Source organism: Leopardus geoffroyi, chromosome B4 (genome assembly GCF_018350155.1).
Source record: "Leopardus geoffroyi isolate Oge1 chromosome B4, O.geoffroyi_Oge1_pat1.0, whole genome shotgun sequence".
NCBI classification, from domain to species: domain Eukaryota; kingdom Metazoa; phylum Chordata; class Mammalia; order Carnivora; family Felidae; genus Leopardus; species Leopardus geoffroyi.
In genome coordinates, this window is record NC_059341.1 from 51822090 (window position 1) to 51966268 (window position 144179).

The 144179-nt window shown below is 36.9% G+C and overlaps 2 protein-coding genes across 8 annotated transcripts; one reads left to right on the top strand and one right to left on the bottom strand.

The window, feature by feature from the left end:
• Positions 1-1480: 1480 nt before the first annotated feature.
• PLCZ1 (phospholipase C zeta 1) lies at positions 1481-47237 on the bottom strand. 7 transcript variants are annotated; one of them, XM_045464039.1, is made up of 14 exons: positions 47132-47237; positions 46490-46647; positions 45338-45459; positions 33666-33897; positions 32436-32637; positions 27916-28060; positions 23174-23323; positions 20404-20625; positions 19005-19152; positions 15032-15148; positions 13535-13707; positions 7201-7333; positions 2408-2557; positions 1481-1625 (listed from the first exon to the last, which is right to left on the bottom strand). In XM_045464039.1, exons 2-14 carry the CDS (start codon positions 46500-46502, stop codon positions 1540-1542), a joined length of 1893 nt encoding a protein of 630 aa, XP_045319995.1. In that variant the 5' UTR covers positions 46503-46647; positions 47132-47237; the 3' UTR covers positions 1481-1539. The 7 variants fall into 7 exon arrangements, with proteins under 7 accessions (XP_045319995.1, XP_045320001.1, XP_045319996.1 ...); XM_045464045.1 differs by lacking the exons at positions 46490-46647; positions 47132-47237 and adding an exon at positions 34421-34487 and having other exon boundaries at positions 33666-33900; positions 45338-45449; XM_045464040.1 differs by lacking the exons at positions 46490-46647; positions 47132-47237 and having other exon boundaries at positions 33666-33900; positions 45338-45447.
• A 22-nt stretch (positions 47238-47259) lies between these two features.
• CAPZA3 (capping actin protein of muscle Z-line subunit alpha 3) lies at positions 47260-87145 on the top strand. Its single transcript, XM_045464046.1, has 2 exons — positions 47260-48324; positions 86842-87145. The coding sequence occupies exon 1, from the start codon at positions 47412-47414 to the stop codon at positions 48309-48311; it is 900 nt and encodes a 299-aa protein (XP_045320002.1). The 5' UTR covers positions 47260-47411; the 3' UTR covers positions 48312-48324; positions 86842-87145.
• Positions 87146-144179: the final 57034 nt, after the last annotated feature.

Sequence of the window (144179 nt, forward strand, 5' to 3'; positions counted from 1 at the left end):
TGGGCCAATGGGCTGAATATCTCACCTGCTAATGTTCTGAACAATAGGTGTTTTAAACAAGATCTTTTTCTTATCTAGCAAAATAAAAAGCATCCCTCTGGGAAGTGGCTGTGCCTCCCTATGGGGAAGAGTGTACCCCACTCTTAAATCTAGAAACTGTATAAGAGAGCATCTTGATGATGATGTACTGGGACAGTTCTTACTACTTATGGCTTCAGTATTTGAATTCCCAGTGGCATTATTATTTTAAATATTTGGTTTTGAGGGTAAGTCATAGTAGTAAAATATGGTAAATGGGTTATTCTTTATTTTTTTTTTTAATTTTTTTTTTCAACTTTTATTTATTTTTTTGGGACAGAGAGAGACAGAGCATGAACGGGGGGAGGGGCAGAGAGAGAGGGAGACACAGAATCGGAAACAGGCTCCAGGCTCTGAGCCATCAGCCCAGAGCCCGACGCGGGGCTCGAACTCACGGACCGCGAGATCGTGACCTGGCTGAAGTCGGACGCTTAACCGACTGCGCCACCCAGGCGCCCCTTATTCTTTATTTTTCTAGCCAGCAAGAGATAATGCATTAGTAAACACCTCAAACCATCATTTGTGATTTTAGTTATAAGTTCAGATTTAATTTCAACAAATACCTATCAGGGTCGCCTAATCAGTCGAAAATTGTGCTAGGTACTTTCGCCTCACTCCATGCAACAATGCAGTAGGATAAGTATTAATATGCCTGTTTTTTGAAGAAGAGTTCATAAGAAACTGTATTATTCTCCATATATCATTTAGTAAATCAAAATCCTGCTGATGGTGAGAAGCCCAGCCTATGAAATAGCACAGGAACCCCATCTCTGACCAAGAGACAACCTTCAAAGTACATTTAGCACAGATTCAGAAACATTGTGGGTTAATTCAGAGATGCAAGCCTAGAAGCCCACGTAGTAGATCTCTTTTACAGGTATGGAGATTGAATTCCATTTGACTGCAAATCAATTTCATATACACTCATAAAAATGTCTGTGTAATTACAGGGTACCAAATCCAATGCACAGCATCTAAGAACTAGCTCGAGAAGGCAGGGGCTAATTACTGTCTAGGATATAAAAGGGCACAAAGCACCTGGGAATCTAATTCCTTTTCACTACCACTTGCAGTAGTGGGTGTCAAGAAGTTAAAACACTCTTAGATTTCACATTTCTTTTTACTGATAAATATTTGCCAACATGTCTTATATAATCAGACATATTTTAAGAGCTTGTAAGTTCTACCAATTTAAAATGATACAAGCAGGTGGCAAGAGAAGCTTCAGCAATAGAGGAACAGGAAAATCTGGCTGACAAGAATGCCACACTGTTTCAAAGCTCTGAAGGTTTGGTTCTCCTTTTTCCACCATTCTATTTTGCGCGTTACAGGTGAACTTGCTCAGTATTTCTGTTTTTGCAAATAATTATTTTGCTTCATGTTAAAAAAAAAGATATAGACATTCATTTTGGCTGTTTTATTACGATGTATAGCTAATGATATGTCAGGTGCTATTAATTGCTATCTGACGTACCAAACGTAAATAAACAGTGAGGCAGGCTCAAGACTCTCGCCCATTTTGGAAAACAGAGGAACACGACGGTAACCTGCAAAAGGAATCAGAGCTAATTAGAACAATAAAGATAAATTAGCAGTGTTCCTGATAGAGCTGCTGAGAAAGAACATTTACTAAGCATAGGTAAAAACTATGACAGCATAGTTATATTCATCTTGCGTGTTAATTCCCCACAAACTATAAAATATTTGAAGCTTCTATTTTGACTTCTTACTGCCTGACGCTGAACACACAGCTCACACTTCTTCTCTCTCAAAGTGCAGTGTGCTAAATTAGCCACCACCCTTCTGCTTCAGACTCTGTTTCCAAGGTACAGCTCAGATGGTGTTAGAGAAGTAAACACAAACACGTTGGGACGAGGTAATTGGGGGCAGAGTATAAATCACCCCAGCAAGCTGACTACAACATAAAGGCAGCCCTGAAAAGAGTCAAGAAGGGATTGTCTTGGGTTCCCAGTCTCTCCTTGGGTAGAATGAGTCACTGCTTGTCCCTTCTCTTTGATTCCCATCCTTTATTTCTTTGTGGTAGTCATGACTACTCTTAATTGAAACAAAAGAGCGATGATCCATGTAAAGAAATGCTCATACATACCAAGTTGGTCTAATTTGTCTTCCCAGCAATCCCAAACCACAACCCCACCTTCCGTGTGAAAACACATTTCTATAATTCCACTGAGAGAAAATGTGTGTCAATTCATAAAATTTCCTTTACATCTGACTCTCATGAATAGAGCTATTTGGTATATCAATGTGTGTCTTTGGTAAATTTAAATTATAACTGGTATCACAATCCTGTTACTTTTAGGAATATTACCTTTGTTCATGCTTAAAACTGGTAAAGTATATTGGCCAAGAAATTCATTTCCAGTTATTAAACCTTGACTTTCAACAACAAAACGCATCAATGCCAATTCTGGCACTTGAATAATAAATGTGAACGTTTCATTCCATCTTGGACTAAAAGCTGAAAGATAAAGGAAGATATAATCAAAGAATCATAGACGTGTTCTTTAGGGAATAATACATAATAGCTGTTCTCTGAAATTTTTCTTTTCAACACTTAGTAATGTTAATAGCTTATGTTTTAGAGCACTTGAATTTTTCACTCATCCAATGAGAAAGGAATAATAATGACAGTAGCAATAATTATTGGGTCTTTAGTATTGCTGGGCAATATAAGAACTTTAAGTAGATAATGTCATTTAATTCTTACCACAAACCCATCAGGGTTATTACAACCCATATTTACGGATGAGAAAACTGAGCCAGAAATATGTTACACAACTTCCTCAGGGTTTCACATACATAGTCATTAAGGGGCAGGACAGGAATTCAAACAAATGGAGTCTGATTTCAGAGCAGAAATGTTTCATTAGGCAACATGAATGCTATGTTTGGGCATTTTGGTAACAAATACATTAAATAACATAATTTTTCTATAGCAGTTCCTATTATGGGAAGAACCCCATAGACAGTTGTTGGCCTAAGAGCTAAGTGCTCCAAAGCCAGCCTTTGATCCTTCTTTTGACTAAGTGCTCACTTTAAAGTCCCAAGTTGATGAGTAAGTTAGATCTCTAGCAAAATAAATCATCCCAAACAACAGTTTCTTGCCAAATAAGAAATCCATCACAATATGACCCAAATCATCCAATTCTTAAGTGTAATTTAATGGAATCAAATTCACATCCGGGGGCCCTGGGTGGCTCAGTCAGTTAAGCGTCCGACTTCAGCCCAGGTCATGATCCCATGCTTTGTGGGCTCAAGCCCTGCATCAGGCTCTGTGCTGACAGCTTGGAGCTCAGAGCCTGGAGCCTGCTTCAGATTCTGTGTCTCCCTCTGTCTCTGCCCCTCCCCTGTTTGCACTCTGTCTCTCTGTCTCCCAAAAATAAATAAAAATTTAAAAAGAAATTAACATCCAGATAAAATATAAAATCTACTTAATAAAGACTCAAAGGTTCAGGGTGAAATAATATGTATTGTTTTCATGTACAAAGGTAATGTTATGCCTGCTATGTCAATAGGTTTTGCTCTTTAGGTCACCCTTCCAGAAGCATTAAAGAATTTGTGACTAATTTGTCACAAATTGTAAAGAATTTGTTTTCTGTGGTACATCTGTGGTCAACAAGCACACATTTACCTGAGAGTGATCCAGAATACTGTCTATGCCCATGAAAATATTAAACCAATTGACTCACGCGGGTATAATGAATGTATTACCTTGCCTTAAGAAAGGAAATAATTCTGGGACACCTGGGTGGCTCGGTCAGTTAAGTGTTCAACTCTTGATTTCGGCTCAGGTCATGATCTCATGGTTCATGAGTTCGAGTCCCACATCAGGTTCTCCACTATCAGCACAGAGTCTGCTTCAGATCCTCTGTCCCCCATTCTCTCTGCCCCTCCCCCACTCATGCTCTCTAACTCAAAATAAATAAGTTAATTTAAAAAAAAGAAAAGAGAAAACTCCATAGAGTACAGGAGCAGGTCTAAGAGTCAGTTCTTTATAGACACTGAAAAATGTCTGCACAAAATTTTTATACGGACTTATCTTCCTTCTCCAACCCTAATTCACTATAAACAGTCTCACTTTCTCTGTCTCACATATGTCATATGTATTCTATGAGGTCTTTTTATTTGTGAAAGAGAAAGAAAGAAAGAAAGAAAGAAAGAAAGAAAGAAAGAAAGAAAGAAAGAAAGAAAGAAAGAAAGAAAGAAAGAAAGAAAGAAAGAAAGAAAGAAAGAAAAGGAAGGAGGAAAGAAGGGAAGTAAATCAGGATACCAAATTTGATAGTCACAGTTTTCTCTGGCATGACCAAAACTGAAGAATTGCTTCCACACCTTACCCAAATATGATCTTTTTCCTTCCACTCTCATGTCTCTTATTACACCACAATTACTCTAGCAGCTAAGCCATCTTAGTATCCCCCTTTGTCCAGCTTTCTAGACTTTTACTCCCGCTAGTCTTCCTCACATAAGTCCTCCATTGCTTTTCTGATGCCTGTGCCTTCTTTGGCCTGAATTCCCCATCCTCTAGCCATGAAGTCATATCCTGACTCTATTTTGTATTCCTCATTTCCCCCACATACACGTCTTCCTACCTAATCTGTAGAAATAATCTCCTTAAACTCAACTATATTAGTGTTATATCCCATTTAATTCTATTCATTTTCTACATACAACACAGAAAAGAAAGTACCTAACACCTCATCATGGCTCTCATGATTTTCCATGACCATTCCCAAGCTAACTTTTACATTTTATCTCACACTAATCCCTCTTCAGTACCCTGTACTTCACCCATTTTACTTTCACCTAGCGTGTTTGAAGTTAGTCTTCTCCAGGTTTTAGCGTGCATATTATTCCTTTTGCCTGCAATGCTTTCATCCACAATCTCTGGGGAAAAAATCCTATTCATTCTCCAAAACCATCTCCAAATGTGCCCCTTCCACTACAATTCTCTGTACTTTCCTTAATACACTAATGACCTGGGGCACCTGGGGGCTCAGTCGGTCAAGCGTTTGACTCAGGTCGTAATGTCACAGTTCGTGAGTTCGAACTCTGTGTCTGGCTGACAGTGTAGATCCTGCTTGGAATTCATTCTCTCTCTCTCTCTCTCTCTCTCTCTCTCTGCTCTCTCTCTCGCTCCCTCTTCCCCTCCCCTGCACGCTCTCGTTCTATCTCAAATAAAGAAATAAACTTAAAAAAAAAAACACTAATGACTCTATCGTGATAGTTTTATTGTATCTCATGTCCCATACTGAACCGAAAACTATCTAAAATAGAGTTAGTTGGGACATACATAAATAATAATACCTTTAATAAGTGGAGATCTTAAGTTTTTTGATACTTAGCATCAGACTTCTAATAAAACAGGCTCAGTAATGTTAGATACACCAAATTTAATTTCACAGGAATATTTCCATAAAACCCAGGACGTAATCTAAATTCTAATGGGAGCTAGAAACACATTATAAGGGGTGTGCTGTATAAATAAATGTTCTGTGTATCTTGCCATGAAGATTCAAGTATGGGGATGAAGAGAACAAGAGATAGGTTACTATAAGCTTCCTGACATAAGCAGCTACCATTTCTTGACAAATCCATTGTAATGTGCCTTCAGCTCTGAGGAACGACAAATAAGGCAGCAGGTCATCACCAATATCCCTTCCCATCGACGACCTATGATGAAGTAACCAAAACTCCCCACATCTTTTTTCCATGCCCTTTGCATAAGGGGCCACACTGGAAGAGTATTTGGGGTGTCAGTGTAGGGGGCAGATGGTGGATATTACTGGAGATTATCCACCCAAGAAAAAAAGAAGTGTTAAAACTGCACCTGTTTTTCTGTCAGTGCCATTTAATCTGGTACGTACTTTCAGACTCTGAAATGAAGCCCACTATACTTTGGGAATACCCACTCAAAGAAAATTACAGACTCAAGAATCAGTTCCAAGGTCTCCTCCAAGGTGATCCTGACTAAAGGTCAATCCCAGGAATCTACACTGTAATGTCCTTAATGGTTTCAAACTCAACCAAGAAGTGACAACATCAGTACTGTATTACATAAAATATCACAGGATTGCAGAACTGAAAATCTTACCCAAGTCACTTCCATTTCTACATTTCCCTTCTGGCAAAAATGACTGAATTATGAATCCAAATATTGTATGAGTGGGTTTCTATGGCATCTTTAGCCAGAGCCAGAAGTCACAGACCTTTTATCTAAAATAATTCAAACAGCGAAGTAAAAATGAGTAACGTGCTGTATCAACAATCGTACATTCTTTATTTTACACAAAGGCTAGAAGCTAAGCAGCTTTGCAGCCATCAAAATGCCTCTTGAGGGGCGCCTGGGTGGCGCAGTCGGTTAAGCGTCCGACTTCAGCCAGGTCACCATCTCGCGGTCCGTGAGTTCGAGCCCCGCGTCGAGCTCTGGGCTGATGGCTCAGAGCCTGGAGCCTGTTTCCGATTCTGTGTCTCCCTCTCTCTCTGCCCCTCCCCCGTTCGTGCTCTGTCTCTCTCTGTCCCAAAAATAAATAAACGTTGAAAAAAAAAATTAAAAAAAAATAAAAAAATAAATAAAAATAAAAAAATAAAAAAAACAAAATGCCTCTTGAATTCAGCAATATGGTACATAAAAAGGAGGTCAAAGTGTAAAAAAGCAGTAATTTCGGGTGCCTGGGTGGCTCAGTCGGTTAAGCATCCGACTCTTGATTTCAGCTGAGGTCATGATCTCATTTCTTTGTGGGTTCAAGCCCCACATCGGGCTCTGCACTGATAGCATGGAGTTTGCCTGGGATTCTCCCTCTCTCTCTTTGTTCCTACCCTGCTCACACTCTCTCTCAAAATAAATAAACTTAAAAAAAAAAAAGCAGCAATTTTCAGACCAGATAAATTTTTGTATCTGTAATCTGAAAACATATCTGAACAATACATTGAATCATTATCAGATTGTTTTTGCTGTATATAACACTTTGGTCACCTTAAACCTAATGCAAAGCCCTTGCCTTATGAATAATAAATATGTATCAAAACTCTATCAATAGACATATTATAAGCTTTCCAGCAAGAAATCTAGTAGAAGTTCAATAAAATATGTTAGGAGCTCACCATTTCTTTTAATGACACGAGTCTGCTGTTTCGTTTGATCATTTGGAACACCAAAAAGTTCTAGAATCACTAATGCATCAGCTTTGTTAGATGATGAATGGTTACTGGGAGGTAACTGGATACCACTGATGAGCTGCACAAAAGTATTTGAACACAGAAATTTAGCAGGATATCAAACTGTACAGTCATGTAATTTGAAAATAAAACAAGTATTTCAGAAAAGATTATAGACTTTCAGTTCCCACAAAAAAATTAAGAGTGGAATATAGTGTATATTTTAAACTTTAGCCCTTTTATCCTCAAGAGTCAATAGGTAAATACTAGGAATATGTCTACATTATTCTAATTTCACTATATAATTATAGAATTCACACTGAGTTTTATAGTTCAACGTATATTTTTATTTTTAAAGTATCTGTTTTGGGGGTGCCTGGGTGGCTCAGTCGGTTAAGCGTCTGACTCTTGATTTTGGCTCAGGTCATAATCTCATGGTCATGAGTTTGAGCCCTATATCGGGCTCCCTGCTGTCAGCACAGAGTCTGCTTCAGATCCTCTGTCCCCTTTCTCTCTCCCCCTCTCCTGCTTGAGCTCTTTCTCTCTCTCAAAAAATCAAAGATGTTAAAAAATAAAATAAAATAAAATAAATCAAATAAAGTATTTGTTATGGCTGTTAAAAGCCATTGCTTAAAAGTATTGTTATAATCACAGTCTACTGTAAATCAGGCTGAATTACTCTGATAACATGAACTATTTTGAAATTCATATTGTCTGTCTACAGCCAAAAATTAGAAACAATATTAATACTACTTCTGAAATGTAAGAAAAAACACTGCATAATTTCCTATGATAGCATTCTTGATAGTATAATTTATATGTTTGAATAATTTATCACAAAATCTTATATTATCTCTTGTTGTCAATATTATCATAACTAACCTGAGTCTGACAAAATCAATGATTTCATATGTATATTAAGAACTGGGTATCAGAACACTTAAACTAATCATAGTTTTATTTAACCTTTTATTAGTCAAACTAACTGTTGAAGCTAAGTTTTGTCTTACTTTAAGGAGCAAAGTCCAAACAAAAGACAATTATTCAAGTGTATTCATTTGTAAAATGTACTAACCTAAAAATTGAGGCATAATTTTAATTTCTGAAGATTATAATAAACAGGAACAAATAAATAAGTTTCAATAAGAATGAAAGAAGGAAGGAAAGAAGGAAGAGAAAAAAAAGAAACAGAAAAAGTGCCAATGTGTAATTTTTCCTTTCCTACATCCACACATTTAAACATTAGCCGGAAACCAGGGTGACTGTGCAAATGTTTAACAACTAGTATGGAACGGGCATTGATCGACCAGCATAAATTAGACACCAGGTTAGCTAGACAGAACATTGGCCATAAACAACTAGTACACTGACACGAGAGCCTACCAGCTGAATATCCCCTCTGCAGGTAATAGACCCTTGCCGATATGGAAAAGTTCGGCTTTTAAGTGCACATCACACCAAAAAAAAAAATCATCTCACTAAAAATAATAATAATAATTGAATATGAGAAATGACAGAGAATTTAGAAACTATTATTCAAATAATTTTTACACTCTGATTCACAGAAGCCCTTTCAGGGGCCACCACAGAAGACAAATGTCAAACAGAAGACCTTTAGTAGTCAACAAGAGCACCTCTGCTTTCATCTATTGGCCTTATGCATCAGACTTTGAACTTGGAAAATGGTTGCACTGTTTTTATAAATTCGAAAAGGGTTGACCTAATCTGAAACTCTTAATTTGAGAGATGACAAAGATTAAACCAGAAATGTTGAAATGTCTTTATTGGGGACATAAAGCAAATGGCAAAACTATGCCTTTTGAACCCTGAGTCATGCCTTCCCCAATTTGCACAAGTTGTAATCACAAAGCTCCCTACGATGATCAAAGCAAGCAAGAAAGACCCACGTGACTATGGCAGCAGTTTCCTGGGAAAATCATTAATCGTGCCTGTTTTACATCATGCCACTTATGTCGCTACATGAGACCCTTCAGAAGCAAACAGGTGGCATTTGTAAACATCCATGCATACTAGCCATCTTCCATCTTCTCTTTCTCAATCAAAGAGCACATATGCTCTCTTTACTATTCTTAACTTGAAAAAGAAGTCATTCATTCAATTAACTTGCATATATTGAACATATACTTTGTGTCAGGCACTAGGGATAAGACTTGCACGAAACAGTCCTTATCCTTACAGGGCCTTGAGACAAGTGGGGGAGAAAGACAAGTACAAGTAAATAAACAATTACAGGAGTACCTTGTTTTATTGAGCTTCATTTTATTCCATTTTGCAGATATTGCATTTTTTACAAATTGAAGGCTTGTGGCAATTCTGCATCGAGCAAGTCTATTGGCACCAGTTTTCCAACAGCATTTGCTCACTTCATGCTTCTGTGTCACATTTAGGTAATTCTCACTTTTAAACCTTTTTATTATTATTATATTATTATAGTGATCTGTGTTCGGTGATCTTTGATATTACTATGGTAATTATTTGGGGGTGCCACAAACCATGCCCATGTAAATCAGCAAACTAATAAATGTGTGTGTGTTCCAACTGCAGATGTGGTGGAGACAGCAAGAGAATTACAATCAGCAGTGGAGCCTGAAGATGTGATTGAATTACTCCAATCTCATGATAAAACTTGAACAGATAAGTCTCATCCTGGGGAAGATGCTGTGATGATTGTTGAAATGACAACAAAGGATTTAGAATATTACATCAACTTAGCTGATGGAACAGTACCACACTACCCAAATCTCCAGCAACTGCCACCCTGATCAGTCAACAGCCATCAACATTGAGGCAAGACCCTCCACCAGCAAAAAGATTATGACTTGCTGAAAGCTCAGATGATGGTTAACATTTGTTAGCAACAAAGTATTTTTAATTAAGGTACGTACATTTTATTAGACAGAATACTACTGCACACTTAATAGACTATAGTATAGCAGAAACATAACTTTCATATGTTCTGGGAGACCAAAAGATTCATTTGACTTGCTTTATTGTGATATTCACTTTATTGTGGTTGTCTAGAATGAAACCTGCAATATCTCTGACATATGCCTGTATAATACAATGGCTAGTATACGCATGTATAGAGTGTTATGGAAAAACAAAACTACAAAAAGAAGCGTAACTAATTTAATGGAGAAAAAAACTTCCAAAAATAAGTGACCCTGTAAATCTTGAAAAATAAGTGTGAAGGCAACAGGCAGGTGAAAGCTGGAAGAATAATCCAGCCAAAGGAAAAAGCATAAGCAATGCATGCAGGTAGCATGTGGACAGAAAAGGCTTCCATATGGTTACCGAAAAAGCTACAAGACTAGAAGTGGTGAGAAGTGGGGCTGGAGAATTAGGCTAAGCCCCAACTAAGAAAGCAAGCAGGAAGCATAAAGAAATATTAAGTAGGCATGATGAGATTAGTATGGAGCACAATCTCTCTGGGCCACTTGTGGAAGATGGGTCAGGAGGACTGAGACAGGCTAAGTGAAAACCCCTTAGAAGGTCAAAGGAATAAATGTGATGACAGGTAACAAATTCTTTAAAAAAAAAAAAAAAAGTAGCATATGGCATCAGATCAAGAGATTGGATAAGGAAGATATTTCGAAGTAGGATCAGTGAAATTTAGAGATGGATTGAACACAGTAATTGATAAAGATGTGGAAAGAGAGGAATGGTTCCCAATTTTGTAGGCTGAGTTAATTGACACAATGAATTTGACTAAGTTCATTGACCTTTAAAGAAAATAAGATTGGACCAGGCAGGGGTGTTCAGCCTTTAATATTTTTAAGTTTGACAGAACAGGGATTAAACAGGTAAGGATGCTAAGTAGGGTATTTAAAATATTCCTTTACATTCCAGAAATGAAGTCAGATTAAAGATTTGGGCATTGTTGGCAGTTGAAACCACGAATGTATATAAAAGGACACAAGGAGAATAGTTTGAGATGAGGATTAAGAAAAAGCCTTAGCAATATAAATATTTCAGAGCTGGGTAGAGGAAGAGGAGCCCACAAATGTGAACAAGAATCATTTGAGACGGAGACAGGTAGGAAGAGATAGGAAAGCCCCAGCACGGTAAGCAGATTTGTGAGGAATAGATCACAAAGCAGCTGATTCATCCCTTTCTCTCACTGGAACAGCAATGACAATTACTAGACTAGGTGTTTAGAACAATGCAGACTTTCGCATTTTTTCATTCATGCAAAAAGGCAACAGGGAGACCTTGGTTCAGATGTAGAAAGAGATTGAAATACCACCCACCTATTGAGGCTGAAGAGATCAACAGAAATTTAAAAGGCATTAAAGGAAATCAACGGAAGTTAAAATATTAATGTATACTTTCCAGCTAACACCATAACGAAAAAGTAAAAGAAAAATTTACTAATCTTTTAAATTGTTGTATTAAAAAATACAAAAAGAATGCCAAAGTTATATTTGCAAAGGCAGTTTAATGGACAATATTTTGCTGGATCCTAGAAAGAGTGCCAACTAATTGATTTGGGGGTGCATCGGTGCTGAAGGCAGTTTCTACCTAGCTACCGTATGCCCTTACTTTAGAGTCTCAGAATCCCTAACAACCAAGAAAAAAGTCAACTACATACTTTGGCACTATACTACTATATAGTCTCTATATAGCTACTGTATATATATATATTTCCTGCCACTATCTGCTGCAGTGGCCAGGATCATTTCTGTCTCATTCAATTTTGCTATACTCTCTTTCCACCTCCATGTCTGGAAAACGGCAACATCTCTTAAGTTTCCATTCTCAGCTGGGACAAAAAGGCTAGGGCCTGAAGTGGATGAAAATAGTCCCCCAAGCCCCGTGACATCAGGACCGTAGAGGAAGGAGCCAAGGGAGGAAGACTTATGGGGGCATGCCTTCTGGGTGATAGCATTTCCTGCACTCTGACAGCCAGGGAACCAGAGAAGGCAAGCTCTCATCAGCCAGCACAGCCAACACACTCCCGAGTGAGAACAGGAGACACAAAAAACCTGATGGGGTGGGGGGCGGCGCTAGGTGGCTCAGTTGATTAAGGGTCCTACTCTTGATTTCAGCTCAGGTCATGATCTCATGGTTCATGAGATGGATCCCTGCATTGGGCTCTGTGCTGATGGCACCAAGCTTGGTTGGGATTCTCTCTCTGCTCCTCCCCCACTGAGCACACATGTGTGCGCACTCTCTCTCAAAGTAAATAAAATAAACTTAAAAAAAAAAGAACCTGAGATGATTCATATGGTTCTAGGAGCAACTAGTTAATTAAAGACAGGAACTAAAGAGCCCTACCCACCCAATTTGTTGCAAACCACAGGTGCAGATACAATCTAAAATAGAATTGCTTATAACTAAATGGACAGAAAAAGCTAGGGGCTTTTCAGATGATTCAGTGACATTTAAAAAAGGAAATAAATATAGCACTTTGGTTATAGAAGAATAAGAAAGTTTTCAAAAAAGTCTATACTAATGGAAACAATAAATTTTAGACAACTACTTTTACTCCCAATAAAACGACACAGACCATATAATAAAACAAAAGATGAAATAACAAGACAGGAGTCAGGGGGAAAGGGTGCTGGCTAGGATACAGACAGAAATAAAAAGGAAGCAGTGTGAGGTAAATAAAAAGTAGAGGGGAAGAAACCGATGATGCAGAAGAAAAATTCACATCTACATTAGAATCAGTAAAGAATAAAATCAGATATGGAGGAAAATCAAAGGCAGAAAAAAAAAGTGATTGAGTTGACAGGAATTAGTACACATGCAGGCAGATACTCATGAACAGTGTATGGATACTTTTGGTTTCTAAGTACTAACCAAACACTATTCAGAGACAAGGGGCAAAACTTCTGAGCTGTGGAAGTCTAAATCTGGAGATTAATGAAAAGCAAGGTGCTCCTAAAATCTTTTAGTAAAATTCTGTGAAGTTAAGGAGGAAGAGAGTAGCGTATCCACAGGGTAACTAGTGGGCTGAACTCAGACTTCTCTATCACATTATTAAATGCCTAAAGACGATGGAATAAAAAAACTTTGGCGAGGAGAAGATTTCAGCATCAATATTTCTATTCACAAGCAGGGTAATCATTCATGCCAGAAGTCAACAGAAAGATTTTCAGATACAGAATGGTGCTGAAATACCACTCCTTTTTAATATCTAAAAAGATCAACTGAAATTTAAAGGACATTAAAGGAAATTAGTAGAACTCAAAATATTAATGCATACTCTCCAGCTTATACAATAACCATAACAAGTAAAAGCTATTAATCTTACCCTTATTGTAAGTGTAACTGGATCACTCTGGTTTGGTGGTTTATTCGGATTAAACTGTGTTTTAATATCTCTTAGGAACTGTGGTTTCAAAATATATCCAGAACCACCATTATCCAAAAATTTCCCATTTTGAAGATCCATAGGCAGACCAGGTGTCTGGAAATTTAAGGCCACTGTGAGCAAAAAGTATTTTGATATTGTCAGGAATTAGAGGGTACAATTAAATAAACACAGTTAAAAGATATACTGAAACCTAATCATGGATTTTATATCTCTAAACATTTTAAGAGCAAGCATCATTAGCCAGAATAATTCCTGATTTTTAAGCATTTCTTCCTGCCATGTGTATATTAATTTACGAAGGTGAGTTTCAAAGTTTAATTTTTAAATTATAACTTTGATTTAAAAATCAAGCTGGCATACAATATAAATTATAGAATAGCAATGTACAGATCAGATGACATTCAGGAAATACAAGAATAGAGAAAATCGGCACACTAGGTGCCAGAAGAAAAGACACCAAATATATTATAAACTTTCAGGTCCAAAGGGATACTGTTATCACTTAAAGAGAAAGGGAAAAACAGGCAGAGCAATAATTGCTGTTAAAATATAAAAATACATCCGGGCACCTAGGTGGCTCAGACGGTTATGCGTCTGACTTCGGATCAGGTCATGATCTCACAGTTTGTGGGTTTGAGCCCCACATTGGGCTCTGTGCTGATAGCTCAGAGCCTGGAGCCCGCTTCGGATTCTGTCTCCCTCTCTCTCTGCCCTTCCCCAGCTCTCACTGTCTCTCTCTCTCTTTCAGAAATAAATAAACAATAAAAAATTTTTAATAAAAAAATAAAAATAAAAATAAAAATAAAAATACATCCATATAGGCTGGTAATACCATCCTCTCTCTCCCCAACATCCCCTCACCCACCAATCCTAACCCCACTCTTCCCCTCTCTCCACAAACCTATGAGCCTTGCTGCAATCCAGGAGCAGAGGGCTTTACACCTGGTACCTTCTGACTGGTTAGTGCCTGTGTGATAACAGCTAATCAATTTGGAATAAGGAAAGTCTGGTAAAGACAAATAACACAGCTATGCAATCTCATTCACTTTTCAGTACTGTGAATGTAGAACTGGTGTAAAGCATAAAAGGTAGAAGTCACTTGATTTAAAGAAGCCCTTAGCAAATCTTTCAAGCAAAGAACTTGATATTCACTGTCCTCTGACATCCATTTTTATTTCTTTTTTCTGTTCCTACCTCTCCCATGCTAACTCTTCATGAATTTAACTTCCATGTGCCTAATTCTCACTTAGATTTACCCTCTCTGACCCATTTAGGAATAACTTCAGTTCTTGAAACCAATGATTCATCATTATTACCTGACCCCAAAACACCCAGGGTCAAAAAATCTACTCGGGAAGTTCTTTTCATAAGTCGTTCATTAATTCATAAAATGAATTTATTATCTTCTTTTTGCCAAAACTCAGTGTAACATACCCATTTGACAACCTATATTCCAAAATTCTTGAGGATTAAAATTAGAGGAGTCTGTTCTTGTTGCTTTGGGATAAATTCTGGTAATGAACCTCCTGGTGTGAAGAACAAACTCGTGGGCTAAAAAAATATAAGAACATCATGAGAGATTTCAGATAAACTAAATAAACTGCTATGCCTCTCTATGTTATAGAATCCTAGAATTGTTTCAGTACTTCTGATATGTATTGTTTAGGCAAAAATATTTGCAATTCATGGAAATCAAAATAAATCCAGGTCTTTGACATTGCAATTCACTCTTATTGAGAAACTAATAATTTTTATTCGACAATTTTATGTAGACTAAGCATTCACTTGAGAAAAAAATTATTAAATAATGTATTTAATATTTTCACATCCAAATTAATTTCTTTGATGTAAGAATATATAAAAATCCCAAATAAAATGCATCCATTTCTTAAAACAAACTTGTATCTTTCTTCATTTTGTCTTTTTTTTACATTGGTTTTCACATTAGGGCAAAATCACATGTAAGTCACATAAAGAGATATAATGCCATCCAAATTAACCCAGCTGAATAGTCAACAGATTCTCAGCATTGAAAGGGACCTTAAAGTTATTCAATTCAGCTGCCAACCCTAACCACCACAGCATCTTCCCTCAAATTCCTTCAATGTCTGTTTGCATGTCTCCACTGAAAGAGAACCTGCTACCTCCCAATACAGCAGTCCTCCCTTATTTGTGGTTTTGCTTTCCATAGTCTCAGTTACCCACAGTCAACCAAGGTCCGAGGCAGATCATCCTACTTCTGACAAATCACTAGTCACTAGTACCCTAACACTGCATCACAACACCTGCATCATCCACCTCATCTCATCTCATCTCATCTCATCACGTGGGCATATTACTATCTCACATCATCACAAGAAGGGTGAGTACAGTACAATAAGGTATTTTGAGAGAGACCCCATTCACATAACTTTTATTATAGTATGTTATAGTTATTCTATTTCATTGTTAGTTATTGTTGTTAATCTCTGTGCCTCCTTAAAAACTCAACTTTACCATAGAAATATATGTACAGGACAAAACATAGCATATATAGGGTTGAGTACTCCACAGCATCAGGTATCCAGTGTGCATCTTGGAATGTATCTCCCATGGATGAGGGAGACTACCGTAGTTCTGATTATTTCAAATGTTTTCCTTACTGAGATAAGGTCTATACTTAGAGTTCACGCACACGTATGCACAAACACCCACACACACCACACACACAGTCCATTTGTTTCTCTCTATTTATGTTTCTACTTACATATTTTTATAAGCTTATATATATGTACATATTCTATTTAAATCACTTGAGATTCAAAACTAATTTATGCCCTTTACAATTGGACATCTTTGAATTTTTTAACACAGTTTCGTGTTTCTTCAAGGCTTTTATTCTTTCATTAAGCAGATCCTGTTCCCACAACCAGTCCTGCTAATATGGTGACCAGGATTAGGAGAAATGCTTATTGCCTATGGCCCACTACCTTTAATAGTCAAACTAGAATAGAATCGTTGTCAAGTTAAAAATTATAATTACTGAAGTTAATAATAATTAACTTCATCAGCTCTCAATTTTAGAAGTTACACACTCCTTGAGAGAAAGTTTATTTTGAAGCTACTCATGTATAAATACATCATGTATGTCCAACTATCATGATCCCTTATCCAGCCCTAAACAAGATGTTTATCTTTTGGTAAAATCTATACTCTTCTGGATCTTAATTTTGCCTATCTACAAAGTGATAAAGATGAATGATCACTAAAGACCCTTAACATAATATCATCTTGTTACGTCTGAAATTGAGTTTTAAAAATTAAACATACTATGTTATTATACATGCAATTTATGTTCATTTTAAATAAATGAGAAAATCAAATAAGAAAAAATAAAAAATAAAACTATATATAATCTCATCACTCAATTAAAAACCAGGTAACTTCTTAGTATATATCTTTTCAGTCTATTGTCATATGTATATTCTTATTTTTTATTTAATTATATTATTTGTTCCCTTTTATAAACTTCCATTTTTTACTTAAAAATAGTATGAAAAATAAATAATTCCATTTCAGTAATATTCACCTACTACATTATTTTTGAATGATTAAAATGTCTCCACTCATATGAAAAGTTGTTTCTGATTTTTCTGCATTATAAATTTAGTGACATTTAAGTTTTTAATAATGATGGACATTCTTGGATAATACCTTCGCCCCAGAATTAATTATTTATTACTGGATTTTGGTGGAAGAAAACGCTCTATACTCTTTCCGAAGAGACGGTGATGCTAAACTTTATGACTCGACTCAGAACTTCCCAGTCCTTATCAAAGTTTGAGCAGGTGGCTAACACAATGAGAGTGAGAGAATTAGAACTACTTTTGCTGTGCGCTGAGGTCTTGTCCCCTTGAACAACAAAAACCATCCAATAGTTTGAAAGAATAGAGGCTAGCAAAGTAGGTCATTCAAATTTAAACCCTGTTAACAATACTCACAGAAAGAAATATATTTTATATGACACCCAACACACAATATACACACATAATTGTTTCATTATGTTTCCCACTTACTTATATTGCATCTCTTCTATTCTATTCAAGTCTATTCTATTCTATTAACTGTGGTTCAGCCCTACTGAATTTATTTCAGACACAATCTACAGTTAAAAAACAAGCAAACAAAAGGACCTAAAATACCTAGAGACAGTTTGAAGAGATGAGCTGAAGTATACCTCAAAACACTTTGGGCACTGGTGGCCAGCCCAAAGAGGTTAACCAAGAAATATACCAGAATCTGTATTTCCAAATAGCCAACAGCTTTTTTGAGTCAGTTGCAGGTGCTGATATTCCTGTCATGGTGTTTCTACACAAGATGGTAGATTGTATTTTTTAAGAAGGATTTGGAGAGTCGCCTGACTGCTGAGTTAATTGCTTATCCCTTTTTACTTTTTTTTTTTAACTTTTACTTTTGAGAAAGTGTGAGGGGGAGAGGGACAAAGAGAGAGGGACAGAGGATCCGAAGCAGGCTCCAAACCAACAGCAGAGAGCCTGATGCTGTGCGTGAACCATGGTTTCACGACCTGAGCTGAAGTCAGATGCTTCACCTACTGAGCCACCCAGGTGCCCTGTCCATCCCTTTTTTAGCTGAGGTTATTCCCCAACCATACAAGTCTAACAAAAGGGTAAGGTCTGCTTCCCAGCCTCTTTCCAAGACCTTGCATCTTGGCTCTAGCAAACAGAATCCTCCAACTCAGGTTACGAGTCAGAAGACAGTAAAAAGAAGCCATGCAGACCAGCGGCACCACTGCAGACGTGCCAGGACAGTACGCACTCTGGATAGCCGTCTGGTAGCCTGCCCTGGATGCACGTCCTCGCTCTCCTTCACCTGGGACATACGGGTTCTAGGTTTATGTCATTGTCTATCTTAGGTGCCTGCTGAGTCTACACAGTTCACTCTTGCTCCGTGCTGTCTACCATGAGCCTTCCTCATGTCCCTACAGGAAGTCTCACCTTTGCACTGCTATCAAAGACATCCTTCAAAAACACATAGGGGATGGCATGACTCCTGCTTGCCTTTGATTCTAAGACAAAGTTCACTTCCTTGTAATTTGGTTCTGCCTACCTCTTCAACCTTGTCACTCACGGCTTTCCTCCACTAACTGCTCACCAGAGCTCTCCCTACAAAAATGTCCATGCTGGACATTGCCAAACAAAATTTCATGACTTAAAAAAATTAATTAAACAAATTCTGTGAAATAAAACTTCATGTGACCTGAGGCAGATAGCCTCTTTTTAAATTGCATTAAATATGTTGAAAGCTTATGAGAATACCATTTTTATAAATGTCGTTGACCAATCTTGACATTTTAGCAGTGAATAAAAGTTGTTTAAACACTTCATCTGTTTGAATCATAAGAATTTACCTCTCAGCTTTAAAAGTTTTCGGGCTTCTGTCTCCCCAATAGAATTACTTTCATTAAATTGCTGATACAGTCTTGAATGCTGAAAGCTTCTGAACTTCTCAGCTTTGGTATAAATGACAAGATCAGATAGGGCCAGAGCCACCTTTACCTTTGTGGTATAAAAATAAAATGCAGCAATTTCATATTTTTGTATGAATCATTTGAAAAATGCCTTTTCCAATAAAGAAAATATGCTTTCAGATCAATTATATCAGTCTTTTCATAATAATATCTCCCCAAAAACCATTTGGATTGCATCAATGTGATTATTTTTCATGATGATAGTATTTAATGTTAACATGAGACAGCCTATAATCTAAAATCTCAACTAATGTAGTAAATATTGAAGATAACAATGATCACTATTTCTTTTTTCCCAAAGATCTGTTTATGAATTTGACAACTTTAAGGTATTTATTCATGAGTAAGTGTATTTCCAATGTGATCTAACACTTGGGAATAACTTCTGTTGTATAATATACAGCTGCTCTTTGACAGCCCAGCATCTATCTCCTCTACACATCTGTTAGCCCCTTCCCAAGTTTTGTTTTGGGAAAACATTCCTTGCTCAAGCTCAATCCACGTGCTTAAGTATTGACAATATGGCTCGGACCTGGCTAATCACAGCTTTGCATTCCCCCGCAATAGCACCTGACTCAGGGATGTGCACATCGTTGGATCATAGCCAATGCACAAAAAAAATGTGCTTGGTCATCTGAGAGATGAATAGGTCTTCCATTGGATTTGAGCCTGAAAGCATATAAAGCTAGAGCTTTGTAAAGTCTTGCACCAATGTGGAGAAAGTAGGTCCAAAGTTGGAAAAAAGTCCATTCTGTGGACTTAAGTTGAGACACTATACCATGTCATTCCTAAAATTCAAAGACTTTTCCCTGCACTTTTCTTGATGTGGGCCAGTTAATTAATTCACGTTTTACTTAAACCAGCTGAGTTAGTTTTAGGTCACTTGCAACTCAAAATAACTTCTTTTGTCATGTTAATTTGCATACTTATAAGACTGTATATTATTACAGTGGTCTTCTTGACTCTGACAGTATAGTCTCCTTAAGGGCAGAAATATTGAGTTGTTTGCATTTTGTACAGTGCACAATGCCTACCACCTAAAAATGCATAATATTTGGCCATAGAACAAATTAATAACAGCTAATTCAGGAAAAGAGATAACTTTAAAATTTTCTTTTCCTATAATTTTTTTTCCAAACAAGTTTTAAATGATAGACTAGAACTTTTATAAGGAAGAAAAAGATTTTTCCCCTCTAAAAAATTTTTTTAATTCTCCACCAATAAGAAAATAAGACAACTTTTCCATCACTTGTAAGATTTTCACAAAGTGTCATCTTACCTTCCTTTTCTTGAAAAGTGGTAATCCAGCTGCGCTTATTATCTCATCTTCCTTTCCTGGATTGTCTTCTGATCCAATCAATGTTTCTGATCCTTTGATTTCATCTTGATATATCTCTTCAAATTCCTCTACCTGACCATGCTTATTAGAACCTTTCCTTTCATGGGTTTCCCTTAAGGTTCCTATTTTCTTGTTCCTAACTAATACTTTGAATTTTAATACCTACAGAAATGATTTGAAAGAGAGATACAATTACACATTTACAGGGAAGTTTGTATTTTAACAGTCATTGAAAAGTCACCATGTTTTCAATTAGCCCACAGTAATAACATACATAAGAACTCCATCTTTATCCATACCCCTATAGAAATACCCTGATAAAAACCAGTGATATTATAGTATTGACCCAAATTCACCCCAAAATAAGCCTGCTATGATTTGGGACTTACTGTAGCTCCCTTTCTTTTATATATTCCACAAATTGCTACTCTTTTTAAAAACTGACACACATGAAAATTGTATGTTTCTACACATATCACATATATTTATATGTAATTTATATATATTATATTTATGTCTAATATTTTATATGTTATGTTTATATATATGTTAAAATACTTGCAATGCTACAAAATTAGAATGTTACAACTTCTGGTAGTAAATGCTTCCGATCATTACTGTTATCCAATATTAAAAAGTATTAAATGAGATCAGGTATTCAGAAATGTCTATTGTGATGTTTGACACCTAAAATAGACTAAATTTAAGGTAAATATTTGTAAATCTTCTTCATATTTCAACTGTATTTCCCCACATGCATCATCAACTTAATATTTCCATCAAAACTAGGAGCATAGCAAAATTCCCCATCAGGGTCCCTCATTCTAAATCCTAAGACTTCCAATTCTTTTCTTTCCCTTAGTTATTCCTACCCTTTTCAGCCATTAATTAACTCATCAACACACTTATCAAATGTCTGCTATGTTTTATATATAATGCTGCGGGAATCCGGGGTATGAAGTAAAGTTCTTTTCTTCAAGGAGCTTTAATTTGTCTCTTCCCTTTGTTATCCTCAGGTACCCACTCAAATTATTTCCATCATCTTGGGCCTTCTCTCTATTACAATGGTCCTTACATTACTCTCTAATGTGGAGTTTACCAAAGTGCACTATGCAATCGCATGCATCAAAAGCACCACCCTGGAGTGCTTGTTAAGGGAACAGATTCCTGGGATCTACTGCAAAATTAGAGAATGAGAATATTGCGTTGTGGGAATAGAATTATGCCTTTTTAACAAGTCTCCAGGCAATTCTTTTGTACACCAATGACTGAGTGAGGTATGAGAAAATTACCATTATCTCTAATTCCTCATTTACCCTTTGAAAAGCATCTCTTTACTTTAGCATAGGAGCAAAAATATTAACAAAAACTACATAAGTGGATGCTAAGAAGTTGATTTATAAATAATAGGATAAGGGATTCCATTTCTAAAAATCTAAAAATTGTTACAGTTTCCTGAATTAGACCATTAGATTAAACCTTAGATTACATCTTTATTAGATTAAATCTTTGATAATATATTTCCACACTTGGCACAAGGTCTTTAATATCTCTTTCTTGTCACAATTGAACACATGTAGTCTGTGAACATTCTATGGAGTGAAAGAGTCAGTGTTTCCATCTGTTCAATTGTTTCTGTCCGTCTCATTCCTATCATGAGTCCTATACTTCTAATCACCAGTGTTACAACACTTTCATCTTTAAATTTTCTACTCATATAAATAAAATAAGGAAAAATATTTTTAAAAATTCAAATATGACACAAATACTGTTCTACATCTAAAATGATGACACGTCAAAACTAAATTATTGTTAGGCAATACTATCATGTAAAAGAAAAAATGTTTATCACCCGATGACATTTGAGGTGAGGAGAGTAGGCTGGCAGAGAAAACTAAAAAGAACTGGTCAGAGAAAAATGAGGAAAACCTAAAATACATGGCATTATGGAAGAAAGTGTTTCAAGGAAAGGAAGAAGGCTTCCCATGATTGAATGTCACAAAGGAAACAAGGCAGATGGTGACTGCAAGAGCTCTGTTAGAATTTACCAGTAGGAAAGTCTCTGAGGACAATGAGATACTTACTGAGGTGCAGGTGGAAGAGGAAGCTGGGTTGTGAGGAGATGAGAAAGTGGAAATTTGGGTTGAGACAAATAATAATGAGATAGCTGAAGAGAGATCAAAACCATGAGGCTAGAATGGGGTTGTTTTTTTAAACCAAGGACTTGAGTATGCTTAACTGAAAATGGAAAGGGGACCATAAGAGACAGGGAAACTGAAAAAAGCAGATTAAAAAACAAAACAAAATGAAACAAAACAAATGGACCTCCCATCCAGATGCTAAGGAATTAGACACAAGCTCTATTTACAATCCAAATTTTTGCCCCATTCTGAGCCTTTGCCTATAAAACCTACCAAATCCCTGTGGCCCAATATTAACTGACTTGAAACTTTGGACTCATGGGGCTAGGTAGGACACACAATAAAAATGTGAGTTTTTATGTTTATCTCCATATATTCTTTTTCTCAAAATATATCTACCTAAATGCTCACGGGAACATTTCCCAGGCAAAACATTGCAAAGACACACCCCTATAATGGCTCAAGGCTAAGAATTTTCAGTGATCTCTAACCCAGTTTTATGGATCAACAATCATAGTGACATGCTTTTTCTTTTTTGATTAACCTGAGCTTCTCAGACAAAATGTTACCTCTGGTGAAGGTAGTTTGTCTGGAAAATCATCAAGCATATCAGAAAGCAAGGCATCTCCAAAAACAGACTGCAAAGTGTCTGCCATCACTTCTTGTTGGGAAGGGGAGCAGTGATTTTCTAAAGAGAGCACCACTGGGTAGTCAGATGTCTAAAAAATTAACCATTACTACGGTTACTGATCAGAACTCCTCAATGATTGTAATGCAATTAACAGAAGCAATTAATCTATCTTAAAACTTACATTCAACGTTCTGTACCTTTGCAAAATAAGTATTCTTTAAACTGAAAGTACTTTTGAGTTTGACATAACAGGGAACATTAAATCTGTATAAAAAGGAAGATTGTTACTGCTTATAGTAGAAATATAGGCAACAACGGAAGCATCCAACAGTTGGTACTTGTTTAAATAAATTATGCCACATCTCCTTAAAGGAATGATACAAACCTGGTAAGAAGGAGGTAGTGCTATATATACTGCTATAGGAAGTTATCTATAATATAGTCTTACGAGGAAAAATACAAGTTGCTGAAGAGTAAAATTCTACACGTTAATATTTGAAGCATATATATGTTTGCTTATCATATATATATTTATTTCGATATTTTTTAATTCTAATTTTTTAATGTTTTTATTTCTTTTTGAAGGAGAGAGAGAGACAGAGCATGAGCAGGGGAGGAGCAGAGAAAGAGGGAGACACAGAATTCGAAGCAGGCTCCAGGCTCTAAGCTGTCAGCACAGAGCCTGATGCGGGGCTCGTACCCACAAACTGGGAGATCATGACCTGAGCCAAAGCCAGACGCACAACTGACTGAGTCAGCCAGGCACCCCTCGATATTTTTAAATGTGAAGGGAAAAGTTTAACACCAGTAAGTAGAGGAAAGTTAATTTTCTACTTTTTTAGTTTTAAATTCTACAATCAAAACTCATTGCTTTATAATTAGAAACAAAAATAAGGATATAATAATAAAGAGAATCTATTAAGTAAAGATTACTTTACAAAGAGATTTTCAGCCTATATAATTACTAGGGCACAAATTTACCAATTTGTAAACAAGCCAAGGACTTGCAAGGTCCTTGCATTATCACAGAGTTTTGAATAGGACATTATGCTTGTTTAATGTCTGAGTATATTAGTAGCTTGTGGCTACTATAGCAGTTTACCAAAAAGTTGGTTGCCTGAAACAATGGAAATTTAGTCTTTCACAATTCTTGGGGCCACAATTTTAAAATCTGTTTCACCAGCTAAAATCAAGGCAGGAGAAGGCTCTAAGGGAGATCTATTCCTTGCCTTTTACAGCTTCTGGCGGTTGGTGGTTCTATTCCTTGACTGTGGCCATATCACTCCCATCTCTGCCCCTCGTCTTCATATCATCTCCTCCTCTGTATGGCATTAGAGCCTACCCAGCTCAACCAGGATAATCTCCTCATCTCTAGGTCCTTGATTTCATCAAATTTGCAAAGACTCTTTTTCCAAATAAAATAACATTTACAGGATCCAGGAATTAGAACTTTTGTGGGCACTTATTCAGCCTACTATCATAACCTCATACCTATTCCCATATACACTGACTCTATCTAACATCAAGAGAACAGTGTAAAAATTTTTCCCAAATATAAAAAGTGAGTTTAAAACTAGGCAAAGTGATATCCTAGCAGAGAGGTTTTTCAATTAGCCCTGACTGCACTAACTGGGGAGAGTTGATCTTTTTTTTTGGGGGGGGGGGTCTTCTGTGGTCCTTGGCTCCACCTTCAGGGGAAGCCCTCTTGTTTTTTATCCTTGGCCACATTTTTTCTTCTTCTTCTTTTTTTATTTTTTTTGAGTTTATTTATTTATTTTGAGAAAGCAGAGGAGGGGAGAGAGAGAGAGAGAGAGAGAGAGAGAGTATCTCAAGCAGGCTCCACGGTGTCAGCATAGAGCCTGATGCAGAGCTTGAACTCACAAACCATGAGTCATGACCTGAGCTGAAACCAAGAGTCAGACGTTAACCAATTGAGCCACCCAGGTGCCCCATATCCTTGGCCACATCTAAAGTAGGTGTTGAGGAATTTGCTTTCCTTAATGTCAGGCAACTTTTGCAGCTCACTTCTTGACCAAGAGTTGTTTTAAGGCTCACCTAAGAGTCAGAGTAGTGTTTTATTTTGTTCTGTTGTATTGTGTTGTGTTTTTGGCAATGTAATTCCCTTAAAAATTTAGACTTCTTATATGCTTGCTTCTAGTAAGTTACAGGTGCCAGCAACTGTACCCAAAGTTCTTACCTCATCATAATTATCAAATCTATTTTATCTTACTGCTCTCTCTTCCCCAAATTAATGGTGACTATCTCAAGTAGAAAATTGAAGCTTCATTCTAACCTTTGCTGCAAAAATGAGTCACCCTGTTCAACTGAGAAGTCTCACTGAGTGTGACTCAAAGCTTTTTTTTTTCATTCCATCTTTTTCTCTTCGAGTCTTAAAAACCGTAGGGGTTTCCATCCTTGTGATGCCTTTGAATTTTAAGATTGCCTCTATTTCCTCAGTTACCCACCCTGAATGAAGTGAGAGGGTCTGCTATGCAAATATTTGGGAAGAGTATTTCAGATAAAGGGAATAGGAGTTGCAAGGGCCATGAGATGTGTCTGGAGAAGAGTAAGGAAGCTAGCATGTCCATGCGCATAAGGGAGAGACGAGTAGAAGTTGGGAGGTAAGAGAAAACAGGTTAAACATGGCTTTTAGTTTGTATTTTGAGTGGGACTGAAGGTTTTGAGAAGCGGAATGACATTATTTGACTTACCAAAAAGTCACTCTGACTGAAACATTAAGATGCAACTGCAGGGGGACAGGGAAAAAAGCAGGAACATTGGATCAGAAGCCCCCGCAATAATCCAAGTGAGAGGCAATGTCAGTTATTCAGCACAGTGACAGTGAGAATGGGGAGGAGGGGTTAAACTCGGTGTATATTTTGAAAATAGACCCAAGAGGATTTGCTAAAGAACTTATTTAAGTATTGGAGAGAAATGAGGGGAGGAGGATTAAAGTTGACAACAACAATTTAGGCTTAAACTCAGGAGTTAGCAGTAACTGAGATGGGGAAGACCATGGGAGGAAGAGGAAGATCTGGGGTCAGTTCTAAAAATGCTCTGTTAAATATGCAAGTGGAGATGTCAAACATGTACATGTCTATATTGTATGGAGTTCAAGGGAGAAATTGGGGTAGAGGTATAAATTTAGAAGTCATCAGAGAATTTAGAAATCATAAGAGAATCAATGCCATATATCAATGTTTTATACTAAAAATAGAAATGTTCCATATTTTACACGAACTTTGCACATTTTTAGTATCTTGCACTCTCAAATAATAAGGCAGTTGATTTAAATTTGTGATTTTTTAAGTTATGTTTATATTTATAGATAATGTATTGACCTACTGAGGAGAACTTTAGGTTTATCAAATTCTAAGTTTTAATTTCTTAGATATGTACTGTTTAAGTACTCAGTAAGATTTTGTTAAATCTCTTCAATGGCACAGCAATTGAAGTACTTAAGAAAGAAACAAATATTCTAACTTTATAAAAATAATTTAAAATACCTAAGGGTGCTTAATTAGCCATGTTTGTAAATAAAACCAAGTCTTATTTAAAATTGAGTGATTGTGGGCACCTGGGTGGCTCAGTTGGCTGAGCGTCCAACTTTGGCTCAGGTCATAATCTCATGGTTCATGAGTTCGAGCCTCGCGTCGGGCTCTGTGCTGAGCGCTTGGAGCCTGGAGCCTGCTTCGGATTCTGTGTCTCCCTCTCTCTCTACCCCATCCCCACTCATGCTCTGTCTCTCTCTGTCTTAAAAATAAATAAAACATTAAAAAAATTAAAAAAATATAAATAAATAAAATAATAAAATTGAGTGATTGTTAAAACCCATTCAATCCTACTCAATTTATAGACTAATTTATTTGTAGGCTGAATTTAGAAGTGCTCAGAAGAACTAGATCTTTGAATCCATAACTTTAATAAATCCAACAATAATTTTAAAACCCCAAATAAACTTCTCAGCATACTTTGCTTGGGGTCCCTGGGTGGCTCAGTCGGTTAAGTGTCCAACTTCAGCTCAGGTCATGACCTCATGGTTTAGGGGATCAAGCCCCATATTGGGCTCTCTGCTGTCAGCACATAGCCCCCTTCAGATCCTCTGTCTCTCTCTCTCTCTGCCTCTCCCTTGCTTGTGTGCATGCTCTCTCTCTGTCTCAAAAAAATAAGCTTTAAAAAAACATTCTTTGCTGTATGAATAGCTGCCATCATAGTCATAAAAAATGTCAACAATCTGTATAACACATTTTTGACACATTTTATCTCATGTATTGAAAGTAAGGTAATTGAATATTGGTAAAATATTTACTATTATATAGACCAGTATTTCTCAAACATTTTTTGCCTGTACCTCAACTCATGGTAAGAAATATATTTTACATTGTGACACAATACACACACACACACACACACACACACACACACACACACACTATATATATATATATATATATATATATATATATATAATATGTAATTAAACAAAAAATTTCCTGAAACATGCATCTTACTACCTGAGATTAACTTCAGTAAATCTACCTTTAACTATATACTACAAAAATCATAACACACAACTTGAAATATCACTGATCTAAACTAAGGCCAAGCATTATAGGATTTTGAAGCAAGTAAATTATATTGTGTTTAGATAACTATAATTTAACAAAGATACGCACGTACTAAGAATGCATATTTGTGTATTGCTTGGATAACTGTTTTAAACAAAAGCTTGCTGGTGAGTGTATAACCATGGTATACAATGGGTTCATTTTGTGATCCATCCCAGCAGTCAATTTCCAGACAACGGCATCCTTTCACAAGGGCACTAACAAAATTTAAACAAAATAAATGGTCAATTCTGGATCATTAAAAATATATACCACAGTATGAAAAATCACAAAGACTATTTGTGATTTTGCAATAAATGCAGAACTAAATCCATAATAAAGACAAGTTGTCATGTTAAACTGAACACACTTTTCTTCTTATTTTCTGTGAGCACAGCCTGAGGTGGAAGCGATATGTACCAACCCCAGTTCCAACACCATCAGGATGGCGCAACGTGTAGTGCTGTTGACTCTGAATCCTGCAATTTCTCCCTATTCCTTACACTCTAATTTCTACAAGGGCAGGAACTAAAATTTCAGTCTCAAAAAAATGTTTGTTATGTATAGTTCACTATCGATAAACATTTATTGTGTTTTTAGTAAGAAAAAAATGGGAATTATAGGGATGTAAGAAGAAACGTGGAAGGCAGACAGAGTGATCTCCTAAAATACAATCTTGGAAGAGAGATTGAATGAAAAGAAGGCTGACCTGAGACCTAGGATCTTAGAATAGATAGCCATGGGTCAGGGAGTAGATCAAAGAAGTCCCCTGCCATACATGGAGATATTTTTCTCATAGAAAACCAAGTTAACACTTGTTTTCCAAGAAGAATATTGGGTTATTCCCCTGTCTCTTGTCCAGTGGTCTTCAGTAAGGACAATTTTGCCTCCTAGGAGACATTTGGCAATGTCTGGAGACACTTTTGGGCCACAACTTGGAATGGAAAGGAGATTTGCAACTGACATCTAGTGGGTAGAAGCCAGGGTTACTGCTAAACATTTTACCATGCACAGAAACAGCCCCCACAGCAAAGAATGATCTGACCTCAACTATGAAGACCTGAAAAACCCTGACCTCAGCCATAACAGAAGGGAGTGTGGTCCCAGCACCAAGTACTTGATACAGAATCAACAGTTCTTACAAACAGAAATATAGAGTATCAGAGACCATATGAGAAAATAGACCTTTTCAATTTAATACTTCTTTGGGGGGTCAAATTTAGTCTATTTCAAAGTAGATGACGTGAGAAATATTTACGTAGGAGTGTTAACTGAGAAAAACTAAAGCAATTATGACCCCAAAGTCCAGGTGTTGAATTAAAAACATAGAGACCTTATGCTCCTCGGGAATAATATAGACAAAAGATGGAGGTAATCTGAGAAAGTAGAGGATTAGAGGGGAAGAAAATTTGCAAATCTCATCTATATTTTCTGAAACAATGGAAAATATAAAATTAAATAATTAATAAATTATTTCTTGAGGTTTGTTTTTTAAGACCACTTTGGTTTTACTTTTTAAGTGCACATGGCTTTATTCACGTCTATAGTGATGCACTGTAATGTAAAATTTCAGAGTTTTGTTAGTCTGCTTGTCCTTGTGTTGGAGAAATGACCTAGAATGTTCTTCTAAGAAAATCGTGTTTACCTATAGATATTTCCATGGGTGAATAAGGTGACTAATTTTACATACAAGTCCTCAATTGGGCTTTATTTGTAGAATTCAAAATGAATGTGTTTCTCATCTTGTGGATTTACTTATGTATTTAGATTTTAAATTGGAGAAGAAGAAATATCTATTTGTAAACTCTATTAGTTGCCATTTAAAAATGTTTGCATTATTTGGTTGATTGTCAAAGTAAATTGTCTTGCCCTTTTTATCACTACAGCATATCAGTACTCTGGGCTGCTACCAGAGAATAAACGCTCTGCTGGGAAAACAAAAAATTACCAAAAACAAAATTGTGAAAGAAAACTTTTCATGAAGGACAACCTGACTAATACTGGTTCTTGCTACTTCTCTACATAACTTTAATTTTTTATTCTTAGATCAAGTCAAACTTTACCAAACTGCTTATTTCAAGTACATGGTTTGGTCCCCAGCAAAAATGATTTGAGTGGATTGCACTGTGTCAGGCCAACTCCTTTTATTCAGAGGCACAAAAAAGGAAGTTGTGTCTTCCCCAGTGGTGTTGTGGAAACCACATTCTACTATTTCATGCTAAGTGCCCTTTTTAGAAATGAATAATAGAAATTTTTCTGTCACTCAGTAAAAAAAATGTTCCATTTCAATAAGTTTAAGGGACTTTTCATGGATTATGCTATAAGGCAGTTAATGCTAGTTTTCGTTTTTTAGAGATGAAGTTGAGACTCAAAGAGGTTGTATCTGTCATAATTAACAGAGGAGTGAAAGAGAGGAAAGATCAGCACCAGAAGCTTAACATTAATCAATAAACATTACATTATACCACCTCTGATGAATAGAGAAATTTTGAAAAACTTGCATTCTAAGACTGTATCTTTCACAAGTGGTAAACAAACAGAGGAAAAAATACAATTAAATTTAAATTTAAATGTTTAGTTGGGTGGAACATTTTCTTCATTCAAAAGTAAATTTTCTGCATTTCTAAATCAACGTGATTAAAATGCATATTTTCTGTTTTAAAAAATAAAGTAATTAAGTGTGAGTAGAAATTTCTGTAATGAAAGTATAGCTATGAATTCTTATAGATTTTTAAATGGATAATTTCTGAGCTTGTGGATTTATGTGTTTTCTTTTTTCAACTGGAGAAGCTATGTTTATTTGTAAGTTTGATATTATCATGGAATTATAAGATATCTTTTCTATCCATGTTTTCCTTAATTATGTCAACCAGTCACATAGCTTTGAATATCTCTATATGATGATGACTTCCAATTTTATTTTTCTAGTCTGGATATTTCTTCCAAGTCCCAGACACATATACTTAACTGACTGTCTGACCTAGCCACTTTTTCAAATGTTTCTTTCTTTCTATTTGAGAGAGAGGGAGAGATCATGAATGGGGGAGGCACAGAGAGAAAGGGAGAGAGAGAATTCCAAGCAGGCTCTACACTGCCAGCCCCAATGTGGGGCTTGAAATGGGGTTTGAACTCAGGAACCAGGAGATCATGACCTGAGCCAAAATCAAGAGTCGGAAGCTTAACCGACTGAGCCACCCAGGCACCCCCAACCTAGCCAATTGATAGTGAACTGGTATCTCAGCTGAATGTGGAAACTACTGCATTCTTGCTTTTGCCTCACACCCTACAACAGCTTCCTCATGCTTCACTATCTCTGTCAATAGTATCGCCATGTGCTAAGTCATCAGGCCAAAATCTTGACTGTACTCTCTTTCCCTCACACCTTCCTTCAAATCACCTGATAAGTCTTCGTGGCTCTGCCTTCTTAAAATATTTCAAATTCAACCACTGATCTCAACACCTGCCTCATGAATTCATCTTCTAAATAACCATCACCACCTGCATCACTACAATATCTTCCCCAATCATCTTTTACCTCCACTTTTGCACCATCAGTCTTTCCTGCACAGTAAAAAGTAAATAAATTATGACATTGTTTTAAGGAAAACCTCTCCAATTGCTTCCCAATACCACTGGAATAAAATCCAGTCTCCCTTCCGTGGCCTCAAAGGCTCTCATAAACTAGTCCTGTCTACTTCCTCAAACTCATCTCTCTTCATTCTCCACTTGTTTCCAGACACACTTGCTTTCTCTCATTTGAACATGCTAAGCACTTACTATTTCTTCGATTTAGCATGCCTTTCCTACAAAGAATTTCTGAGGTTTCCTCTTTATCATCACTCAGACCAAACTATATCACCTCTTGAGAAGCCTTTCCTAACCCTTTAACTAAAGTAACACCCCCCACCCTGTTATGTTACCCTAGTTCACTTTCTCTATATGACTATATCTGCTTACCTGCTTATTATGTCTATTCTCATGAACACATGAGCATAGCAGCTCTGAAAATCTTGTTCACCAATGTATTCTCAGCTGGCTGACTAAATTGAAGACTGGTATTGACAGTGTGATACATTGTAGAATGCAAAATTAGAGGTGTATAATGAATTGCTTTTAAGCTATGTAAATCTATCTATCTATCTATCTATCTATCTATCTATCTATCATCTATAAATGCCAAAGTATATAATTTATCTATTTATGTGTTGATTTCACTTATAGCATTGTGTGTTGATGTCTGGGAATTAATTTTAACCACATTTTTGAAAATCTGAGCTGTCTTGGCTAAATAAGATAAGAAAATTCTTCTTCATATGATTTTCTATAAGAAATATCCAAATCATTCAGGAAACCTCTGGCCAATAACCAGGCAGAGGAGGTCAACAGACAGAATTAGAAGGAAAATGAATGATACTAAAACACAGAATAATTATATAGCCACCCAAAGGATGGCTCTCCAAGAGATGCACAAATCAAAATTTCTTTTTCCTATGTTTTTGTACAACATGCAAGCCTACTTTCACTGTGAATTACCACTTATTGGAAATTCCAAGTGTTTTAAGATGTAGTGGTTATAAAAATCAAAATAAATACCTTACATATCCCCAAAGGTCACTTGGTCCCAGTAACTGGTCAGATATCAAGTAGGTATTATGTGAACTTGAAATAAAATAATCATTTAGTGGTTGAGTCATATCTTGATAAACTCTTCCACAATCAGGTTTAAATATTAGACATTCAGATGAACCCATGTATCTTATAAAACCTTCAAATGACATCCGATGTGCTCTCTTAACTATAAAAAATAAAAGGATGCAGAAATAACGTTAACTGTATAAAAATTACATCTCACTTATTCAATAGTAAAGCATATTTCTAAAATATTTAAAATTAATAATGATACTATTTCTAATTTTACTGTAGAAACAAATTTTTTTTCTAATGAGTACCCTTAGTTGTTCTATATCAACATTCAAGTAGAGAGTATATTATTTAATCTCTGGTTTTTTAATATTTTAAAAATACATACAAGAAAATACATATATCATAGGCCAATGAAATTCCATAAGCTAAACATCTAGAAAACCAGCACCCAGCTCAAAGAACAAAACATTATAGAACCCCAGAAGTCTGCCTCCTGCTAATTTTTTACTCTCTCCCCACTAACTCAAGTGTATTCAGTGGTCTGGCCACTGATCACCTAGATTAGTTTTCGCTGATACATTATTAGCTTAGATGGCCATTTAGTTTAGACCAGATGATTATATTCAAAAGTGAAGGAAGAGCAAACAAAATTTAATGTTTATGAAATGTTGTAGACAATTACGTGTATACACAATGGAGAAAGTAGTAATTTTGTAATATCTTATTCATTTCCTAGAATAGTTTTCACTTAGCTAATTTAATATTTCTATATATTTTCAATAATGTAATGTATGAAAGTAGAAAACTGCCTATTACTTGGTTTTCCTCTTATTAATGAAAGTGAACATGCTTTCTTTCATTACAGTACACATAACAGAATTTCATCCTGCTTTCCATGCTTAAGCTCATTTCTGAACACTTACGAGATATACTGAAGCAGTTAAAAAAAAAAAAAGAAGAAGAAGCTGGACAGTGAGGTAGGAAAGAATGTAATTGTTTACACAATGTAGTTTCCTAAAAGCTTTATATACAGTCTATAAAATATAGAAATAAAACTGCCAATATTTTATTTTATCCAGAACAAATTTGACCCATTCAAAAATTTGAATTTGAGAACTGTAATTCATAAAAAGTACATTGCATTTAAATATTTGATAAAACTTTGAAATGCAAGCATACCTTCTTCAATAGGCTCATATTTCTGAATGATCTCAAAAGCAATATTTTGACTCATGTCAAGTATATACTGTTCTTGTATCAAAAATTGGAGCAGGTTTTTTTCAACAAGAAATTTCTGGTTACCAGAATACGTGTTGAAAATCTCAACAATTTCTTCTCTGTGCGCAATAATTCGATAAATTGATCTAAATTCTTCTATGGTGATTCTTCCTTGCTTCAGCCTGTCATTATCCTACTAAAAAAAATGACTGGTGGGCTCACATGGTGAATATAAAAAACACAAAATAAATAAGTTAGAGTATTTTTATAATATATAAAACAACTAATATATGACGGAAGATGAATCTTACATTGGATTCACATCTCAAATAAAATCTATAAAACTGCACGAAATGACGCCAAAGTGAAAAATCACCACCTAAAACCCAGTGGCCACATTGGGAATGGAAAAAGGTGTGGGAAATCACCAGGATTCTAGGTTGTCTTTCAATTATACATTTCATTTTTCTCTTCCACTCTCCTTCAGTACCTTCTTAAAACCAGACAGTATGTAATCTCATGCCACAGGTATGTGTAAACGTCAGAGTAAATCAGACATTCAAGGTCACTGTAAGCTACAGAAACTCCAATAGTGGCGGTAATACTACAGTAAATGAGGTAGTTATGTATCTTAAGGAAGTGGAATGTACATAATCACTGAAGAATTAGGGGCAGGGACAAACAAGTTAGGTTCCAATAAGAAAGAGTGGATTCACCTGGCTCTTCTGGAAAATTCATGTTTGAACTTTATGAGACAGAAACAAAGTGGGCTGGGTCCAGTTACTAAAAGTAACAGAAACACTGTGAGGTTTCTGAGTAGCAAAATGACTAGCAGAAGTAAAAGCTTAGAATGATTAGTTTGCATAACCAATTGGAAGAGATAGAACTGTAAGATGGATCAGAGAAGATGCAATCCAGGCGGGAGGTGGTGAGTAGAAACAAAAGAACTGGTATCAGCAAAATTATGAACAGAGAAGTCAGAAGGACTCAACTTATTAAATTTTACATGCATGAGAGAGAGAAGTCAGGAATGTCTAGAATCAGGGAGAGTTAGAATAAAAACTAGTAGAATCATTTACCAAAAAAAAATGGGGGTTATAGGAAGTATACCTTAGAAGGAAATTTAATTTCAAAAGAGGCTATTTATTGACATTCTTTCTCATTACATTGTAAAGAGCTTGAGTACAAGGAACACGTGTTGAAGGGCCATTGTAATGTGGTGAAATCTGACAATTTGTAAGTAGAAGGAGCTAACATTACATTCCTAGCTCCAAAATAGATGGGAACTTGGGACATATAAATTAAACTCTCTGAGCTTCATAATTTTCATCTGCATAGTGGGGATAGCACTACCTATGTCATCAAATTGCTGTGAGGACTGGAGATGCATTAAATGGTAGCTGCAAATATCAATGTATGGTTATATCTTATCAAGTTCTGCTTCCCTCACATCATCCAGCCTAGTGTTTCCTCTTTTGCACTTGTGCCTATAAAATGAATCCCCAGGGTACAACAGGGGGTAAACATGCTGGAAATGATCTATTCATTTCATCAGCAAAATTTCAGTAGTAGACCAGTTTGATATGAATGATCCAAGAGGCAGTCGGAGCTGGGAATCAAACAGGAAGAGCACCAGTTCAGTTCACAAAGGAACATTAATCCATGTGTACGAAGCAACTTGCAGAAGCAGGAACTGAAATAAAGCCCCAGGTGGGAATGAGACGGAGATAAGTTTGAGAGAAAGGCTGGGATCTATGGTTGTCAAATCAGGCCCAGAGCTCCTTAAAATTATGTAATCTTAGAGTAATTTATATTATCAATTTATCTTAGTTGACTAACAAGATTCGACTTACTATTTTTAAATTCTGGATTTTGAAGTCTACATAAGTCAATGTTATAGAATTAAATTTACTTTATTTTAGCCCCATCCCACTCATAATTTGTTATAAGATCTTTAACAAGCCCATAAAAACCAAAGTGCGCCCATAATTCCTGAAAATTTTGTTATATAAAATTGTATAAATTAAAAATTACAGTCCTACTAAATAGCAGTGTAAAATAAAATACATTATCCACCAAGTAGTAACAGTTTTATTACTTTCGGGCAAGGTTTAAACTTGGCAATCTGACTTGTTCTGTTTTGTTTTTCCCAAAAGATCAAAGTTGTCATCTGATACTAGAAAGCATTAAAGGTGTAAAGTTCAAAGTTTCACAAATCCAAATAATTGCTGTAATTGATCCTACCCAGAGGAGTCAACCATCAAAAATTAATTAAATTGACAAAAATTAAAAACCCCACACAACACGTGAAAATTGTATTACTGAAGATGGGAAGTTTTAATTTTAGTAGAAAGAGAAGGAAATGGAAAGCAACAGAAGTCACTAATCATGGAGTCTGGGTAACAGCATTGGCAGCAGGGGAAGAGGGAAGAAGGAAAGTGATGAGCAAGAAAGATTCAAATCTGAGGACTGAGACACATCATAGTGGCTGAAGCAGATAGAATAACAATGTATTAATTTAATATCTCCCCTGTAGGAGGAAACTGGAGTTCAGAAATCATATGTCAATTGTCCCCAATCCCACAGAAAAGCAGCAGGAAGAAAGACATACATGTCAATACACCACTGTGCATATTGACAGTATATAAGCAAAATTAAATTGTGTAAAATACAAATCCAATCCCTTCAACTACCTCTTAAATTGCTCAGTATTTCTTTTTTGTCTTCCAGACAAAATCCAAACTGCATTGTCTGGCATCCAGGGTCCTTTAAGATGTCACTAATGGCAACTGCTCTCATTCCTTTCTTCCTTGTACCTCATACTTTTGATGCTCTGAATTAGTTATAGCATAAATAACAAGCTCTCTTGCTACTGAATAGGCTGTTTCTTCTGTCTGGAATACCCTTCTTTAACTTCCTAACCTACTAATTTTTACTCATTCTTTTTTTTATTTTATTTATTTATTTATTTATTTATTTATTTATTTTTATTTTTACTGACTATTGAAAAAAGTGTCTTACTCTAGAAGTCTTCCCAAAGTCCCTGTCTTCTCCCCAGGCCACATTAGATATCCCCCTGCCTCTCAGTTTTTATAAGACTCTGCATCTTCTTCTATATAGAGTTTATTACACTGGAGTGAAAGCCTTTTTTTTTTCTAAATCTCTTCTAGAATTGCCTTGGATAGGAAGTTTGCCATTTTTTTTCTTATACTCTTGGTACCTAAAAGAGTGCCTGGCTGGAGGTATTCAGAATATGATCTATCACCTAAACAATGTTGTAATTCTGGTGAAATATGTGCATTTAATTGGATAAAGGAGTTAATATATCCCTAAACCTAGGAAGAATAAGAAAAGATATTTTTAAATACACATCATAGAAAATATGCAAAATGCCAGGCTCCACTTCAGGGAATATTGTAGCTTTTAGAAATGTTACATATTAATCATTTATAAGTACAGCATAAAATAAGAGTAATGAAGCCAGTTTTGTTTAAAAAAATATTCATTAAGTGGTTTTTTTTTACAAGGCATTATAAAAAGAACTTTATCAAAAAACTCATTCAATGTTTATGTATAATTTAAAAACATATCTCGTACCTTAAGATCATAAATGCCATGAAGATAGATATTTTATTCTTTTTATTCCCAATGCCTAGTACTGGACCTACCCTAGCATAGGACATCAGTGACTGTATGTTTAAACGTATGGTTGAAAACATGAAGCTAAAAGAACATATTAAAATAATTCTATTGATATTCTGATAGTATACTTTCAGAGAACAGAATCAAAGCTTTTCATGTTGTTCCCGGTTTCCACTGCTTAGTTTGCTAGTAAAAAGTTGAGATGTCTCTTAAAATAAACAACCATATAAGAAAGTTGATCTATCAAAACATAGAATTTACTTTTAAATTAAGATGAGGTGTTTTAAACTTGTCTGTAAAATTACACTAAAAACAAAGTATTCTAAATATATCACAGGATCTGACATTAACTTTTTTTTTTAATTTTGTTAAAGTTTATTTATTTATTTATTTAGAGAGAGAGAGAGAGAGAGAGAGAGAGCAAGCACATGTGAGCCGGGGAGGGGCAGAAAGAGAGGGAGAGAGCGAATCCCAAGCAGGCTCTGCACTGTCAGAGCAGAGCTCAATGTGAGGCTCTATCTCACAAGCTGTGAGATCATGACCTGAGCCAAAATCAAGTCAGATGCATAACCCACCAAGCCACTTAGGCGCCCCTGACATACTACTCGAAACTGCTTAACAACTTTGTCTTCTGTCTTCCCTTTCTTCCTAACTAAATATTTGAAGCAGAAATGAAATTGGGTAATAAGGATGTAAAGGCAACACCTTATCAGAGCCCTCTGGGCGTTCATATTCTAGAAAAGGAAAGCCAGTATGAAAGTGTTATAATAGAAACTTTATACACAACAGACAAAGAAAGTTCAGTGATTCTTCTTGGAGACAAAAAGAGAGTCTTTATAGAAAAGGTGATCCTGGAGATGAGCTTTCAATGACAAGGAAGATAGTTGCCTGAAAATGGGGACAAGGTTATTCTAATTGTTGGGATCAGAGTAAATAAACACGTAACAGTACAAAACAGGTTATTAGAGAGGATGTTAGTAAAGCTTCAGTGAGAGAGATAAAGGTGAAGTCAAAACTGTATCCAAGGGGCCCTTGGCCCTGAAGCCCTCAGACTTCATTCTCAACCAGTGAGTTGCTGATGAGCTTTAATGAGGGAAATCATATAGATTTTGTTTTAGAAAGACTACTATGGCAGCTATAAAGAGGGGAGATGCTAGGATTCAAAGCAAGGAACCAGTTCGTAGGGCTATTCAAATTTTAATGGACATATAAGTCACCAAGGGACTTGTTAAAATGCACAGTCAGCTTCAGTACGTCTGATGCTACATTTCTAACAAGTTCCCAAGGTATGCCAGAAATGCTAGTCTGAGGAGCACGCCTTGAGTAGCAAATAGTTGGAGACCAATTGACTTTGTGTAGAAATAAAATACACCTTAAAAGATTTGAAAATTGGATGTGGAGTTAAGGTAAAAGGAAGAGTCCCGGAATCTCCCAGGTTTCTGGCTTGGATAACTGAAAGAATGGTGCTTCCATCACCAAGAAAAGAGAAGACGACAGTTTTGAAGGGAAAGATGGTTACTTAAACATATTAAATTTGAAGTATCTTCATCTAAGCCAAGACAACTAGTAGACGATTGGGATGGGAAGTGGGGACTAATGTATTACTGGAGAAAAAACAAGGATTTTGCAGGCAGACAGATCCAGATATGAATCTCCACAGTAATATGATATAAACCATATCAACATTCCTCACCTCAATATCTTAATGTGTAAAAAGAGGCTAGTAACGACTTCCGTGGATGTTTGTTAAAATAGTGCATGCAAAAACCTAACACAGGGCCTAGAATATGGCAGGCGATGAACAAATAGTAGCGTGTATATGGTTTTGTCGTTCAGGATAGAAAATTTGTGCTTTGTTCCCGTTACAGTAGTAATGGAAGCCATTGAAAGTCAACAAGGTGGTGACATAGGAAAGTCCAGAACTCACCTCCTTCCAAAGACATACCAAATATACAGCTACATATGGGACAATTCCCTCTGAAAGATACCTGGAAACTAGCTGAGTGAACTAACTTGCCTATATATTGAGCAAATGAGAAAAAATTCTATATCAAAATGGGTAGGAGAGGCTGAGACACAATCTCTCCACAGACATCACCCCTAACAGGATGACATATAATTGAGAGTGAACACACAACCCTCAGCTCTCCCTGAGGAGTGAAGGGTTTGGATCTAACTTGTAATGCCCCAAATTTTAAGACTTCCACCTGAGAGATAAGTCCTACCAATACCTAGTTCTGAAGGCCAACTGGGGCTTGTGTCCACAAGATCCACGAAACTATAGTAAAGAGTTCTTAACAGCTCACAAGGACTCTTGGTGGCTAGTCCCCACCAGAGCTTAGCACGGAGGTATAGACTAACATGTAGTTTTTCCTTGAAAGAGGCCTACTTGGTCACCTTAAAAGCCATAGCCTGAGAGTCATGCTTCTAATCTAACACAGGTATTGGGGCCCTACAGTCTTCCCCAGAGATCAGGGAAGCCAGTAGGTACCATCTTTCTGCTTTCCCTCTATCTCCCTCCAGATCACTAACATCTCCCTGAAACACGTGTGTGTACATATCTGGCACTCCAGCTTTTACAGCTGCCACTCAGAGGTTTGTGCTCACAGGTTCAGCAGAATTGTGGTAAACAAAGAGAAAATCCTTGTCTAGTTGTCCCTCAGGAGCTTGGTGCAGAGGGAGATGACAGAGACATTTGCTTCCAGTCTTTGCCTGAAAGAGGTATACTTTATAAGCTACTGCCTGAGGGATCTAATCAGCCCACATCTAGGTGCTGACTGGGATCCTCCCTTTAGGAACACTAATGGGTCTTGGCACTCCCTCAGTGACTGAGAGCCACTAAGAATAAAGCAGGCTGCTTGGACAATTGCAAAGGTTGAGAGACAAACAAAAGCTAAGTCTGGGATGAACAATAAGGTTCTTCTTCTAAACAAGGCCACTCCATCAAAGCTGGTGGAGGTGGCTGTTCTATCTAATGCACAGAAACTAACACAGACAGTAAAAGAAAATGAAGAAATAGAGGAATATGTTCCAAATAAAAGAACAAGATAAAACCCCAGGAACAGATCTTAATGAAACAGAGATAAGCAATTTACCTAACAAAGAATTCAAATAAGGGTTATAAACAATGTGAAGATTACTCAAAAAATTAAAAATAGAACTACCATATCATACAATTCCATTTCCTGATATTTAGTGAAAGGAAACAAAATCACTATTTTGAAAAGGTATCTGTACTTCCATGTTTATTTGAGCCATATTTACAATAGCCAAGACATGGAAGCAGCTTAAGTGTCTATAAACAGATGGATAAAGAAAATGTGAATAAGATATTATTCTTCCATAGAAAAGAAAGAAATTCTATAAATTTTGACATCATGGATAAAGCTTGAGGCCCTTATGTAGTGAAGTAAGTCAGACAAAGAAAGACAAATACTATATGATCTCACGTATATGTGGAATCTAAACAAACTGATCTAATAGAGACAGAGAACAGACTGATGGTTGCCTGAGGCAGGGGTGGTGGGGTGGAAGAACTGGGTGAAGGTGGTCAAAAGGTACAATTTTGCAATTATAAGATAAACAAGTACTAGGGATGAAATATACATGATGACCATAGCTAACACTGATGTAGGATATATAATAACATGTTCTGCTGATGTAATACACAGTCTGGTAACTAAATTAGTAAGACCATATTGCATATTTGAAAGTTGCTACAAGAGTTATCTTCAAAGTTCTAATAACAAGAAAAAGAAATTTGTACCTATGTGAGGTGATGGATGTTTACTAAACTTGTTAATCACTTTTCAATATATACATACAACTCAATGTATGTCAAATCATGTTGTACACCTAAAACTAAGACAATGTTATATGTCAATTACATCTCAATAAAACTGGAAAAAAAAAGAAAAGTTAATAAGATCGTTCAGGAATTATATGTAAAGTAAAAAGAAAGAAAATTAAGGACAGATGGAAAGTTCAGAAATTTTCAAAAAAAAAAGTGATGTCATAGAAATGAGAATAGGAGTAGTTTAAGAAAAGAGGGATAAATAAAATGCACAGAGAGGCTAACCATTGTATTTACCATTTTAAAAATAGAGGTTTTCAAGGTAGGTATGAAGGCAAAATTTATTGCAATGAATCATTGAGGAAATGGAAAAAAATGTAAAGGTGTCTTTCAGTTTATTTGCTACAGGAGAGAATATAACTTTTAGAAAAGGATATGGAGTGGGGCGCCTGGGTGGCTCAGTTGGTTAAGCGTCCAACTTTGGCTTGGGTCATGATCTCAGTCTTTGTGAGTTCAGAGCCCTGCATCAGGCTTTATGCTGAGAGCCTGGAGCCTGCTTCAGATACTGTGTCTCCCTCTCTCTTCCCATTCCCCACTCATGCTCTGTCTCTCTGTCTCTTTCTCTCTCAAAAATAATTAAAAATTTTTTAAAAAAAGAGAAAAGGATATATAGCTATTTATTTTTGAGAGAAGATTAAAAATAAGCTTAGACTGTGGCAGACCAACTAAAATAGGAAATCATAAACTTGTGGTGGAACCAAACAATATGTAGCTGAATTGACCCAAGTTGCAGATTTGTAGGGCAGACACAGCAGAGAAATACTTTACCTCCTCTCTCTACCTTCTAACTTTCAAACCACCCTACACTACTGCCAGATATATCCTAAACTTTGCACTATTTCCCTCCTCAGAAAAGTTCAATGGCTACCCATCGTCTATAAAAAAAAAATCCAAACTCTGTAACCTACCTCAGGACTTCTGTGATCTGGCCATACCTAGCATTCCTCATCACTTCCTTGCATTCATCCTATATGCAAGTCATACATTGTTACCTTTTATTTGCCAAGCACTTCTCACACTGTTATCTACATATACTGCTTCTTATTCTTCGAGGGACAATAAGAATGCTCTCTGTACCACAGCCTCTGTTATAGATGCCCAAGTTTGAGTCTCTGTCTTCTCAGATTCCCTGTAATTATTAACTATGATATTTATTATTATCTACTTATAAAATATTTCTGTATTTCTTTTCCTCCTGATGAGAGAGAGAGAGAGAGAGAGAGAGAGCACTTTATTAATTTTTTACAATCCACAGTTTCTAACAGAGTCCCATGGACATCCTATAGATTTAATAATGGCTGTTAACTGCTTAGAGAATTTGAAAACTTAAGGTAAGTCCTATAATAATACGAATTCTTAAAATTAAGAAGGATGCTATTTCATACTCAACTAACAATCAAGAATGTAATCTCAGACTAGCAATATATATTGGAATGACACAGAATATTTCTTATAAAATATATTGTGTGCTACAAATTAATGACAATGGTAAAAGCAATAAAGTTTTTTTTTTAATAAAGGGATAAAACAAAATCTTACAGAATTGCTCCCCAAGTCATGGCTCAAGAATTGATTTTGTAAAATGAAAATGTGAATATTTTGCCAGGGTCATAAAGGTACACGTTCTTTACTTAAATTTCATAGTAAATATTCACCCAATAAGAAAATAAATTCACATCAGAATTTATGCCAGCTTCTTAAGAAATCAATAAATGTAATGCAACTTCCTATATTTTTTGAACAGTTATGATTGATATACTTCAAAGAATATTTATTGAGTGCCTACTTTTTTCCAAGCCTTATACTAGATACATTCACAAATAATATTTACTATTCAGCACAATCCGGCAAGATAACTATATTAGTTTCCCCATTCTGCAGGTTAAGACATTTGCTTAGGGAAATTTCTGATTTGCCAAGTACTGAACAGGGAAGATCTGATGGAGTGAAGAATCTCCACGCCCACTGAGCTTGCCAATAACAATAGCCCTGAGAAGCTGGAAGATTTTGGTCACCAAAATAAGATTCTTTAAGATTCATTGCATTTACTCTGGCTACAAGGTGTACCGTGAATTTTGGAAAGATAAACAATAAAAGTTGAAGCAAAACAGTCCAATGTTTAAGAAGCTTAATTTTTAGCTATCCAGAAAATTTCATTAGCCAATACACCTTCCCTAGCATTCTATTTAATTAATTTCTTAATGCATATATGGCAATGTAGCCAAAGGCAACAAAGTATCATCTATTCAAGGGCCTAGGGGAATTATTTTGATAAGAATTTCTTGTCATGATCATCAGCCTTGTTTATATGCAATTTATGCTTAAATTATTGGAGGCCATTTTAAAGAGGTTTTTAAAGAATTCTAAGCAATCTCTGTCCCGCAATTATAAAAATTATTTTCATAGCCATTCCGGAAAGGTTTTGCTAAACAAACTAGACCTTCACCCTCTCACGTCTAAATAATTGTTAATATCAATTAATGACCTATTTCTTTACCTGTTAGAACTGTTGCACATTTTACATGACACTTTTTAATAGGGCATGCACTTTACTCAAGTACATCTCAGACACATATCTTCATTTTGCAGGTAATGCAAAGCAACCTGATAATCACTGAATAAGATTGATCACATTTCACATTTGATACAGATTTAATATATTACCTCTCTGTTGTGTTGAACATGAATTTTATTAAACCAAAAAAGTACTTATTTGGTTCTCCCATTGAGTGATACCACTGGGGGAAGTTCTACTTGTGAAGATCTTTCACAAACCTTGTGTTCTTCAGGTATAATATTAGACATGAGTTGCTTAAAATTCTGATAGCTTATGGCAGCACGGACTACTTGCATTCATAAAAAACAATCTGAAACTTTTGTCTTTTACTGCAGTCTCTTGAGAAGTGCAGCTTTTTTTTTTTTTTTTTTTTTGAACCTCCTCTTTGTGATTTGTAAACATGGGGGCTAAATCTTGTTGAGAGAAGTACTTGATAGGGCTGCTCCATGGTCTCCTGTGTCTCTGCAAGTTTTCCAGCAGAGGCACCAACACTTACTTCAGAACTAGCTTTTCAAGGATGTTTGCATGATGAAAAGATAATATCTCCCTCGAGGGGAAAAAGCAGGTTTCTTTACTGTGCATGATAATAATGATAAGGGCACCCTCCAGGGCAAAGATCAGACAGGCTTACTTCCTGTAATAAAAGATTTGGGTTCCTTAAACTTGAGGCCCCTCTCTGATAAGACAACCCAGGGCATGTGCCTCTGTCAGTTGGCCCTCTTCACATCATGCTTTGGGAATTGAGACTTGGAGAATAGCACCAAAATGCTGATACCCTTGCAATGGCTATTTTTGTAACAAGGCTATTTTCTCTGAACCAAAAGCCTGCCTCGGCCGTCATCCATGAAATTATATCAGGCTAACTGGTTAGCTTACAGGCAGGTAACACAGGTTTCCCAGTTTGTATTAATGGTAAGAACTTCACAGACTGTTATCTGGGTAGTCACTTTCAGAAAACAGTATCATATTCAGGATTTCCATCTTCTTAACTTAAGCAGCCAATCCAGTATTTTTACTTGATTTGCCAAGAAATTTGCCATTTCCTAGCACAAAACTCAGCTGAGTGCTTGGATTTTTCTTACTTATTGATGATCTTTCCCTCTGTCCTTTAGTGAAAAAATTGATCCAGTTTCCATCCCCACTAGTTCTTCAAACAAAGAAAACTTCTGGCATGATTTTCTACTTTGAAGTGAGTAAAATACCATTTTTCTCAAGATTTCGTTTTCCTTCTATAAATCACTAACATCTAATCCATTTACCATTTCTTCATTTATGTGATTTTGATCTAATCATATGACCAATCCTAATCTTACATGAACATTCTTGTATCTTCAGCTAATTATGCTAAATTAATAATCTGGTATTATTTCAAATTTTACCATTAACTTATCTTATCTCCTACCTAAATTCTCTCCTTCTTGATTGTAAATATATTTAGCATAATTAATTGCTTTAATTCTCAAGAGACTAATTTTTCATATGTATTTTCTGTAGAAAGCATTCAAGTAGCTATTGACATTTCCCCTATATTGGATTAAGTCCTTCATAGGGTGGGGCAGAGAGGGGTGGATATTATCTCACCTTAAAAATAGATTTCACATGAACATAATTGCACTGAATATCTAATTTTTCAAGTAATTTGTGAGTTTTTTCTAGGTTAATTTTTCCACCTCTAAATTCATCCCGAATCATCGACAAAAACCACGTATGAAGCACAAAAAAAGAAGTTAAGGAAATTCTCACAGAAAATCATTAAGGACTTAAAATGCCTAAGGAAATATTTGATTTCTTTTCAATTTAACGTTTTTATTTTTATTTTTAAGGGATAGTCTATCTTTTGCTTAAGTGACAAAATAATTCTATGATAAATTATGGTTAAAACAAAATTAAGTAGGTACTATTCTGTAGTGAAGGTATGAGAGGGCATACATAACAGAATAAAAATTACAGGAAAAGAATAAAAATAAACATTTGAGGAATCAAGTTATTATTTGGGAAATACAGTCTATTTCCTGAGACATGGACTTGGGGGACAGCTGGGCTTCAAGATCTCCCTGTCACTTGATGTCTCTCAAGTTCACTTTCCTCATCTGAAAGGTGAGCAAATTAATATTTAGGGAAAGTGGGGGCATAAGTTCTCAATATATTACTGAACACAGTTTCTGCTACTGAGTGTTCAATAAATAGTTACCATGTTTGATATAATTATTATTACCATGACATTAGCCAGATGTCCAGCTACACGTGCCAAAAAAAGGCAATATTTTAAGTACCACCAAAAAGGGTTAAAAATGCCATGCTGAGTGTATATTTGGTATGAATAGAAAATTAAAATAATCAAGCTTACTTACTGTATACAGACAAACTACAAAAAAATTAGGACACTTCAATTGGAAAAACTGAAGTTGGGAATTAATATGACAACTTATAATATCATGAAAGGTACTTGTGAAAATTGTTCAAAATTCCACTCAGTTTCAGACTGCTAAAACTAATGAAAAGCCCTCACATATAAAGGCTATGACTTAATATGGCAAAGCTCATGTTCTCATAAGAAAAAGACAGGAAGTAAGGGAAATGCAGAAAAGCTTAGGACGGATGGAAGGAAGAGGTTTATACTTAAATGAGAGAGGCTTAACTTCCAGACTCTTCAAAAAGAAAGAGGAATCAAGTAAAGGGGATTAATTAAGAGGAAGAAGAGAAAAGAAGAACAGAAAGGACTTCTGAATGGATATTTGTTCTCCATATTTTCATGACCTGTTGTTATGCTTCTCCTTGCTTAGTAGTCTCTCCCCATTACATGTTGTCACAGGTTTCAAATATAGTCAACTCTGCCCTTTTGTAGTAAAGGAATTTCTTGATATTCATCAGCTGTTGCCTCTGACCCTTTTCTAGAGAGAAAGCAGAAAATACAGAGTGGTTTGCGCCTTTGTTCTTTGGAGATAGCTCACAATTAAATCCCATAGAATCCACATGCCAGATGTGGTCCCTGCATTTCACTGCCCTTGAAAGTTTCTGGCTTCTTGCTTACATTTTAACAATCTTCAAACCCTCAATGGTTATAATGCAGTATAATGTTTGGCATTTTTCTGTCAACTGCCATCATATCTTGTTTTATTTTTACTCTTTTGTTGAACCCCCCTGAAACTTATGGGCATAATGTGCTTCCAGTGGGTTTGGGGAGAATATTCTGAGGGCCCGAGGATAAATAAATGCCACTGTGGTCCCCAAAGGTGCAAAGGGCTGCCAAACCCTCTCTAGAAACTCTAGGCTGCTTCTGTAGATTCCTGACAACATAGAATGCCCACAGCGACACACCGCTCTTGAAGAAGGCTGTTTGGGAGGCTAAGTTTTTAAAATCTTCAAAATACATACAGCTGAATGGCTGGGTACCACGCTGTCAGGTGACCGTCATGTTTTTCTTTTGGCCTGAACACCCATGGTGACATCATCAAAGGTTCCACACTTCATAGAGAAAGGTTCTTTATGACTTCATCAGGAGACTCAGCTTGCAAGACAACCTGTTTTCATGATTAGCCATAGTAATCTTAAGCTTGAATGTTTAACACCTTGATGGGAAAGGTGTCTCATGGAATGTTTTCTCATCCTTTGAACACTCTTTATTTCAGAAGCTTTGCTTCTGCTGCAACCAAGCATGTCACTTAGCGTTCTGAGTAGGAAAGAAAAAGAAAGAGTAATTCGCAGACTGTTGATACAGGCTCCTCCAGGGGAATTTGTAAATGTCTTTGATGATCTCTGTCTGCTTATCCGTGATGAAAAACTTATGCACCATCAAGGTGAGTGTGCAGGCCACCAACACTGCCAGAAATATTGTGTACCACTCTCTATCGATGGAAATCCAGTACTCTTGTCTCACCACAACGTAATGGGTGACTACCGATTTTTTGACTATCAAAGCAAACTTTCTTTCAAATTCGACCTGCTTCAAAACCAGTTAAAAGACATCCAAAGTCACGGTATCATTCGGAATGAGACAGAATACCTGAGAAATGTTGTTCTGTGTGCCTTAAAACTGTACGTGAGTGATCACTACCCAAAAGGAAATTGCAACGTGCTGAGAAAAACCGTGAAAAATAAGGAGTTCTTGATAGCGTGCATTGAGGACCACAGCTATGAAACAAGAGACTGCTGGAATGGCCTTTGGAAATCTAAATGGATTTTCCAAATCAATCCGTTTCTAACCCAAGTAACAGGAAGAATTTTTGTGCAAGCTCACTTCTTCAAGGCTGTCAACCTTCATATTGAAATCTCCAAGGACCTGAAAGAAAGCTTGGAAATAGTTAACCAAGCTCAACTGGCTTTAAGTTTTGCGAGGCTTGTGGAAGAGCAAGAGAATATATTTCAAGTTGCAGTCTTAGAAGAATTACAGGAGTTATCAAACGAAGCCCTGAGAAAAATTCTACGAAGAGATCTTCCAGTGACCCGCACTCTTATTGACTGGCAAAGGATACTCTCTGACTTGAATTTGGTGATGTATCCTAAATTAGGTTATGTCATTTATTCAAGAAGTGTGTTATGCAACTGGATAATCTAAAGGATTGCTCCTGGTAATTGTCTCAGCCTGATTTAGTGGTATTTCCAGGAGGGGTGTTGGTATTTTCCTAAAGTTAAGAAGCCACTAGAGATGCCTATCACTTGACAAATGTAAGTTTAAATTAAGGAAAAGTGTAACAAATACTTTTACTCAGGGAATATTAACCAATAAGGCAAGAAAAGGGTGATGTAAGTGTGCTTCATGGTAGCAACCATCATAAAGCCAGAGATGCCTATTAGAACCTAAAACAGCTTGAAACAATGTGGCACCCAGAAGTATTACAAAGGTGGCCAGGGTTAAGGCTGTGTGTATTGTGTGTGTGTGTGTGTGTGTGTGTGTGTGTGTGTTTGGAAATGACCTTTGATTTTCTTAGTAACTAGAGAATGTATACAAAGAAAAGTCACTCTGCAAGTGATAATTCACATAATTCCGTTCAGTCATACCCAACCCAGACAGCAGATTTCAGTAAGTGACATAAGTATTGGATATTCCATGAAAACAACAGATATCAAAAATCTACCTCAGATGAAGAACTAGAGGTAACCTTAGAGCCCCTGCCCTCCAAGAATTGGGATTATTCAAACCCCCAGGCTTTTCTTTTCTTTTTTAATGTTTATTTTTTAAAGACAGAGACAGAGACAGAGACAGAGACAGAACATGAATGAGGGAGGGGCAGAGAGAGGGAAACACATAATCCGAGGCAGACTCCAGGATCTGTGCTGTCAGCACAGAGCCCGACGTGGGACTCAGACTCATGGACTGAGAGATCATGACCTGAGCTGAAGTCGGATGCTTAATGGACTGAGCTACCCAGGTGCCCCAAATCCCCGGGCTTTTCTGATAACTAAGATGGTCTTTGAAAAATCAACTGGAAAAGCTAGAAAACTTGGGAAAAAATCAACTGGAAAAGCCTGACCTCTCAAGCTTACATGGTTGAATTCTTGTGAAGTCATCACTGTAGGCATTTATAAGTGCTTACTTCATGCCAGGCCCTGTGCTCAACGACTGGCACACAACTTTTCATGATTCAGCTGGCACTATTAGTAATTCCATTTTATGAGAGAAGAATCTAAGATTTTGAGTTATTTAATTCATCCTGGCACATAGTAGGTGACAGGTGTGTCTGGCTCTGCTCTTATCCTCTAGGGTATGACCACTCTGCCTGGAGGCCTGTTTCATTAAGAGCTGTAAACTCTATAATGATTTAGGCAAGCATTTCATCCAAAGGACACTTTCATAGGATCCGGACCACAAATTACTTATTCAGTCACCCTATTACTATTCCCAGCAAGGTGACTGACCACTTGCTTATGGTCTCAAACAATTCCAAATCTAAAGCTCTCTAATAAGATTGCAACAGAACAGTAGAGAGACCCCATCCCCTAATTCTGACTTACTGCTAGGCCAAATTCTCTGTATTTTGGATCCAAGCTGTTGAGAAAAGATCTCATTCTACATAAGAAGCATTGAGCAGCAAGGTTAGAATTTCTAAATCTCAAACATTTCTACCCCAACTGGTGGTTCTTAGAGAATCTCAGGAGAATTACTTAGGGCATATCTTTAAAAATACAACTTCCCAGGGATGCCTGGGTGGCTCAGTCAGTTGAGCCTCCGACTTCGGCTCAGGTCATGATCTCACAGCTCCTGGGTTTGAGCACTGCACTGGGCTCTGGGCTGACAGCTCAGTGCCTAGAGCCCGCTTCAGATTCTGTGTCTCCCTCTCTCTCTGCCCCTCCCCTGCTTACACTATGTCTCTTTCTCTCTCTCAAAAATAAATATTTTTTTTAAAATTAAAAAAAAATACATCTTCCCAGTATCCATCCTCAGATTTGATTTAGTAGGCTAAGAAATCTACATTTTAAACAATTTTCAGTGGTAACTCTGTTGCAAGGGATCCCAGCACTACATTTTAAGAAATATTGGTCCAATCATAAATCCAAGCTTACGCTTTCTATTTACTCAATTAAAATCACTTCTTGTAAAACTATTGCCAAATGAAAGCCATGTCTACTACTTCACCAGATTTGCTATGCACAGACCAAGGACAGGCCTTAATCGGTTATGTTAAAAAGTTAAGAAAAGCTTTTCTAAAGAAGAGCAGCCAAGACAATTGCTTCATTGCACTAAAACATACCCATCTGACAGATTATTTAACAAAAATTTGAATGGATATTATGGTTTTATATATGTAAGTGCTGATTTGCCAGAACATTCCATAATAGGACTTACTGGTTTATAGAACAATCAGAGGAGCATTTAATTCCCACTGAAATGTGGGGTTTTTAAAATAATATTTATTGGTATTTCTGCATATAAAAAAAGTCATATGTACAAATCATAGAAAATGCTTCAGGTATAAAGCATTTTGGCCTATTTCCTCCCATCCAATTTTATGGACTTGTTTTACATATTAAGAATTACAACATATAAAAATTGTTATCCTGTTCTTTTTACATAGCCTCCTATATCATAAATATGGTCCCATGTCATTAAAATTCCTTGAGCACATAATTTTAATTATTTACATGATATTCATACAGTTCATGCACCTACTATAAGAAAACTACTTCTCTATTCATACATAATTTAAATATTTGGCATTTTATTTCTGTTATTAATTGGGTTATAGTGAGTATCTCTATGCATAAAGCTTTGCCCACATGGTGGATTATTTCCCATAAGATAAAGTCCCTATATATTTAATATATATTGCCAATTGCCAGAAACACTTAACAATTTATAATCCCATCAATAACATAAGAGAATGTCTAGCTCACCACAGTAATCTTGGAAATATTAAATATCAAATGTTTTCTCTGATAGGCAACAAACTTTAAAAGAATATAAACAAAGAAAAAGGTGTTCACTAACTTATGCCATATTATACCAAAATCATTCCCACACTGATTTTATTTGGTAGTTATTTTCTTTGTTTGGATCTAGAATAGCCAGAAAAATCTACAACTAATCCTTTCTATATCTTTATCATAGACATAAACACACACATACACACACACACAACTACACTTAAACCTACTCTAGCAATATACATATATACACACATACCCAAGCATATACACACATATACAAAAAATGCTTCAGATCCTGAGGACTCATTGTACTGTTTTCTTTCAGTGTATTATTTTTTATATTCCAGTGTTCTCTCCTCCCCATCCCATTCCCAACTGGAATGTAAGCTCCATTAGACTGGAACCTTGTCTATTTAAGGATCTAGTCCATTACTGTCTGTCATTTGATAGGTAATGAGTGAATGAGTGAACAAATGAATAAGGGTAACAAAGGTATGAAACATGCTAGGTTTAGTTGACCTTAAGATTTTGTAAACCATCAATACCTGCTGTCCTTTTAGGAACTATTTATTCCTTTGCAGATTCCCCCAGCTGATGTTGTGACCCTTCATTTGATTGCATTCTGAAGCTGCAATTGGCTACCTACTGCTCTGATGAAAAACCTTTGCTCTTTTCCCACTCCAAATGGACAGAGATTTCTTCTCCAACAAGTTTAAGAAAATCAAGTTCTTGAAAAGTCATATTTTTCTTTCAATTTTACATAATCCTCTGTCAAAGATTTCTGTGCCCTTCCTCTTGGCGGGGCTGGTCCAGAGGGCTAGCCCAATGGCTATATCATATTCTACTCAAGCAGAGATTCAGGAGGAGCATAGATCCTTTAACCCACCCACTAGACTGAGTCCCTGATGTTCTGAGGACATGCCCTAGCCTCAGGATTGCCTTGAGGCTAAAGCAGGCTTCAGCTTTCCTTTTCTGTTGAAATTTTTATCACAGTATACAAACCCCAACTACTCCTTTCTACTTATCAATAAGGTCTCCAATAATCAAATAGAGTTCCTACTAGACTCTGCATATTTATGAAGTTCACATAACTGATTACATTTTAGTAAATCAATATGAAAAGTACTTTCGGGTCACAGTCACTCAACCAGTTTTTTATTTATCTCACCTTCTCCTCAGTCTCCTCATCAGGACACATCTCTTAGATTCTCACCCTTTTGCTTGGATAATTTCAGGAGCTTCTTAGTATATGGTACTATTGTTAAAGAATGGGTTCTCTGTCTACTGCTTCCTATATTCTAGTGAAATCGATCTCAATTCCACATCAGTCACTAGTCTCTCCTGATAAGCAGTCAATTTAGTCTTTTCTATTGATTGACCCCAATAGCCTTCTTCATGATGTGTTTCGAATTTTTCTACTCTACTTAAGCTCTGCTTCCTCATCAGTCCCTCATTCAGTAAACGACGCAGTCTCTTTACCAAGAAGACATATGCTTTCAAAAAGAGCTTCCACAGCTGCTTCTCTCTACACTTAAAAATATATTTATTTTCTCTCCTGCCAAATAGTCTCCAAAGAAGCGTATGTTCCTTTTTAAGACTAACTCTTCCTCCTGTTCACTTGATCCTAAGTCCTTGATATTTTGTCATCCACGCTCTTGATTGTTCAGTTATCCTTTTTGGTTCTTAGTTCCTCACTAGCCCCATCCATCTTGGCTCCTCTCCTCCACCAGCAAGTGTATACAGTTCCAACTAGCCTAAAAAATTTTCCCTATAAATGTCTCAGGTCCTTTCACCATGAAACTTTTCAAAGGATTATCCTATTCTTGCTTTTTCTTCTGTATCCTTACCACTTATTATTTTCTTAAAGGAATGGATTTAATTAAGAGACTGCTATGTTCTAGGCATTCTACCAGCAATTTCATCTGCCTCATTGATTCCTTATAAGAATTTGACAACCGGGAATTATTTTTTACAGCTTAGGAAACTAAGAATATTCGTAAGTAGCCTTGCCAAATTGACACAGCTGGTAAGGGACAGAACTGGGATTCCAAATCAGGTCTGTCACACTTGAAAACTCCTGTTCTGTATACCACATCATGCTGCCTTAACTCTGCAACCTCTGGCTGCCAGTGTAATAATATAATAAAAATCCATTCTCAAAAGTTTTCAATATCATAATTGTTGATTCCAATAGCCTTTTGTCAGTTATTGTCATGAGAAGATGACTACTTCTTCATCCTGAAAAACCTTTAATTCCTCGGTTATAATTGCATTTTAGTCTCCCCTTCCTCTAATTCGTTTCATTTCTCCTCCTCCACCGAACCTTACACTCAAACACAAATATTCTCCAAACCTTAGTTTCCCATCCTCTTCTTTTTACTTTATCACCTTCAGTCACCAAAGTCTTCAGCAACCACCCCATTCTTCAAAATATTCACCACAATATTCATCAGGTACAACAGGACTGGAGAAAATAATCCATGGCTTATTACTAAATAGCTCTTCAAAACTATTTTCAATATCATTTGCATATTTTTCTCTTCCCTCTTGGCTTCCAAACTTGTTGCTTTTTTTTTTTTTTCGCTTAGCACCGTACTTATTGTAAGATACAACATTGATTGACCACACTCTACCAGAAGAGCTTCGCATAAACATATCTCCCAGTTTGACTTAGACCTCCAAGAATATTATATCTTGGCACTGGTCCCTTTGTCCATACTCACTGCCTCTTCCCATCCAACTGCCACATCCATCCAATCCCAGTCCACCTACACTCTATAAATGAAAACAAGACATCTACTAAACAATCACACAGATGACTCTAATCAACTTGACTTTAGGCTTCTTTTCCGATATTATCTACTACAAATCCTACCTTTCAATGTTAAAGTAAACATTTCCAGAACGAAGCTGTTATTTTTACCTGCTCCTCTTTCCCTCAAACAAATTACTTTCTTTTTTCTGCTCTTAGAAGCACTATCTTGCCATTAACTCAAGGCCAAAACTCAGACATCCGTAACTTCTTTCCTATTTTCTAAAATGTAACTAGTCATTGAATTTTTTTACTTATGTTCCTGCAAGTATTTTTCTTACTTATTCTCTCTCTCACCTTATCAATAATCTTTGTTACTTCTCACTTATCAAGATTTCTAATAAGTCTGCCTTCTTTTCTTTTTTTAATCTCCAATCTATTCTATGAAGTTCTGCCAAATTAATTTTCATAATCCTCAACTGATTACTCATTGATGTTATTCACAGTCTTGATCAAACACTTTTAAAAGATACTGATTGACTAGGGAGTAGATTTCACATTTTCTGGCTCAGTGTTCAAAGTTTCTCCGTGATCTGAGTGCCCCTTGCGCTTCCATGGACCTTATATGACTAAACTGGACTTAATCACTTCTTCCAAGAAGCCTAAGAGACGCTTCACCAGAAGTGCTGTCTACATTTCTTAAATGTGAATGCATTTTATGTTTAATTCCGCACTGGTAATTGTCTACATTAATTTGAATATTAGATGTGAGTGTTTGCCCTGTTTCTCTTAATAGGCCAAAGGAGAGATTTTGTTTCTTTCATGCACAATGTAATGAAAATCTATAAAACTTTGAATCAGAATATCTAAGTTCAAGTCTTGATTCTACCAATAACTACTCTTCTGACATTAAGAAAGGTTAAAATATATGACATCTTTGGTATGATTTTTTTTCCATTTGTTAAGTGAGGGTTGAATGCACATCTAGAATAATTTTTTACATATACTGTGTGAACAATACATGATTGGTGAATAAATAAATGTCCAAGAGAAGAAAGCTTCCAATAGTCTCTCAGGTTGGTCAGAACTTCACAACAAGCATTTCCCAAAGATAAGAGAAAGTTCTTGAGAGCATCAATCCAAACAAATTCTCCACCTTTTAGGAATTGTAATTTACAAATGTCTCTGAGTTGGAAGTACAGCTTTGCATTTTAAAGATCATAGTGTCTGGCACATGATAAGAATACAATTCCCACACTATATTGCCCTAACAATTCATTCTTGATGTTATATCACATGCCACGTAGATATAGATAGCTTAAGGAGGCTCCGGGGACAAGAATTTAATCAGTCTGTGCCCAAACAGAAATCATATGAAAAATACAAATTGGGTAGTTCAAAAAGATATAATGAAGGGATTATCCACAAAGATGAGGGAACACTGAGGAGAGTAAAATAACATTAAATCTGTTCACATATTTAGGTCAAGGTTAGGGAGTGGCCACCAGAACCTAGAGGGAGGAGTCAATATAATGGGACACCAGAAGAAGGCCCTCTATGAAGGAGCACTGACAGCCTGAGGAGGCCCCTCAGAAAGAGAGAAAGGGCATAAGTGCTCTCTTTTTTTTTTTTTTTTTTCTCCAGCTTCTGTCAGAGCTCCCCATTGGCAAAACTAGTCAAAGCCAGAGGGCAAGGGAGTCCATGTACATCAGCCTCCCATGGCCAGTAGTAGGATGGGGAAAGGGAGAAGGTAGATTTGGAGGGGCAAATGGAGGATACTATACACATTCATTCTGAATGTGATTTCTGACACCTTACAGGGCTTTTACTTTGGTAAGATGAACATCCAACATTTACTATTTCGTCCTTTTGTTCATTTGTTCATTTAGAAATGCCATTAGTTTAAATAAATAAATATATTTTATAGAGCTACATAAAAGATGTGTTTGGAAGGATTTCAAGTAAGTTTTCTGAATATTTTAGTCCATTTTAATGCCTTGAAAAGGACAACCTCTTCTAGGTTATAAATGCAACAGATTTTCTGAATTAACTTTATTGCATAAATATAATGCTTATCATACTGTTCTTATCTCCCTAGTCACTTTTTATTCTTCTTTTAGAATATGTAAAGTGCCCCTCACTTTACAAGCACCATGTTCATGTTCCAAACTCATACAAATAAAAAAGAATTTATTGTGTGAATAGGATTTACTAATTGGACAGATTTATTTTTTTTATTCCTTAGGAATGTGATCTGTGACCCTAATAGCATGCAAATGCAGCCCTCAGTTCAGAGACAGTCATAGCATGAGACTGAAGAAAGAGAAAATTCCATAAATATTATATGTGTTTTTACCAAAGATACCTGAACAGTATCATAATGTTTCTTAATGAGTATTTTTCATGTTCATTTCAATGCTTTTTTTTTTTTTTTATACCTCATTCTTGGATAAACAATCTTCAATCCAACAGCTCAAATTCTTATGGGTTGATAAGAAAATATAGGATTTATAAAATGTATAAAAATGTGTTTATAAAAAATAAAGGAAAATCAGGGCCCTTTTGCAAAACTATTATCATAGCATAACAAATCCCTAAAATTTAGAAAGATCTATAGTGTCTCTTTGGAATTATATTAGCTATGTCTACACTGGTAATCATATGTCAGACTGATTTATTCACGTTTCTAGAAGTCCTTGCAGAGTACCATGATCTCTAATGCCAAGACCTCAAGAAATAGGAGAGGAAAATCTGGTGATAGTGGCTTTTTATAGTTACATGGTACCATTCAGTACATTTTGTTGGAACTAAATTGACTCCCAGCACACAACTATTTGCAGGGAATATGACTATGGAAAATTTGAGTTAACCTGCATTACCTGACTTAGCTTGGTCCAACATAAACTTGTAACCCACTCGCCAATATTCATAGTCCCACTGTATTGCTTTTACCCAAAATACCACACATCAAACTCTTCAAGACCTGATAAAAGAAACCAACCTTGCTGCTAACCACCCGTGCATGTATTTCAGTGTCCTCCTAAGGGACTGCATCCCAAAGAGACTCCTTTATGCTACTACAAATTTATTTTACTCCCTCCCAAAATTCTTTTACAAAATATTTGCAGTATGACTAACTCTGCTTTCCTTTTATCTTATTGCTCAATTCCTCCTTTTAAATTGATTTTCAAAAAACAGTTCTTTATAAATGTACTGCATTAGGAAAAGGATTCTTATTTGCTTTGGTGATCCCATTACTGGGTCTGGAACATAAGCAGTGTTTAGTAGGCATTTGTTGAATAAATGAATGGTTAAATAAAGACGTTAAAGAAACAAACTACACTCTACTACTGTTTCCTTTTCTTTCTTCTTTTGTTTCATTTTTTTTCTTTTGTTATTTACTTATTTTACTACTTTTTTTTATTCAAGTATAATTAACGTACAGTGTTATATTAGCTTAGGTGTACAACATAATGATTCAACAATTCTATTACTGTTTCCTTTAAATAAATACTTTTTCCACTATAGATTTTAATTTCCAAAGCATTAAGAGGTGAATGTCAATTTGAGAATGCAAGCACAAAGGATGTCCTAAGGTTTAAAGAGAACTGTCTGGGTTTCCATGGAGAAACAAGTTTGAAAATGCTATATGTACCCCTGTTTGGGGTATCAATGTACATTAACATGTTAAAGGCTCTGAGATAATATGTCACTTAAAAAATATATTTAGTTGAGTGTTATCTGGAAATCACTGTGGTTCTTCCCTTTCCCCCTCACCAACCACATATAATCTGTCCACAAGGTCTTTGCGTTTGACCTCCAAAAAATATCTGCCCACCTCCCTCCATCATTGCATCCATCACTTCAGTCCAGGGCACATCCCTTCTCAAAAGAACACTGCAATGTCCTTCTAACTGGTATCTCTGTTTCCACTCTTAGTTTCTTAAAACCATTCCAACAAAAGAGCCAAAATGAACTTTAAAAAAAAAATGTTACCCTCTGCTTATTCCTAAAGTATATCAATAGGTTTAATATTCTTAAAGTCTAATCTTCGTGTATTAGCCTATATAGAGTCTCATGACCTCTGGCTCAAGCCTCACTTCCAGATCTTATCAACTACCACTCACCTTCTCCATGACCACTCTTTTGTCCACTTAGGCTTCCTTCTATGCCTTTTCTATACCAAGCCCTCTCCTACATGAGGGGCCTTTATACTTAGGTTCCCCTGCCTGAAAACATAGCTTTCAGCTCTTCTTAACACCAGCTTCTCTTCATCCTTCAAGCCTCAACCCAAATGCCATCTTCCTTCCTTCCCTCTGTCTTTTCTGTCTTTCTTTCTTTTTCTTCTTTCTTTCTTTCTTTCTTTCTTTCTTTCTTTCTTTCTTTCTAGAGAGCACACAAGCAGGAAAGGGGCAGAGAGAAAGAAGGAGACAGAGAATCCCAAGCAGGCTCTTTGCTGTCAACATAGAGCCAGACACAGGGCTCCATTTTGTGAACGGTGAGATTATGACCTGAGTCGATATCAAGAGTTAGATGCTTAACCGACTGAGCCACCCAAGTGCCCCTCTTTCTTCCTTTTTTTTTTTTTTTTTTTACTTGAAGTACAGTCGACACACAATGTTACATTAGGTTCAGGTATACAACATAGTGATTGGACAAAAGTCTACACACCATGCCATGCTCACAAGTGTAGCTGCCATCTGTCAGCCTACAGTGCTATCACAATATCCACCACATCACCAACTTTATTTCCTTTGTAGCACTCACCACCACTTTAGTTTTTGAAAATTCTGATTTTTCTATCCTGGATTACAAACCCTTGTTTCTCTTGCTTACTAGAATATCCTCAACATTCTAAATAATGCCTGGCACATGATAGGGATTAAATATTGCTGAACCAAAATGTTTGTTCATGGGACCCTCTTTCAAGTAAAACTTATTAACGATGCACGAACACATTTTGGGAAAGTCAAGTTGCCATTTTACATAAGATATCCATGTATATCTTCAGGGAGTTAATATCTTCCATTCCCATATAAGAGCTTTATAATTCTGATGTAAAAATGTAACACATATGCTCAAAACTCCATTACACCATACTAATATATTTTCATTAGCCATTATATGTTCTAATTTCTGCAAAGAATTTTCCTTTTCTTTGGGTATTTCCTTACAACTTATTCTATCATTGTCTTGAAAAATTCATGATTAAGGCTTCTTCAAGCCCTTAGAAGCTTGGAAATAGTTTGAAGAGCTTCAGAGTTTTTTTTTGGTTTCTTGGTTTTTGTTTTTGGCCTGAGAGACATAACCATCATACAGCTTTATTTCTTCATTCATAGATTAGGAAACTGAAATGAGGCCCTAAGAATTTGTGTATTTTTTTCAAAATTATGCAACCTTAATTAATGCTATAGTCCTGGTCTGGTTTATAGTCACATTTTATTTTATTTCCCCCATAATTCCTAAATCCACAAGGTAAAGATTAGGGAGTATATACAAAAGACAGGATCCAAAAGGTCAGATTGAGCAGCACCTGACTTCAGACAGAGACAATGATTGGAAAGACCCACTCCCAACTCCATTGCAATGGAGCAGTCTGAGTGGTTGTACATGGTGACAAAGGTGGGTTTAGAGGACAATCTGATTTCCCCTTTACCTTCTGATAACTGGAGGGACTTGTTCTAACAAAGAAAATCTTGGGGCACCTGGGTGACTCAGTCGGTTACACGTCCGACTCTCGATTTCAGCCCAGGTCATGATCTCACAGTTTGTGATTCAAACTCCACTTTGGGCTCTGTGCTGACAGTGCAAAGCCTGCTTGGGATTCTCTCTCTCCCTCTGTCTCTGCCCCTCCCCAGCCTGTGCTCACGCTCTCTCAAAATAAATAAATAAACTTAAAAGAAAAAAAAGAAAGAAAGAAAGAAAGGAAGAAAGTCTTAACAGCTCCCTTGTCATTTATTTTGCTGATCTGCCTATAAGTGGATGGTATCCAAAAAGGAAATAATAAACAACTTCTTACTAAATCAAGTTAACACTAATGCTTATAACATTTAACGGATCTTTTAAAATCATCTTCATGTGGCTGATGGATGGTAAAATTACACAGGTCTTGAGCAGGAAGCTATAAAGGAGAGAAGTAAATCTTACCCCTCTTCTGATAATACACACACAGTTTGACACAAGATGCTTCTTAAGTGAACTGGAAGAAGACAGCCATCCTAATAGAAAAATGGGCAAAGTACATAAACAGGTAATTTATAGAGTAGGAAATCCAAAATGCCCATGAAAAAAGCATATAGATAATCAAAAAATGCAAATTAGACAATCATTAGTTTCACATTACACATATTTAAAAAGGCAAAAGTCAGAAGCTGGTTTAAGTGAATTATGGTAAAGATGTACATTTGTGTATGTGTGTATGTGTGCGTGCACAGGTGTGTCTGTACGTGAGTGTATGTGTGCGTGTGTGTAGCAATTTCCATACAATACTGGTGGGAAGTCAAACAAAAGCTGCTGTTGTCAAGAGCAATCTGACACAATTTAACCAAATTAAACACATGCATATCCTATGACGTAGCAACTCCTGGGTGCACTTCCTTCCAAAATTCTCACATTGGTCTGGAAGGAAACACGGACAAGGATGTCCACTGCAGTGCTGTTTGTAGTGGCGGGAAGTTCACAGCAGTTTAGAAGTTCACCACCGATGAATTAAAAAGGAAAGGTGGTGGCCCCACACCATGGAGGGCCGTGGCCAACTGGAAGTAATGGAAGACAGGTGCACATGACAGTATGAGTGGATGTTAAAAACACTCTTCTGGATAACAAAGAGTAAGACACAGTGTGATTCACATCACAATAACAAATGAAGAAATTAAAAATAGATGCTCACAAATAATACACATTTTTCAAGAAAACACTTAAAAAACATAACCCACATGGACTGTATTAGAATGATTTCCTATGCAGGACCGGTAAAAAGAAATGGGGAATAAAATAAGTAGATAACATGAGTACATAAAAAGCCAAGAGAAGAGAAGCAAGAAAACAAATGAAAAAATAATAAGCAAACACAAACCACTGAAAGCACAAAACAGAGGGATGTAAGGAGAAAATAAACAGAAGTATAAACAGTTTCACTTATTCAGAAGCAACATGAACCTAAAGCCTCCAAAAATGAAGTGAAATTTCCCTCCTGCAATTTCCACTCCCCTCCCCCAACTCCTAGGGGGTTAGAAGGCACCACACTTCATTTCCAGCCCATGTAATTGTGAAAGACGAGGAGTGGTAAGAGGCTGAGAAATGAGCAAGGCTGTATGCTGAACCAGGACAGCAATGCCAGCCATGTGTCTGGCGTTCAATTCCTCATGGTAAGCACAGACTGAAATTGGGAAAGAAGTCCATCTCTGGTTTTGCCTAGGGGGTGATTAAAAGGTGAGTTTGGCTTGTAGCTGCCACTGGTACTGAGACATTGTTCAGAAGAGAGCAAAAGAGGCCAGGACTTGTACAGGGCGTAGGGTTCCAGCTGGGAAATCGGAAAGTCAGAGTATTTCTTACCAGGTCAGAGGATTATGAAAGTCTGACCATAAAGATACAGCATGGCTTTCCCGTGACTTGCACAAAATTGTAGCAATTTTCTGTTTAATAAAACTGCTTTACAGAGTACATAAATTACCTGCTTTTCCAGTTTCGCGCATTCTGATCCTCGATGTGATTCATCCCTATCTTGTTGCCTCACCTAGTTTCCCCGATGGTGAAGACAATTTGCAGAAAGAAGTTGCTGAACTATTCATTTTTAAATTTTTTACTTATTATAGTTCAATGAGTATGTCAGAAAAAGCAAAACCATAAAGATAAAATCCATTTATCTTTAAGCAGAGTGTTGCATTCAGAGGAATTTAGCTGTAAAATTATTAGTGATATTTTTCTGGGAAATGACAGTATAACAGAAAATGAGTTGACACTTTTCAAATAGGTATTGGAGACGCTTTGGTGCCCTTGCCAGATAATCACACGTATTCTCGGGATGCCCTGGAGTTTCTGGCAAAAGAACAGACAGTGCAAGACTTGACATTAGACAGCCCATTTACATCTACCCCAAGATATGTGATTCGGGGGAATGCAGTGCATTTCTACCATTAATATTGTAGCACTAGAAAATATTATAGGCATCCCTATAGCCAAACACAAAAATATGTACAATAATATTTTAAGCATATTACTAAAATATGGCTCTTACATGCTGAAGCCAAAAGGTGTTTGAAACGACTATAGTTGAGAAAATATCTTACGGAGTCAGGAGAACACAAGAGATTCCCTTCCAACCCATCTGCCATGGCCATCCATCTAAATCCAGAGTTAAAAATGTATGTATGGGGGCGCCTGGGTGGCGCAGTCGGTTAAGCGTCCGACTTCAGCCAGGTCACGATCTCGCCGTCCGTGAGTTCGAGCCCCGCGTCAGGCTCTGGGCTGATGGCTCAGAGCCTGGAGCCTGTTTCCGATTCTGTGTCTCCCTCTCTCTCTGCCCCTCCCCCGTTCATGCTCTGTCTCTCTCTGTACCAAAAATAAATAAACGTTGAAAAAAAAATGTATGTATGCTATCCATCAAATAAAACTAGTCCCCTCTTCTGCATTCCTACGCCTTCCCCTGGGAAAGTGACCATGGAGAAGTTTCACATGATGCCAACAGTAAACTCTTTTCAAAGGTCTACAGAACATGAGAATATCTAAATCAAGATAAATTTATCTACCATTGGTGACACAAAACATAAACCATTGTTTGTAATGTTTTATAACATCGGATTTATGACATACAGAATTTACTTTTCATCAATGTATTCTACAGGTCATTGTTCTGAAAACACTGCTGTACCAGGAACTGTAGAATTTGAAAGGTAACATGAGTGATGATTCCTGTTCTCCAAAAGCTTGATGATGCAATGCTAAGGAAACAGGAAGAATTATATGTCATATAATTAGTGTCCTTATAAAGAGTGATAGTTATTACTGTTTAATGATGATACTTCAGACTTTCTACCATTCAGAGATGATCATTCTAACAGAGCATGTTATTGAGAAATTAGTATCTTTGCTCCTTGCTCCTACAGACCCAAACAATAAAAAGAATGAAAAAGGAGTATTTTTAATGAGACCAGAGTTTTGAATTCTGGAATCCCTTGGCCTAAAATTAATAGTTTTTTTTCTGATTCAGATGCAGAGAAAGTGAATTAAGTTGGCTTATTCCCGAGTGGCAGGAGATGACAGGTTTTGTGTTTTGAAGGTAGAGACAAGTGAGGCTAACTGAAAGTCTGGCAGAAATACACTATTTCTAACACATGGCAAGAAGTGTCAGGAACACGGATAGGACTGCTCATGCAACCAGAGGAATTAGTCCCAGCCCCAACTATGTGATTGAAATTGGACATTCTACCTTTCTTGCATTTAGGTGTCCTGAATCCATGCCTATCCAGTTCATGAAAATAAACTAAGGTCCAGTTTACAAGAAATGTGAATTTTAAAAGACCCTTCCACTGACTTATTCTGTGATCTCCTAGACAGCTTATTTTCTATTTTTCAGTCTATTTTTTCTTAATAAAAACAAGAATATTCCTTCATTCGGTTATATTTATATTCCTTCATGCCAAACCCCATGTTAGGCACTAGGAGCACAAGAAAAAAGTAAGCCACTTTTCCTGTTTCTGAGTAGGTCTCAGCCAAGTCAAAGTTACTGGCATATAAAGAACTAAGTACATAACAAGCAGAATCATAAATGATGCACTGGGAGAGAACAGAGAGTAGCAAACTTTCCCTGGGAAAGTTAGAGAAGACTTGTATAGTGGATGCTGTCACTACTCCAACCAGGGCACACTCCTCCCCCCTACCATCAGGACTAGACCCAGACCGATGCCAGGAGACCCTAGCCCCTTGCGCTAATTCAGGACAACTCTGCATCATTGTACACAAACAGCCTGTGAGCGAGATTTGCTTTGAGGAACCCTGGTTCCAACCAAAACTGCTTTCCTCGTCTGCTCCCCACAGGAGCTGATTCCAAAAGGACTTTCCAGTAAACATTCTGCAAGCAAATCTCTGTCTCAATTTGCTTTCTAGAGACCTCATGAAGGTTTGGCAAAGGAATTGAGACTCAAAGGTTTACCGAGGGTTTGCTAAACAAAGGTGGTGACAAAATTGGTTTTACCTAAGCCCTGTGGTCCTAGAAAATAAAGATGGTTAATCCTCCCAACCTTTTGTTTTCCAAAAACCTCCACCCTGTTGTGCTCCAGGAAAGGGCTTACTGCAAAGAACCACCTTTTCAACCTGACTTGGAAGACGCTCTTTCTCTGGACTCCCAGAAGACTCTTGCATGACTCCCTTGTTCACACATGACAATGCCAGACACCAACCCTCAGAATTCTTTTTTTTTACCTCATAAATGATCAGCTAAACCACTTGTCCCCCCAGAACTGGATTGACAAAGAGATAAACTTTCCTTGTTCACTTGACTGATTCCTTCTTATTACAAAAACCCAACCTGTAAAATTATTCCACCTATAACTTCCCTATTCTGCTCTATAAAATATAAGACAAAGCCACTCTACCAACACAGTGATCCTCAGATCTGGGGTGCTCTTCCTTTGTAATATTCTAAACAAAATCAATCTTCCTACACATTCTGAGATTTTTGCCTTTGGCAGTGAAATGAATGCAGGCACAAGAAACATGATGAACAAAGGCACTAAGTACGAAAGGACGTGGTATTGTCCAAGAGACACTGGAAATTTGATGTGGCAGGAATGTAGACTTGTGGTCGGGACCAGAGTGGATGACAATCAGCTAGGGTAGACTGAAGCGCCTGGCATGTTAAACCAGGCATTTGATCCTTACCATGGGGAAACTCCAAAGGCCTTTTTACAGTCCTTTTTGGAAGTAAAGAGTTTTGGCCACCAGCCAGGGGAGAATAGGTCCTTCAATGGACAAAAAGGCTTTAAAAGTTGTCATCAAGAGAACAAGGTCTTCAGCTCACAAATCTTTAAAATCCTCAAAAGCGTTTTGGAAAACTATATATCTACCTGTAGATTTATGTATAAGATGCACTTGAGATTTTTCATTAAAAGTTTAAACAGTTGCTTGTAATTTCAAGTATGTTGTAAATAGTGACATTTTGGAATGAAATATTCATATCAAGTTTTAAAAAGTATCCAGAAGAATCTAAATAGTCTAGATTTATCTAAAACCTAAGTGAACAAGCATTTTGCTAATTTTATATAGTTCCTTTATCTTCTTGAACTTGTGCATTTTATTTCACCAACACATTTCAAAGTAATGTGATGTATTTTTATGCTAGAAAGGCTTTTACTGGAAGTCTTTTACATTAGAAGTTATAATACATCTTTGTTACAAAAATATGTATATATTTTTTCCTGTAGCCATAGAGTCTAAAAGTTTTATTTAATTTTTCTTCTATAAGAAATTATTCAAAAACATAAATATATTATAAATGAATGATTTATTATTAAAGATAAAAACAGAATTTATTGGAAAGTCACCTCATAATGATATGGATCAAGCTCATTTATTTCTAATTAGTTTACATATGTACGAATGACAATTATTGCTAGGAGAGAGAGGGTTCAGCATAAAATCTATTTTTATTTCATGGATATAAGCTACGAACAAACAATCAGATAAATAAGTGGATAGGAATCAAAAGATTTTTTTATAACAATGAACAATATCACTCTGTTCTTTAAATTCTTATGAGTTTCTGGAACACCTAGTTGGCTCAGTCGGTTAAACGTCTGACTTTGGCTCAGGTCATGATCTCATGGTTCATGCGTTCAAGTCCCGCATTGGGCTCTGTGCTGACAGCTCAGAGCCAAGAGCTTGCTTCAGATTCTGTGTCTGTCTCCCTCTCCCTCTGCCCCTCTCCCATTCACGCTCTCTCTCAAAAATAAATAAAAACACTAAAAAATTTTTTCTTTAATTCTTCCAAATTTTATAGCAAAATCACGTGGTAATCTATTATTAAAAAATATTTGAACACTGTATCAATTCATAACTTGTTAGGTAGCCCTGCTGTTGTATTAAAAGCAAAGAATTAGAAACCAACTTATTTACAAAGGCTTTATTATAGGCACTGACACTCTCAGTTTCTTGGAGGAGCACAAAGGCTTTACCCAGATTCATTCAAAGACTAGCCTTATGCGTACCTCTTTCACTTAAAGGTATTTTATTAATCCAATGTACTCAGACAGGGAGGAGGAAATAAAATATTAAATTCAATACATCTTTGTTAATGCAACAATCTTTTTTGACAGTATGGTTTTATCTTATCAAAGCCTGGGAGCTGCAGAGTTAACTCATTTACTTTGTGGAAAACGTCCAGCATACAACCTAATTAGCAAAACAAACCCACATTATCCAACCAATCAACCAGATCAGCAAAAAATCAAACTTCAGGTTTTCACTTCCAATAAAAGTGTTATCACATATTTTTAGAAATATAAAAATTCTGTGAAGTTAATTAGAAATCAGATCTTATAGATTACTAAAAGTAGTCATTAAGACTAAATGTTTTCATATCTAATGTAATTTATCATATTCTAATAAGTTGAAAACATGATAATATGACATAAATTTCTTAATTTGCAAGCCCATTATGTGTAAACTTATGAGTTATTTATGAAGTGAAGAGTATGATATAAGGCATAGTATTCCTTTGGTAAATGTGTATATTTGGTGTCTAATTAAATAAAAACTCTATATAAAATACAATCAATCCAGAATAAAAATTCCCTATGTATTTCATAAAAGAAATGTTATGTACTGCTAAAAATTACTTAGTCCAAAAATATTTTATAGACAAAAAAGATTAGCCTGACAAATCAGAATAAATATTTTATGAAAAGAATTGAGAAAATAAGTTTAACTATATTAGTAAATGATTAGCTCCAGTCTAAAAGAAATCGTATGTGGGGGTGCCTGGGTGGCTCAGTTGGTTGAGTATCCAACTTCAGCTCAGGTCATGATCTCAAGGTTTGTGGGTTCAAGCCCCGTGTCGGGCTCTGTGCTGACAGCTCAGAGCCTAGAGCCTGCTTTGTATTCTGTGTCTCCCTCTCCGTGCCCTTTGCCTGCTCACATACCATCTGTCTGTCTGTCTCTCTCTCTGTCTCTCTCTCTCAAAAGTAAATAAACATCAAAAAAAATTAATAAAAAAATAAAAACATATAAAATGCACATTTACAGTTTTAATCCAGTATCTTAAAATTTTTGATAACGTCTAAATAATTTCCAGTTACATGTAAAAGAATCAACAATCCAATTTTTAATCCTTTAGTTCTTCATTATTGAGCTAATGGCCTGGCTTGAGGATGACTATTGAAAATAGGGAGTGCCTGGGTGGCTCAGTCAATTGAGCATCCAACTCTTAATTTCAGCTCAGGTTATGATCTCACTATTCACGGGTTTGAGCCCCACATCCGGCTCCATATTGATATTGTGGAGCCTGCTTGGGATTCTCTTTCTCTCCTCTCTCTCTCTGTCCCTCATGCTCTCTCCTTGTCTCTCTCTCTCAAAATAAATAAACTTTAAAAAATCTAGTTGGAAAGAATCGGTTAACTTTAAATGACAAACCTTGTTCTCAAGACACTCTTTTTCAAGAACAATGCAGTTTCCCACACCACTCAAGGCAATAGAAAAAGCAAAGTCACTTCCTTTATCCCACCCTGCAATGTACCTGAATTTAGAACATGACAACACAACCAACCTTCAAATGTCCTTTTGCTTAGAGCCCTGGAATCTTTTACACCTTGGGAAAATGTACCATAGTAAGATTTGGGTGAAGGCTATGTCTTTGTTTCATAGAATGGGGGTATAACTGTTAGGAAAAGAAAGGTGGTGAGAGAAAAATCTACCTGGATATGCAGGAAGGTTCTCCTCAGATAGGTTTTAAGAAAAATATATATGGAATTTGAGGATCTAGAAAATAATTCCCTTAACTGTCTTTGCAAACTCCCAAAGTACTCATAGTGCCATTGGAAGACTGTCATCAGAAGGCTCTAGAAATAGAAAGCAAATCATGAGAAAATGAACAAAAGCATGAGATATCTGGCAGAGTGTTTATGTCTTACTCTATGTCACAAAAAGATTTTGCATACTTGCTTCTCTGTAATATTTCCATGAAAGAATAGAAGAAGTCCATTTCTTTCTGCCCCAGACAAAAAAAGAAAAAATTTGTAATTAAGGGTCATTACTTGCAATCATTTCAGATATGAAATAAGAGGGTCATCTTGCTCCTAGCTGAACAGTGACCAATCTGTACCACTGAGTTTGCCTCTCTCTTTTTTTTTAGGTTTTTATTTATTTATTTTCCAGAGAGAGAGAGAGAGAGCCCAAGGGTGGGGGAGGGACAGAGAAAGAGGGAGAGAGAGAATCCCAAGAAGGCTCTGCACTGTCAGCACAGAACCTGATGCAAGGCTTGAACTCATGAACCGTGAGATCATGATCCTAGCCAAAGTCAGACACTTAACCGACTGGGCCATCCAGGTTGCCTGAATCTGCCTCTTAAGACAAGGATAGGATGGGGTAGGCAATAGAAGTGGGGTGGCAGGAGACCTCTGGGGGGGAAACAGGGGGAACATCTTCACTATTCAATCATTTGAAATAGCTCCAAGAAAGTAAACTTTCCCATTGTACAGCTAAAAACCACTACAAGCAATATCAGCTTATTATACAACACTTTTGATAGGAAAATTAAAGGAACTTTATTAAAAAAACTCTTTAGGCTGATATCTGCTTCCTAGACCTCTGGATATTTCACGTACTGCCATATGAAGGAAAGAATTCATTTAGGACCTACTAAGTAGGAGTCCCTCTTTGACTAACAATTTATCTCAATGAGGTGATACATAATGTTATATTTTTTAATTTTTTTTTACATTTATTTATTTTTGAGAGACAGAGTGAGACAAAGTGAGAGTGGGGGAGGGGCAGAAAGAGAGGGAGCCACAGAACCAGAAGCAGGCTCCAGGCTCTGAGCTGTCAGCACAGAGCCCAATGCGGGACTCGAACCCACAGACTGTGAGACCTGAGCCAAAGTCAGATGCTCAACCTACTGAGCCACTCAGGTGCCCCAATAATGTTATATTTTTTAAATTGTTATATATACAAAACATATAAATAAAAAAGAAAAGGGTATTAATTTTTAGACCTACTTTGAATTTTTTAAACCTAAAAATTGAAGAAAAAGAAAGAAGGTAAGTCTTTCTAAAGAAAATCTGGTAGGAAACTGCTTGAGTGCTTTAATTTCCATTTTAAAAATTAATCTTGCAACATTTTATACAAAATCTTATAATTGGTTCCACAGTTAATTAAAATTTCATTAGTGAGCAGATATGAAAAGCACAGCTTATTTGAAGTATTTATTATTCCTTCTTGGATTGTTAATGAGTTAAACCCTCAAGTGCATCTGTATTAAAGTCACCTTCCTGCTCATCTATCTACATTCTCAGAAAGTAATATGTGAAAACCAAGAGGGCTTCATATATTTGGTGCTATTATTTTTCCTGCCTAACTTGAGGATGTAAATTTATTCCATGGTACTTTCTGAAAAATTAACTACTGTTTCAGCTATCATAGTCTTTTCCAGTCCAGTTATTTTAATAATTAAGATTCTATTTGAAGTTCATTTTCATTTCAGCATATTATAATTTTTGTCAACATTTTTTTTCTTCATCAAAAGGTTGGTTTGGAGTCACGTCAACAATATTAACTGTCCTAATCTGTATACTCTTCACGAAATAAGATGCTATTTCATTCTCTGGAGTTTGGTTTGTATTTCATAATCTATTTAAAACAGATTTAAAATCACTGCTACAAATGTCATGTGATTTTGAAGACACTTGGGATATTTCTTAATTGCAAATGTCCTACTATGAAATTGATTAAATTATCTGTGAAGTAAAATGGAGACATACAGATAGTAGTAATAGTGAATATTATTAATATCTACTTCTATATTCGGAAAAGCATGAAAGCCTTCCTTAAGGGTTTAAAATATTTCCTATTATGAAAATTTCTCATTTAATTTATTACAAGCCAATTAAATAAAACTATTATAACTATGAAAATTAGAGCAGACTAATTACTGTAAATATACATTTTTCTCTTGCTGTAGCAAGGCGAATTTTTCCCACCTGAAGTGGGAATAAGATGTTTTCATGAGGGGTGTGAAATTTTGGGAATTCTCCTATCTTTCTACAACAAATAGCTATGTAGGCATCAAATCCTAAATTCATTTAGGGACAAATACAAAGATCAGAAAAGGGAAGGCTCTATATTAGAATGAACCACCTGAAGTTACTGATATTTGACCACCGTGGAGGCACAGAATTGGCAATTTCATAAACTTCAGCCTATAAAGTCAATGTTTATTTATTTATTTTGAGAGACACAGAGAGTGAGCAGGGGAGGGGCAGAGAGACAGGAAGAGAGAGAAAAGCCCAAGCAGGCTCCACACTGTCAGCACAGAGCCCCATGTGGGGCTGGAACTCACGAACTGTGAGATCATGACCTGAGCCTCTTGATGTTCATTTTTAATCCGATTTTCTGTGGTTTTAGACTATGTTCTCCATAAAGAAGTTCTGTGGCAGTGTCTACATTGTTATGCAAGAAGAGTGACAGGTGCTAATGCCATGTGGACAGGAAACTTTGTAGTTCTTTGTCATTGATTCAACCAGACAAGCTCTGTTTTTTATCTTTTTTTATATAATGGAGTTCCCAGTAAACATTGTTTATAAAGAAAGAGACCCACATTTCTAAAAAAATTAAAAAACATTAAAAAATCACAGATAAACTCCAGTATTACAAAACAAGAGAGTGAAATGAGAGTATCATAAAAATACACAGGTGATATCATCCAACACCCTCAATTTTAAAGGACACTGAGGTCCTGAGAGATTAAGGGTTTTCCCAAGGACCACAGTGATAGTCAATGGTAAACACACTACAGACCCAACTTATTTCAATTCAAGTCCAGTGTTCTCTTCAATATAGCATTTGACAATATTACTGCCTTATAATTATAACCCAACCCTTTCATTTTCTAGGCTGTATCCCTCTAGTTCCCTCATCTATGCTTTGTGACCTATGCTCTCCAGATACTCCCTCACCCTCATTTCTTCTGACATTCCAACTTGTCAAGTTTCCTACTAATGAAAGTTAGCCAGGTACCAGAGCATAACCTGATTTTGACCAATGCCAAGTACAGTGGGACCACGCCCCATTTGTTCCAGGCACCGCAGTTATATTTTTAATCTAGCATTTCATTAGTCACTTTATGCTGGAAAGGAAAGTGTCAGATGTTACTTTCCAGACCATCCCAAGTTTCTGCCACTTTAAGAATTAAAGAGGCAAAGACTATGAAATGTCACCTCAGAGCCCAGAAAAGAAAACCATAATGAGGGTGAAATGGAGCATCCTGGGTGAGAAATGGACTGTATCATCATAACAAAGCTCTGTAGGAAGTCCTAGTTATCCTGCAGTATAAAGCACAGTCAATTCGTGCAGCTTGAAAGATAGAAATAGCAGACCACTTTTTTAAAGGAAGGAAAAAAACAAAAAGCCCTGTTGTTTAGTACTGGTGATCCAGCGTCTTTATGGGGAAAAAAAAGTACAATCTTCAACTAAGTGAACTAGTCTCAAAATGGGGGGGAAACAGTTATAAAGTCCATTTTAAAGTCTGTGGGATATAGAGACGGGAAAAACGCTCTGACTACCCAAACTCACCTTTTGTGTGAATACATATTTTGTAAGGCCTAATGTCAAGATTTCAAATGTAAATCAAGGCTGGATCTGCCTTGTGTATTCTAAAGCACAAAATACTACTGACTTTGCATGGGACCATGCAGCTACTACAGAAAATTGAAGTAGAATGTATCCAAATTTCTCTCTTTTCAGCTCAGGGTCATGATCCCAGAGTCAGGGATCAAGCCCTACACCACATCAGGCTCTGCACGGAGCATGGAGCCTGCTTAAAATTCTCTCTCCTGGGGCGCCTGGGTGGCGCAGTCGGTTGGGCGTCCGACTTCAGCCAGGTCACGATCTCGCGGTCTGTGAGTTCGAGCCCCGCATCAGGCTCTGGGCTGATGGCTCAGAGCCTGGAGCCTGTTTCCGATTCTGTGTCTCCCTCTCTCTCTGCCCCTCCCCCATTCATGCTCTGTCTCTCTCTGTCCCAAAAATGAATAAACGTTGAAAAAAAAAAATTTAAAAAAAAAAAAAAAAAAATTCTCTCTCTTCCCCTCTGTCCCTCTGTCCCCCTCTCACTCTCTCTCTCTCAAAAAAAATGAATAAACTTAAAAAAAAAAAAGAAGAATGTATCCAAATTTAAAATGAAACATAGAGCAACCACAAAAAGTGTCCAAGCAAGTAAATTTGCTCTCACAAAGGTACAAGGTTATTTTAAGACCTGAAGAACCTTGGGGCACCTGGTTGGCTCAGTCAGTTGAGCCTCCGGCTTCGGCTCAGGTCATGATCTCACGGTTTGTGAGTTCGAGCCCCGCATCGGGCTCTGTGCTGGCAGCTCAGAGCCTGGAGCCTGCTTCAGATTCTGTGTCTCCCTCTCTCTCCGCTCCTTCCCCCACTCATACTCTCTCTCTCTCTCTTTCTCAAAAATAAATAAACAGTAAAAAGTTAAAAAAAAAAAAAAAAAGACCTGAAGAACCTAAACAATTTATCAATAAAGCTGAGGCACACTTACCAATGTACAGCACAGTATACTTCAACAAGGAATTTAAATCACATTTCCCCCTGTGATTTGATAGTGTGATGATATGTCTTTTAAATTTTAACTATGTCAATTTTTATCGCCAATTTGTGTGAAACTGTTACAATAACAAACCTTTTTTTTCTTCACCACCAAAAACGCCAGTGCCATTTGGATGAATATGCTTGCCTATCCCATTAATTGATATATTAAAACCTCACAGACACTTGAGTCAGTTTCCACTTTTCTGTTTTCCTTTTCTTAAATCCTTACCATATATTTTTAAATCTGTCACTTTAGGACATTGTCATAACTCTTCTTTGTCAAAAAGTTTCTTTGATGAAGAAAATAACCTAGTTATTTTCCCGTAGGTTAACATCAGAATTTTTGCCAAGTTCCCCCCTAAAAATATATTTAATTTTTTTTTTAATGTTTACTTATTTATTTTCAGAGAGAGAGCACTTGTGCACAAGCAGGGGAGGGGCAGAGAGAAAGGGAGAAAGAGAATCCCAAGCAGGCTCTGCTCTGACATGGGGCTTGATCTCATGAACTGTGAGATCATGACCTGAATGGAAATCAAGAGTTGGACTCTTAATCGACTGAGCCACACAGACACCCCTAAAAAATTATTTTTTAATTTGATCAAGAGTCTGTTAAACCTATCATTGAGTGTGAGGAAAATTAGTTGTTCTGACATTTGTGAGCTCTTATAATTTTCTAGACACTATGCTATGAGCTTTACAAAAATTTGTGACTTGATATACTCACAAGAACCCCTAGCAAGTATCATTATTATCCCTAATTTATAGATAGTGAAACTGAACTCAACAACTTTAGGCAGCTAGTAAGTGAAGGAGCCAGAATCCAAGCCTGGACCAATTTCATTTCAAGTCAATGTTATTAGTTATCATGATATACTGCCTTCTCATCAAGTACTACAATATGTATATCTTTCCATCTATTCAAGAATCCTTATATATGCAGCAGTTAAATGTTATAGGCTTTTTTATATTTCTTTATATTTCTTAAGTTAATTCCTAATTTCATTCTTTGTTCTATTGCAATTATGAATGAAATTCCCCTGTTATTTCAGCTAAGTGGTCATTACATTGTTAATAATTATTAATTTTACAAAATTTTCTTAAATCCAATAACGTTAGTGTGATTACTTAGTTCTAGGATATCTACACAAAAAATTATATCATCTACAAATAGTGATAATTTGTCTCATGCTTTCAACACTCTAGCTTTTACTGTTACATGTCCAATTGCATTGACCTTCTGTAATACTATTAAATAAAAAGTGCAAAAAATAATTTAATGGAAAGAGAAGGTCTTTTGATTCACCATTAAGAATGATGTAGCTTTGGGGAGCCTGGGTGGCTCAATGGGTTAAATGTCCGACTACGGCCCAGGTCGTGATCTCGCAATTCACGAGTGCGAGGATTCACGAGTTCGAGCCCCGTGTGGAGCTCTGTGGTGACAGCTCAGTTCCTGCAGCCTGCTTCAAATGCTGTGTCTCCCTCTCACTCTGCCCTTCCCCTGCTTGCTCTGTGTCTGTCTGTCTCTCTCTCTCAAAAATAAATAAACCTTAAAAACATTTTTAAAAAAGAATGATGTAGCTTTTAGTTTGAGACAATCTTTTATTAATTTTTTAAAGTATTAATTTCTTAATGATAGATACATTAGATTTTATTAACTTCTTTTTCAGTGTCTGTTAATTTATTTTTCCTTGTTTAATCTATTAATATGAAATAAATGCATTCATATCAAACTATCCTTGTGGTTTGATACAAACTACTTACTCACGGTGAGTGTTTTTCACCATGGTGGAGTATATGAATTTATTAACATTTAATTTAGAATTTTCTTTCTAATGAAAAGTGAGATTAGTTGGTAATTCTTTTGTGCACTATCTTTTTCAAGTTTTGGTATTGTATGTGATACTTCATTACATGATTTGCTTATTGAATCAATCAGAATACCAGCCAGAAACAAACATCATATAGTTAAATTAAGATAATTCAAAAAAAGATTAATAAAATGACAAAGTACAGACAGGTGAGCAGTTAGTAGGGGGAAACAAGCGACTAACACACCTGGGTCTTAGAAAGGAACGGTCACCAGAACCTGGAATGAGAGAGTAACCTGAAAATGGTCACTTTGAGAAAACCTGTGATCTTCATTTGGGATCTCAAGCAGCGAGCTCCTCAGAAACAGATCCAAGGGAATAAATAGTGCACCCTAGCTTTCTTCCTTCCTCCTGTCTCTTGCTGGGTTTCCAGTTTGGTTGGACCCAGTCCAAAAGCAAAGGGCAGGGTGACCTTTGATGTAGTATGGTTGGACAGAGGGCAGGGTGGAGAAGGAAAGTGGATCCGAGCAGCACACAAAGGACAAACAGCTCACACGGGTTTTAAGGGCTCTGTGGTGAAGCATAGGCTAGCTAAATGAGTTATTCCTTGAAAATTTAAATGGATGATTTTCAAAGACTTTGTGACTCTGGAGCCTATATTTTCAAATAATTGGCCAGTTTTTAAATTTCTTTCCTGATGATTACATTAGAAAGGTTTTCTACATCTTGAGTAAATTTTAATACTTTTTCTTCAGAAAGTTATTCATCATTGAAATGTATAAGTTGTGTGCTTTAATAAGTATGAAATCCCTTATGATTTCTACCTACTCTTCATTTATTGTCAAATCCTTTCTCATTTCAAACTGAGTTTGTAGATTCCTTTGTAGATTTTCCATTGATTTGGCTTATTTTTTTTTTTTTTAATTTTTTTTTTCAATGTTTATTTATTTTTGGGACAGAGAGAGACAGAGCATGAATGGGGTAGGGGCAGAGAGAGAGGGAGACACAGAATCGGAAACAGGCTCCAGGCTCTGAGCCATCAGCCCAGAGCCTGACGCGGGGCTCGAACTCCCGGACCGCGAGATCGTGACCTGGCTGAAGTCGGACGCTTAACCGACTGCGCCACCCAGGCGCCCCATGATTTGGCTTATTTTTAAAAACTAGTTCTTGTATATATTTATCAATTTAACTGTAACTCTTCTAATTCTATCTTATTTTTAATGTTTTTACATATGTGTGTGTGTTTATATATATAAAACCTACTTCCGCTTGGATTCCTTAAATTTCATTATTTTTCTTTTATTTCTATCTTTTCAAATTGAATACTTGATTCATTTCTTTTCCTCTTTTTTTTTTTAATTTTCAAAACACATCAAAGTGTTTACTTCTGAGTATACCTCTGGCCAAATCACACAAGCTTTGATATGACATATTTCTTTTTCTTTGTTAAGCTGTTGAATTGTTGAATTTTTATTTGCTCTTTGTTCTATGGTAGTTTGTGGGGATGTTTTATATGTTTATTTATTTTTATTTTAGAGAGAGAGAGCGTACCAGCTAGGGAGAGGGGCAGAGGGGGAGAGAGAGACAGAGACAGAGACAGAGAGACAGAGAGAGACTGAATTCAAAGCAGGGTCCACACTCAACACAGAGTCCAACACAGGGCTTGATCCCATGACCCCGGCCGGGATCATGACCCGAACTGAAATCAAGAATCGGATGCTTAACCGACTGAGCCACCCAGATGCCCCTGGGGATGTTTTAAATAATAAAGAATTTTTATTAAAATTGTTATTAAGTCTTATTTTAGGTTACCAAGGAATATGGCCTATATGGTCCCTACTTCCATGAGGTAACCATTCTACTGCACTTAATATTTATCATTTTCATTTTAAAAAATTTCATGGTGTATATTCTGTGTCTGCTAACAAAATATATTACTTCCTTTTAAATTTATATAAATGATATGATACCGTATCCTTTTTATCCTTGCTTCTTTTTAGCGAAATTTTATATTTTTCAGATCCATTCATGGTTGCAAATAACCATAGGTTATTCATTTAGAGTGCTATAGAACTTTATACTGCATGTATGATCCACAGTTCATGCATCTATTCTTCTGGAGATGGACAGTTATGTTCTCTTCAATTTTTCCAAGTATAAACAGTGTTGTGTAGCTCTCCTTATGCACATGAAGAAGAATTTTCATAGGGTACTTAGGTTATGCACATCTTCAATTTGGAAAGATATTACAAATTATGTTCCAAATTGATTGTAACAATCTCTGAATACTTTCTTTTAACTTATTTTTTTTAATCTACATCCAAATTAGTGAAACAATGATTTCAGGAGTAGATTCCTTAATGTCCCTTACCCATTTAGCCCAAGCCCCTCCCTCAACCCCTCCAGGAACCCTCTGTTTGTTCTCCATATTTAAGAGTTGAGTACTTTTTACCTTAGAAATGTACTGAGTTTTTTTTTCCTTCCCCCACACCCAAAAAAAAGAGGTTAGAGTGGGAGAGAGCCAAAGCATAAGAGACTCTTAAAAACTGAGAACAAACTGAGGGCTGATGGGGGGTGGGAGGGAGGGGAGGGTGGGTAATGGGTATTGAGGAGGGCATCTGTTGGATGAGCACTGGGTGTTGTATGGAAACCAATTTGACGATAAATTTCATATATTTAAAAAAAAAAGAAATGTACTGAGTTTTTGAGGTAAGATTTCATGTTAATAAATACTCCTTTAACACTTGAAAAATATGTAACCTATACAATAAACCAGAATGATATGTTATTAAATTTCAGAGAAGCGTTTTAGTGTAGTACTTACATGAGTAGGCTCTGACTCCAGAATTTCAGGGTTCAAAGTCCAGCTTCTCCACATTCAAATTTTATGCCATGGGCAATTGAAGCTCTCAGCAGCTTAATTTTTCTGTCTGTAACTGGGGATAAGAGTAATACTTATGTATATGGTTATGGTGAGGGTGAAATGAGCTAATGAAGAAAGTGCTTAAAACAGTGACTGGCACATGGTTAGTACTCGACAAATATCAGCTTTATCATTATTATTATCATATCAAATTTACAAGGATCAGAAAGAGTGATGTAGATCAAGAGTAGGAACTCCTACTTTTTTAAAAAAGGGAGTGAAATTTTATTGCTTTGTTGTTGAATGTGGTAGTTAATTTAATACACGTCATGCAGGGGCACCTGGGTGGGTCAATAGGTTAAGTGTCCAACTTTGGCTCAGGTCATGATCTCATGGCTCATGAGTTGGGGGCCCCATGTCAGGCTCTGTGCTGACAGCTCAGAGCCTGGACCCCACTTAGGATTCTGTGTCCCCCTCTCTTTCCCTGCCCCTCCCCTGCCCATGCTCTGTCTCTCCATCTCTCAAAAATAAACATTAAAAAAAAACTTAAACTAATGCAGATCATGCAAAACTTTATGGGATTCACTAGCAAGAACAAACTCAATTGTTTCTCTTTAGGATTTCTTGAGACAATAATAGCAGAATAATGAAGGAAATAATGAATAGAATGCATGAAATAGGTGTGCTGAAACCAAAGCAAACTAAACAATTATGATATTTAATGTAAATAGAAATTTTCGAGATAGGGATTGTATATTCTAATATTGATATCTTACCTTGAAATCTCCCATATCAACGTGAAACAAAATACAGTGTTTGAAAAGTTTAATGTCCACTGAGATATCATGTAAATGAAAATAGAAAGCAAAGAGTGGCATCATTAAATTTTAATTTGTGAATAGATAATGAATAATGCAATCAAAAGAAGCAAAAAATAAGTAAGGAAGCTAAATTTTCTTGTAAAACAAAACTAGCCATAATTAATATTAAAAATAACCTTAACAGGCTGTGGCTTATAAGAGGGACACACACATCCAATACTAGTAACTTAGAAGATAGGGCATAGACCCTGTCCTACTCCTTCATGAATACAGAGCAGTTTATTACCATTTTATCTGTGTAGGCATTACAATGAAACAGTAATAGACACAAAGGCAACAAAAGACATAGTGAATCTTATTTCAGGTGCCTATCTTGCAAAGATACTGAAACTTAACTGCACAGAGATGGCTACCAAAGTAGGATATGAGGCAGCACTCTCTCATTTGGGAGTACAGTTTCTTGAATGTATTAGTGTCTTATTGCTGCTATAACAAATCACCATAAACCTAAGTCTTAAAAAGACATACATGTATTATCTTGCAGTTCTAGAGGTCAGAAGTCTAAAATGGGTTGGCAGAGATGTGTTCCTTCTAAAGGATCTATGGCAGAATCTATCTCTTTGCTTTCCCCAGTTTCTAGAGTCTGCCTGCATTCCTTGGGCCATGGCTCCATATCATTGACTCTATAATCACATCCCCTTCTATGGCTTTGATCCTCCTGTTTCCCTCTTATAAGGACCCTCATGATTACACTGTGCCTACGAGGATAATTCAGGATAATTTCCTCATTTGAAAACTTAATCACATCTGCAAAGTCCTTTTTGCCATGTAATAAAATAGATACACAGTTTTTAGGGATTAGGACACACACTGAGTCCCCAAAGTCCTTCTGTTCCACTCAAGGTGAGAGATACTAGAGTATGTTAATGAGAATAATCTAGTAAAAAAGAAAAAATGATGATGCCAGAGAAAGAAGACAAGACAGTAAAATCCTTAAGAAATTAAAGGAAAGGGGCACCTGGATAGTTCAGTTGGTTGAGCATCTGACTCTTGATTTTGGCTCAGGTCATGATCCCAGGGTCGGGGGGTTGAGCCCTGTGTCAAGCTCCATGCTGAGCATGGAGCCTGCTTAAGATTCTCTCTCTCTCTCTCTCTCTCTCTCTCTCTCTCTCTCTCTGTCTCTGTCTGCCCCTCTCCCCTGCTTGTGCTCCCTCTCTCTCTCAAATAAAAAATTTTTTTAAAAGAAAGAAAGAAAGAAATGAAAGGAAAGGAAGGGAGAGGAGAGGAGAGGAGAGGAGAGGAGAGGAAAGGAAAGGAAAGGGCACACAAGTATGCTTATTCCATTTTAGTAGTACTTAGCACAGTTTAAGGGCTTGGGAAATGTTTGCAAATACATGCTATTTTGAAGACCAACTATTTATTTAGAAAATGCCAAAAGGCAGAGATTTGTGTTACATTTGCACTACTCATAGCAAAATTAAACAAAAGCAAAGTTATCTAGTAATAAGTTAAAAATACTACTTCAGAATCCTACTTAAAAGAGAGATATGAAAATATTTGAACAATAAAAATATAAACAAAACACATCAAAATTTGTAAGATATTACCAAAGAAATATAAAAGAAAATATACTTTTCTGAATATATATAACTGATACCATCCTAAGATGGGAAAGAAACAAATTAAACCAAATAAAGTTGGAAACAGAAATGATACAACTAAGAGTGGAAACAAGCATGCTTGGGGGAGAGGAGACAAAAATCAGTAAAAAATGAGCACCAGAAACAATAATTAGCTGGGAATAAGGTGTTAAAGCAACTGGCCTTCAATCATTTATTTCCTTCAAGAGGTGGAAAGACCCCCAGAGAAAAAGGCCAATGATCACCTTGTCACCCAGACCTCCAGGTAAAGAGACTAGAAATATTTGTTAGGAAGAACAGTACTTATTTCTGGAATGCCTTTATCAGGAAGTCTCAAGCTAAAGATTATTTAAAGCAAATAGAATCCAAGATGTAAGGGGTGTGATTCCTCAGAGAATGCCACTTGAGCTCTTCACCCAGGATATAAAATACAGGTGTTTCATAACTAAAACACTTTCACTGTGGCATTGCTCCAGTCAACCTCACATAGAGACCTCTCTATTCCAGATCAGAGGAGCATATTTGAAACAGGAAGGACCTCTCTCTGTTGCATCTGAACCTTTTGACTGCCTGTATCCTTGATCTTATTTGGTGAAATTTGTTACTAGGTAAGATTTCTGATTCATGTGAGTCTGATTTTTCAAGCCAATCTTGGACACTGGTAACTCATTAGTCAACTGAAAAGCTTAACATCAATGATCAACTATTGGCTCAATTCAAAAAAATATTTAATAAATTTTATTTTAAAAAATCTTTTAAATTGTGACAAATAATCTCAACTATAACATTCATCCTGCTAGAAACCAAAGTAGCATAGATAACTTTTTATAAAAAAGAATATAGTTATCAAATGGCCATTCCTTAAAGATCCACATTAATAAAATCAATGAGAAAAAATATAAAAAGTCATTATATAATGTGTATTTCATTGTCACAGATTCATTGTAAAACTTTGTAAAAATATCAAAGAATATTATATAGATAACAAAAACTGTCCAAAATATTTAAAATTAAAACATAGTGCAAACAAGTCTATGAAGCAAAAACTGTTTGGATTCCAAAACCTAAAAAAGAAATACCACAGAAGGCCTATTAGACTAATTTCAATTACAGAATGATATACAAGCATCCAAATATTATAAAAACTGCCAGTGATTTATCCCAATATTTTAAACTGATGCAGCATGAAGGAAATAATTAACGTGACTCATCACATTAATAAGGGAGAAAAAACTTAAATCTTCTAAGCTTCTCAGTAAACGCCAAGAATGTATTTGACAAAATCCAATATTTGTTCTGAATTTTAAGTCTAAGACTAATGTCATTGGGAATTTCTTAACAGACCATCAAATATGTCTATTTCAAGTCATGTGTTTATATATTTAATACAAATTCATTGGAGTCATTCTTTTTTAAAAAAAATAACAATGAATACCCCCCTTTTTAGCACTTCTGCTTAATATATGAATAATACTTGCAACTCACATATTAATATTATTGGAAATTACTATTCAAGCAGAAAAAGAAATAGGGATACAAACATAAGAATGAAGATATGATTGAACTGTATTTGCAGATGGCATGAATACGTATCTGGAAAGAAAAAAAGAATAAAATTATTACTAGAGACAATAATCCAGCAAGACTCCAGACTGTACGATAAACCAACTAAACTTAATTGCCTCTCTTTATAAAAATGATACCTGATTAGAATAATTTAGAAACAGAATTAATTTTACTGATAATAGAGGTCAAGATATTTAAGTGCCAGAATATTCATTTAATTTAGGTCATAAGGGTTTGGGGGTTCTTAATAGCATAATAGAATAAGCAATATATTAGAATTCTAGGTGGGGGAAGTTAAATATAGGAAAGATATCAGTATGTCTGGAGTTGTCATAGATAATAAATTAATGGTAATAATAAATAGCATTTATTGCTTACTATGTGGCAGTTATTATGGAAAGGACTTTAGTTGCATTTTCTGCTTAATCACTAATCCTATGAGCTAAATTCTATTCCAACCTCTTTACAGTCAAGGAAATGGAAGGTAAGAGAAGTCAAGTATTTGTCTATGTAGTAAGTGACAAAGGCTGGACTCAAATGACTATGCAGGATACTTCGGACAAATTGAAAAATTGTTAATGAAGTTAATTGAGAAGAATAGGCAAAAAGTAGCAGTGCATTTTTTCTCTTAAAGACATTAAAAACACTGAACTCCTGGGTGGCGCAGTCGGTTAAGCGTCCAACTTCAGCCAGGTCATGATCTCGCGGTCCGTGAGTTCGAGCCCCGCGTCAGGCTCTGGGCTGATGGCTCAGAGCCTGGAGCCTGTTTCCGATTCTGTGTCTCCCTCTCTCTCTGCCCCTCCCCCATTCATGCTCTGTCTCTCTCTGTCCCCAAAAAAATAAAAAAATAAACGTTGAAAAACACTGAACTCCTTGTATCAGATTTTTTAAAACTTCCCAGTGATAATTACATATTTGTATTTTTTGAGGCTAGCTACAAGTGGTGTGTTTGATTAAAAATTAAAATAAAGAAGTAATTTGTTAACATATAATTAGAATATGAGTTTCTGCCAAGTATCTAAATTGCTCTGGGCACTGAGCCCATTTCAGACCCATGTTGTCCACGACCTCTAACTGGCAGGTACTCTGGGCCTCACAGGTGTGCTCACGGTGCAGGGCAAGGCACCGGATGAGGCCACGGCCATGCCCAGCTCAGTGCTGCTCTCTGCCAGGCTCTAGAGCTCACCACATCCTGGGGGTGGCCAGGGGAGGAAGCCTCGAGAACACATTTCCAACTTGGAGTTCTCTGCCAAAACTTCACACTTGCCTGAATCAATGTGTCTCAAAATGATTAGTAATTCCTAGGGCACCCTGGTGGCTCAGTCAGTTAAGCGTCTGACTTCAGCTCAGGTCATGATCTCAAGGTTCATAAGTTTGAGCCCCGCATCAGGCTCCCTGCTGTCATCATGGAGCCCGCTTTGGATCCTTTGCTCCCCTCTCTCTGACCCTCCCCCGGCTCATATGCTTGGCGCTCTCTCTCTTTCTCTCTCTTCCAAATAATATTTTTTTTAAAAGAAGTCTTTAATTTTTTTTAATGTTTATTTATTTTTGACAAAGAGAAAGCGAGAGAGCGAGAGAGAGCATGAGTGGGGGAGGGTCAGAGAGAGAGGGAGACACAGAATCTTAAACAGGCTCCAGGCTCTGAGCTGTCAGCACAGAGCCCGACGTGGCGCTGGAACTCACAGACTGTGAGCTCATGACCTAAGCTGAAGTCAGACACTCAACCGACTGAGCCACCCAGGCGCCCCATAAATAAACATTTTTTAAAATGATTAATATTTCCTGTGCTTTTTCTTTCAATTCTTTGGGCTGTATTTCATTTTATGAGTCTACAAAGCAGAATTATTCCCATATATCCTGGTTTATGCTGATTTGACCCTGTTTTATGATCTAATTTCTTATGCTTAAGGTACTCATTTCTACTTCCTCTAAACCTCTTGATTTTTTCAAAATTTTATTTGTTCAATCATTTTTTAATAAATACTTTTATATGTTGATTTTGCCTTTCTTTAACCTAATCTGTGTTTGCGAACAAACAAAGATTTGTTTATCCCATTTTTTTAATGTTCTTAACATTCTCACTCTCCAGTATTAGCCTGCTCCTTACTTCTAACTTTGTGAAATCTCAAATTATTCATAATTCATCTATTCCATTTTGTAAATGGCTCTTTAACTTTTGGTCATGATATGTATTCATAAATGCTTTTTCAGTATTATGTGTTTCTAACAATTCTTGATTTTTCTTCCTTTTATTATTTTAAGTATAAATACTTTTCCACTTACAAGTGAATTATTTTTCCCTCATGATGTGTCATCATGATGGTTGACAAAAGTCATAGTTGAGAGAGTAGTAAGAGAGAAGATAGTACATCATAACAGGAAAAACCACAGGCTATTTCCTCATTTCCTATGTAGCTTTCTTTAAAAAAAAAAAATGTTTATTTTTGAGAGAGAGAAAGAATGCAAGTGGTGGAAGGCAGAGAGAGGGAGGAGAGAGAATCCCAAGCAGGCTCTGAACTGTCAGCACAGAGCCCAGCGTGGGGCTCTAATCCATGAACTGTGAGATCATGGCTTGTGCTGATATCAAGAGTTTGACGCTTAACCGAATGAGCCACCCAGGAGCCCCTCCTGTGTAGCTTTCTGTGGCCATCCCCACACTCACCCCAAGCCTTAACCTTGGGCAGGTTAATAATCCTAGCCAGGTGATAAAAATCCTCCCCATCTATACATCACACTCTCCTGTGATCAGTGTGATTTTCTTAAATATATTTATCATCCATTATTTTCATGAGAAACTATGTATTCTTTTTTTTTTTTTAATTTTTTTTCAACGTTTATTTATTTTTGGGACAGAGAGAGACAGAGCATGAACGGGGGAGGGGCAGAGAGAGAGGGAGACACAGAATTGGAAACAGGCTCCAGGCTCTGAGCCATCAGCCCAGAGCCCGACGCGGGGCTCGAACTCACGGACCGCAAGATCGTGACCTGGCTGAAGTTGGACGCTTAACCGACTGCGCCACCCAGGCGCCCCAGAAACTATGTATTCTAAAACCCATGGTTGCTAACATCTATTGATTTAGGACAAGCCACAGCACATTTATAGCGCAGGATAGGCAGGGCATTTGTCAGAGGTTAAATCATTACAGGTGCAATCTGACTTTGGCAGTGGGACTAGCTAATGTTGAACTTCCAGCCAGCATTCACAGATGAATGTTAACATTTCTGAGTCTGAGACCCTGCTTCTAACACTTCTCACCTGTCATTTATTATTATTATTATTATTATTGATATATACTTGACATATAATATTATGTTAGTTTTAGGTGTACAACATAACAATTCTATATTTGTAACTGTATTGCAAGATGATCACCACAATAAATCTAGTTAGCAGCCATTGTCAGTTACAATTTTTTTTTATCCCATGATGAGAACTTTTAAGATTGACCCTCTTACCATATTTCTATCTTTGGTTTCTCTACCTTTTTCTCCCCTGGCTCTAGGATTCTCCCAGTACGTGGGGCCTGCTCACATCCTTCCCTTGTAATGGGGGACAAGTTGATGCTGGCTGGACCTGAGGCTTCCTCTAAATTGAGATACAGTTAGTCTCTGCTAGTCCCTCCTATTATCACTAAAACCTCTGCCCCAACTTCTAACTTACCGGAATCCTAAGAGAAAGGGAAGTCTACTTAAACTCTGTGATATGGATCCTGTAAACAGCATCATGACTTCTCCGATTCTTTGTTTTCTCAAGTTGAAGAGGATGATATTCTGGATTGATTAGAATTCCAAAGGGTAACAAAATCAATCTTTGGCACTCAGGTCTCAGAGTTGATTCTCCCAATGTCATGCTGTTTTACCTTTCTGTTTGTTCCTTTAGGAGGGCCTAATCAAATGGAAACTTTCACCTTTGATGGAATTATCCTATGTAAGAGACTTAATGTTCTGGTTATTTATTGCTCTGTAACAAATTACCCCCAAAACTTAGCAGCTTAAAGCAATAACCAATTTATTATGTTTTATAATACTGTGAGTCAGTGCTTTGGGCAGGATTCCACTGGTGATTCTCCTGCTCCATATGGCACTACTGAGGTCATCTGTTAGTATTCAGCTGTGCCAAAGAGTCCAAAACAGCTTCTCTTACACTTCAAGAATGTCAGCAGACATGGCTGGAAAGCTGAACTCAGTGAGGACTGTCAACCAGGTCACCTACATGTAGCCTTTCCATATGTGGGGTAGTCCTAAGTTTTCCATGGTGGCTGAGAGCTCTTAAAGAGAGTGTTCTCAAAGAAAGGAAGTGAAAGCTGGCATTTTTTTGGCCTTGGGTAGACACTGGTGAGGGTCACTTCTGCCATATTCTATTGCTCAAAGCAGCCAAAGATCCACTCAGATTCAAGTGGAGGGGAAGTAGGCTTGTGGTCCTCCTACTATAGGCAGTATAATTGACCAAGGGGCCCAAGTACTGCACTTTGGAGTCCACATAATGATTGAGTATGGTGGACATAAGGCAGACCCGTTCCTGAAAGACGTAAGACTCCTTTGTCAGTAAACTATGGACCAAGGACTCCCCAACAACTCTGCCAAAAGTTCCTTGGATACACAACAATCTGGAATGCATTCACCTTTCTCTCCCTCCCTTCTTCACTCAGAGACAGACTTGCACTGGTGTCTGTATGTCTCTCCCAGCCTCTCCTGTCTCTGTCCCTGTTTCCTTTCACAAAGCCATTGTCTCTGATAACATTCTTGCACATTTAATGTTACCTTGGTTGTTAGTTCTCAAGGACTCATGCTAACATAAAATTTTACCTCTCAGTAGGAGGAGGGTTAAGGAATTTGTGGCTATCTTCAATCACATCATTTCTTATTCCATGCTCTATCCCTGGAACCTTCTCAAAGTACCAAATTTCACCTACAGCTCATAGATACTGGCCTATAGATCAGAACTTGCCCCACTCCCACCCCCAGCCACAGCTGCTTGAACCCCAGATAAACTCCCATTTCAGGCAACCCAATGCTGAGCTGAAGCAATCAGAGTGTCTTTCTTAAGAATTAACATTCAGTCAGTTAGCGATAGGCAGCTGCCGGAACCACAGCCCCAGAAGCCAGAGTCAGCACCATAACAAACCAAAACTACAGAGGAGCCCAAACCAAAAGCCTTGTAGAAGAAGCAAGTTTAGAGAGAAGAAAATAAGACACACATGCAGAAAGAAGAGGCAAACTGATAGACATTCCAGAAATGCCGGATGTACTTCCAATTTCCGTGAGGCACTGGTATACATTGTACAAAGGAGTTCTGTGAAAACCCATTGAATTGTTTCCCCCCAAAATCCATATGTTGAAATCCGAAGCCGCAATACCTCAGAATGTGACCTTATTTGGAAGTAGGATTATTGAAGATGTAATTGGGTAAGACGAGACAATACTGAAGTAGGGTAGGCCCTTATTCCAATATGATTGTGTCCTTATAAAAAGGGGGAGTTTGGACCCAGACACAACCACACAGGGACAACACCATGCAAAGGTAAAGGGAGAGATGATGCTTCTACAGGCCAAGGAATACCAAAGATTTTCAGCCAACCACCAGAAGCTAGGGGAGATTCTGGAAGAGATTCTCCCTCAGAGCCTTTAGAATATACCAACTGTACCAACAACTTGATCTCAGACTTCTGGCCTCCAGACTGTGTAACCATAAATTCCTATTGTTTAGACCATTTGGTTCATGACAGTCTGGAAAACTAATATAACCCCTATTATAATAAAACCCGTTTCCATTTGAGCTAATTTGACTGGTTTTCTGTTCCTTGCAAAGAAAAAAAAAAGATATGAATCAAAAGACTTGACTTCTATCACCTGTGCTCTGAACACAGAGAACACCCTCTGGCAGAGCCAGGATTCTTCTCAGAAAATTATTCTGAATCTCCTCCAGGACAAAGACAAATGAATGAGCAGAGTTTAAAAGTTCTCTTCTAAAGAGTATGTCAAAATAGTTTTAGCCTGAAAAACTTTAAAGGCAGATAAAACCAGAATTTTGCCTTGACAAAACAAACTCTCAATTAGGCAACCTGGGTATAGGTAGCTTTGGGTGACGCTATTCCCTCGTATACCTTCCAGGATAAACTATTAGCCAAAAATAGGGTAAGCACTCATTTTTATATGGGATCGCTATTCATAGCACAGTTAAGAAGCAGAGAATAGATATGAAAAATTTTTTGTTTTAGAAGAGAGGATTAGGAGTCCTCTCACAGCAATAATTAACTAGCAAGATCATGCTGTCAGCACGTTAAACAAAAATTATCTTTCTATCTCCCACAGCAAGCATGTGCATCCAGCTCACTCCAAAGTGGCTCTGAAAGATGAAAATATGAATTTAAAACAGGGAGGGGGCAGAGAAGGAATGAGAAGCAGGTACAACTTAACCACACATTAGCACTTCTAACTCCTCTGTCTGGGAGTAGTCATTAACCACCCTAAATTCCACGAGTCTAATGACTCCGAATGAGTGTCTATAAAAGCCACAAATTATCTAATATTGCCCCTGAGTTACTAGGTGTGGAGTAGCCATATGTAAAACCTGACTCTTACATATAAAATATTGGCCTGAAAATCCCAGGCTTCCAAGGAAGTGGCAGACTAGGGAGGAATATACTACAAATTAATAAAATTATTATTTGGAGACACTAGCAAATGGCCTTTTTAAATATGGAGTACTCCAAAGTGCAGCTTCCATAGGAGAAAAAAAATTTTTTAAGTTTATTTATTTTGAGAAAGAGGGAGGGAGAGTGGGTGGGGGAGGGACAGAGAGAGAGAGAGAGAGAGAGAGAGAATCTCAAGCAGAGACTCCCTACTGTCAGCACAGAGCCTGATGTGGGGCTTTAAACTCACAAACCATGAGATCACGACCTGAGCTGAAATCAAGAGTCTGTCACTTAACTGACACCCAGACACCTCCAGAGGAGAAGATTTTTGTTTTGACTTCAAACATGCTGATTGGGTTTCAAAAGATAAGCCTTCCTAAGCACTGACCTTTATGGTACAATTTTAATATTGTGTTTGTTAAAGACCAGGGCTTTCACTTAGCATCACACTCTCCAGTTCCATCCACGTTGCTACAAAAGGCCATATTTCATTCTTTCTCATTGCCATGTAGTACTCCATTGTGTATATAAACCACAATTTCTTTATCCATTCATCAGTTGATGGACATTTAGGCTCTTTCCACAATTTGGCTATTGTTGAGAGTGCAGCTATAAACATTGGGGTTCAAGTGCCCCTATGCATCAGTACTCCTGTATCCGTTGGGTAAATTCCTAGCAGTGCTAAGTGAAATAAGCCATACAGAGAAAAACAGATACCATATGTTTTCACTCTTATGTGGATCCTGAGAAACTTAACAGAAACCCATGGGGGATGGGAAGAAAAAAAAAAAAAAGAGGTTAGAGTGGGAGAGAGCCAAAGCATAAGAGACTCTTAAAAACTGAGAACAAACTGAGGGTTGATGGGGGGTGGGAAGGAGGGGAGGGTAGGTGATGGGTATTGAAGAGGGCATCTTTTGGGATGAGCACTGGGTGTTGTATGGAAACCAATTTGACAATAAGTTTCATATATTAAAAAAAAAACAATTAACACGAGAAAAAAAATAAATTTAAATATTTAAATAAATAAATAAATGAATAAATAAATAAATAAATAAAGACCAGGCTTTGTTGTTTGTTTACAATAAACAATTGTAAGCCTTTTTTTTTTTTTCTTTCCAGAAAGAAAAAAAAATTTGACTGATGATAGTCAGGCAGGTATCTGTAAATCTCAGGGAAATTTCCCAAGTGCCATGGCTTTCCAAGTAGAGATTTGTTTCTCCAAGTCTGAATCTTCTACTTCACCAAGATGACTGTTATTTCATGGAGACTCGCCATCTTAATATTGTGTCTTCTCATCCATGAACATGATATATGTCTCCACTTTAGTTAAGTTTCTTTAATGTCACTCAAACATTTCATAGTTTCTGTGCATGGGCTGGCAACTCTCTTGTCACATTTATCCCTAAGTATTTTACTGCTTTAATATGTTATTATGAATTCTATTTTTAATTTCATTTTTCAATTGTCTGTTGATAGCACATAGAAATATTATGTACTTACATATATTGACCTATTAGACTACAGCTGTGCCAAATTCACTTATGCATTCTAGCAGTTCTTTGTTAGATTCCCTACGATTTTCTCCATTAAAAAAAAATGTTATTTGAGAATAAGTAATTTTGATTCTTTGTTTCCAGACTTGAACCTTTTATTTCCTTTTCTTGCCTTATTGTCCTAGTTAGCCTTCCAGTACAATGTTGAATAGAACTAATTACAGCAGTAATCTTTATCCCATTCCTGATCTTAAGGGGACAGCATTCAGTCTTTCGCAATTAAATATCATGTTAGCTGTTGGCTTTTCATATATATCCAACAGATCTTTTTAAAAAAAAATTAGATCAAGTTATTCATTTGACCAATATCCTCCAGTGGTTTCCCAAATCATTTAAAATAACTTCCTAAATCCTTAAAATGGCCTGCATCAAGTGGCTTTCTGTTATCTCTCTTGAACTCATCCCCTACCATTCTTTCCTACTAGCAGTCAGCCACACTGGCTTGTTGCTTCACAAGCTGCCCCCACCCCGTATTTGTGTACTTGTTCTGCTGCCTGATTGCTCTTGCCCAGATAGCCATTCTGTTCTCTGCTCAAATTTCTCCACATTAGTGAGACCTTTCTTGACAACTTTATATCAAATAGACACCCCACTCCACCTTGCCTAAGTATTCCCTGCCCCCATCCTGCTATATTTACCTCCACAGAACTTACCACCAACCAACATATTATATACTTCTTTATTTATTTATATGTCCTTCCCTTCCATCATGTCAGAGCCTTGAGGGCGGAAACTTTTTCTGTGACATACCTGAGCAAATGATTTGTGTTCAGAAAGTATGTATTGAATGAAAAATAAATAAATACCTACTCTATGTTCAAGAGTAAACCTGTTAGTTATCACTTGATAGAGATGATGGGAAACAAAATCATCATCATCAAAGAATTCAGAAAGTACCTAAAATCTTATGTAATTTAAATCATATCACAATCTGCTTAGTATTTTAATATAAAGATCTGGGTTTGGCAATCAAAATAGGGAATGAGACTAGATTCCGGGTTATAGTTATCCATGGCATGATTGTCATAACTGAACTCATAGAGAAATCCCCAGTTGGAAACTTGGAGACCCATTTTTCTCAACTTAATAATCCAAGGAATACTGCCCTCAACTTTGTCGACCTCAGATCTCTTTCTAGTTGACTATAGACAGTGCTTTTATTTAAGCATATTTGATTTAAAAGCTTATATTAGGGGCACTTGGGTGGCTCAGTAGGTTAAGCGTCCAACTCTTGATTTCTACTCAGGCTGCTATCTCATGGTTCATGAGTTCAAGCTCCAATTCCGGCTCTGCCCTGACAGCACAGAGCCTGCTTGGGAGTTTTCTCTCTCTCCCTCTCTCTCTGCCCCTTCTCTCTCTCTCTCTCTCTCTCCATCTCAAAATAAATAAATAAACATTTTTAAAAGTTTCATTTATTTTTTAATGTTTATTTCTGAGAGAGAGAGAGAGAGACAGAGTACGAGCAGGGGAGGGGCAGAGAGAGAGGCAGACACAGAATCCAAAGCAGGCTCCAGGCTCTGACCTGTCAGCACAGAGCCTGATGCAGGGCTCAAACCCACAAACCATGAGATCATGACCTGAGCTGAAGTCGGACGCTTAACTGACTGAGGCACTCAGGCACCCCAACATTTTTAAAAGTTTTAAAGAAAAGAAAAGCTTACATTAAGTAAAGATATTTTGATTCTTTGATTCTTCCTGCAGAACGATGTATGGCCCATGCAGGTAAATACTTGCCAATTTGCTCGGTCTCATAAATCTAGTACTCCCATCACATCTGGATGAATCTCGAGTGTACTTTATCTTATTTTTTTAAAGGTGATTTATTTTCCAAAGTTACAATACTACTATTTTGTAAGCTCTTTGGTGGTGACTTCTAAACTCCATTATTGATTTGTAGGGGACATTATGAAAAGTCAAAATCTTAGAAATAGAAAAAAGTATTACTCCTGAAGGAACATGTGCAGATAAAGGGGAGATCTGTCAACTATGAAGCAAAGAAAAAGGAAGGTTACAATGGTTAACATTACACCCTCCACAAAAGAAACCCCCAGCTCAGTGACTGAATCATTCTTTTCTAGAGACAAGTACAATTCATTCTTTGTGGAAATGAATGCATAGAGCAATCTTAGACTGATGTCATTAAATATTGAGCATATGGTACTAAAACTTTCTAATTACAATGGTGTACAAGAGAGAATACACTAGCTAGAAAATGAAAGTGGTCTTGTCACTTGATAAAATTTCCCTGTTTCTTTCCTTCTTTCTTCCCCCCCTCCCCCACATAAACTTACAGGATTTTGCTGTCATGGTCATATCATGAGAGTCAAGGTCTAGACAAGTATCACCTACATACCCATATGGACATTCTGAACAAGGCTTAGAAAATCTCTTATTACATTGCAATGTGCCAGCTTTATATTAGATTTCAGGGACTCATAAAAATGTGATAGTGTTATGTATAGTGTCATTTAAATAATTTATAAGGTCATTTCCCTGGAAAATAGTGATCTCCTCATGAATCCATGCTCACAATACTGGTACTGATTACTGAGTGGCTGAAGTTCCAGAGAAAAAAGCCCTTCTTCAAGAGAGACTTCACAATCAATGCATATGTTGAAAGTATTTAATTTGACATAGTCTCTACTTAAAACCTTTACTTAACCTTTTTTTAAATTTTTTTAAATTTTTTTAATTTATTTTTGAGACAGAGAGAGACAGAACATGAATGGGGGGAGGGGCAGAGAGAGAGGGAGACACAGAATCGGAAGCAGGCTCCAGGCTCTGAGCCATCAGCCCAGAGCCCAACGCGGGGCTCGAACTCACGGACCGCGAGATCGTAACCTGAGCTGAAGTTCGACACTTAACCGACTGAGCCACCCAGGCGCCCCAAAATAACCATTTATTAATTGCTCTTGATTGCCAGACTCTGTGACTAGATTAATTTTCCCATTCTGCATGGTATATCATCTCACAGAAAGGATTATAATTGTGTTTTATCTGCTGATGATATCAATAAGCTACATGGTAAATTACCACAACTACTCCCTTCCAGGATAATACAGTGTTCACCAGAAGCCATAGCATGGACTATACTCTTTATTATTTTTTTAATAATTGCATTAGGAAATATCAATATTTAATTGACTGTGTTGTATTACTATAATAATCATGAGTGTGTAGCCCCAAACTGAAAACAACACTGAGGCACATGCTACCCTCATTTCACAATGATTAAAGTATATATATATATATATATATATATATATATATATATTTTTTTTTTTTTTTTTCTGTTTAGACATATATGAACAGCAACTACCAGCATGACACTAAACCATCCTAAAGGAATATTCTCCCACATTCCTTCAGGAGAATATGTATCTGAGAAAACTGAAACATCACCTAATTATAAAACAATTCTTAGCTAGCTCTAGGCTCTAATTTTAATGCAAAATACAAACTTGAGTCACTTATGTATGATTGAAGATTTATTTCATGCTGATTTTATTTTAATGGAAATAATCCCCATAAAGAATGGAGATGCAGCCAAAAGAGCCTTTAAGGATAATTTGAAAATAGATAGCTTGGTAGCAGGAAGGAAAATATAATTTATGTGTAAACATCCTTTGAACATTTCTGCATAATCAAACTTTTCTTTAATAGGAAAAGCAATATCCTAATAATAACTGAACTGGCTGTTGAACATTATTTCTCTAAATGCAAAAGATACGGATGTATTATATCTTAATCATAGACACTGACATAGTTCTTATATTTTCATTTACTTATTGATTTATCCCTCCTTACTCATTCTACAATGTTGAGGTAGATGGTAAATTATTGTAAATGATGTAATTATGGAATATTAAGATATTTTAGGTTCTGTATTTGAGAATGTTTATGTTTATTAAACAAAACTACTCTGGGGGAACCTGAGTGGTTCAGTCGGTTAAGCGTCCAACTTCAGCTCAGGTCATGATTTCACGGTTTGTGGGTTCAAGCCCCACGTCGGGCTCTGTGCTGACAGCTCAGAGCCTGGAGCTTGCTTTGGATTCTGTGTCTCCCTCTCTTTCTGTTTCTCTCCCATCTGTGCTCTGTCTCTCAAAAATAAATAAACATTTTTTAAAACATTTTTTTAATTACCCTGGTCATCTTGAGTGCATCAAAGTAAATTAAGTTCATATTATGTCCTAAGTCTTAGAACATAGAACATAGTGGGTAAAGACCAGTGTCTTAAGTTTCCAGTTCTAAGGTTAGAGACCTTTATCCAGCCTGAGGGTAGTACTAACTCTTAGTGTATATATTTTTCAGTCAATTTATGGGAAAAAAACTTAATTTGATTTTTTTTAAATTTTTTTTTCAACGTTTATTTATTTTTGGGGGGACAGAGAGAGACAGAGCATGAACGGGGGAGGGGCAGAGAGAGAGGGAGACACAGAATCAGAAACAGGCTCCAGGCTCTGAGCCAACAGGCTCCAGGCTCTGAGCCATCAGCCCAGAGCCTGACGCGGGGCTCAAACTCACGGACCGCGAGATCGTGACCTGGCTGAAGTCGGACGCTTAACCGACTGCGCCACCCAGGCGCCCCCTTAATTTGATTTTTAAACTTTGTAATCAGATTAGCACCATCATCAGATAGGTCTTTGATGATTCTTATTTACATAAATTCACTGCCTCCTACCATTGTATATATGTACTGCTTTATCCTTGGTGGTTTGTTGGAATCTAGCATCCTGAGTTTCTATCTTCGTCTGAACAAGATGAATCTGATTACAGAGATAAGGGGAAAACCATACATCTATAGGACACTTTCCATCCTTATTGTAGCAGTTATTTAGTTAATGCTCGTTAATCCTAACCTCTCAGCCTAGTGAATTAAAGATATCTGGCAACTGGAACACTAGAAAGAGAACCGGAATCCTAATTTAACTTCACTTTGTGTTAATACAAAGGCTAAAATGCTAAAAATTAATTTAAAATTTTTCATCCATTATTCATATCCAGTTAGGCTTATGCTATTGTGCCCAGAAGAAAGTGATTAATGCGTGTGAAGCACCAAGGTCAAATTTATTTTGGGTACAACATAATGTACCCATGTATTTCAGACTACTGCCATGGCATGAATTCTTAATGACCTCATAACATTAACTTTATATTCAATCAAAATTTAGAAATTATTAATGCTTATACCATGTTAATATGTGGCACCAATAGGGGCTATGGAACAATAACAGCAACAAAGGCCATCAACTAGTAATACTTCAAATACTATGTTGGAAATAATGATTATATAGTAGTTTTTAAAATATTTCAGGTACATAGTAGCTTTTCCCAGTCTTAGTAGCCTGGCCCAAGGGGGAAAACTCACTATCACTTTCACTTCTAATCCCCCTCTATTTTCAAATAACCTTACCATAAGACAGCTTTGGTACATTAATGGTAGATATCCATCACTTTCAAATTAGATATGCTTCATTGAATTTGGCTACAATGTGAATCTATACAGAATAAGTCCTATATTTTTCAATGACCTCTCAAATAGAATAGAATATGTGATATCATTGAAAAGATTCACTCTATAAACTTTCAGCATGGAGATTCAAAGGGCAAGAAACCCATGGCCACCAGAGGCTGCCCTTGGCATGGAGTAATGCATGGCACTGACCCTGGGCTTTGGCTACTCAGGCGTTAGTCCCTGCACCCTGCATCCCCCACAGAGAGACTCACAGCCTCTGTAACTCTGCAACAGTTCTGACAGGACTACCCCATGGCCTGGGATAGAGACACACTTTCCTCAGTTGGAAAACCCAGGACTCATGTCAAACTCCCTCAGTAGACTCAGGCAGGCTGGTAATCAAGCACACAATCCTTAAATCCAAAATCCTAAAATTCAGACAGTTCTAAAGCCCAATAGTTTTTTGGTATCAAAACTGAACTGAATATTCATGTTTAGGTGAATATTCATGTTTCTTTGCCAAAATATGAATGTTTGATTACGGGGAGCTCCAGACCCTTGCTGGGACTGTTCATATAATACCTATTTGTATGATAGGGAAAGAGGATTCAGTAGGCAGAGGGAGAAAAATTAGGACCTGAGGTCCCTGGGTGGGGAAAAACACATATTTTGGAAGAATGTGGGGAGTGTTTGACCACAGCAACCCCCCTCAGGTGTAAGGGTTCCTCCTAAGAAGGTAACAAACACCACCTACTCCCCCTCAAATCCCCCCAGGAATTTGACAAAAGACCTAACTAAAAATAAGTAGTAGACTATAAAACGTATGACCCACAAGCAATGAGATAACCATAGCCCACCCCTCATACAATGGAATCAAGCCAATCAGGAATGGACAACCCAGCACCTAGAGTTATCAAGCCAATAAGGGTAGGACCTGAGAAAGAACAAGGTGGAAGTGAAGAGGGAGAGCTGACCAGAACCTTAGAAAACAAGGACACCTGCCTATGGTTGTGGGCATTCACTTTTGAATGTCCCCTCTCTGTAGAGAGCCTTCCTACTCTTCTTCCTTTCTAATCTTATACTCTAATAAACTTTTGCCTGCTGCTCATTTTATTTTGTGTCCACCTGTTCATTCTTCAAAGCAGTGAGACAATGAACCCCGGGTACTGAGGTAAAAATTTCTGCAACATTTGTACTGTATTGCCTTCTAAATTCTGATATTTAAAATATATCTGGCACCTAAGGATTTGGAGAAAGGGATAGGAAAATCACGTTTTGTAAAATTACATGGACGTGAATTTAAAACCTAATCTGCTGCTAAGTACTAATTATGTGACCTTGGATAAATTATTTAACTTCCCTGAACCTGATTCTTCAAGTATAAAAATGGGGACCTCAGGGATGCCTGGCTGTCTCAGTCAGAAGAACATGTAACTCTTGGTGTTGGGGTCATGATTTCCAGCCCCACGTTGGGTGTAAAGATGATTTAAATAAACAAAACTTAAATAAATAGGAATGGGGATGTCAACTGGCGCTACAAATGCTTTGATGGTACTTACCTGATTCGAGAATCACTTTTTATCATTATCTTTCACTAAAATTTCACTCCCCTCTGTCTGCCCCTGCCCTCACCGAATATCAGAACTTGATGACTTACTCGAAGACCCCTTCCTTTACACCATCCAAAATGTTGCTCATGCCTTCTCCTTTTGTCTAATTATTTACAGCGTCAGATAGAGCTAAAGTGCAACATTGCTCTCAACATTGCAGAAAGTGTCTGCACGTGTTGGGGGTGGGGGAGACCACAGAATATGAACTTCAAATAAGATTCTAGCACAGATAAAAATAGATGTCAGACAATGAGATGGAAAATGTGTACACGCTAGAGGCTGGAGACCACCTCGACCCAATTCCTTAATGCATTGGGATTACAAGACTTGCCCCCTGCCATTATCTTAATGTCACAAGGGTAAGAAGGGCTTTGTGACACTCAGGTAAGGGGAGGAATCCTAATGGCACTGGACGGGAGAGAAAAGACCAGTCACAAGTTAGCAAATGTCAAGAATATGTTTCCATAGTTGTTCACAAAAATATTGAAAATCTATATAAATCTAGAGTTTTTGTCCAAGGGGAATCACACATTATAAATCTTTTTGGTATTTGAGATTTTAACCAGCTTTGTGAGCTATGCAGACTGATCTCTTCATCACAAACTGATAGGAAGACGTCTGATAAATTCTTCTCAGATGTTACATGTAGTGAAAAGCATAGCGTAAAATCAAAATCTAGGTGTTTGAAGAGACCTTAAAGATTAATCTAATTTCCTGATCATCTGACAGATGAAAAAGTGAAGCCCAGAGAAGCTTTGTAACTTGATTAAATTTCACAGCTGGTAAAAGGCAGAGCCAGAAGGACTCAAATCCTTGCATCCATTAAGAAAATAACAAATAAATGACAGCCTAGTGTCTCCATTGGAGGATATCTGTATCAAAATTAAGTATTCTGAAACACGGAGCCGTGCTACTGTAGAAAGATCATAGTGGGTGGGAGGCAGGAGGTTCTGGCGGCAGTACTGCTACTAACTTAGGCAACGCAAAGTGGGATCTAAGGCTCTCCCAGTCATGAGATGTTATGATGCCCTGGTTCTTCCCAAGTTACATTAAAAAATGGAATCTCCAAAGATGAGAACAGGAAAGGACATTAGATCCTGTAAGAATCTGATCCAGTGGCTTTACATATGAAGTTTAATATTTAAATTCTTTTAATGTTTTATTTTATTTTTGAGAGGAAGAAAGAGAGGCAGACAGGGTATGAGTTGGGGGGCGGTGCAGAGAGAGAGGGAGACACGGAATCTGAAGCAGGCTCCAGGCTCCCAACTGTCAGCACAGAGCCCAACAAGACGCAGGGCTTGAACCCACCCACCGTGAGGTCATGACCTGAGCCTAAGTCCACGTTTAACCGACTGAGCCACCCAGGTGCCCCTGATGTTTAATATTAATTAAAGGATACTGGTCTGATCGCTCAGGATCAAAATATATGTTGTATTTGAGCACATGACCAAACATATTTCTAAATTATAGAAGATAATATCTCCTCTGTTGGAAACTTTTAGGGATTGTAATTTGATGCATACAACTTGTCTTCAACTGCTTATGCCTGTTCAGAAGAAACCATGCTGAGCTTCTCCGTCAATGATTTCCAATCAGGGAAGCCTTCTCTATGTTCAGCATAAATAGGTGTTGAGAGCAAGGAAAGGGCATCACTGTGTGTTGCAACACTTGACATTTAATATGACCGTGTAAGATGCAGACCCCTTGGGAGAGGAGAGGCAGAGCTTTTAAAACGAGATACTCAAGAATACTCTATCAAATCCTACCTTCTTGCTTTTATTTTTAAAAATATTCAACTCACTCTTGCTCTTTTTTCTTGTTACGTCGGTTTGATTCTTCCCCCTCCCCCTGATAGACTTGTTCTTCTTCTTGTTACATTGACATGCTATGTGCCCTTTAGATATTAATTCTCACTAGAAATTGTTCAATATTATTGAAGTCCCTGTATTTATGTCTTTGGACTTAATATTTTTCCTCTACATACTTATTACTTCAAACCATGTAATATACTTTAAAACATGTGTTCATATTATCTTTTTGAAAAGTACTCTTTTTTTTTTTTTATTTGAGAGAGAGAGAATAAGTGAAGGAGGGGCAGAGAGAGAGGGAGACACAGAATCTGAAGCAGGCTCCAGGCTCTGAGCTGTCAGCACAAAGCCCGACGTCGAACTCACAAACCATGAGATCATGACCTAAGCCAAAGTCAGAAGCCCAAGGGACTGAGCCACCCAGGAGCCCCTGGACAAAGTACTCTAACCCATGGGACACTGTACAGTGCAACAGCAAGCTTCCCTCTGAAAAGCTCTTATAAAAAAACATTAGGGGGTAACTACTTGAATTACAAAAGGACTTCTTTAAAAAGCTGCTCCCTAGGTGAATTTAAGCGTTTCTTTACTGATCCCTCAGACCACTTGTAAGGGAAGTAGCCTAAGTAGCCACTGCCAGATGAAGGTCAATCGTAAGAGATAAGGCAGCGAAGACAATACCGGGCAATCAGTAGAAAACTGTTATTACATGGCACTTAGTACTCATCTCATCCTTTAGGCAAAACAAAATATCCTTTTCTAAGATCTCATAGTCCAGTTAAACAATGAAAGTTATACCAACTATAGGTATAAAATAATCTTGCTATTTCTGGGTCACTAAACATTATCCATGAATATACTTTGTTGGCAAGAATTGAAAAAAGATCCTTAAAAAAATCTACAGGACACTATAGTATACTTTATACATTAAATTTACAGTTCCTTTCAATACTTTTAATGATCAGATAGATCTTACAGTTTGTTGAGGATAGTATACTAGAATATTGTCTGTAAAGTGAATAATAATTATAACTACTTTTAATAATGTGTTCTTTCTATCTCAAAGAATTAAGTTACAAATTCTTATGACTAGCAAATTGGTTGTATCCCAGGGGTAAAAATATTTATCAGAAAACAGGTATGTTAAATTATACCTGTAGCATATGAATATATTATATTCTGAACTTTGGGAAAGGAAGTGCCCCTGAAATTAGTGATTTGGCCATTCATATTAAAATTATCTATATTAGGTGAATGGCTTTGTAGTAATTCTTGAAGATCTTTCACATAGCTCTCAGCCTAAGTTCCCCTCTTCTGCCTATCTTATTATTATTTCACCCAATTTTTAGAAAAATAGTGTGACCATCTTCATCTAGGTTATTAAAATCTTACTCATAACAACCACTTTCTGAAACAATGAAGTATTTATATAAATTTTTGAGAGAATTCTTCAAAACAATATGAATGCATACTCCTCTTACAAATAAAAATGTCTGACTACCATACCTTCAGTATCTAAATTATATTTTGAACAAAACCCATAAATGAGTGAGGCATGAGTTATTTTCAGTAGGTAAGAAGAAATAATTGAGTCCATTAAAAATAAGATTATTCAAATGTCAAAAATTTTCAAATGTTGTTTCAAAGCCTTATTATACTTTCTACTGCAATTGTCATATTTATTTCCTGTAATTTTGAATGGACAGGAAGCTCGTCTGTTCCCTTCTCTCACAGGAATTAACTGTCTATGTGTCCTTGGAACTTTAACAAAAGGATTCTTAACATGAATCCTATCCATCTGATAATTTAACATCTGTTAAATCTATCAATGGATAAATGGATAAATAAATGTGACATACTCATACAATGGAATATTAGTCACAGAAAGGATTGAAGTACAGATCTTCATCAACTTATAGTGGAGTTATGTCCTGATAAACCCATTATAAGTTGAAAATATCATAGGTCAAAAATGTATTTAACACACCTAACCTACAGAGCACCATGGCTTAGCCTAGCACTACTTAAACATGCTCAGAATACTGGTAGTAGCCTACGATTGGGCAAAATCATCTAACACAAAGCCTATTTATTAATAAAGCATTGAAAGCATGTAATTTATTGAATACTGTACTGAAAGTGAAAACCAGAATGCCTGTATGGGTGTAGAATAGTTGTAAGCGTACCAGTTGTTAGCCTTCATGATCGCATGGCTGATGCTGTGGTTCGCTGCCACTGCCCAGCCTCACAAGAGAGTATTACACTGCATATTGCCAGCCTAGGAAAAGATCCAAATTCAATAGTACAGCTTCTACTGAATACATATCGCATATCGCTTTGTGCCACCGTAAACTTGAAAAATCGTTGTCGGACCACCATTAGGTCAGGGGGCTGTGTACTGATACATGCCACAGCATGGATGAACCTCGAAAGACTGTGCTAAAGGAAAAAGCCAGACGCAAAAGATTACATATCACATGAATCCAGTTATATGAAATACCCGGAACAGGCAAATCCATAGAGACTGAAAGCAGATTAGTAGTTACCAGGGACTGAAGCCAGGGGAGAATGAGAAGAGCGTACTAAAGGGTTTTGGGGTCTCCTCTGGTTGTAATGTAGTATTTTGAAACTAGATAGAGGTAATAGTTGCACAATACTGTGGATGTACTAAATGACACTGAATTGTATGTGTTAAAATGGTTCATTTTATGTGATGCAAATTTCAACTCAAAAACAAAACAAAAATGTTTCTGAGGCTTCTCATTGCTTTTAGAATAAAATTCAAAATTTTAAGTATGGCCAGAAAGGCCCTTGTGATTTGGCCCCTGCTTATCTCAGTAATATCATTAGTGCCATTTTTATCCCCATTCTCCAGACTCAGGGTAGACCAGTCTGTTCCTAGATTCTAAAGCACTAGATGCTCTTTTCTCAACAGAGTACTTTCTCCCCTACCCTGCTTTCTCTCTTTTACCAAGCTAACTTCTGCTCAACTTCAAGTCTTAAGGCAAAATGTCACTTCCTTGATATAGTTCTTGTACCCCTGTCCCCCCAAGTAAGGATCCCTGCTGTCCATCCTCGTAGCCACATGACATTTTGGAGTACTCACTTCAATGGTAATGTTTTAATTAATTAGTTGGGTAGTTATATGTGTACTAGCTATCCATACTTACAAATATATGCTCTACTGGGGCAAGATTCACATAGTGTTCCTGATATATTGTAGGTACACAATAAATACTTATTATAGAAATGAATTAGTTGAGAACCTGTTATGTCAACTGGATTAAATATTTCTTTTGGTCATGTTCATCATCTACTAAGCTATGAACTATGGCTAAAACAATAGATATTTCATACCTCCTTTTAATAATTATAATTAACATTTATAGAATAGTTATCATATGCTACTCATGGTGCTAAGTGCTTTACAGATATAATCTGATTTAATTCTCATAAAAACACCATTATTGTACATTATTTTTATAGTAGTATCCCTATCTTTTTATTAATCCCATTTTAGAGATAAAGAAATTGAGAAGTTCCCTAGGTTACTGAAGCCACACAGACAGTGTGTGATCAATTCAAAATCCTGTTTTTCTTAACTCATTTTCATCATGCCTACCAGTCTGCTGAAAAGCACATAAAGGGCTGGCATTGAACCAGACCTGAGTCATAGTGCTTCTTGGAATAACACCGGTAAATCAGAGGGGCACTGACAAGATCATGCTGAGTTTAGAACAGTAGTTTAAGAAGAAAACGTGGTTCAAGAATAGATGTTCTAAGTGGAAACCAGAATCATATAGCATTATATGAATTTATTAAAATGAAAAACTATAGAAAATTCACTCTTAAAGTTACACAGTCAATATTTGTTTTTAACCCAGTTTCAATGCTTGTCCATCATATTTTAGCAATTAGAACCATTTTTTGCAAGGAGAAGATCAATCAGACATGCTTGGACTAGTTCAAATTCATACTTCTGTTTAACTAACTAGATCCCCTGGAGGCTTGGTTGCTGCTGTGGGTCTTTCAATTGGTCTAAGTAGCCTATAGACTGATACAGGTTGCACTGACATTATAAGAAAAATATCCATACTGCACTATCTCAGCAGGAGTCGTTTGAGTAATGATTAGCACACAGCACTGAAAATACAGGGCAGCAGGTATTGGCAATTGATAAGGTTGGAGGATTAAGTGAGAGTGTACCAGACCCACCATTTGAGTTTATATAAGGCATTCAAAACACCAGATTCACCATGTCCCTAGTAGATTGTTTCCTTCCCCTAGAAAGCTTATATAGCAGACTGAAAAGTAGCAAGCATGTGTATGTGAAAATCATAACCAAATATCAAAATGGGGAGAAATGTTCCATTTCTATGTTGCTAGTAGAGGGACTGCTATAGTAAGCTAGTTCTCCAAGAACAGTAAAGATAAACTGAGCATCAGAATTGATTGGGTCAGTCCTAATAAATGTGATTTTTATCCACCAGCTATTCAAAACTCAGAAAGTGAGAACTGCATGACTCTCAGAGTTATGAAGCTCATCAGGTCTGAAGTGATGCTAGAGACCCTTTGGGAGCTGAACCACAAAATAGAATTCAGACCTGAGTCACCAAGATGGGCTTGAGATACGAGGCTGAAATATACACTGAGAAAATAGAGTGGTAAGAGAACCATGTGGAAAGATTTGGATAGATGAGACAATGTTTTAGCAGCTGGTGTGAATGCATAATATTTAGGCAAGGGAGATGCACTAGTTATCTATTCACAATAATGCTGCACAACAAATTATCCAAAACTCATAGCTTAAAACAATAGACATTTATTTAGTTACAAGTCTGAGCCCTCAATTTAGGCAGGCAATTCTGGCCTTAGCTGAGCTCATTCACATGTCTGGCAATCAGCTGCAAGTCACGTAATATTGAATAGCCCCAGTTGTAACTGAGCAATTTTGAACTGGGTCTCTTCTTCAGCAAGCTAGGCTTGCTCATGACAAAAGCAGAGGAACAAGAGAGAAAGCAAAACCATACACAGGCTTTTCAAGCCTCTACTTGCATCGTATCTGCTAATACGTATCCCATTGTCCAAAGCAAGTCCTATGACAAAACTCAGAATCAACAGATGGTGAAATGAACTCTGCCTCTTTAGTAAGAGAAAATGCAATGTCATAAGGTATAGGGTGTTGCGTCAGTTGTTTATCACTCTATTAGAAACCACTCTGGGACTTAGTAACCTGAAACAATTATCATTGACTTTGCTCACTATTTGGAGCTATTCTTCTGCAGATATTTCCTGGGATTAATCAACCATTTAGCTGAGACTGAATCATCTAAGATGTCCTTACACCCATGTCTGACAGTTGATGTTGGCATTGGGCTATGTGTCAGCAGTAGGCTAAATCAGGTTTCTGATGGTGGCTAGGTTATAAAAGCAATAGAGAGCAAGCCCAATGAATAAGTGCTTTGTGCCATGATTGCTAATGTCTCATTAACAAAAACAAGTCCCATAGTCAAAGAAAACCACAGAGCCAGTCCAGAGTCAGCACAGGAGAAGATTACACAAGTCTTGGATACAGGGAGCTATGTTTATTGGGGCCCATAATGTAACAAACTACTATAGGTATGGAGAAAGGGAAGGAATCAAAATAATGGCACTGTCAGTGTAATCAATCTACCACTGGAGAGATGTCGAAAAAAAAATTTTAAGAAACTTTTGTAGCATATGACTACATTTCCCTTGGCATTTTCAAGAATAATTTTTAAAAAGCTTTCTTGGGGTGTCTGGGTGGCTGTCAGGCATCTGACTTAAGCTCAGGTCATGATCTCATGGTTCGAGACCCACATTGGGCTCTATGCTGACAGCTCAGAGCCTGGAACATGCTTTGGATTCTGTGTCTCCCTCTCTCTCTGACCCACCCGTACTCACTTGCGCTCTCTCTCTCTCTCTCTCTCTCTCTCTCTCTCAAAGATAAATAAACATTTTAAAAGTTTTTTTTAAGGTGAATTTTGTTGTATAATATACTTTACTATCCCCTTGGTGTACATGTTTTTCAACATTACTGACAGTAAAGATAGAGATACTTCTAATGATCTAGTTAGAAATAACTCCTGACTACAGGGAATACTTCCTGAATTCCAATTCATGTGGGACTGACTATGAGTACCTTTGCTTTATATAGATTCAATAATATCATTTAAGATATACATATATAATATGTATGATTGGGCTATACAATAAATTTTGGTTCTGAAAAGAATACGGTTGCAAAAAGTTGAAAAACTAGTATCATTATGAAAAAAAAACAAGTAAAAATGACTAAATCGTTACTAGGCTAGCTGCTAGATTCAGAGTGACTTGTCTCATCTCAATATGGCCTCCCTGGGTTGGGTTCTTGGAGGCCATACCTCTGAAACATTATTCCACCTCACTGTTCATATTAATGATTGAGGAAGGACACCTGGTCTAAACTAGGCCAGTCATCTTTACTATTCTAGGAATTTGAAATTTGAGAGCGGGATATTCAAACTCAGATTAGGAGTTATTGGAGCTAAATCAAATTGACAGCAATACTCTTTCATCTTAAGTCCCTAGAACCAGGCTGATTTCTGCCTTTTTTAGATGGTTAACACATGTTTAGATTTCATGAGTTACCCCCAGATCCAAAAGTCTTCCAATATATTTCCCTTTCCTCTTTTTTTTTTTTTAAGTTAAGCCAACTAGATTTATTTTCTATATGGAGTGGATACAGCAGTATGCTATTCCAGAAAGCCTTTTAGGACTGAGACATTCATTCCTCCACTTGTCAGGAACAAAGCATCATATCATCCAAAATGGACCTTTGGATGAAGGAAGCTGCTTTGCCTTGCCTGGGGGCAGTCCCCAATATGTCACCAGTTCTGGAGAAGAACAAATCAAGTACTTGGTACCAATTTGATTTTATTGGATGCCTTTAATTCTGAAACAGGCAGCAAGTCTTCTTGACCAAGATCAATACATATCCCAAATATGAGATGTCTTTCTTGCTTTCCAGGCATTGGCCAGTACCATTCTACAAGTGTTAAAAGAATATTTGATCCACTGACATGGGAATTCCTCTTAACATTGCATTGGACTAAGGGACATGTTTTATAATAAAGTAGGTGTAGCGGTGATCACATACATGTCCATGGAATCCATTGGTCCCATTTCATACCACCAGAAGCTACCAGGTTGCAAGACAACAATCTTTTGATGACACAGATGAAGCATCACCTTGAAGATGCCTGTGAGGATAGGGCACCATCACTGATGCCCAACAGTAATGACTATTGCATGGTTTTGAGTCCCTATTGAATAAATTACATGAACCTAAAAACCAAGAGCAACAGTTAGAGTGACCCTACTTACCACACTCTCAGACAACTTGGGGAATTTATATTTTCCACCTGTACATGTCTGGACTCTGCCACTGTAGAGGTTCTGGTTCCAAGAAGGTGAATGCTTCCACCAGAAAGCACAGCTATGCTTTGGCTATTACCCAGTCATTCTAGGATTCATCCACAAAACTACAAGAGCCAAGGAAAAGGCTCACCACATTGGTGGCAATAAATGGCCCTGTGCATCAGTAGGAAGCAGTTGTTCTTACACATGTAAACAAGAAGAATATATTTGACACTTGACTGTCTCTTGGTACTCCCCTGCCACATTTGGAAAGTAAATGCACAAAAGCAACAGCTACATCCCTAGGAAAGCATGATGATTTGGGGCTCACATTTCTCAGAGTAGCAGAGGAGGGAAATGAGGAGTATCATTTGCAACCCTGAGACCAGCAACAGTGGTTAGGGGTACAGTTCCTTCTGACTAAGCTGTGTCTTGTATGTTTCCCAGGAAATGATAAAAATCAGCACTCTGGAAGATCTGTTCCTAAATGGGGTGAACTTGACTTTAAGAGCTTCTAAGCAACGTACGTGTGAAGAATAGAAGATTCAGTTATGCCCTTCATGACTGGGACACTGGTTTTTCCTCAGTTGCCAGAGTGTGTGCTGCTGACACCTCAAAGCTGGTCCCTCTCTGGGAATTACTTTCAGTCAAGAGGAGCCACCTAATCCAAGTGCATGTTCCCTCCCTGGGGAAGCCTTCATCTAGAGCCTGCTTAGGACAAGGGTACAAGGTCCCAGCCCCCCTTTCAGTTTGGAACAACTCAGAATGGCCATCCCAGCTCCAGATCTGCCTATGGGATCACCTGAGACCTTTATTGAGATTTCGTCACAGGCCAGCTTTTCCCTCTGCCTATTCCTGCCTTTAGGTGTTGTCCTGAGCGAGAAAGCATGCCTCAGTTAACTTTCTGCTCAGAAACATCTCAGAGTCTTTCTCTGGAACTCAACCTAAAACACTCTAACTTCTATCAAAATGAATATGGCAGCTTATTTGGAGGAAAGTATTGTAACAACCAAGCAGATGAGAGAGACAGAGAGAGAGAGAGAGAGAGAGACAGAGAGAGAGAGATGTTCACAAAATCCTGTAAGTTGAATGATTATTATCTATATTTTATAGATGAGGACATGGAAGCTCAGGTAATTTGAGACATTTCTGTAAACTCACTCAACATAGCGAAGTGTATCTGATTCAAGAACCTGTATTTTACTACTTTATTACTCATAAATATCCCATTCCCCTTGTATGGCTCTATATTGGGCTGGAAATGAAAAAAAATAAAATAAAAATGATCCCCACCATCTCCTCCCAGATGCTCTTCATGAGCAGCATCTATGCCAGGATAAGATGCTTTCTCTCATAACAGCAGTTCAGTTTCTAATGCCTATGTTACAAGTTACAGATAAGGCTCTACAAAAAGACTCTATATGAGGAGTAGCTAAGTAGCTCATAAGCAGGATCCTAAACATTGAGAAAATATCTTTGTATGTGTATATCCATTGCTTACCTGAAAAACTGATGGACCAAAATGGTCTAGGGATTCTGCTTCCAAATGAGGAGTTTCTTAATGCATTATATGGAGTACGGCCTTTATTATTATTATTATTTGCAATTTGATTTAATCTGACAGGAAAGGTAGGAAGAAGGAAGAGAATAGGAAGGAGAGGGGAAAGAAGGGAAAAAGAAAAGAAACCAAGATGTTATTGGCTGTGTCTGGAGATAGAATTATGAGATTTTTATTTAGCTTTGCTAAATTTCTACTATTAACATAGTACTACAGTAAGAATTAGAAAATAAAGGAGAGAATCTTCTGATTTATGATGCTCTTCAAAAGGATGGAGGAAATACCACTGGGAATGTGTAGCTAGAGAAACAGGGTTAGAGGGAATTTTCAGGTCCCAGGGACTCAAATGGACTATTCAAAAGTCATTCTGATACATACTGTTCCCAATCAGAGAGAGAATAGATTATGGAACAGTGGTTTTCATCAATTCAGCCTGCTTTGCTTTGTGAACTGTAGGTCAAATTGTGTACGTAAGAATTTGCAGAACTTTATATATTCATGAACATAGATTGAAAGTCAGCAGGATCATGAACTCTTTTCCTCTTATCAGAAATAGTAAATGTTTCTAAAATTTTCAACAAAGATTAAAAATTATTAATAACCAAGTTAATGCTGTTATTCTTTTAGAAGGCAAGATAGGGAGGTCAATTTGTAGGAAGGTCTTTACAAAGACTTTACAAAGAAAAAATAATAATCGGGTGTAATGCCTTACCATTTTCACTATAATGCCTCTATCAGGTTTATTTTACTGAATTATATGCTCAAACAGTATGTCTATTTGTGTTATTTTCTTCTTCCAGCCTGTCATTAGAGTAACCCTATTCAGTGAACTACCATTTAATTGCCTTATCATGGGATCTAGTAGTCAGAGTCACAGCAAGATAAGCTGGGTAAAGAAATGGAGAAAAAGTTTGTTTTATTTTTCTATCATCTCCAATTTATCCTTCCACAATGTGCCCTAGAATATAGTTTTTCATGTAATTCAGAAAAAAGAATATTGGAAACAAGCTCCAGCCTGTCAAATAAAATTCTATATAACTAGCTTGTCTGGTGCTATTCTATTAAAATGTTCTACACTTTGAGATGTCCTTATTTCTGAAGGGCAAATGAGCCCAGCAGGTGACCGAGTGATTAGGACTTCTGATTCAGAGCTCATTTTTAAAAACATGAACTGTTTAATGCCTGCTGATTGCCATCACTAGCATTCCCTTGTTTTCAATACCCTCTTCCTCTTACCCACTAACTGAATCCTGCTCTGCATCCACAGAGGCTACTTAAAGGGAATCTGCAGCTAAGTTTCAATCCCCTAGATGGCAAGAAAACTCATTATAATATTAATTTTCCAAGACATATTTAGAACCCTCTATTTTCCTATTCCAGATGTAAATTCTAAGAAATAGTTTGAAGTAAAAGATTCTTAATAACAGAGCGAAATGAAAGGGACTTGCCAACAAGAGACTCTACTTCATCTGAAATACATCCTAGATGGGTGTCCTGAGGAAATGCTATAGCAGTAGAAGCAATTACTGTCCTATTCTGAAAAGTTATAAAAATGAAGCCAAACAAAACAACAACAGCAAAACAGTTCACAAATGAATCAACTCTTCTGGCATAGCCTTCATTATGAATACTTCTGGGATATTCCTGGAATTCTGAATACACCATCTTTTAAGGATAAAAGGAAATCCTGTATTTTATTAGCTTATAGCCTACATGGAAAAGATAAAAACAATAATGTGTTACAGTATAAAGTCTCCTACAGTTTTCAAATACCATGTACACATTCTTTAACTGATTGAGGTGTAATAATACTTGGCAATAGCTTTTTGACAAGAGATGGAGGTGTTTATCCCAGATTATAATCTCCTGGAGGATGTGGGTGTTAGCCCACCTTTAAAAAGATATTTTTACAGTAACTGGAAATTCAAGAACCTCCAATAATAGTACAAGGTTGTCTCGTCATCCACTGAATCCTCAAGTGCTTTATCACTTGTCATTTTGAAGATGATCATTAATCAGAACACTTTGCACTCAAACCAACTTGTAACCTATGGGCTTTTGACAAACATAACAAGCTACATCAATAAAATGCAGCTGTCGCAAAGTGAAATGAGGCTGTTCATCATAATATAAGTAGCAGTCTAAAACAGGAAGATAAAGATGACTACTATACCCAGTTGAAAATGCTGGCATCAGTTCTCTCTTCCTAAACTCCATTTGTTATCTAAAGTATAAATATCAGGTGTGGAGGGGATAAATACACAATAGCTATTGTTAAAAAACACAGAAATAGGTGTCAAAATTAGAATTGGTAGGTATATAGAAGTGAGCATGAGGATTATACTAAAAGGCTAAGTTTGCATCTGTGGGTAGGATTGTATAGTCCTAATTGGTGCTTTTTGGTTGCTAATTCAGAAACCAAAGCAGTATTGGCTAGATCCTATGGACAAACTGCTCATCTCACTTCACACCAACGTGGAAGCTGAACTTAGTACCTTGAAACATTCTAAGTACTCAGGCATATACCCAGCTCTTCAACATACTAGCTACACACAAAAAGACCTGTTATTGAATGTTTTGTGGGGACATGTCAGAAGGGCTTATATTCCATACAAGGTGGCTGAATTTCTATCATTTCCCCAAATGTTCTCTCTCAATTCATCATTTGTCTCTCTTCTCCAAGTCCAGCATGTTCAACTAAGCTCTAGAACTGAGACCTGAGTCCTTTTTTTCTTAATGCAGAACAAGTGAGGTCTCTAGCTCCCCAGTCTCGTGTGCTTCCCCGTGTGGCAAGATGCCCACATCCTTGGAAGGTAGGGAAAATTGTAAATAATAAATATTTTATCTCTTCACAGTTTTAAGGATATGCAAGTGTCTCAAGAGCAGGCATGCTAAGTCAACCTTCAAATGAGACTGGATTCAAAAAGATGAACACCACCAGAAAAATAAGTAACTTCAATCTTCTATCAGCTTCTCTCTGTTCACTTGCTTTATTCTTCTCTCTAGTTTTCCCCTTCTTTCCTTGTAATTATTCTTGTTATATAAAAAGTGAAGGCTCCCAGAGAAAGAGATCTTTGTTATATAGGTTGGTGGTCTTCCAGTCTAGTTACACATCAGTTCAGTTTACTAACATGGATTCTTGAGCCTTAAAAGTTACATTTTTAAATTGTGATAGGGCTTGAACATTAATATTTTTAAAAGCTTGTTGTGTGGCTTTAAAGATTAAGCTCCTGAAGCAAGAGCACCTCCCTGCCGCCCCCCCCCCCAAATACAAGCAGTGTAAGTAAGACAGAAATGCATTTCTTTCTCACTTAACAGTTCTAAACATGAGCAACCCAAATAAACAGAGTAGCTGGGCTCCACCTAATCATTAAAGATCCCAGTTTCCTTCCCTTGTTCATCCATACTATCAGCTTACAACCAAGAAGTATTTTACAAACTTGATGCTTAGGGTCTTGCCTTTGACTGTTTGGTCAAAGTGGGGCCACTGACTTATTTACTTTCCAGCTGTTAGGAAGGTAAACCGTAGAGGTTCAAGCCAAACAGTCTCCTTATCGGCAAATGGGGCAGAAATGGTTCACACCACTTCCTCCCCCAAGCTCTTGGTGAGGACTTAGTCATTGGACTGGGAAACACAGTCTGTAGTTGAACAGCTATCTGCCCAGGAAGACATGAAGAACATTTTGCGGGGAACGTAGGCACTCCACCTGCATGAATACAGTGATGGTGACTTTCTGTTGGTCTCCTTCAATTGATATAGTATCAGCTGTCAGTAGAGGGGAGGCTGCTCAGCTTACAGTCAGAGGACTCATGTGCAAGTCCAAGTCTGCCACCAATTGTGTGACCTCGAACAGATCATTCCATAAAAATATTTTATGTTTAATGTTAAATGATTTGTATGCATCATTTCTTTTAATCTTTACAATGTAAGGCAAATACTTTTAATCCTATTTTATTAACTAAATTAAAAAATTAGCTAAGTAATTTTTCCGACTTCACACTGGTATATATTATCAAAGCTAGATTTCAAATTCAACATTATCTGAGTCCAAAACGTATCATCCTTCCCCTCTGCCACAATTAACCTCATTGAGCCTCATTTGCTCCTAAGTATAAATGATATAAAATATCTACCTCCATGAGATGTTGTGAGGATAAATGGGCTAATTTCAAGGTGCTGTATAGACCTTAAATACCAACATAAATAGAAGTCAATTATTCTCCTTTGTAACACAGAAAATGAAACTAGTTTGCCACAGTGGGTCTGTGTTTTGAGTTCCATTCTGGCAGTGGTGATGGATTTGCCCTTATTCATTCACAATCCCTGGTTCTGTCTTCTGTGATCAATAGCACCCATTTATGAGATGACAGTTCAGAGTTAACCTGTAGCCGTGGAACCGAACAAAGCCAACTGACCCACGTGGGAATTGAATTAATGGTCTGGAACTGATAAGCACTGTACTCAGATGAACTGAAATAACTAGACATCGACTATCATCATGAAGACATAGACTAAAGATGATAAGACTCAAGGAAGAGCAATATTCCTCTGTTGCTCTTGTAGGTTCACTTATTAAAAGGTTACAAATAAAACCAGCTGCTTTGTGAGCAAGTGTCCAGTTACTATAAACCAAATTAAGGTGAATTCCAGCACACTTCCTCGTTTTGTATTCCAGTCATATTACTGCGAAGCCTATCTTTTCTTTCATGGATGCTGAAAACTTCAGCCCGCAGATCATGTGTTGCAGAAAAGCAAAGAATAAAACAGGACACCTAACAAGGTTAAACACATATTCCCTTCTCATCATTTCTACCTCACCTCCCCCCTGAAACAAGTAGAAATATTTGGGGAAAGAGTAAAGTAAATACAAATTGAAGTACATGCTCTTATTGCCCAGATGATTTTTTGTAGCATTTTTAAGTATGTAACTATATGTGGGATTATTATTAACTTTTTTTATGAAGTAAAGTCACTGTCTTTTGAAATTAAGAGAAGATGTCTGATCAAAGGGTCCCAAAATTTCTGACAATTCCCAAAATAATCAGCATCATTCAAATCCTAGATTCTCCCTAACTGCACCACCACTGATGTGAGTATCCAGGCTTTGGCCTCAGGATTTCCTTGGTTTTCAGCTCTGTATTAAGTCATTTATAGTCTTATAAAAATTTTTTCTGATCCTTTATGAAGAAAAACAACTTAAATTGTTCGAAAGAAAAAGGCTACCAAAGTTAAAATCTCACTCTTGATTTCCTATCCCCACATTGAACAGTGTGTTTTGCCAACAACCCACTCATGCATATATACCATAGGAAGGGAAATAGAGAAAAAAGTAATTTTCCCTCCGGTCAAAGAATTTCCACTGTCAAAAAAAAAAAAAAAAACTCTCAAAATGAATCCTCTAAATTTATATATCAAACATTCTTATTTCCCCTGAAATAAGATAACTTATTTCAGATGACCTGATAACAAGATTAAGAAAAAATTTTTTTCAATGATAAAAACCAAGTTTTGGAATTAGGGGAACCTAAATTTTCAAACTGAACAAAATGTAAGTTGCTTTTTTTGCTGTAGCTAGGTGGTAATCCTTTATAGCAGAAAGAGTATGAGACACAAAAATAAACTCGAAATGGATGAAAGCCCTAAATGTAAGACAGGAACCCATCAAAATCCTCGAGGAGAAAGCAGGCAAAAACCTCTTTGACCCTGGCCACAGCAATTTCTTACTCAACATGTCTCCGGAGGCAAGGAAAACAAAAGCAAAAATGAACTGTTGGGACCTCCTCAAAATAAAATGCTTCTGCACAGCGAAGGAAACAATCAGCAAAATAAAAAGGCAACCGACAGAATGGGAGAAGATATTAACAAACGACATATCAGATAAAGGGTTAGTATCCAAAAATCTACAAAGAACTTATCAAACTCAACACCCAAAAAACAAATAATCCAGTGAAGAAATGGGCAAAAGACATGAATAGACACTTCTCCAAAGAAGATATCCAGATGGCCAACCAACAAATGAAAAAATGCTCCACATCACTCATCATCAGGGAAATACAAATCAAAACCACAATGAGATACCACCTCACACCTGTCAGAATGGCTAACATTAACAACTCAGGCAACAATAAACGTTGGCAAGGATGTGGAGAAAGAGGATCTCTTTTTCATTGCTGGTGGGAATGCAAGCTAGTGTAGCCACTCTAGAAAACAGTATGGAGGTTCCTCAAAAAATTAAAAATAGGACTACCCTATGACCCAGCAATTGCACTACTAGGTATTTATCCAAAAGATACAGGTATACTGTTTCAAAGGAGCACATGCACCCCAATGTTTATAGCAGCACTATTAACAATAGCAAAAGTATGGAAAGTGCCCAAATGTCCATCGATGGATGAATGGATACAGAAAGTGTGATATATATATATATATATATATATATATATATATATATATATACACACACACACACACATATATAAATACATATTATTACATATAATACATGTATATATATACATGTATATAATATATACATGTATATGTATATATATACATAAATATATATACACACACACAGTGGAGTATTACTGGGCAATCAGAGAGAATGAAATCTTGCCTTTCACAACTACATGGATGGAACTAGAGGGTATTATGCTAAGCAAAATTAGTCAGAGAAAGACAAACATCATATGACTTCACTCATAAGGGAAGGGAAGCAAAAATAATATAAAAATAGGGAGGGGTACAAAACATAAGAGATTCTTAAATATGGAGAACAAACAGAGGATTACTGGAGGGTCTATGGGAGGGGGGATGGGCTAAATGGGTAAGGGGCATTAAGAAATATACTCCTGAAATCATTGTTGCACTTTATGCTAACTTGGATGTAAATTAAAAAAGTAAATTAAAAAAAAAAGTAAGGGAAATGAAAAGCTTTCCATTTTTTATTGGGATATAAACAGATGAGATCCAGGACTTATAATATAGCTCTATTTTCATGGATCTTGTCAGTAAATGAAACAATAGAATTTTTTGCTGAACCACACATAGTTAGGGATATAGTCTATGTAGTGTCTATTGTACTAGCTACTGGCCTGCTTATTTCTGAATTTAGTTCTAAATGTTTAGATTGGTAGACTATAGTTAGTTAAGCATCTCACTTCAGCTCAAGTCATGATTTCATGGTTTGTGAGTTTGAATCCCACACTGGGCTCTCGGCTGTCAGTGCAGAGTTCAAATAGGATCTTCTGTCCACTTCTCTCCCTCCCTCTCTCTCTCTCTCTCTCTGTCTGTCTCAAAATAAATAAACTTGAAAAAATAATTTTATATTAATAAATCATGGCATATGTGTTCTTTTATACAGAGACACCTTGTTTTCTTGTACTTCACTTTATTGTGCTTCACAGATAAGGCAACCCTTCATGGAACAAGTCTATCAGTACCATTTCTCCAACAGCATGTGCTCACTTCAGGTCTCTCTGGCACATTTTGAAAATTTCCAAAATATTTTGAACTCTTTCATTATTATTTCATTTGTTATAGTGATCTGTGGTCTGTGATTATGACTCCCTGAAAGCTCAGATGATGGGTGGATTTTTAGCAATCAAGTTTTTTTTTCTTCTTAGAGAGAGAGAGAAAGAGAGAGAGTGCCAGCAGGGAAGAGGGGCAGAGAGAGAGAGAGAGGGAGAGAGGGAGGGAGAGAGAGAGAGAGAGAGAGAAAGAATTTTATAGAGGCTCCACACTCAGCACAGAGCCCAATGCAGGGGCTTGATCCCACACCCTTAGGATCATGATCTGACCCAAAACCAAAAGCCAGACACTCAATCAACTAAGCCAGCCAGGCACCTCAAGTATCTTTTTAAGTAAGGTAAGTGGATTGGTTATTTTTAGACATAATGCTATCGTACACTTAATAGACTATAGTATAGTGTAAACATTACTTCTATATGTACTAGAAAACCAAAACATTCATTTGACTCCATTTACTGCAATATTTGCTTTATTGCAGTAGCCGGGAACCATATCTGCAACATCTCCAAGGTATGCCTCTATCTGGCTTAGCCAAAATTATTCAATATTGTGGTTATGGGTTTCATCCATGTTATTTCATGTAGCAGTAGTTCAGTCATTTCCATTGCTATATAGCATTCTGTTGTATGGATATACCATAAGTATCTATCTATTCTACTATATTTTGTTTAGTCTTAAGTTTTTGGCTATTACAAATAGTGATACAACAATAAACATTCTTGTACATATTGTACAGTAGTCAAATGTACACATTTGTTATGGTTTCAATGTTAATATTCCCCCAAATTTATGTATGGAAATTTTAATATTCACTGTGATAGTATTAGGAGGGGGACTTTGGAAGGTGCTTAAGTCATAAAGGTGGAGCTCTCATGGATGAGATTAGTGCTCCTATAAAGGAGACCCCACCAGGGCACCTGGATGACTTAGTCAGTTGAATGACCAACTCTTTATTTCAGCTCAGGTCATGATCACTCAGTGTTGGGCTCTATAGTGACAGTGCAGAACCTACATGGGATTCTCTGTCTCCCTCTTTAGCTCTTACCTTCCCCCACTTTTGTTCTCTCTCTCTCTCTCTCTCTCTCTCTCTCAAAAATAAATAAATAAACATTAAAAAAGAAAAAGAAAAAGAGACCCCACAAAACTCCCTTGACCCTTCCACTATGTGAAGATACAACAAGAAATTTGAGACTCAGAGATGGCCCTCACCCAAGCCTGCTGGCACCCCAATCTCAAACGTGCAGGCTCTGGATGGTGAGAAATGAATTTCTGTTGTTTATAAACTGTGGTATTTTGTTCTGCAGCCTAAATGAACTAAGGCAACATTTTACTAGGGTATATAGCTACAATTGGAATTATGGGGTCACGAAATATGATTATGTTCAATTTCATTAAATGCTCCCAATTTTGGAAAGTGGTTTTACTAATTTACACTCCCACCAGCAGTGTATGAACATTCCAGTTGCTCCATATCCTTGTCATTTCTTGGTACTGTATTTTTTTAGCCATCTTCTAGGTGTGATATGACATCATAATGTGGTGTTAAGTTGTATATCACTAATGTCTAATGAGGTTGAGCATCTTTTTTATGTTAATAAGCCCTTTGAATATTTACTTTTTGAAGTCTTATTAAAATATTTTGCCAATTTTTCTATATTTTTCTTATCACTGTGTTATTTTTATATATTGTAGACATTAATATATTGAATATATATATTGCAAATATATATATTCTCCATACCGCACCTTGCCTTTTCATTCACCAAATGACACCTTTTGAGGAAGAAAACTTCTTAATATTAACATAGTTCACATTTTCAATCTTCTCCTTGTAAGCTGGCACTGCACTCCAGTCCAGCTACACCAGACCATTGCTGTTCCTTGATTGTGCAAAACATCTTTCCACTTCTTCAGTTGCTATTTGCATACATATATTCACATGGCCCACTCCTTCCAGGGTCCATGGCCCACTCCTTCCTGTTCAAATGAGTCTTTGTCAGAGCACAGGTCTGGACCAGGTCTCCTCATGCTTATCCATATAAAATGGGACACAAGAACATTTACCTACCCGCCCTGCTCCCAGTATTCTCTACTCTCTGTTTTCTGCTTTATTTTCTTATCATCCATAACTACCTAATATATTATTTATTTGTTTATTTTCTCTCTTCCTGCCTCACACACTACAATATAAGTTCAATCTTCACTGTCCAGAACAATACCGGGCACATAATAGGTATTAAAAATTTTTTTTTTTTTTGCTGAATAAATGAATAGACTGTATCTAACTATGAATTTATTTTTATTTATCTTTCTCACGACTCTGTACTTTTTCTGAGTGCTCAAATCTTTATTCAATTCTGAAAATTGTCAACTATTATTTCTCCTAACTCACCTATTTTCTTTTCTGCATTGTATATTAGATGTATGTTGGAGATTTTAGAGATCTTTCACATTGTTAAACTTCTCTTAAATACTTTCTATCTATCTCACTAGGCTACACTATAGATGATTTCCTCAGAGTTGTTATCCAGTTCAATAATTCTCTCTTTAACCTTGTTTAGTCTACTGCTAATTCATCTATGAAGATTTTTATTTTAGAAGCTATGTTTTCTATTTATATAATATTTATTTGGGTGATTTTCCATATGCATGTTTTTTGTTCAATGCTGTGTTTCTGTTTTGCAGATTACTTCATTTCTTAAGAGATAACTGAATATTTCAGGCATACTTATTTCAGAGCTTTTCTTAGATAGGTCTTGTTCTCCTCAGTATGAATACTCCAATTTGTTTTATCTCCTTACTGTATCTCACTGCATAATTTATGTTTTTTATATGTAATGGGAATTATTTACAAAAGTTCCATGTGTCCTGCATTACAGAGGTTTACTCTATGAGTTAAATTTATAATTCCTTCTGTTTAAGTCATTTAAGTTTCACTGATTTGAGAACAGCTGTTATGTCACTCTTTTAGTTCCATGTATCTATACCATTTGGGAGATGAATTTTGACTATCTAGCAATGCACTCCTTGAGCCAGAATGGGAGGATTTGGCCAGCTCTGCTATTTTAAAAATAAAAGGTATTCTCCAGCAGGGGACTACATTAAAGTTTCAAATAAAGGCCTAATAAGAGTATGACCTTTCTCTGGCATTTTCTTTTATGCATATACTTCTCTTGGAGCTACTGTTGCAACCAGATAGAATTTATATATGTTGTGATCCTGTGTTCAGGACTAATATAATCTTTTTCAAACACTATTTTCACTGATGACTAAGACATCTAGATGGAAATATTCAACAGGTAGTTGAAAATAAGGCAAGAGTGCTCAGAGGACAAGTCAAAGACAGAAAAGTGTTTACATGACTATCCACAATTAACAAAGTATTTGGAATTATGTATTCTATTGATACCCAATAACATAATTACTGTTTACATTGAAAATCAGAAGACAATGTAAGTTAACAAAGCAAAGCCTCTTTAGTATTTTCTTGCATTCAAATTTCAAAAGTCATTTAAGAAGCATTTATTAACAGCATCTTATATGTGGAACACTCTTTCACATTCATTAGTGTGACAATCATTCCTGAATAAAGTCAGAGCATCTGTGTAAAAGAGAGAATCAAAGAGTGGGAGAGGTCAATAGGCAAATAATCTATGAGAAGAATCAAAAATGTTTGGAAAAATCATTTACCATAATAATATGTTACGTCTCACATACAAAATTGGTATTACTTAGCTTCCCTGTTTATTTTGGCTGTCTATTACCAGGAGTGATAGATTTGTCTTCATTCATTTCCTCTACTGCCCAGTTCCTGTGGTGAATGACAATCTGCATTTATAAAACAATTGAATAGGGTTTAGGAAGAGTGGGTAACTATAGAACGGTAAAATGCTGATTTGCTCAACTAAGGTTCTGCATCTTGAGTGGCCTCATTAGCAACCTAGCCAACTGAGCTAACTTAGCATAACCAGAAACTTTTTTTAGGGACAAAGTTTATTATGTCACAGCAGATACGGCAAGTTGTCAACAGCACCTTAACAGATTCTGATGGCTCTCTAGAGAGAGGTAATTCTGTCTGCATTATCCACACTTGTGAAAACACCAAGGAGTTGTTATCTGAACCTGTTTCATGGAAAAAAAAAAGAAGTATTTAAAGGTTGGAAACACTGGAGGCAGTGAAACAAAAAGCAGAGACCACCAGTAGTATTTGAGAATACTTCTATATTTCATACCATAGATTGTTTTACATCAGAATTACTGGAGTCATTCACCATTACAAATGTTATCTTAACTTCCAGGGGATTGGAATTTTCTATCCTTGAAACATACATAAGAGTAAAAAAGCAAGGTTGAATCAGGAATGTCTTCCTGTAAAATGGGTCACACTTTATGTTAAGCTTTACCTTTTCAAAGATATCTAATAAAACATCCAAAATAAATATGGAGTATAAGCAGAAAAATTGAGGTAGCAAATTCAAATTGTCTTATTTTTCAGTTGCTTGCCAATATTATCAGGAGTATTTAAATAATTATTTGGTAAATCATTAGAATGATAGTCCATTGTTTCCTCAATTATCTGAGAACTTATTGTGGAACAAAATACTAAATAATAACTAACTTCCCATACAAGTTCTTTCCTTCATGCCTTACATGTTCTTTGGCTATAGAAATAATAAGTTAAAAGAATTAAAGAGTGGGCAAAACTCAGTAATGGTTGTCATTCTGATAGCCTTTTTTTAAGGGGCTCTATAAAACCATAACAATGAACATTATGTGCTGTAATTAGGCCTGCAATGGTTATAAAAACCTTGGCTAGAATGTGGTTGTTATATCCATTACATTTCTTATTCAGGTAACTTGAAATTAAGCAGTGCAGTGAACTGTGTTAGGACATGATGATTTATTTGCACCAACCTTCAATTTGAGGACATTTTGTTACTCATCCCATCATCCCTAAATATTTTTTTATTTCCTTTATTTTTTCTATTCTTCCCTTAGATTATCTCCTACAAATTTACCAAGCACAATTTATTAGACTCATACATTCATTCACCTGTTATGTATTTAATGTCCACAGTGAACTGGCCACTACACTCAGTGACAGAAACAAATGATCGGCCAAAACAAAATCAGCCCTTCGTCTCAAAAATTACAGAGGAGTAGGGGGCAGGGAAGACAATCAAATAATTACACAAAAGTGTAAAATTAATAATTGCTATAAAATGTGGAAGACATGGCTATATGAGAACTTATAATGAGATTTGATGTACTCAGGTAGGGATTTCCCAAGAAAGTGACATTTGTATTAAAATTGGAAAGATGACTAGGAGTTATCCAGGTACAAAAAGGAAGAAAGGCAGACTTGTGTGCAAATGTCCTAGGTAGACTTTCTAATAACCAGTTGTAAAGTTGCAAGAATATAGATAAATTGGCCTTATTCCTAGGGCTAAATATGCTCCTAATTCTAACTAGCCAGGAAAGGTCAAACATTTTCAGGATTGAAATCAAGAGAAATCATTTGTTTTGTCATCTGATTCTTTTATTTCTAAATCACCTTTAGAAGAAGAAAGAAAGAACAAAGCTCTAAGTTTATTGGACTTAGATTAAAGGTCTTTTTCATCACCCAGGGCACAGATCCAGGACTTTTGCACATGCTAGCTACAGAGCTTGGTGCACATGAGTTTTCTCTTCATTTTTATTCCCTGCATTATGCTTAGTACCTAGTTCTAAATAAAGTGCGATGGGCTATTTTGGTTTAATGTGTGATTATGCTTTAGTTTGCATTTTATTTCTATAATTCATGAGAATTTATTGTAGAAAAGCAATTTAAAATGAAATGCAGAAAAAGTGGTTGTTAAAGCTTAGTATAAAAATAAATGAATTTCTTTCAAAAATACAAGTGAGAGTAATATTGTAAAATATTATAAATCTGAGCCATTTCAAACTGCCTTAGAAAATATTGCCTTTCGTTTTACATCAGTGTGACATATAAATGATCATTTTTACTCTATCATTGTCAATCACTACCTTAAATATGTATGTATAACTGAAGACCACCAAACATATGTAGTCTACCTTGAGAAGTATTAACAGCTAAATTCTTGAAAACTATGTTGACACAATATTTCTATGAAGACTAAATACTAGAAAAGTGCCAATGAAGAAAAATGTTTGTTTAGTGAGGAAATAAGAATAACACCTGAATACTATAAACACAAAAATTTCTAGCATTCCTATGTATATATGTATATGTGTGTGTGTGTGTATGTATAGAGAGAGAGAGAAAAAAAAGGGGCTTACCATGCCACAAATATTAATTATAACTTGACGTAAGTTAAGTCACTCAGTATCTTCCTCCAATTAGTCAATGGTTAACTTCTCATGGATCTATGTGTATTGACCACTAATTCAAATGGATCATATCAAAATAAAAATAAATATTAAGGGTCTAAATAAACAGGATATATATTCTAAAGAAAGAAAGAAAGAATCTAAATAATACTCAAAAAATAATCTTTACCTATTACCTAGTTACATTTCATTCATCCGTTAACAAATTTCATTAAGCTCCTACTGCACTAAGTACTGGGAGATTCTGATAAACACAAAGCTCCTAACATAATAGTGCTTAACAATTTTTAGAACTGTATAATAAGTGATAAGCTTTTTCTTTATATCTCAAACTGAACCAAAAACACATGAAAGATTTCTGGTTCTGATTCTTCCCTTTTTCTTTTTTGATTTTTTTAATGTTTATTCATTTTTTTGACAGAGAGAGCGCAAGTGGGGGAGAGGAAGAGAGAGAGGGAGACACAGAATCCAAAGCGGGCTCCAGGCTCTGAGCTGTCAGCACAGAACCCAACACAGGGCTCAAACTCATGAAACGTGAGATCATGGCCTGAGGCTGAAATCAGATGCTTAACTGACTGAGCCACCCGGGTGTCCCTGATTCCTCCCCTTTTCTAAATACCACATCAACACCTTTCTAACACATGACAATACCATGATTGGGTGTGTGTGTGTGTGTGTGTGTGTGTGTGAAACAATGAATATATAAGAATGAATTTCATAGATGTAGCCTAGCCACAATCCTATGGAATTTTATAATTTAATAGAAATAGGTTAATAGTAATTGTTATATTTACATGGTATTTTACAATTCAAAATGTACTTCATACACAACATCTCATTTGTGTGTGCTGCTATAGTTATGCATATAGAGGTATTATAAATTGATGAGTGCCTATGAAGATCAACAGAATTAGAACTTCTAAGTAAGACTCACATGAAAAGTAAGGCATACATCCAACGCAATTCAAAACTGAAGAAAGGTCGGGCAAAGCCTCATGAGCATATGGTTCTGCAGTATGATCCATACTGCAAGACTTTGAAAGAAGAGATGAGATTTCAGGATGCATTCAACTGACTGAAAGGAATAGGCTAAGATAAAGGAAGTACAGGAAGTACAGGAAGACATTCCAAGGACAAAGTGCTACTTTGGAAAAGGCACAGACGTCTATAATATAAATTTATATTTATTATTTAAGGTTTACAACCTTAAGGTTTACAACCATGTAGCTTGTCTCACTCTATATTGCCTAGAAAAGCATATTGGGGTCAATACCATATTCTATAAATGAACAAGATATAATTCATCCAATATTTCCATCTTGCTTCTTTTATTTCAGATTTTTAAATCTTTCGAGTGCAGTTAAAACGCATTGACAAGCAAAGCCATCTAAACCTTCCTACAATTAATTGTATTTCCAAACATGTAGTGTAAGACCTTGGAATCATAGTAACTAACTCAAATAAGTGACCCAGAGTTATCCCCAGTATGAGAACAGGGCATCTGGTCATTGTCTTAGAAAGCTAAACACTCCTCTGACTTAACTTTTTCACAACAGTGATTATTCACTTTGGCAAGCATTGCATTTATTGTTTGTTTCTTCACTATAAGGATTCTATTTTGGCATCCAAATGCTGTATATTTTCTTCTTTGGCATTATATGAGCATTCATTCCTCTTCATACTATGCGAAATTTATTCAGTGCCAATTAGAAGAATAAACTGCAAGATGGTGATGGCTCTGTTACATCAGAAATCATACACAAACTAGTTTCTTCCTGCTATGAACCTCTCAAGTTTCGAATAAAAAATATTAAGTTAAACCATATAAAATTGCCAATATTCAACTGTTTGACTTCAAAAAATGGCAAATTCATATGGTTCTGCCCAATAAATGAACCAGAGATTCCACATAATTTTACTCCTTAATTAAAGTTAGCCAGATATCTGCACTCCATGTTTACTGCAGTATTATTTACAATAGTCAAAAGACAAAAAAAACAAACAGCACCAACAAAAAATTTTAATGTTCATCAGTGGGTGAGTGGGTAAAGAAAATGAAGTATATATCAAAACAAAGGATATTATTCAGCCACAAAAAAAGAATGAAATCCTGCCGTTTGTCACACCACGGATGAGCCTTGAGGACATTATGCTAAGTGAGAGAAGTCAGACAAAGAGAGACAAATGCCGTGTGATTCACTTATATGTGGAATTTTAAAAGGCCAAACTCAGATAAAGAGAGTAGAATGGTGGTTGTCAGGGGCTGGTGGGTAGGGAAATGGGGAGATGTGGGTCAATGATATATGTGTTCAGCTATAAAATGAATAGTTCTAGGGATCTAATGTACAACATGGTGGCTATAGTTAATATTATATGTTCAAAAGTTGCTATGATAGTACATCTTAAATGTTATCACTTATAACAACCAAAAATAGTAATTGTTTGAGATAATGTGTTAACCTTTTTGCAGTGATCATTTTGCAGTATATATGTGTATCAAGTCATCATATTGTACACCTCAAACTTACACAATGTTATATGTCAATTTTATCTCAAAAAAGCCAACCCTGAACCCTGAAGGCAGTGGGCATTAGTCACAGGTGTCTAGGTTGGCATCTTGCTCACGCAGAGCTAGAGGCCAGGGCTGGCTGCCAATGCAGATCTCAGGCACTGGGTGCAGAGAGTGAGAGGGACTCAGGCAGCTGGCACTTGGGAACACACACACACACAAAGTGGGACAAAAACGAGTGAAATCTACAAAGAGTCTGTAATGGTTGTGCTGGCTGTTGATTTCTTCGCAAATGAAAGCCCCTGGGACCGTTTGCAAAGCTGGTCACTAGGAACAACAGTAACTCACAACATGTTTGATACTAGCAGTCCCTGCCCTTCTTCCTTGTCCCTAGTCACCGCTATACGTCTCAGCTTTGTCAGTCTCTGCCTGGGGTGAAAGCGAAGTGGGGCTTTAGTCCCCTGAAAGTCTGGGGAAGCTAATTGCTCACCCCATTCTACCCTTCCTGGTCAGGGGAACTCTTTCTAGGGGGAACTGTTGGCACTGGGCCATGTGACATGGGGTATGGGATGACAAAGGCAAAATTAAGTTGTTCTTTCTTCCCTTATTTTGCAATTATTCTACATTTTTTTGTTCCACTGTGTTGCTAATGTTTGGTAAGTAGACTGCCGAGCTCCCCTAGAGATGTTTTTATTCATGGATAGCTGTCTAATTATTGATCTTGGGAGGGGGGGGATGTTGATCTTTATGGAAAGATCTCCCATTCTGCCATCTTGGTGACATCACTCCCTGATATTCCTATTCTAATGTAAATTCAATCACATAGATTTTAGATTTTAAGTGCTCTTGATTTAAATAAATTCTGTTTATTTAAATAAAGTCACTTACTTTTAGCATAGAATTTTATGGTTTTTGTCAGTTTCTTGGAATTGATCTTCAAATTCTTCCTGTAGGGAAAATTAGAAGCTTTAAACATACTCTCTTGAGTATGTGTGAATTATAAAAATTAACAGAAGGGGCACCTGGGTGGCTCAGTCGGTTGAGCGTCCGACTTCACCTCAGGTCAGGATCTCACGGCTCGTGAGTTCGAGCCCCGCGTCGGGCTCTGTGCTGACAGCTCAGAGCCGGGAGCCTGTTTCAGATTCTGCGTCTCCCTCTCTCTCTCTGACCCTCCCCCGTTCATGCTCTGTCTCTCTCTGTCTCAAAAGTAAATGTTAAAAAAAAAATTTTTTTAAATAAAATAAAAATTAACAGAAGAAAAAAGTTAACAGGAGATATATTTATTTATATTTATTTATATTTAATTCCATGCCTAAGAAAATGAGCTCTAGGGGCACCTGGGTGGCTCAGTCAGCTGAGCGTCCAACATCGGTTAAGGTCATGGTCTACAGTTTGTGGGTTCCAGCCCCATGTTGGGCTCTATGCTGCCAGCTCAGAGCCTGGAGCCTGCTTCAGATTCTGTGTCTCCCTCTCTCTCTCTCTCTCTGCCCCTGCCTTGCTTGCGTTCTATCTCTCTCTCTCAAAAATAAATAAATGTTAAAAAGAAAAAGAAAAGGAGCTCTAAGCCTATGGTATTTAGAAGAGACATAAGTGAGAATCTTTGTTCAAAAACAGCTACAATCAGGAGCTCTGTTATCTGTGAATTTGAGTCTCATTCTAACTATGTAGGTGTAAATAAGAATATTGAATGGAGCTTTATCTTTTTTCAAAAGGAAATATTTTAACAAACAACATGTATTGCATAGAGTTAGGTTGAAAACTGAAGAGTCATTTCTTCAACAGCATTATTTAACTTATACACCATGGAAATACAGTAGACATCAGGTATCTAGATTTCTTCAAGGCTAAAAGTCTTGAGAAAGTCTTTTGTAATACCCTTATTAAAGAGATAGAGAAGAGATATTGAATGCTAATACAATTGGATGGATTTCAAATGAATTGAAAAGCCATTTCTTGAGGATACTGATTAATGAAATGATGTCACAGTCTGTGGGCTTTGCTTTCAGCCCTGTCATGTTCAACAATTTTCTCAATGACTTGAATGAAGACAGCAAGTATATGTATGTTACATTTCCAGATGATGAGACAAAGCTCAAAAGGATAGGGAATATGTTGGATGACAGTATGCCAGTATCACAAGCCAAAAAGATCTTGACAGGCCAGAGAGATGGGCCAAACCTCACAAGATAGAATTTAATAAGGATAAATGTAAGGTCAGAACAACAACAATAAGAAAAAGAAAAGAACCCTGCTATTCAATTACAGGCTGAGGGATCTGTGGCTAAAGGAATGTAGGTAAAATGAGGACTGAAGAATTTAGTTGAATTCACAGTAAGCTCAGTATTAGCCAATAGTATGAATTTTGATTAGGGACTTGCCCTTTAGAGTCAAAAAGATGGACAGTTGAAAAAAATGGGAAGATCGAAAGTCATGGATCCGACGCTTATTAGGGATTAAGCTTGGTCAATTACTTAATCTCTCCAAACTTTAATTTCTTTATATGTACAATGAGAGCGATAATAGGAAAATTTTTGATATGAAGTCTACTGTGTTAGGTTTTTTTTTGTTTTTTTTTTTTGGAGGTGCTGACCCTGAATTCTTTAACCTTTAATGATCACTGAGACTTTCCTTTAATACATCATAGCCTCTTTTTCTCCTCTTTCAATGGGAGGAGAGGTAGAGAAGACATGAGGATGAAAATGAAAATAAGGGAAGGGAGAAATTTACCAATATTCCCTGAGCAACTACTTTAGTCCAGGCACTATGTAAGGTGCTCTAGGTACATGAACTCACTTACCCGACATCACTAAATGTAACAAAGATTGCATCATCGCCATTTAAGATATGCAAAAACTAAGGCTTACAGGAAATGGTTTTCCCCCAGTCAAAACGCTTAGCACACTTGAACTTTGAGCCCAGGTCTGCACTCCAAGACCAGACTCTCTCTGCCATGGCCATTCACCTCGGTGGTCACCTAATGACAAATATCCTCAATATTCTTTCATTCTATCACATGGTCTGAAATTCAAATTAAAACATTATTCTATTACCACATTTATATTAATGTTGTGTGGTTGAATTCAGTCTGTGAGAATTTATTTTAACACATTAAATTATGTCTATGACTCAACTTGCCTATATAAAGCAATTCAGTAGGCACATTGACATTCCTGATAGTCATCCATTTCTTTAATAGTAACCTTTCCCATAACTGGTTCCTGAAAAGCTTTTTTCCCTGGGCCTTTTGTTTTTAACCTAATTATGCTTCCTTTGTGCTTTAAGTCATTTCTTCTGTCTTTATGTTCCGCCAGCTGCATATGAGCAACCCTTGAAGCAACCCAGTAGCAACAAAACCACTTCTTATATAAACTGGAAGAAAAAAAAATAGGAAAAAAATTACTTCAACTAAGAAAAAAATGCAACGCTATGCACTCGTAGTTTACCACGGGTATTAAAGGAATTTAGAAAGAGGCCACTAGGGGAAAGATATGGATACAAAAAGAACATTATGTGCCATCCACTGTCAAAGCCTGCGCCACCCACATGCTGTCATCCTTCAAAACCCAAGTCAAACATCAACTTTTCTGTGAAGTCCTGCCTGACCATATCCCCACTCCAGGTGAGATTTGGTCACTTTTTCTTTTGCTCCATGCCTCTTAGATAACATGCATTATACTATATTGGAAATATTTGCTGATGCAACAAGATATTAAATGCTAAGTTTCAATGGAGGCACCAACACAAATAGATGTTACATTCTAAAGGAGGTGCTAGGTCACTTAATAGAATTTTAAAAATAGTTTATTAGGAACAATGCCTGAACCCCTCATCCACATCCCCCCAAATTTTTTTAATAAAAATGGAGATGGGCAAGGATTTTCTGAGCTGGTTTCTTTCTAAGATTGGGCTGAGGGTCATATCCTTCATGAGGAAACCCTCAAACCTCCTGAGGAAGCATTAGTGAGTCTGCTTTTGAAGCTTAGCTTGTGAGCCCTAAGCTGGGAGGAGCACAATAGGCTGGGATCAGAGCTCCACCCAAAATCAACCAATAAAAATGAACTAAGTTGTAGTTAACTCAGAGCATTGGAGCACTGCTGCTATGTGTAGGGACCAATGTGCAATCCCAGCAATTGCTGAGGCAAGGCATTTTCCAACCTGTTACATTGACTTGTAAGTATATTCTATGGAAAATGCTTTTTTTTTAAGTTGCCAATAACTACCCTCCATGCTGAAAAATTCAGTGCACTCTTCTAAATCCTTGGATAACTCAACATCTCTAAATAACCTAGCATATGTTTTTGTACTCAAACTTTCACCCTCCTTGGTTTCTGTGACCATTCAATGAGGTATTGTGCAAAGATCATGAACTTTGGAGTCAAACAGACCTATATTTGATATAAAGAATCAATAGGTGTTTACAGAAGGCACAAAATGTGCCAGGGACTAAACTAGGTTCTGGGGATCAATAGTAAACAAGGCAGACATGAAACAAGATGCCCTCACTCTGCTTAATATTTAACCCAGCCACACTACTTCCCAGCCATATTACTGTAAGAAATTTATTAAATTGTCTGAGCATAAGCTTTCTCACCTATAAAAGGAGAATATTACCTATTTCATGGGAAATATTATGGAGATTAAATGAGGCAAATTATGTAAATTGGCAATTCGTCTCTTTCAGACACATAATAGTCTTTCAATAAATGTTCCAGCCTTTCACCATACCCTCCCTCTCCACTCCCTTGCCCATTACCCAGCATATTCTCTGCTACAGCTTTTGTTCCACTCATTCTTTAATTATCTCTGTCCTACTCTGGCAGGCAGGTATGAAATGCTTGTATTCCCCCAAGCTTTCCCAGCTCTGTCTTTCCTCATTCTTTACTTTCTCCCTAAGGGAACTTATTCAGTCCCTTGGTACCACCACATCTATGTAATTGCTGTTTCAAGCTATGTCTTTAAATGTGATCTCTCTTTAGCTCTCATCTCACATTTTCATGATGCTTCTATTTCAGTCCTCTAAAAATAAACTCATCATACTCACCTGAAATCTACTTCAATGCTCACACCATTGATATAAATTAAATTCATTTAAATATACATTTATTAAGCACCCATTAGATACAAGACTCTTGTCTGGAGCTGGAGACTCTCTTGTCACTATCTAAGTTCAAAAAGACTCAAATAAATTTTTAAGATAGGGCCAATATCTTTCACTAGCTGAACTCTCACTATTTGCTCTCAGAAACTCAGGAACCAGTAAGACTTGATCAGCAAGGGATATTTTTATCTACAAAGCATTGTAACTTATATGTAGGAGGTAATCAATGAATGTTTATTTAGCTAAATTCTGTTTGAATTAATGGTATAAGCAGAAGAAGAAAGTATTAAAATATAAGTCATGCTGGTAATGGTAAATAATCAAGGGGTATAGTTGAGCATAGAGTAAGTAATATACATGAGAAGGTATATAAGATCAGTTTTGGAAGCAAAGACAAGTGGTTTGAGGTGTAACTAATAACACTATCTAATAAATAAAGTTATCTAATAAATGATGTTTGTCTAATAAATCCAATGTAATGGAAAGCCACTGAAAGTTTTAGTTTGAGTGAAAACACTATCACAGCTATTAATTTTTTGTTGTTGGCACCATGAACTTGAGAAACTGTATGCAGGGAGATGGCTAACTAATGTACTTTTGTAATGACAATATGTATACAAAGATCTTCAGGCAAATGTTTGCAGAAAGCTTTTTCATTGTAGCCAACAAATGGAAACACCCAAATAGCCATTAACTGGCCAATGGATAAACCAACTATAGTACAACCACATGATGGAATACTACTCAGTAGTAAAAAGGACTAAACTGCACTGATACACACAATATGGATGAATCTCAAAAGCATTCTGCTAAATGCAGGTAGCCTCAAAAATTTATATACTGAATGAGGGGCACCTGAGTGACTCAGTCAATCGAGCATCCGACTCGATTTCAGCTCAGATCATGATCTCACAATTCATGGGATCAAGCCCTGCTTGGGATTCTCTCTCTGCCCCTTCCCCCCTTCTCAAAATAAATAAATAAATTTTAAAAAAAAGGTGTACAAACTGAATGATTCCATATGTGACATTATAGAAAAGGCAGAATCATAAAGACAAGAAAAATGTCAGCGTTGGCAGAGGCTGGAGGTCTGGGGGTAGAGAGAATTGACTCACACATTGATAGACCATTTGGGGATGATGCAAATGTTTTGATATCTTGATTATAATAATTACACAATTGTATATATTTGTTAAAATTCATTAAAACGTACACTTCTAAAGAGTAGATTTTATTATATGTAAATTAAATCTAATGGCAGGATGACTGGAGATTAAGAGAAAGATTCTAAAATACACCAAAAAGGAATAAATGATAGATGTGACCAACTAATTGTCTATAAAATCAATGGAGTAAATTTCTTCTGAAAGCAGGTAGAATCACTAAAAAAAAAAAAAAACAAAGACTCCAGGAAAAGAAAGTGATTTTTGAGGTGGGTTATTTTTTCTCCAGGTTTAATGAGATATAATTGATATAAAGTTTAAGGTGTACAATATGATGATTTGAGACATGTATATATCGTGAAATGATTGCCACAAAGGATCAGTTGGCCTTTCATCACCTCACAAAGTTACCTTTTTTGTTGTGAGAACATTTAAAATCTACTCTCATAGCAACTTTCAAGTATATACTTCAGTGCGGGTATTAGGTGATATCTCTGTGATTTGATTTGCATTTTCCTGATGATTAGTGATGCTGAACATCTTTTCATGTACCCATTAACCATTTGTATGTCTTTGGAGAAATATCTGTTTAGTTCCCCTGCCCACATTTGAATCAAATTATTTGTGCTTTTTTGCTATTGGGTTGTATGAGTTCCCTTTATTTTTTGAATATTAACTCATCAGAGAGATGGTTTGCAAATATTTTCTCCTATTCCACAAATTGTCCTTTTATTTTGTTGATTGTTTCTTTTGCTGCGCCAAAGTTTTTAGTTTGAGGTAGTCCAGTTGTTATTTTGTGCTTTTGTTGTTTGTGCTTTGGTATCTTATCTGAAAACAAAACAAAACAAAACAAAACAAAACAAAAACAATTTTTCCAAGACCAATGTCAAGGAGCTTTTTACCTGTCTTCTTCTAGAAGTTTTACAGTTTCAGGTCTTACATTTAAGTCTTTAATCCATTTGAGTTAATTTTTGTGAATGATGTAAGACAGTTGTCCAATATTCTTTTCCATGTAATTATCCAGTTTTCCCAACACCATTTATTAAAGAGACTGTTCTTTTTCCACTGAGTATTCTTGGCTCCCTTGTCAAATTTTAGTTGACCACAAACGCAAGAGTTTTTTTCTAAGCTCTTAATTCTGTTCCATCCACCTTTGTGTCTGTTTCTTTGCCAGTACAACACTGTTTTGATTACTTTAGTTTTGTACTATAGTTGGAAATCAGGAAGTATGATGCCTCCAGTTTTGTTCTTCTTTCTCAGGATGACTTTGGCTATTCAGTGTCTTTTGTAGTTCCATACAAATTTTGAGAATTGCTCTATTTTCTGTGAAAAATGCCATTGGAATTTTGATAGGGATTGCATTGAATCTATAGATGGCTCTAGGTAGTATGGATGTTTTAACAATGTTAATTCTTCTGATCCATGAACACAGGATATTTTTCCATTTATTTGTGTCTTCTTCAATTTCTTTCTTCAAAATCTTATAGATTTCAGTGTATAGATCTTTCACCTCCTAGGTTAGATTTATGCCTAGTATTTTACTGTTTTTTTTTTTTTCAACGTTTATTTATTTTTGGGACAGAGAGAGACAGAGCATGAACGGGGGAGGGGCAGAGAGAGAGGGAGACACAGAATCAGAAACAGGCTCCAGGCTCTGAGCCCTCAGCCCAGAGCCTGACGCGGGGCTCGAACTCACGGACCGCGAGATCGTGACCTGGCTGAAGTCAGGCTGACGCTTAACCGACTACGCCACCCAGGCGCCCCAGTATTTTACTGTTTTTAATGCTATTATAGGGGTACCTGGGTGGCTCAGTGGATTTAGCATCTGACTTTGGCTCTGGTCATGATCTGACGGTTTGTGGGTTCAAGCCCCATGACAGGCTCTGTGCTGACAGCTCGGAGCCTGGAGCCTGCTTCAGATTCTGTGTCTCCCTTTCTCTCTGCCCCTCCCCTGCTCGCGCTCTGTCTCTCTCTCAAATATAAATAAATATTAATGCTATTATAAATGGGAATACTTTTCTTTATTTCTTTTTCAGGAACTAGAAAAAGAAGAACACACTAAGCCCAAAGTTAGCAGAAGGAAGAAAATAACAAAGATTAGAGCAGAAATAAATGAAATTGAGACCAGAAAACAATAAAAAAAGATCAGTGAAACTAACATCTGGTTTTTTGAAAAGATACACAAAATTGGGGTGCCTGGGTAGCTCAGTTGGTTAAGTGTCTGACTTTGGCTCAGGTCATGATCTCACAGTTTGTGGGTTCGAGCCCCGTGTCGGGCTTTATGCTGACAGCTCAGAGCCTGAAGCTGCTTCAGATTTTGGGTCTTCCTCTCTCTCTGCCCCTCCCCCTCTCACACGCATGATCTCTCTCTATCTATCTCAAAAATAAATAAACATTTATGTGGATCTTGAGAAACTTAACTGATGACCATCGGGGAGGGAAGGGGGGGAAAAAAAGAGAGGGAGGGAGACAAACCATAAGAGACTCTTAACTGAGAATAAACTGAGGGTTGACGGAGGGTGGGAGGGAGGGGAGGGTGGGTGATGGGTATTGAGTAGGGCACCTGTTGGGATGAGCACTGGGTGTTGTATGGAAACCAATTTGACAATAAATTTCATATAAAAAAAAGAAAGTTTATTCTGACAAGAAAAAATAAATAAGTAAATAAATAAACAAACATTTTAAAATTTTTTTTAAAAAGATAAAATTGACAAGACTTTAGCTAGACTAACAAGAGACAACACTACGTAAACAAAATCGGAACAGGAAGAGGAGACATTACAACTGATACCACAGAAATACAAAGGATCATAGGATACTCCTATGAACAAGCATGCACCAATAAATCGGACAACCTAGAAGAAATGGATAAATTCCTACAGATATACAATCTACCAACACAATTGTGAAGAAATAGAACATCCAAACAGACCAATAACAAGTAATGAGATTGAATCAGTAATCAAATGCCTTCCAACAAAGAAAAACACAGGACCAGATGGCTTCACTAGTGAATTCTACCAAACATTCAAAAAAGAATTTAAACTAATCCTTCTCAAATTTTTCCAGAGACCTGAAGAGGCAGGAACACTCCCAAACTCATTTTACAAGGCCAGTATTACCCTGATATCAAAGAGAGATAAGGATACTATAACAAAAGTAAACCATAGGCCAAAACACCTGATGAGTATAGATGCAAAAATTCTCAACAAAATACAGTGAGCCAACCTCATCAGTATATTGAAAAGATCCTACCACATGAGCAAGTGGAATTTATATCTGTGATGCATGGGTGGTTCAAAAATTAATAAATGTGATATACTACATTAACAGAATGAAAGATGGAAATCATATGATCATCGCAATACACACACACACACACACACACACACACACACAAAGCATTTGACAGAATACAATATCCTTTCACGATAAGAACTCTCAAAGTGAATATAAAAGGAATGTACCTTAACATCATAAAGACCATATTAACAAGCCCACAGCTAATATCATACTTAACAGTGAAAGGTTGAAAGCTTTTCCCTTAAGATCAGGGACAAGACGGGGCGCCTGGGTGGCGCAGTCGGTTAAGCGTCCGACTTCAGCCAGGTCACGATCTCGTGGTCCATGAGTTCGAGCCCCGCGTCGGGCTCTGGGCTGATGGCTCAGAGCCTGGAGCCTGTTTCCAACTTTGTGTCTCCCTCTCTCTCTGCCCCTCCCCCGTTCATACTCTGTCTCTCTCTGTCCCAAAAATAAATAAACGTTGAAAAAAAAAATTAAAAAAAAAAAAAAAGATCAGGGACAAGACAAGGTGCACACTCTCACCACTTGTATTCAACATAGTACTAAAAATCCTAGCCAGAACAAATAGGCAAGAAAAAGAAATAAAAGTCATCCAACTCAGAAAAAAAGAAGCAAAATTGTACTTGTTTACAGACAATGTAATCTTACATATAGAACATTCTAAAGACTCCACCAAAACACCTAGAACTGATAAACTTAGTAAAGTTGCAAGATATAAAATCAACATACAGGAATCAGTTGCATTTCTATATGCTAAGAAAAAAATACCTGAAAAATAAAAAGAGATGAGTGTTTATTTCGACTTTTGCCACTATATTTGAGATTCTGTCACTGTAGGACAAGCAAGTTAAGAAGCCTAATAGTCAGTGAGAAACGTAAGATAGTAACTAAAAGAGAGGAAGTGCCGGAAATCAGAAATTTCTAGCTAATTTGCATAAAATCTACATTTTTATATGTAAGAGGAGATTAGAGCACTATGTAAATGTTGAAAAACAGATGCTTTGTGGCTATCCACAAAGGCAGCGGGATGGAGAATAAAAAACAAAGGACAGATAATTTTAGGAAAGTGACATTAACAATCTTTAGTACTTCAGAGTCAAAAATTAAAAACCAAATACATAATTAATGGATTTTTGGCATCATTGGGTGACCTTAAATAGTACAATTGAAGTAGAATAGGAGGGGTAGAATCCAGATGTCAAGGCTTTTAAAAGAGAGAGCTTTGAGGACTTGAAAATAGTAAAAGGCTTTTTGCAAAGATTGCCTAGAAGGTTATCACCATTAGTAATCTTTGTTCTTGGCAAAGGAGAAAGGAGGCTGATAAAATGATGGTTGGGAAAGAATTCAGAATTTTTTTTTTAATGCTCAAGTACTTTGTTTACACGCTCTGCAGAGGTAACATCAAACGATAACTATTTATTAAAGGCTAAAATATCAACATTCAGTTTATCCAAGGGTCATCAGGCCCTAGGATATATTGGGTCAAGACGCCCAAACTGATTTATACCAAAAGACAATTAAATAATTTACAGTGAAAAGTACAACTATTAAGCAGGCTGGTCTTTGAATTGGCTGGGTGACACATTATTGCCCCAGGGAAGAAGCTTTCTTAGGGAAGCAAGTTTAAAATTACAAGGTATTTGTACTCACCCCCCACCCCAGCAAATAGGCTTCTCCTTTTCTTCCCTCTTTTTCATTTGCCCCCTCTTTTTCATTTCCCATTTTTTAAAATATAGTCCAGACTTTATTAAAACTGGGATGCTTTTTAAAATGCACATTTCTGGGGGCACCTGGGTGGCTCAATTGGTTAAGCGTCCGACTTCAGCTCAGGTCATGATCTCCCGGTTCTTGGGTTCCAGCCCCGCATTGGGTTCTGTGCTGACAGCTGGGAGCCTGGAGCCTGCTTTGGATTCTGTGTCTACCTCTCTTTGCTACTCCCCCACTCACACTCTGTCTCTCAAAAATAAATAAATGTTTAAAAAAAATTTTTTTTATGCACATTTCTGGCTGTGGCTAAAACTAATTTAGAACTTCTAAGCCTGAGACCCAGAAATCTCTATATTTTAACAGCTTCACCACTCCATCCAAATGATTTTTTTTTTAATTTTTTTTTTCAACGTTTATTTATTTTTGGGACAGAGAGAGACAGAGCATGAACGGGGGAGGGGCAGAGAGAGGGGGAAACACAGAATCGGAAACAGGCTCCAGGCTCTGAGCCATCAGCCCAGAGCCTGACGCGGGGCTCGAACTCACGGACTGTGAGATCGTGACCTGGCTGAAGTCGGACGCTTAACCGACTGCACCACCCAGGCGCCCCCCAAATGATTTTTAATGCACGTTAGAGAATCTTTTTGGTACAATCTGTACCTACTTCCTTACTTCATGCTGCTTATTCATTTCAATCTCGCTTCTACCTCCCCATTCAGTCCTCATGCTGAAAGATCCAGTGACATCTTAACTTTCAGCTCCAATGGCATTATTCCCATTAACTATCCTAAAACAATGAATATTTTTGCCACTCTTTCTTTCTTGCAACTTTCTACTTCTTGGCTTCCGTGGTAGCATTCCCTCCAGGGTCTCTTTCTATTCACGTGACCTTGTTTTCTTTGCTGAATCCTTTTCCACTGCTTTGGGCCCTACATTTCGGGTTTTCCCAGAGTGGAGTCCTTGTTTTCTCCTTTTTTACTTCCGGAATTTCTTTTGGGATAATTTCATCCATTCCCATTTCTTTTTCCATTGGTTATGTTTTTATAATTCCCAAGTATTTATTTCCAATCCTGGCCTCTTTTCTTAACTGTGGTCATTAACCTCTAGTGTTCCCCAAATAGCTGCTTTCAAGGATTTAGTAAACTTCAGATGCAGCAGCAAAAAGGCTGTGAGAAAAACTGCTCACATAAAGTCTGGAAAAGTTTGGGAAAACGCCCTGACAGAATTAAGATTGGGTATATAAGAGACATACTGAGAACCAGGAGGCATCTGCTCAGGAATCATAAAGCTAGTGATTAAGTAGAATGATCCAACCCAGAGATCCTAAAGACTGAAGACAGTGTTAATGTGAAGACAATTGGGAGTCATGAGCAAGGGGTTGTAAAGCTGATTGCAGGTCTGGCCAGAAGCAAGAAGTGAGGCAAGAGCTCAATCAGGAACAAGATGGGAAGCTACAGATGTATTGATTCAGGTGACTACGAAATGCTGGAGCACGGGGCTAAGACAGCCTGCAACCTGTTAACCTGTCCACAGATGGGAAAGCTTAAAGGGTTATATTGCTCCGTCAGTTTGTCTATAAAAACCAATAAAAGAAATCACCTAGAGGGATTAAGAGGTACGAACTTCCATTTATAAAATAAACAAGTCATGGGGATATAATGTACCGCATAGGGAACATAGGTAATACTACTATAATAATTATGTATGCTGACAGAGGATAACTAGATTCATAGTGGTGATCATTTTGTAATGTATATAAATGTCGATCACTATGCGGCACACCTAAAACTGACACAGTATCGTATGTTAACTATACCTCAATTAAAAGAAGAAAGGAACGGGAAAAAGAAAATCACCTAGAGATTTTGGATTTAATGTGTGTTTAATCTGAGGTGGTGAGAACATTCCAAGTCCTGAGAGCAATTTCTCTTCCTCCATCCCTTCCTTTTAAAATGTCTAATTATAAAACATTTTGAACAGTAAATGGTACAATACATATGTAACCTCCACAGGGATTAAGCAGATATTAATAATTTGCTATAATTGCTTTGGATTGTTGCCTTTTTAAAGAGATAAATCAGTGTATATACAGAACTAAAGACACTGCTACCCCCCCAAAAAAAATTTGCTCCTCACTCTCTTCCCCAGAGGGCGTCACTCTACTGATGTCAGAGTGTGCCAGTCTCAAGATGACCTTTATTCTTTCACTACAACACAAATACAATAAATCTAAAAATTTTAATTCAACACTGGGTAAAATTAAAAGAAAATCTCTCTGTCATAGTATTATTTTGAGAGATACCTTGGGTTGAACAAATACTGTTGAATAGGTACTTTGAGGAGTCAAAGCATTGAACTGGCCATTTTTGGCCTCAAGAAGAGAAGGAAATCATTACAAAATATCAAGATTCCACCAACCACTGGAGCAAATAGCTATGAAACTGGCTAAGCAAGGCAATGATATCACTTAAATCTAAAACTGCATAAGGTTTGGAGTGCCTGGGTGGCTCAGTCGGTTAAGTAACTGACTTCAGCTCAGGTCATGATCTCAGGGTAGGTGGGTTCAAGCCCCCATCAGGCACTGTGCTGACAGCTCAGAGCCTGGAGCCTGCTTCAGATTCTCTATCTCCCTCTCCCTCTGCCCCTCCCCTGTTCGTTTTCTGTCTCTCTCTGTCTCTCAAAAATAAATAAATGTTAAAAAAAAATTTTCTAACTATATAAGGTTTGGTTATTATTTTCATTAAAGTAAATGCCTTGTTTTCAGTGTTACTGAGGAGAAAGAAGATCCCCAAGTCATTCAGCATTTAACTACATTTTTGGTTACTCATCAGAGAATGTGATCTGGGGTACCTGGGTGGCTCAGTTGGTTAAATGTCCGACTCTTGATTTTGGCTCAGGTCATGATCTCCTGGTGGTGGGATCGAGGCCTGTCTCAGGCTACGTGCTGAGCTTAGAGCTTGTTTCAGATTCTCTCTCTCTCTCCCTCTGCCCCTTTTCCCTGTCACTATCTCTAGAAAATATGTTGGTTTTTTTTTTTTAATTAAAAAAAAAAAAAAGAATGTGATCTTTCACCCCAGGCATATAACTCCAAATCTTGTTTTAGAAATTTTATTTCTCACACAAACTATATATTTATAATAAGAATTAAAATTCGGCCATCTAAGCTATGCATGTCTTCACACACCTTGTAACTACTAACCTAGCACCGTATGTATAAGGGTACTTTCTCCTGTTCTTCAGAAAGCTTCAGACTCCTTGAGTTTCTGTTTACTTAACAGGCAGAAAAATTGTTTTCATTTTTTTTATAAAGCAAGTGCAAAATATAGTTAGGCAGAGGAGATTAGATAGATGACGGATACATAGAGTGTAAGCATATACTTAAAATTTTACGTAAGTAGTAACATACCTTTAACATATTCTAAGGCTTATTCTTTTTTATGTTTGCTTTATTTATTCATTCATTTTTTTTGAGAGAGAGAGAGAGCACAAGACGGGGAGGAGTAGAGAACCCCAAGCAGGTTCAGTGCTGACAGTGCAGAACCCCAACACAGGGCTCAAACTCATGAACCATGAGATCATGACTTGAGCTGAAATCAAGAGTCAGACACTTGAGGGGCGCCTGGGTGGCGCAGTCGGTTAAGCGTCCGACTTCAGCCAGGTCACGATCTCGCGGTCCGTGAGTTCGAGCCCCGCGTCGGGCTCTGGGCTGATGGCTCAGAGCCTGGAGCCTGTTTCCGATTCTGTGTCTCCCTCTCTCTCTGCCCCTCCCCCGTTCATGCTCTGTCTCTCTCTGTCTCAAAAATAAATAAACGTTGAAAAAAAAAAAAAATTAAAAAAAAAAAAAAAAAAAGAGTCAGACACTTGACTGAACTACCCAGGCACCAGTCTTGTTTATTCCTAATAAGGAAAATGTAGTTTGTCTCCAATGTTTCACTATTATTTATTCGTAATGAATATTCTTAAACATAACTTATTGTAGATATGTGTAACAGTTTTTTTAAGACAGTTAAAATGAAAATGCTAGATCACAAAGAAAAAGCATCTGTCAAAAATAATAAAAAATGTTCTTACTCTATTTTTCAAATTTTGAAATTATGAAAGATAGAGTAAGGCTATTTTTTATTATTTTTGAAATAATATGAATAACCCAAGCAGATCTGTTAATGAAATGTCCTAGTGGAATTACACATTGAACTCAATCCAACGAAACAATCCATGTGTCAAACTCAACATGCAAGCAAATTTAAACTAGTGAATTGCAAATTTAGTGTGTTTAAACACTCAGGGAACAATTGGTTGCCCACTTCAGGTCTCCATTCCCAGAGATTCTGATTCAAAGGACTTGAGAATAGGCCTGGAAATCTGCATTTCAATAATTATCCCAGCTTGATTGGTTTTAGTGTGTCTTGAGAAACCCTAATCAAAACTCTAGCATGTACATAATAAAGAAACAATAAAGATTTCAGAGTAGAGTAATAAACTAGTCAGAGCACTGCTTTAGAGAGGCTATTCTAGAATTTAGAGGAGGCAGATTGGATCAGCAAAAGGACCAGTTAGAGAATTATTGCAAAAATAGAACTGAAAGTTAGTAAGGGTAAAAAGAAGGTAATGGCTGAGAGATCAGAAAAAAAGAGGATGGAGAAGAGAGATATTGAAAAGTAAACTCCACAGGATGTGACAAAAGATTAGATGTTGAATCTAAAATGCTGGAAGAATTAAAGATGGATTAGAAGTTTACATTTCAGGAGCATGATGATGCCATTTGTAACATTGCAGCACAAATGCATGAAAATAGAGAAAACAACTCATTTGATTATGATCATGTGAGTATGAAGTACTGGAGATACTTCGCAAGCAATTGGAAATATATGGTTAAAGTCAGATAGAATCTAAAGAGGTAGTTTTATGAGTCCTGTGCAATGAGATTATAGTTGACACCATGGGAGACTGTGAACTAGCCAAGAGGAAAAGAGGAAAGTAGAGAAGAGAGGGAAGGGGAGGGAATGGTAGGGAGGGGAGTGGAGAAAGGCAAAAGGTGAGCTTTGGGGGAAATCTAAATGTAGAGATTAGAAGAGAAAAAGAAATTAAGAAGCAAAATGAGGCAAGAAATGGCTCGGTGCTGTGTCTCATGAATTGAAGACAGTTTCATAAAAGAAATAAAGTCGTCAGCTGCGTTAAATGATCTTAAGAGGTTGGGGCACCTGGGTGGCTCAGTTGGTTGAGGGTTCGACTCTTGATTACAGCTCGAGTCACGACCTCATGGCTCGAGCCCCATGTTGGGCTCTGCACTGTCAGAACAGAGCCTACTTGGGATTCTGTCCCTCCTTCTCTTTCTGCCCCTCCCTGCTTTCTCTCTCTCTCTCTCTCTCTCTCTCTCTCTCTCTGTCTCTCTCAATAAATAAATGGAAAGGAGAGGAGAGGAGAGGAGAGGAGAGGAGAGGAGAGGAGAGGAGAGGAGAGGAGAGGAGAGGAGAGGAGAGGAGAGGAGAGGAGAGGAGAGGAGAGGAGAGGAGAGGAAATGAAAGGAAAGGAAATGGAAGGGAAGGGAAGGGAGGGGAGGGGAGGGGAGGGGAGGGAAGAGAAAAAGAAAGAAAGGAAGGAAGGAAGGAAGGAAGTTGCCCCTTATAAGCCTGGAGAGGATCTTCAGTGGTTTTCAGAGAGTACTTTCAGTTGGCAGGATTAAGATAGCTCCAGGTGGAAAAAAAAAAAAAAAAAAATAGGAAAGAAATGAGAAAGTAGGCACAATAAAATTATGAAGAGTTTCAATAGTAACTTCAGGTCACGAAAGCCTTGAGAAAAAGGTGGGGTTCTGTTCTCAGAAGAAACATAAATTAATCTGTATGCTGAAGGGAAAAAGCAAGTAGAGCAAAATAGGGTGACTATAGAAAATGAATACTTGATGGAGAAAAGTCAGGGGAGGGTAAAGGGATGAATCACAAATACAGTGTAGCAGGGTTAGCCATGAAACGCAGATGTTTCCTCTCCTGAGATTGAAAGAAGGAGAAAAAAAGTAATAGTTGAAAATTGGATTAGAGTGTTGTCCAGGAGAAAATTAAGAGAGCTCATATTTACTTAATTTAACCTATTCAGAAAAGTAGTAGGTGAAGGCACCTGCTTAAAATGGGGACAGGGGTTTTAACTATATGCTGGAACTTACATGGGACACCTGGGTGGCTCAGTCGGCGATGCATTCAACTCTTGATTTCACATCAGGTCATGATCTCACAGGTGAAAACAAGCCCCAGGTCAGGTTCAGTGCTGACAGCACTGAGCCTTCTTGGGAGTCTTTCTCTGCCCCTCCCCCACACTTGCTTGCACTCTCTCTCTCTCCAAATGAACAAATAAACATGAAAAAAATAATTTTTAAACCTATAGGCTTGCAGACAATCGAGTGGAAAATTGGAAATAAGTCAATGATAGAAGAACATAAAAGTTTCAAAGCTGCATTGCCTGTAAGTCAAGTACCTACTCCTAATGGCATGACTGTACTGAGAAATAAGTTTGACTCTAAGAGCCAGAAAAGGATACAGTATCAGTTACCTATCACCACAAGACTTCGGTGGTTATCAGGAGTAAGTTTTTATTACTCACGTGTTTGGGAGTCAGCTGACAGTTGGCTGATCTAGACTCCTCTTGACTAGAAAACTGGGGTGACATAGCTCTGCTCCACACGTCTCTCATCCTCTGGCAGGAGAGCTCAAGTATGTTTTATGGTGAGGGCAGAATCACAAGAGAGCAAACTCCAACACACGAGCCTATCTCAAGCCTTGTGTTGTGTCCCACTGGCCAAAGCAAGCCATGTGGTTGAACCCACTGTCAGACAGGAGTGGGATAGGCCATCCCACTAATGCTGGAAAGGCACTGCAATGATGTAGATAAAGGGAGGAATAAAGAATTGATCACTGCCACTGAACTTTTGCCTAGTAAATAAACAAAGAGATGAATACGTGATGTGTTGTCACAGTAACATTACATCTCAGGATGAAATATTTTAACATTTGCATCTTTAAAAATAACATGTTGGAAAGGTCCAGGGTGGGAACTCGCCACCAATACCTGAGTGCTGGCTGTGTGAGTCCAGCACCTTATTTTCTGAATGTGACCCAAGACCTAGTTAGAAAAATATAAGAGGATGGGAATGTCTCAAGGAAAGTCAAAGTTTTACATTTCAAACGGAATAAAATAAAACTGAAAATGAGAAAAATATAATTAAAATAAATAAAAATAACATGTTGGAAGTAAGCTTCCAGCCAAGGTACTTGGTGTAGTTAAACCAAAGATTTTTGAATTAATGTATTATCATATTTTGTAAAATTAGGAGTAAGTTTTACATAATTGTCCCCAAATTACCATAGTTATTGTGAAGAAAAATAAATGCAAATGAGAAAATAATTAACTCAACAATATAGTGCAATTACAAACAACATCATTTTGATTTGGGTATTGTGTATCCTTGGTTGCATTGTGAAAAAAAATAAAAACAAAACAAAATTGGACAAATTAATGTAAGTTCATGTTTTAAAGTCCACTCTAACCGACAGATTTATAAGTAATTTTCTTAATAGAATTTTTAAAAATGTTTTTTTAATATAAGAGCTGTTAAAAATCTACTCCAACAAGTCTTTTGCCCTTACTACTCCACCCTAGGTCTTTCTGATGTCATGTCACCAGTGACCCCTTCACCCCCGTCCCCATTGTTAAACCCCATCACCAGCTTTTAACATATCTGACTCCTCTTTAATACATTTTTTCACTTGACTTTGGGGATACTACATTTTCTTGGTTTTCCTCCACCTCATGGAAATGTCCTTCTCTCAGTCTCTCCTGTTAGATTCTCTTCTTCTCCCGACCTATTAATATTGGTAGACCCCAAGGTTTAGTTAGTCCTTGGACCTCTTTCCTATCCATTCACACTTATTTTCCAGGTACTCTTATCTGGTCCCATCGTTTTGGGTCATAGGCTGATCTGTATCTCCACCCCAGACTTCTCTTCTGAACTCGACTCCTTTGTTGAGCTGACCTCACAACATTTCTGTTTGTGTATCTAGTAGCCATTTCAAATTTAACATGTCCAAAATCAAATGCTAATCTGTCCATCAAAACCTGCAGAATTCCCACCCCAGTTGACAGCAATTCTGTCCTTGTTGATGCTCTTGTCAAAACCTCAGAGTTGTCCTGAATTTCTGTGTCTTTCTCTGTTACCCCATATCCTTTCCATCCGTTCCATCAGAGCGTCTTGTTAGCTCTACCTATAAAATATATCCAGAATACAATGACTTCTCGCCACCTCCACTGCAATCACCTGCTCTGACCATCGTCTTGGACCTGGATTACTGCAGTAGCAACCTCACCAGTCTCTGTGCTTCTACACTTGCCATTTTACAGCCTATTCTTGACAGCATGATCCTTTTAAAATCTAAGTTAGATTATGTCATTCCTCTCCTCAGAATACCCCGATGGCTCCCTGAAGTTAAAAGCCTTACTATAGTCTACAGGTTCTATGTGCTGGCCCCTGATACCTTGCTGATATTATCCTCTACCCTCCATCCTGCCCACTCTGCTCCAAGCATATTGGCCCCCATGCTGTTCCTGGAACACACCTGGCATGCTCCAAAGTGAGAGTTTTACACTAGCTGTTCTCTCTGCTTGAAATGGTCTGGGGGCGCCTGGGTGGCGCAGTCGGTTAAGCGTCCAACTTCAGCCAGGTCACTATCTCGCGGTCCGTGAGTTTGAGCCCTGCCTCAGGCTCTGGGCTGATGGCTCAGAGCCTGGAGCCTGTTTCCGATTCTGTGTCTCCCTCTCTCTCTGCCCCTCCCCCGTTCATGCTCTGTCTCTCTCTGTCCCAAAAATAAATAAACGTTGAAAAAAAAAATTAAAAAAATAAAAAATAAATAAAAAAAAATGGTCTTCCCTCTCCTTCAAATCTTTGCTCAAATATTATCTTCTTATGAGGCCTTGCCTAGTCAACATGGTAGTCTACCTCTTCCCACATATACACACTCCCAGTCCCCCTCTCTGCTGGATTTTTATAGCACTTATCACTCCATAATGTATTATATAATTGGCTTAGTTATTATGTTTATTTCTTTCCCCACTAGAATAAGACACACAAC

Bases quoted from the DNA above. Each gene is read 5' to 3' on its own strand.
- PLCZ1 (XM_045464039.1), bottom strand. The intron at 23,324-27,915 runs GTACGTGCGTAT...TTAATTTTTTAG, and splicing joins TACACAAATATGCATTCTTA to ACATCTGACTACCCAGTGGT. The intron at 1,626-2,407 runs GTAATATTCCTA...TTCCTTTTGCAG, and splicing joins AGTTTTAAGCATGAACAAAG to GTTACCGTCGTGTTCCTCTG.
- CAPZA3 (XM_045464046.1), top strand. From the start codon at position 47,412: ATGTCACTTAGCGTTCTGAGTAGGAAAGAAAAAGAAAGAGTAATTCGC.